Source organism: Poeciliopsis prolifica, unplaced genomic scaffold, assembly GCF_027474105.1.
Source record: "Poeciliopsis prolifica strain line A6 unplaced genomic scaffold, Auburn_PproV2 SCAFFOLD014, whole genome shotgun sequence".
In the NCBI taxonomy this organism is placed as follows: domain Eukaryota; kingdom Metazoa; phylum Chordata; class Actinopteri; order Cyprinodontiformes; family Poeciliidae; genus Poeciliopsis; species Poeciliopsis prolifica.
Window position 1 is genome coordinate 5,652,342 of NW_026562389.1, and position 144,179 is coordinate 5,796,520.

Consider the following 144,179-nt stretch of genomic DNA (forward strand, 5'->3'; position numbering starts at 1 on the left):
CAGACTGAGATGAGGAAGCTGAATGAGAATTTAATTGCCAGGTTACAGGTGCAATCTGTGGACAGAATAGCAAGCAATTAAACGTGCGATTCAGTAAAACAACAGGGGGATGTGGGGGGGATCACCATCAGGCATCTCCAGGCCATATGGTCACTTGTGGTTTAAATTGTCTATAAAAAAACATAAGCCAACAGATAGTTTTCAGATCAATCCCTGTCACAGCCTTTTCTCCAGAATGAGCCCCCCACGTGGGGGTCCGCATAACGCGCATCTTGTCGGGATGTGATTGGACAGCGTGCGGGTGACAGACAGCAGGATGCGGCGCAGTGCTCACTTTTTTTCTCGTCATTGGCTGCGTTTAATCACCGCTCCTCCTTCAGACCACACATCATTGGCTTTATAGGAGGTGGGGGGGGCTTTGCGTAGGAGCAGGGAAGTTGTAGTTCTTCACGGCACATGCACATCTGTAGGGCTTATTATCGACTAATATGAATTAAACTACACGTCCCGACGTCACGGTGTGCGGGCTCTAGTAAATGTTGTGAATATGTAATTGAGCCCGCACGACTGGCTGCTGCTAAATTTGGCGTCACAGACAAGGGCAGGCTGGTACAGTTGGTTGGTGAGGTGGTCTCTCGCTCGGATGTGAAGCGTAAAAGGAGGTTGGAGGAGATCTACTGATCAATACGCGACAACGGGGAGTAACCTGAGCTGCTAAGCTGTGGATGAGCTGTGCCACGATGCGCCAAAAGTTGAGTCTCCGAGGGGAAAATAAGAGGAAAATAGAAGACTTCTGTTAGTTTCAAGGGAATTCTTTGAGTTTTATGGACAGGAAAGGAGGAGAAAAATTATCTGCCTTATTTTTGTTGTCAAAGGATGCTTCTACTTTTTACAGGACCTGCTCTCAGCTCCCTTAAATCGGCCACTGACTGAACCTTTTACGCACCGGAGAAAAAGCGCCTCACGCATTTCTTTCTTTTGCTGTATTTTTTTCTTGTTCTTGTGGATGAACTTTACGACGCCTTTTAAATGATTCGAGATCTGAGCAAGATGTACCCCCCGGCACGGCATCCGGTAAGTCGAGAACAGAAGCAGAAAGTGTCAAAACAGCGCAGATTAACTGCAGCGCGCCTGATGCGTAATCAGTTTAGATACAGTTTCCGTGCCACTGCGCGGCCACTTTAACAATTGAGCTCATTGTCTAGATTTCTGGAGCTGTTTGTGTCTGTGTGAGTGTGTATCCGCGGGTTAAAGTGTGAGGAGACTGAGTGCGATCACAGTGGTCCATTGTCAAAAAGGGGGAAAAAAAATCTCCAGTCCTGCACGTTGTGTCTTGACACTGAACTTTGGTGGCTCAGTTCTTGCTCTCTCCCCCCTCCTCTTCCTCACACGCTCTTTGATTTCGGGTTGAGGTGCCACACCAGCCGGGGCAGCCGTTCAAGTTCACCGTCACCGAGTCCTGTGACCGGATCAAAGAGGAATTTCAGTTCCTGCAAGCCCAATATCACAGGTGAGAGTCAAGAAATGAGGCAGGAAACGGTCTCGAATCTCTGCTCTTTTTGGAACTGAACTGAGTAAATAGACAAAAAGAAAGACAATTATCAATTAAAATGTAAAGAAAATTATATCTCCTTTTATCAAAAATAAATCAGTTTATTTTGTCACTTTTCTGTGTAAAATTTGGATCATCCGACCTTTTCACCAGTATGACTGGTCTATGGAATCCCATTCAGACACCCAAAACTGTGATCTACTGTGCATTCTGACACCCTGTGACACCAATTTGAGCAACAGTAGTTCATCTGTCATTCTGGACCACACGGACTCCTTATACTATGTTGGCAGTTTCCTTTCCTTCCTTGGAGCAATTTCCATAGATGGCGACCACTGCTAAGCGTGAACATCCCATAGAAGCCACAGTTATGGAGAATGACCAACCAGTCATCTTCTAAAGAAGAATTCTGTAATGCATCACATATATTTTTTAATTCATCTCCACTGAAAAAACGAGTTTCAAAGAACTAATCTCATCTATTGAAAACCACACATAATATCACATTATAATGAATCTAATTATCGATTTTGATTTGCCGTTTTGGTGCATCACACCAAAATTACCAGTTGCCCTCTTCTGGCCACCCCTTGAAAAACTTTCTGGAGCCACTGACCAAACTGTCACAATCTCATCACTTTCAAACTTCCAGTCTTTTCCTAATTCTAGTGCAAATCACAGTTATATTTTCAATGTTAGTCTGTGGAATATTGCCAATCACAATAGAATGTTTAAATGCCATATTATCCTGTACATATTATTGTAAATCTCAAACATTCATGCTCTACTTGTCAGTGCTATATTTGGGTAGTTGGATGTTATCTCCATGTACTTCACGCCTACACCTGACGTAGATTGTGAGCCGAGGTACTAAAGCTCACAATAGTATTGACAGTAAACGAGAATGAAGAAACTGTATGGTTAATAATAAAAACAATCAATATAACTAAATTTCAGGTTTTCTTTATGTTTAAAATTCAAACTTTGAAGACAAAAACAATCAGCTCTTTCCTAATGTAACACAAGATGAGAAAAGGATCTATGCTATTAACTTCACTGGTCATAATATTATGCCTGACTTGTTCATGTTAAGTTTCGGGGTCAGAAAAGTTTGATAATGCTTTACGCCATTGAGTCATGCATGACTCATGCAATATGACCAAAGTGTCTGAGAAATACATGATGCAATGACATGAAATACTAGACAGAAAATAGGTTTTGGTTCAGGTTAAGATAGATAATTAAAACAACCTGAGGATGGCTGCTTTTAGCATCTTAAAATGAGATGTGCTCTCCTCCAGCAGTCTGCAGAGCTCATTCGTACGCTGGTGCTGTACTGAATCCCCCGTTTGTCTTAGCTCTGTCCATTACCAGTGTCTAACCACAGGTAAACCCCATTGACTTTCGTCTGCGCGTCTCTCCCTGCAAGTGCAAGTGGTGTGAAATACTGCTTTACTCGACATGATGAAGTGTGAAATACGTCGCCGCAGGGCAGGACCATAAAGCACGACACCAATGCATAATAATCGCCCACTTCTGGCCACCTTGTAATTGTTACCCAGTCTCTTGGGGAGATGAACCAGGGGTCCAGTTTTCTGGTCAATCCTGGGGCTTGAACAGGCTGAACCGAGGATAATAAGCTGCATGCTTAATGCTGCAGCCGCCCACATCAAACGGTTTCAACATAGGGGGTTGGTTTTGAAGAAAACAGAGAGTAAGGGTGGATCAGATTGAAAATCAGAAAACTAAAAATCTTTGTCCTGATTCGTGTTTTATTTCTGTTTTGGATCAATGTTCCCAAGTTTGGGTTAGCTTGGAATTGTATCAAGTTTTGATAAGGAAAATGCATAGAAACCTGTTTTGACTGGTTTTATAGTAAAGTTCAGCTGCTTAAAGTTTCTTACAAAGAAAGTGATGTTTACCTGCTTTTGTATTTTAACATCATCACACACCTGATGATCATCTCATTAGCTGCCACTTAAAAGCTTTTAGTGGCTGAAACATTAAAACATTTCCCATAAGGCGAAACATTTAAAAGAGTTAACCTTTTTTGTAAAATGGATTCTCATTATGAGGTTACTTTTTTGTTGATGAAGCAGTTTTGGCTTCCTCTCACACTGTAAGAATATGTGATGAGGTCTGTGTGTGTGTGTCCATTGATTCAGTAATTACTCCTCTGCACCTGCTGAGTAAGGGCCTACGTCTGCAGCAGGAAGCTGTGGAGAGCCACACGACTTGTTTTGTTGCGTTTTTGTTTTTCGTCTTAAGATTGATTGTAGATTCAGATTTGCACATTTTTCTTTGCGGACACCAGCTCATGTGAATTCAGAGTTACAAAACACTCATTTAAGTCCCTCTGTTTTGGTTAATGGAGATATTAATTCTGACACTAATGTAATCTTTTTTCTTAATCTTTTCTACTAGTCTGAAACTGGAATGTGAGAAACTGGCCAGCGAGAAAACTGAGATGCAGCGACACTATGTAATGGTGAGCCTGACTGCAGCTTGTGTTCTGACTAGAGCAAGAAAGAGAGTGACCTTGCTTTCATCTTGTTTTTTTTTTTGTTTTTTTTTTTTTTCAGTATTATGAAATGTCATACGGGCTTAACATCGAGATGCACAAGCAGGTAAGATGTCTTGTTTTTCAAATGCAAGAATACAGCAGAAACAGCCTTTTAGTTGGTGTCAGAGAAGCATCCATGACAATGAGATCCATGCTCACAGAAAGATATTTAGATTTTCAGACATTTCTAACATTTTATATGTCCAAATGACTTGGGCCAAACAGATTTGCCTTAGAAGCTCTGACTTGTGCGTTAAGATGTCAGATGTTTACTTTTCTACTAGTCAAGTCTGCAGATTTATGTTGGAAGTAATGAGTGAAAGCTTGCACCTGTACATGTTGCCTGCACAGATTATGCAAATGTCAAACAGGTACAGACTCTTGGATTTAAAGACTAGAAAAGCATTGGGAAAACAACTGAATTATTCTCATCATCCTTGCAGTTTTTACTTTCTAAATCTGATCATTGTGGAAACGTGATAAATTCAAACAGAACTTTTTAATTTATGAATTAAAAATGGACCACAAATTGGCCAACAAACCAGTATAGATTCATGAAATGTAAGATGTTTGGGAACTCTGAAACAACTCCAGTTGGGAAAATTGAAAGTAAAGAAATGCATCCAGTTGGGAAAGAAAAAAAAGACTTGCACCAACTTCATCTTGAAGCCAGTGCGTTTTGCATGCCTTTGGATGTGGTCTGGATGAACTTGTTGTTTTCTCGAAAGAACTCTTCATTATGAACCTACAGGATTTTGGAAAAGCATTAGATAATGTAGGAAGTCACTCCAAGTCATGTTAGATGGATCAAGGATTATAATTTTATGAGAATGAACTTGTCCAAATAGGGAGTATATGGAAATGTTTATTTTAGTACCACATTAGAGATAACCTGCAATAAAAATGCAGTAAATATTTTCACATAAACTGGATGTGTGAGACGTTTTCTCCCCTGGAGAGTTATTTGAAGCTTTTTTAGGAAGCTCACATTTCCTACAAATGCAACTGTTACAGTCTAGAACATGTTTGGCAGTAGCTCATTATTTATGATTTCAATTGTTCAATTGGATTTCGGAATACAGACGTGTTTGTGGCAAGTTCTATAATGTGAGTTGGTGAATGAGAGGATTTACACTGAACCACTGTAAGTTCATTGAAAAGAAGAGAACCAAATTGAAATTTTACACAATCTGCTGGCATAACATGTACTGTTAACACCCTCTGCTTCTATAGTTAAGTGAAATAAATTGTTAAGAATGGGAAGATGAGGTTAAGAGCAAAGAAAGATACAAGAACAAAAGGGATTAGACTCTCCATTATTAGAATAATGTTTTAATCTCGCTTGAAATAAATCTGGTGGAATTAAGGTTTTGGCCACTGATGTATTGCATTTTTCTCATTGTTTCTCGAATTTAAACAAATATACAATGTGAGTGTGGTTATTTCTCTGGGGTTAATAAAAAAAACACACACACACACACACACAACAAAACTATATATTATATTTTATTTCTAGAGTGTTTCAGCCAGCATAATTCTGTATTTCATCTTTAAGTGTCAAAACAAACTGTTTGCTCCTTCTAAAAGTAGAGTGAAATTTGCTAGATTTGTAGAACCAAAAGTAACAAATGTATATTCCAAAAAAGTAGAAACGTTCTTTAACAAAGAAGGGGTATTTTATTTAGTCTTGTTTGGTCACTTGGTGAGCCACTGCACATGTGAATAAGAATTTCATCAGTTTAATTGAACAAGATAATGGGCTGAAAAATGACTCCAGCCAATAAGGATTTGGCCTTTAACGAGCCTTTGCATTACTGCTTTTTTTTTTTTTTTTTTTACTTTAACACGCAGGGTCATTAGCATAAATGTCTGTGTTAACCAACATCAGCTGCCACAATAAATGGACCACAGCTAACCAGCCACACATTCATCTCTGCACAAATAATGTCTGTGTGTGTGTGTGTGTGTGTGTGTCGGTTTGAGAAGACGTGATAAATGCTTGGCCTTTGTCTTGCTGCCTATGTGTGTCCTTCTGTAACTATACAGCCTGTTTACTTTGCTTTTTGTGTGAGTGCGTGTGCGTGTGTGTGTGTGTGTGAGTGTTTAACAGCCCTTACTTACCGCACATGTTTACACAGTGTGGATGTTTTCATGAATGTGTTTGTCTGCAGGCACACTTTAGATGTTTATTCAGTTTTGCATTCACTATTTGTGAATCTGTGCACACTGGGTGTGTGTGCGTTTTGCTTTTCGTGTTTACCCCTGCCTCAGCGTGCACACGCACACACCAATACACACATGCAGCTTTTTCACTGGCACACTAATCATAGTTGTCGGATGAAATATGGGGTGTCTACTATAAATCCCGGCCGCCTGCTGCTGTTTGTGCACGCTGCACGTGCTGCGGTGTGTTGTTGTGTTTGCATGGACAAGACAGACAAAATGAGAAGCGGTAAAACGTGGCCTGCAGCTCTGTGTGGTGCCGAATGATTTCTGTCAGGAGAGCGAATCCCTAATTTCTGCCAGCAGTCTGTGTGTGTGTGTGAGCTTTGGAAGCAAATTATTTTGACTCTTGCTCCAGCATGCCTGAGTATTACTGCGTGAGTGTGTGTTAGAAAGCATGCGGATTATTGTGCAGATGAATGGATAGAAGAGACGGAGGTGTTTCTTTGGCGAGCAGGTATTAAGGCAATCAGCCACCACTTCCAAGAGAGTCGCTAATATTGCTTGTTTAGCATTTTCTAAGGGTAATAGGCCCATTGATTTTTTTGGCTCTGCTCCCTGTTTTATTTACACAGAAGGGCTCTAGTGCCCAGGGGAGAGAAATGTACCGAGGCTCGTTAAAGAGAAATTGACTCGTAGATGGAAGAGAGGACAGGACGGGTGGGTGGGGAGGAGAGAAGACGAGGGAGGAGCAGTGCGCAGGACTGAGAGAGGACAGCTAATCAATTGCAAATTAGTGAGGCTGAAAGAGAAATAAAGCAAAGCGCAGGATGTAAGGAGGGAGAAAGGAAGGAGGCACCAGGACAAAGTGGTGAAAGAAGGAAGTAATAAGATGTTTAGATTCTGAAGATTGCCAGAGATTTCAGTTATCTGTGACAGGTTATTTTACTGCAGCAGATAAGGAAACTTTTATTTCATTGTGAGATTTGTTATCACTGTGATTTGAAAAATTGTGAAAAAAATTAAAAACTGAAAGCAAATTGGAGTGTCAGTACATTAATATTAATTTTTAGCTAATAATTTAGATTGCAGTTTTAAAATCTCCTTTCAATACATGTTTAGAATAATTCGGTCTTGTATTGCTTAGACAGACAATAATAAAAAAACAAACTTTTTTTCAGTCAATTAAACTGTCAGTAGTTGGTTGTTGATAAAATGGTGCTGAGGGCATTCCCCTTTTGTTTCCTTCTTCTTCCAACTGTAAATCTCCTGGAAAAAAAATAAACCAACGTAAGAAAATAAAAATTGTTTTTCTCAACATTTAAATAACAAATTTAGAATAGGTTGATTTTGAGATATACAGTGTGCTTTATGAAATATTTTTTCACTTTTTTGTCTAAATAATTGTGACCTCTTTTGCTACTCATGACTTTTCTGAACTCTTCCAATGATCTAATTGTTGCCCAGTCTCTTTTTGTTTTGTTGAATCCTGACCTCTGACCTTAGGAAAGTGAAGCCTCCTGTGCTTAAGATGTTGCTTCAGGTTTTTGATTCCATGTGTCTCAGAATATTATGGTCTGGCTGGAGAAATATCAAAAGACAAGTTTTTTAAATAGTTTTTCCCTTTAATAAAGAAAAACAGTTTTTTTGTGTATTTATCAATTTCTGAATTTAACAACCTCAGACATTTCATTATGAAATTAAGCAAAACCACACAGCATCTGGGAATGGGATACATATTTGTTCACAGCACTGTAAATATTCATAATAGTGCTGCATGTTCATATGAAGTGGCTCAGTCAGATTGGATGTGCAGATCAGTTTTCAAGTCTTGTCATAGGTTCTTAATGGTCCATATGGACCTTAGCTGGAGCACGCCAACATACGATTGTGTTTTGATCTAAGACATTTTATCTCTGGCTGTTTAATGTTGCTGTCCTGCTGCAAGGTGAACCACTTTCCCACTTTCAAGTGTTGTGCAGCTTTTACTGGTTTTCTTTCAGAACTGGACTTTAAGTCCATCTGCAGAACACCATACTGACAACATCATACTGCCACCACCACATAGTTTTTTTTTCTTCACACATACTGTCTTGCAAATAGACAGAAAGCAAATAGGTCTCAACTAACTGGAGCGCCATCTTCCATATCTTTACCATACAACCTTTTTGGCTTGTGGCAAATTACAGATGAGACCTCCTGTAGACTTCCATGTGGGTGAAAGTGTTCAAGGGAGATTAATACTTTTGCAATGCAGTGTTCTGCTTTATTTTCTAAAAACTGACATCTGTACAAAAGAAAACATAAACAGAAAGTCAATGCCCTTTAAAGAAGATAGATGGATTGCTTTACTGTTTCACCTCACAAAAAAAAAAATAAAAATCATGCATTTCGGATTCATTTGTTATTAATACAGCATAAAGTATCTCTGTACTTTATGCAGGGATAAAGTGCAGGAAATTAGAGCCATTGCTGCTGATGTGACGTCCATTGGGGTAAAATTTATTCTTTAAAATTGATTTTTTTTTGTTGCCAAAAGGTCATTTTTGCTACACAAATCTTCAGTGAAGAACTTTATTAGTAATGTTAGAATTGAACCTCACTGCCTTTTACTACATTTGTTTACTTTGTTTTAAGTGACAAAATCAGAAAACATTTGTCACAATAACATTAAAATTACATTAAGGAGTTAAATTACAACAAGAACTGCTTAGAGACAGTCTAATTAGTCTCTTTTATATTTCCTCTTTGTCCCATTCCACTGTGCTCACTGCTTCTTTCACACACTCTCTCACACACACAGGGTCACAAGGGAATGAAGACTTTATATGGTGAGGTCCATTAGGTGTATTAGCTGGTGGTGAAAAGTGGTGCTGATGTGGTGCTTACAAAGCTCCACAGGGGAGATGGACATTTGATCTTGTATCTGACCCGCTCTGACTCCTGGGCTCCTGCCTGATCTAATTTCATTGTTGTTAGGAGGTAAAGTGGGACTATTTCAGAATGTTCTTCACGTTTATTAACATCATTGTCCCTTTTGACTGCAATTTTTACTGACAAGTGTTGATGGCATGTGAGCCTGTTAAAAATAAAGGAAATTCTACTATCCAGAAAACTATTACTTCAAAAGTGAGAATTAACTTTTGAGGTAATTTCACTAAATGTAATCACTTATACAGTTAAAAGATATATTTTTTTTTATCTGTATGATTCAGTGGTTCAAGTTTAACATCCCAATCCTCTCACATGGTATTTGATGTTATGCAACTATTTTTCAACCTGTGGAAGAATTCTCTGGTGCCTCACAAAAAGAGCTAAAGATATTTCAGGGTCCATATTTCTAACCTCAGAGGCTGTTGCAGCTTGATGTGACCACATAGTCCTCTAAATGACCAACACGCTAAACAAATAGACCTGCGTTGTGCCCTCACCTTTAGGCATTTCTGTTCAGTTGTTTCTGATTATACGTTCTCTGTTGAACCAGTGACAGGTCCAGGTCAAAGCTGAGGCCTAATTGTTAAAAAAGAGGAAAAAAGGAGCTTCGATTTTCTGCCTCCTTTTTTTATCATGTGCTTTGGCAGTGCCAGGAAGCATATTGGCCAAACTGCCTGACATCCCGGCACTCCGGCCTACTGTCACAATGGCATCCACCTGGTGTAAAATGTCAGCTGTAATGGGTTGTGTTGCACAGTGGAAAAGTGTAATTTAGCTTTTGTTCAGTTTTTCCACTTTTACAGCAACATTAAGATCACCTCCAAAAGAATCACCTGGACGCTCAATTATTGATGAAACAATTTTTCATAACCTTTAAGCCAAATTAAAGCTCTATAGTATTGTCTAAATGCTATATGATTGCTAAATGCAAACAATAGATTTGAATAATATTATTATTGACCTGTGCAATAAATTTCATTGCATTTTTTTATTATATATTTGGTCAACAAAATATGCAAGAGTCTTTGTTTATGAGGTTAATTTGTCTCTAAATAGTCCTTTGGTGTGTGTGTGTGTCGGGGAGGGGGGAGGTGGTGTGCGTGTGTGTGTGTGTGTGTGCGTGCGCATGTGTGTGTACCTCTGTATTACCCTGTGATGCACTAGTGTCTTGTTCAGGGTATACCTTGCCTCCTGCCCAATCACAACTAGATATTGGAAGTATCTCTAAGCCTTGTGGTGCCCCGACTTTTGATCTAAATTACTAGTTTTATTAATATTTGCCCTACGCAATTATTTGCAGTTATTCATAGCCAAAATTAAACTCCTATTATGGTGTCAAATATGAAAAGAATACTTTACTTTCGTTGTGTTAGAACAGCAAAATACACTTTATTTTTCAGTAGACTACAGTAGATGGGAGAGTTTTGTTTCCATTTGAATTATGTCATTACATAAGAATTTTAAACATTTATTTAGAAGATAGTAACAGTAGCTATGGTACCAAATTTAGCCTCCTTTCCAGTAGCCGTCAGTGCCTCCTCGAACAGCCATTAAGCTTTGCATTCAGCTTAAGCAGCATCACTTGCTCCTTTTTCCAGCTGTATAAATATTGAACATGGCCAACACTTAACACCAATGTTCCCTTGAGCAAAGCACTTAAACCCCAGTAACAACCTCACTGGAGAATCAGAGGCTAATATGAATGGGTGAGTTCCCCGGTGTGCAGAAATGTGAAGAGGAGTCAAACCGAAAAAGGGCATGTGTGCTCAGCACATCTTGCCTGTATAAAGACTAAATATAAAATGAAAATGTCAGTGTTTTAGGTTTTCTCTGAAAGAGAGCGTACTGGTGCAGTTCTACAATATCAGTATGTAAAAAGAGAAAAATAATAATACATTTTTCTCTTCTTCCCTTCCACCAGGCACTGTAAGACTCTGTGAAAGTGGTTTTTCAAACAACCATTTAATGTCTCTTTTGAAACTAAACTGAATTAAACAGAATTAATTATAAATAGGTTTTATTCACCAGTATATGACAACGATCATCAATTAAATTAACTTATGTGTGTCTGTTCACACTTTTTTTTTTCTTTTCTGCACTGTTCTAACAATAATAGACATTAACAACTTTTGATTGTTAATCAAAACCTCACTGGAGAATCAGAGGCTAATTTTCTGGTATTTATTGAAGTATGTGATTAAAAAACTAAACTGAATTGGCAATGATGCTCTATCAACATGCAATCTCACAAACAGGGCTCTGTAGTACATACTTATTTGACCAAAAGCCTATTTTACAATACTACATAACATTAGGACTAAATCCCATTTCCTAGGTTTCTCAATTCCATTAGCGTTTCCACTGACCTCCTCACCTCTGCACTTTATTCAAAAGAAGTTGAAATATTCCACTCAGAAATGGGAAGATCTTTTGAGATGAATATTAATATTATGTATTCTGTATCGCACAATATTTTGATTCTTGTTGAGGAACATCAAAAGCATAATTGCGAATAGCAAATGACAATTTTACATTTTTGATCATGTAATGTCTGCATAAAGGCTGCAATGTGTGCAGTTCTTAGCTTTGTTGCCTTGCAGTTATATCCTGGGTTTGAACCTGGGGTCTTTCTGCATGGAGTTTTCACTTTCTCCTTATGTAGGTCTGGTTTCTCTCTGGGTACTCTGCCTTCTTCACACAGACCAAAAAATATGATTCTGAGAATGATTTGTCACTGCATTTACTCAGAAATTTAATGTGTTGGCTTGGCAACCTGTTCAGAGAGAAACCTTGTCATTTGTTCCAAGTTTACAGATAAAGGATGGACACTATAAAAAATTAAGTAATACTTCATATAACTACTCTAACCTACCTGACATTAGTCAGCACACTAACTAGCTCGAATTCAAACTTAGGATATTCTTGCTGTAAGGCAACAATGCTACCAACAGTCCCATTTCAGAGCCCAGTCTTCATTCATAGTTCAATCAATTATGGCAAGTTGTCCTGAAGCACCAAAGCAGCACTAAATTATCTCCCTCCTTCCACCATATTTGACTGTGGTGTTGATATGTGGGTAAAGTTGATGAACTGCAGCTGCCACAGTTTGGTCAAAGGTCTAAATCAGGAGCCTTTAAACATAATGTCCTTTCATTATAAGATGCTTTTAATCATTATTTTACTCCACAGAGGAAGTGATGTTAGCTAGACTGCCTCAGATAAAGTATTTCCTCTAGATGACCGACCAAATACAAGTTCGGAATTTTTTATAATATTTATTACATTTTCCAAACACATTTTTATTGAATATTATATTTTAAAAACTGCATTTAAAAAGGGATGCAATTCACACTGGTCACCATTAAATAAACCACATTGTTTTATATTTTAAAATCCAGCTACTGTTTCTTTAGAATATTTCTAAACTGCAAAAAACTTTCTTAGATTAAGCTGTTCAGCCAAAAATATCAAGAATTTCCTTTCTTTTTTCTATCAGAGGTTCCCACATTACTTCACATTCTGCAGGTATTCCCACTATAAACTTCATCCAAGTTAATCACAAGAGGAAATACTGTCCAGATGGAGCCTGACGTTGTTTGTGTTACAAATAAATAATGTGATGTTCATCCTCAGCTGCCTATTAATATGCGTTTCTGTTCTAGTCATGTCTTTTGTCTCTGTTTATGTTTGGATTTGAGTTGCACTGGTAGCACTCCCTTTGGGACAGTGGATCAGGCAGCTTCCTGTAAAAAAAAAAGTATCCCACCTGATCTGGAGGAAGTAAGTGCTGTATAATCTTTAAAAGCCAAGCCTCAGGTTCAGTAAAAACATCTGATGAATACAAAGAAGTCTGTGGGGGGTGGGAGGTGGGGTTGCCTTTGCTTCTTGATGTGTGTCTGGGTGTTCGTAAAGTTGTGTTTATGCGTCTGATGTAGCTTTGCTTGAGCTTCTGGCTGAGGGATTTATTTAAGTGTGCGTTGGGGGTTTGCTGTCGTTGCCTCAGGGGAAGTCTGGTACCACTGATACCAAAGTTCACCTCTTCAAAGGTTATGTACATGAAACAAGGTTAGAGATGTTGCCTCTTCTGCTTCGCTTGCCAGACTTTGAAAAAGGTAATTTATTAGATTTGCTATTTATTTACCTGATTAATGGAGCAAACATAAACTATATTTTTAGACAGCTGCTCCAAAGAAATTCACTGAAATAACATACTGAGAAATAAATTTCTCTTTATATGACACCTTTTAAATGATGATCGTTGTCTAATTAACATGTTACTAATGAATTAAGCATCAAGTAATAAAGGAGAGGTTGATAATCATTCACTTTTGATCATTATCATATTGGCTGTCAACTAAGATTCAACAGGAACCGCAACCCAAAGAGAAAAGACTAAGGTTTAGCTTAGAGAACATAAAGAACCAAATTATAAACAAACAAAAAAAAAAAACTAAACACAGAAATGAACGACAATGACAACAACCTTCTTAACGTTGAAATGGACTGACAATGGTAATACACTGTATGCAAAACATAAAGAACACCAAGAAAATGACCAAAACAGAAACTCTCAAGGATTGTGACACAATTTAATAAATCAGAATATTAATTAAAAGTTTATGGAATACAAATTTTTATTACTGAAACTTTTTACAAATGTATATAAAATACCTTTATGTCCAGATAAGTGAAAAACACACAAGCTGTTGAAGGGTATTTTAATTCTTTCACATGAAACCAAACAGTGTTTGCTACCAACCTACTGACGACTTCACAACTACAGTACTTCTAATCTGCCACTTTTGTGCAGTTAGTGACATATTTTGTGAGTCTAAAGCGTTGAAACCAGTGTGCACTCAGTAAGTGTTGATATTTAATACATTCAGAGCTGCTAAGGTAACACAGAACACCTTGATTGCAAAAAGGCGACAGCTGGATTTCAAGGCCAAAGATGGATTGCTCCAACTCAGGAATGATGCTCACGTACTCTGATGAAAATGCACTTGACTTTGAAAGGGTGAAAATGTAGGGAGTGTTAACATTATTTCATAAAAATGGAGCAGATGAAAGCTTCATCCCTCATCATTCATGATGTCTGTTTATATGTCTGCACTACAGTATTTCTAGTGCACACAAATTCTCCTCTAGAGGCTTTTACAGTTTCAAAGACAACTTAATGATGGTATTTGCAGTAGTGCCAACTGCAATAATTTGGGCGGTGCATCTTATGAATGTGATGATAATTACAGTGGTTGTGTATTTTGTCATAGTTTTTTTTTCTGCACAGATAAATGCACACACTTGAATGTAAACATTTACACTTCTATTTGTATTCAGCTGATCATGTCACCCAATTTAAATCTTTAGTGAAAGGTTTCCCTTTGTGTAATAGAGAAGAGAATATTCCACTTAAAAGGTTGAACATTTTCTTAACACCCATTTTGTTCATTTCTCCATCAAAATATCTAATTTGGCATTGAGCAGTGTTTATCACAGTGTGGGTCATGTTCACCAGTTCTTTAGAGTGAGCGTTACATGAGGAAAAAGTACAAACTGGAAAAATGACTGCAGATATTTAGCCAACTTCATCAACCCCAGAGACAAAATTAATAGAATGTTATCTAAAGCTACAGCGAATAAAAAGAGCTTAGGTTGAGCAATAAAAGCAAGAAAAGGAGGGAAGTATAACTGTGATTATTTAAAGTTGGGATTTTCATGATTTTCATCTGAAGATGCTCCACTGCCAAAGTGGACAGCACAAAGCTCCAGAAGGGTTTTGACGGGAGGCTAAATAAACTCCTGTCACTTTTAGCAAACAACAAACATATTGAAGCAAAATACCATGTGGTGTTACACACAACTGAGGCAAGTAAACACACTGCATGCATGAAAAGTGTATTGAATACCTGATGCAACCTTGCAAGGCCAATCAATGTTCTGGGTGATGTTTTTGTGTTAGGTTGTGTTCTTGCAGAGTGAAGAGGGGCAACCCAACAACAACTCCTACAGTGACTAATAACATTTGAGATTTATGTGCTTTTTGCAGCTTAATAGAGTCAATCCTCCCAAAGCAGTAGTATTGCATTACATGATGAAAGGTGTTTTTCATCTTTAAGGATTAACTCATCCTCTGAATACCATTCATATTTAGTTGTGTTAGACTCGGGTTTCCAATGTGACTGTTCAGCTGCTTTAAAGACAATAATATGGGTTCCTATTTACAATCCTAAGTGATCTCATCAGCTGAACTTTAAATGAAGAGGACGCCTTTTTGTCTCTTGTTGAATTTGATGTTATTTGTTTTCTCTGCACCCATCCCTCTGTCTTACAGGCGGAGATCGTCAAGCGGCTGAATGCAATCTGTGCCCAAGTCATTCCCTTCCTCTCTCAAGAGGTAAGAGTCAAAAATGCCTGTCACAGGGAGTTAAGGAAGAGGTGGGTGAGAGAATGAATGGGAGGGAGAAGAAACGATTGGGGGAGAATTCTGCGGAGGATTCAGAGGCAAAAAGAGAAAAATACACAGACACACATAAATGTACACGCAAGCATGCAGATTATCCTGGGCTAATCCTCCCTGCTCAGGATAGGCAGATATACTGTGAACTTATCAAATGTCTCCCACTAACATATGCAGGAGCCAGCAGTGAAGTGTGCGTGAAAGAAAACACTTTTTTTTTGTTAAAATACATTTCACTTGTGTGCATATACAGTGGTGGGTGTGAAACATGTGCTTTATGCAGTGTGTTTATTATCCATTCTTAAGGTGTGTGTGCGTGCGCATGTGTGTTTCGGTGATAAATCCTCCCTCTAAGGAAGTAACAAACTCGGTGTGTGTTGTGTTGAGGGGTGGGAACAGCAGGAACGAGTGAGTTTGGACTCCGAAAGCTCTCCTCCAGATTAGCCATGGATTAGGAGGCTTTAGGATGGATTAGGAATAATGGCATTAGACTGTGGTGCTTCTACACAGCCCTCAGGCCCACAGAGAGGGGAGGCAGGGAGAGGAAGCTGCTTTGTGTTGGTGCACAGCCTGGTTGTCTGTGTGCATATGAAATGTGCCACAATACCGCTGCATATCATCGTTAATAAGATCAGCTATGTCGAGTCTTTGTTTTTATTTTCATACCTGTCACTTTTTTATATTGTTCCCCAAGATACTTTGATTTTTCATCTGTGTTGCTACAAATTGCAGTCTTCCTAAGCATTAGTTAGTACAATTCTACTCAGAACATCTCTACACTTCCTTGTTTCCCACAGCTCAAAGCGACATTCTCATGTGGGCAGAATCTGCTCTTTACTTCTGCTCTTTAGACTGAAGATGTATCCCAACATTTAAACATCTATACCCTACATTGAGTAGGCAGAAAACTAAAACTGGAATAAATAAGCTTACAGTATTTTGACAAATTATATGTCAGTGTATTTTTTGTAATACACTAACAGAGAAAAACCTTTCATGTCATGGCTTTCTCACTATACCAAAATGTCCGAGAAGGAAAACATGAATGAGAAAAGATGGCTGTGGTAACTCTGGAGGAGCTGCACAGATCCACAGCTCAGTGGGAAAATCTGTTGACAGGACCACTGACTTTTATGTATCGATGGGCATTGTTGAAAGAAAACTATAACAATGTAAGAAACATGGAAAGTAAGATGAAAACTGTTCTCTGGTCAGATGAGACAGTAAACCAATTTTTTTGGCCAACATACTAAATCAGAGGTAGAATTTTTATACATTCAAGGCTTGCCAAAAACAGACACATCCAGTGTGTTTAATACAGTGCATATATTTTTTTAAAGGAAACTGTCATATCCTTCTTGTTGTTGAGAATAAACAAAAAACAATGCTGGACCAAGAACATGCAAAAAAGGACTGAAACATTTCAGAAGGTTGTTTGCCTTTCTTTTAATATGACATTTACATGTGGCAATATTAATAGTACTGATTTACAATGATTAACATAACTTTTTCAAAAAACATCAGACTATTTGGCCCACATGTGTACTCTATTTATGGCTTTCATCTAATTAGCATACTGCCTTAAAGAAGTTATCACCATAGTAATTCATGATGGCAGCATCCTTCTGTGAGACGTTTTTTCTTTAGGAGAGACGAGAAGCTAGTCAGAATTAATGGGGAAATGGATGGAACTTGTTAAATTGGACAAAATAATTTTGACTTTGGAAGAAGTTCTCAATCAAGATAACCTAAAACGACAACAAAATGGTTCGGATCAAACCATATTCCTGTGTTAGAATGGTCCAGTCAAAGTCAAAACTCAATCCATTTAAGAACATGAAAACTGATGTTCACAGAAATGCTTCTTCTGATCTGAGCTATTGGGCAAGGATTTCAGTCCTCAGATGTTCCCAGTGTGCAGAGTGATATCCTTAAAGACTTGCTGCCGTAATTGCTCCAAAAATCACATCAAGTCTGTAGTTGGATCATGGTACGAAGTGGAAAAAATGGCGTCACTATTTGAATACTGAATGTTGTATGTACAGGTCTGTTTCCGTAAGATCAAGAAATTTTCCACCAACATCCCAGATTTGCATGGGCTTAGATAAAAAAAAAGTTTATTTGTAATATTTTACTTAATGATGCCCATTTCAGGCTCGTAGTTATTGGAAGTGGAGATAAGAACATCATACAATCTATTCAAAAGTATTTATCAGAGTTTTGGATCTTCACTTGTGTGCACGTCACGTTCTGGTAGGTTAGACTTCGGGAGCCGACGTGTAGCTGAACTCGATGGTCAGGTTCATTTCCACACCTGATAAGCTCTTTCATCTCTGCTTTACTTTGATGTTCTGCGCTCCTGGATGAATCTTCCTGCTCTTTCTGACTGTCTGCATCTGCCTTCCTCTCTCTGTACCCTTTCTGTGACTTTGTACTGCTTGCTGTCTCTCTCTTCTTAACTGTCTCTGTCTCTCCACAAAAATGTCTGTTAATGTGACGAAGATATGGCAGCTATTTTGTTTTGAAACATTTCAGATGCACCAGCAACTAAACAAGCAAGTAAACTGTGTACAGGATTCAATTGAGATGCAAATATTTAACTTTACAGGAAATGCAAAGCATCATTTAATCATAAGGAATGAACTCCGAAAAGCAAAGTTCAGCCTGTTCCTCATACCAGAGGATCAGACAGTACAGGTTTCTCATAGGATGACCAATTTTGGTTAAAAATAACTAAATACATAAGTGTCAAACAATAATGTAAAATCATGCAGCTGTTTTTGATTAAGACAAAAATGTATCTGTTGCTGCTAAGATAGAAATCGTAAGCATTTATAACGATGTTATCAATAACTTGTTTTATTTGCATTGTTTTGTTCATTTATAATCTTGCAACTCCTGTGCAATTTAATAGTTTTTAAAAGTGCTTTTGCATCTAAAATCATGTCTTTTTGCTGTCCTGCTTTTCATAGAGCAACAAGTTCAACAAATTGAGATTAACTGGTTAATTAGTTGGGTTGTCTGCTTAAGTAGAGCCTACAATTGGCTGCTTTGCAGAAATGTCACTGTTAGTTAGTCAAGTATTACTTAAAAACAAAGGAAGAGGAGCTCCTTAAGTTTATACATCACAACTATATTGATTTTTTTAACTAGTTTGATTTGTCATTTCTTTTGTGGCTCAAGTAATGTGTAGAAACAACTTCCAGTTGCAACTGTTCATCCGTAATCCACTGTGGTCTTGATTACTAGCCTGTGAATTCACAGCAAGCTTTGGTTCATACAGCAGTGAGCAAGGGGGATGATGTGAGCAGAACATACACTAGCTTGATTGGCAGTGCTAAAACTGTCCTCCTGCCTCTGATTGGTTGTTTGACTAGGATTGTTGAATTTTGTGTGTAGTTTCAGGTGGCAGTAGGAACAAAGGGAGAAGGCTGAGAAGCTTGATTCACTTTTTTTTTTTTTTTTACAAATTATCTCATATCCTATATTATACTGTCACAACAAAGTGTAAAGTATTTCAAACTTTCAAGTGCCTCAAATAAAAGCAATTCTGTGTTAAAAGGGCAAAAATCTTCAAGCGAATGCAATGTTATTGATTTTTGAACTACTTTATTTTATTTCAGACACTGGGACTGGATAGGTAAGAGTCTTAAATAATAATAGTAAAAAAAGTATTCCTTTAATAAGCAATCATCTCTTAAGAGTTCTTTGAATATTTTTATTTTCCTGGTTGTTTATCCCTTGTATAAATTGAATAACAGAGCTGGACAGTGAATCCGAAGAAGCGCAAAAATAGATTTTTTTCCCCCCCAAGAGGTCACCATTTTATTTTATAGCTGTTCATGTTGTAAAATAAAGGGAGATTCATTTGAACTCCATTAGTAATGGACCCTCATTTCACATAAAATTTATTACCCTGTTAAGCTTTTTCCTATGGAGTCAGTGGTTTCATTTGCTATTTTAACCCATTTAATCCCACCAGCAACAATTGCTGCCAGACATTTGATCTAAATTATGGAAGCTCTAAAATAATTATTTTGACTTTTGGCAGGTAAGTGAAGTTTTAAAATGAAATAATGATGTGTCTACTGTAAGCAATATCAATTTTATGTAGCAAGAGTGAAAGGTTACATGACCAGAGCTCTTCTATTTCCTGCCTGTAATCCTGGAGGTAAATGTCAGTCACAAACCTGTGTAAGAGGAAGTCAGTAAAATACTTTAATAAACAAATATGAGTAAAATATTATTAAGCATATGTTCTTTCAAGTGTCTTCCACTGATGTATAAAGAAAATTGTATTTCTTCATCCATACTTTGGTCATAAGAAGAGTGAATGTAACATTTTCAACTGACCTTGCCTCACTGATTATGACCAAATTAGGTCAAAGGTCGCTCAGCACATTGAGACAATGACATCTGCTGACTGTGACATTGAATTTTTATATATCTAAAGTATTTCTGAACACTCTTGTTATAATAGGTTATGCATGTCATAATTTTTCTTATTTTTTTTCTATTTGTAAATAGGCCATATTGTGTAATTTCGACTCTGCAGTTTCCCACTGACAACAATTGTTGCCGAGTATCAAACCTACTTTTTCACTAACATAACCAACATAAAATGTAATAATTCATAAATATCATGTGTCAGTGAGGTCCAAGAATTGAAATGCTTGCTCTTATTTTGCAGGAAAAAAATTGGGATTAAACGGATTCTTTTGAACCAGCTGGATGCTTAGTTTGTAAATTATGTTCTCATGTAGAGTAGTATAATTAGTCTCAATGAAATCTTTTTAAAAATCTAATTACCTTTTTAAAGAAAATATTTCTCTCTGTGAGTGAAATTATTACTGGATCTGTTGCTGATTTTTCCTGTCTGTCCATCAGCATCAGCAGCAAGTGGTGCAGGCTGTGGAAAGAGCCAAACAGGTCACTATGGCTGAACTCAACGCCATCATAGGAGTGAGTTTAACACACACACACACATGCAGACAAAATCAATAAGTAAGATTCAGATGGTGTTTCAATTTTGTTGAGAATGTCAGCAAGGATAACAGAACTCAGGGTTGACTTCAACTGTAAAATTTTTTAAAAATCTAACTCGAAACAATACACTTTAATCAGATTTTTTTTTGTGTGATACTTGATGATTTGCTCTGAAATCTTCTCAATATGGCATTTGAAGGTATTTATTGGTCAAAATGATCTGTAAAAATATTTTAATTAAAATCTATTCCACATTTTGAGGGAATCAAGCTTTCCTTCTATGCACCACAGGTCAAGCTGATAAAAATGCTTCAGATGCTGACACTTTTGTGCTTTTTTTCATTCCCACATACAAACTGTAATCCATGTGTCCGTATGTGGATCAGCAGCAGCAGCTCCAGGCTCAGCACCTCTCCCATGGCCATGCCATTCCAGTCCCGCTCACCCCCCATCCAGCAGGCCTGCAGCCCCCTCTGCCCCCCGGTGCCAGTACTGCCAGCCTGCTGGCTCTGTCATCAGCTTTGAGTCACCAGCTGCCACTTAAGGATGAGAGGAAACACCACGAGAACAACAGTGAGCACACGAGAGGTAAGTCTGCCTCTTTGTGGGTCTAATGATGAGTAACTTTCAGAGAACATCAGTTTTAATTAGCCTTATGATATCCACTTATTCTGTCATATGTAGTGGCTGATCATTTCTTTCACATGACCTCACATTAAATCAGACATTTCTTTTTTGTGGTTTGTCAGTTTAGATTAACATTATATTTTCTGTCTTTTTTAATGCTTGGAAAATATATGAAAGCTGAGAGACTTTGAAACACAATAGGATTTTTAAAAAAAAAAATCCTAACACTTTTTTACATGTCTTAGAATTATATCGGCACATGCTCCAAGTGTCTGTTATTTCTTCATATTTAGTTCACCTAATGACCAGCAGGTAAAACTGTTTAAACACAGATATCAACAGTAAGTCATTTTAATTGTGACAAAAACCACAATGTTGCCCTTTTTGTCTTCTACATCGGGATTAACTTTGATTCTTCTCTGATCTGATTTCCAGCTTGAGTATTTAATTACAGTTCACAGAGTAGATATGCTTGTGTGCATAAGATGGGAACTGTGCATGATGCCACCAATTAATTATTTTGTTGTAACGAGGTTGTGAGGGTTTTTCTTTTACTGTGCATTCAAGCAGTTGACCCTGCCCTTTAACTGCAGAACAGCTAACATGAGCTGAAGAAGCAAGCACTCACATGCATTAGCAGAAGAATCAATAAAAACACAATCTGAACCTCAGAAAATTGATATGTGCATTCACTTTGTTGTATAGTTAGTAAATTCAAGTTTAATGATCACTTTGTGGCTCTCCTTCCTTTACAAACCTTGATGATGTTTTAGACACTCTTCACTGTCTATATCTGCTATTAAAGGGAGACCTTGTATTGTCCCATACGTTCAATCTCCTGTCAGAACTTATTGGACAAATTGCTTTTTTCTAACATTTGATATCACTATTCTGATATTTCTTGTAAAGATAAATTGTGCATAAAGTGACAATTATTAACTGTTGTGTTCTTATTTTTGGTTTTGTTTGTTTCAAACTTTTTTTTTCTTTACACATACATAACTCGAATGGCAAAATTCAAATTTTTAAACAGTTTTTCCTTTGTAGGGTTAGCTTTACGTTATACTTCTTATTGCAGTAGATCTTTATGACAGTGAATTTTTAATAGTTGACTCTTGCAATGCTTCTAATTAATTAGTACAAGATGATACCGTAGTAGATCTGGTTCTTTAATATGGGTCTATGTCATTCTTGCTTTAGTCTTTGAATATTTTAAGTATATTTCTCTCTTTGTCTCTCTCTCCCTTGCCTTTCGCCTCCTCAGACAGAGATTCAGTTAAGGTAAGTCCTTTCAGTCTTTACTATCCTCATAACAAGAACCATCCTTAGCTCAAAGATTTACTATATCTTCATTTGCGATGATCAACCAGTATGTCTGAAGGAAGTCCAGGCTACATTTGAGCGCATAATCCTTTCTGACTCACTTTGACTTTGAATCAGACTAAATTAGTATGAGAAGCAAATTTTTCTGCAATTACAAAATGGTTACCTTTATCCAGTAATTGTTACACATTTCTAGATCTGAATGCAGTTTTAAGCTTCTTTTTACCCACTGAATAATTTCTCAAAATGTATATATTTCAGAATGTATAACAAAAATATTCAGTAAGTTATGACAGAGGCCGAGCAGAAGATAAAAACAAAGGAGTTCGGGAACAGATCGTGGTTACATCCAGTGAGTGTGGTAAATTAGTCCCTTAAGCGGCACAGACCCCGCACCCCCTAAGGAAAACATTTGGTTTCTTGAATACTCAATGAGCAGATTAGAATGTCTTTATGTGAGCAAGCTGAGCTCACATGCTTGAACACACAGTTTAGAGAAATTGCGTGTGTGTGTGTGTGTGTGTGCATTTTTCGATTTGAAGGAATTTTCTTTAATGTTTTAATATGTTATCTCCTGCCCACCCTGCAGCAGATCCTCAACCTCACATGCACACACATGCATCATGACTGCTGTAATTAGTAGGCGTATGTGAACACGCACATATGTGCGTGAACATGTGTGTGTCTGTGTTTCTGAGGTCATCAGAAATCAGAGATAAAGACGGAGCGGCCAGAATGATAAATTCCTTTCATTAGCGCTCAGTGAGAAATCTCCCTCACACACATAAACACACAGAGATGCTCTTTGACACAGTGGCCAACAGTCACTCCATGAAACCAATAAGCCGTTTGTCAGTGATCTGCTGTTGCCTTGGCTACAGTCCACAGAGTACAGTTTGTGTGAATTGCATGAACATCTGTGCCTTGATGTCCTTGGAATTAGGTCCTCACACGCCGATAAAGGTGTGTGGGTATGAAACCAGCTCCAGCACGTGCATCTGCAGACCTATTGTAACCCGTACAGGCAGTCGATTAAACAGTCATGGTGTGTTCAAGGACAGAGCCTTCTGAGAGCTTTTGTTGCTACTGGTAGTAATTGGTTTGATTATTTGACATCATTGAGTTGATTATGAGGTATTTGCAATATTCCCATTCAGATCACAAAATCTTTATTGATGAAAACTAAAGATGACCAGTGCATTCTAACATGTTTTGGAAAATTGTTGGTAAGTATGTCTTTTCATTAATTAGCCAATTCCAAAACGTTGGACTCCAAAAATAAAAAAATTATGTGTTTGTGATAGTTTAGATTTTTATTTCTAAAACTGGCTGCCTCATCACAAAGTTTCTAAACTTGAAAATGATTTGACACTGTGGTCCAAAGTATTTTGTTAAGTATTCTTCTCAAGATAAGCATCTCTAATGAAGCGTCTGGTTTGCAGATTATTTGACGAATTGGATACAATGTGTTCAAATGGCAGGGGCAAATTCCTCTTTTGTTAAGGTTAAAAAGGTGTACATCAAGGATCAGTCATTGGGTTCATGTTAATCGCAATTTCTCAAATACTTCCTATCAGTTTTATGCAGATTATGTGATTTACTGTTCTTATAGGGCATAGGGATCTACATTTCTACAGGCTCCTTTTAATGAAGTGCAGGAGGTAAATTTATTACGAGGATCACTGGTTATTAATCTGAGATTAATTATTGATGAGAAGCTTTCATTTAATCTACAAACTAAAGGTGAAGATTATGTACTACAAAAAAAAAATCATCGTTCTCACACAGTGAGAAAGATGATCACAGCTGTGTTTCTTGTTTGTACTTGGCTAACATTGTCAAAATGTCAAAAATTAAAAGATATTAAAAGCCATCCATGTATTTTCTAAACCCAACTATCCATACAGTGTCAAGGGGTGCTGCTGCCTGTTTTCATTGGTCATTTTGGTGGATGGATTGGTCACCAGTTCCTCAAAGTTTCTTCATACGAGTTATCAACATAACGTATTATAGTTAGAGCACCCTTGCTATCTTGATTTTTTTAAGTATATTATATTTCAGTCTGAATCAACCTCAAATTTCAATTTATGTTCAAGCGCCTCAATGATACTAAAAAAAGGTTCAAAAATGCGATTTTCTGAAAGTAACATTATCCACACCCCAGAGTGATGTTGTCAGTTTCATCAGGCAGTGATTAGATAAAGTTGATTTACTGATTGGAAAAGTATCACACCCATCGCCTGTTTGGCCCAATCAAACTGAAAATCATCTAATTCTTGTCACCAGCTGATTTCTCTGTGTGTCTCTACAGAAGGACATTACAGCTTTTTGCTTGTGTGGAAACTGCAATATGCAACTTACTTTTGAGTTTTTGTTATTTTCTGTCTCATTTTATTTTTGCTTGCAAAAAAAACTTTACAGCCACAGTCCATTTCTCTTTGTCAGTGCTGGGATGCTCTTTTATAAAACTCTGACTGCAGCGTGTTGCCTCGCCTTCCATGCTGGGCTGGCTGCAGAGAAAGAAACAAATGAACAGGCCAAGAGAGATGGATTAAATCAAATAACTACCACCCAGACTTCGAAAGCCTCTGGGTTTGTGCAGAACTTTGTGCAGAATAAAGGTGAGAAACAAAAAAGTATATAAATTTTGCTGCCTAATTGGGTGAGTGACCATCTGAGCTGTTAATCAAAGAAAAAATAAATATAATTGGACCACTGGTCACAGCTTCAACATTTCAGCTTGGGCAGCAACCCCTCTGTGTCACATTTTTACACATTGTGTAGCTCTCCTCCATCAAAGATCATTGTGTGGTGTATTAAATCTACATTAGCATCCTACTGTTTCGAGATAAAAACCAGCATCCCCTCATTGCCGGAGCAACAGATACAATCCGTGGCTGTGCATGGTCCCTGCTCAGCTTTAGGGGCAAATGTGGGGCGTTGATTCAAGGGACAGTTCTAGGTGAGGCATGCTTGCACATCTGTGATGCATGCTTGCAGGGTTAGTGACTGTGGTGAGACCCAGAGACACCTCTACTCCATATCTAACGGAATGTCTTATCAAAGTGTGTGGAAAAATGTGGAGACAAAAATGAAACAGAGGACTAATTTGTGCATAATGTATGACTGCTTGCTCTGTGTAGCCTTTGAAGAACATAGTTGCTTTACTTAGTGTCCATCTGTCACCAAGTAACAAAGTCACATTTAGGGATGACATTATTACCAACTTTAGTGGTTGCCATGGTAAAACATTTTTTGGGTTATTTTTGCAGTTTTAAAAATAAAATACAATAAAAATATATGTGACTAAGGCATGCATATATTAACAGACATCAGCTTCCCCTGGTGCCTACAGTCACTGTACATGCAGCTAATGCAAATTCTTTAAACAGCTGGCAGGTTTGCTGTCTGTTTTTTTTTGTTGAACTATTTAACTATCTGATCAGATATATTGGGCTAGTTGTATTGCAGTCGAGAGTCTATTACTACTAATCAAAATTTCCAACATAATAATGAAGGTTATGCATGAACCACATCCAGGAAACGTTATCCATATTTCCAAAGGATCTTCACAAAACTCCAATAATATTGATAACAGTGATGATTTATACAGTAGTCATGATCAAACATATTCCTCCAGGTTTTTTGTTGGGTTTGGGAACAAACTCACTTGTTCTGCTTTTTATACACATTTACCAGACAGTTTTTAAGGTACACTTTGCCTTTAAATCCACCTTATTTATTCCTCAAACAGATTAATTGAGGTGCCTATTAGAAATCTCACTCCATAATTGCATTAATCTTTTGTACCGCCAACTCTCAAAGGTGCTTTAATGGATTGAGATACGGTGTTTTTTAGGCCATCACACTACAATACATTTTGTGATGTGCAAGAAACCAGTTAGAGAAAGTGTGAAACATTTGCGTCGTTGGACATCATGACACAAATGTCATGACATGTCTAAATCCAAACAGCCATCTCCTAATGGAGATGGATACTCTGTAGATATAAAGGAATATGATCAGCTGGAATACTGTAGATCCTCATGCATCTATTAGATGTATGGATGTCAGGGTCTCCTAGTTTATCACATTTATTTAATGTAATAAACTTTACATTAATTTTTAATTTGTGTTAAGTTTTAAAAAAGAGAACAGATTAAATCACAAAACCTATGTTGACTAAAAATATTTATTTTTATAGATCATTTTAGTCAACATCATTGATTGTGATGATGAATCATGTCAGGCATAGTTTGAAGTTAGGATGAATTAATCAAGATTGACACTGATGCAACACCCAGACAGTGGATTCCTAAAGTGAATGAAAAAGGAAACAAGCGGCTCGGCTACAGATCCCATTATCAAGAGTCGCAGAATCAATTGGATACGGGAAGTAAATGTAATTATGATGTCAGTGAAAATTAATACTTTCACTCACCCACATTGAAGACTTTGTCACAGTTACAATGCTCACTCAGCCGGCAGGGCCTTCATTTGTCTCCACAGCAAAATTAATTTGCTTTGATGTTTTTGAAAAGAGCTAATTTGCAGGCTAATTAATCTAATCAGCCTGAAAAGAAGGCGACAGAGAGGGATGGCTCAACTTGCTCCTCTATCACTCATAAAGAGACACACGCCCATACACACACAGATCTGCAGATTATTTGCACATCCAGAGGACTAAAATGTAAACAGGAACAAGTGCTCCACACACACAGCTTCACCCTTCCCCCTGCTCAGAATCGTTGTCATCAACACTTGCAGCACGGCAAAGGGCAGTGAAAAGGTTACAGGCGTGAGTTAGTGGAAAGGTCGAGCTAAAGGTCTTGTTTTATTTTATTTTTTTCTTTCTGTCCAGTGTGTTCTGGGTGAGCAGCGCCTCCCAATGTGGGAGAGATGGGGCAAAGAAAGATATTCAGAGGAAGAGGAGCAATCTCTTAGTTTGATGTCTTTTCCTCAAAGAACATTTATTGATGTTTAAAAGATGCAAAGGTCGATTAGGAATAAGCACAGTCAGTGGCACAATCATTCTTTTAAGGATGCTTCACTGTTGTGTTGAAATTGGAGTATTTAACAGATAGTAGAGTTGATCTTTAAATGATTTAGGCAGAAAAGCCCCAATTCGCCCACATGTCGATTTGTATGGAATGTTGTGGGAAGGATATTAACCATGTGAGAGAGACCCACTTTTAATTTCACAGTACATTAAATATCTTTTTCTTTAAGTCTAGAAACTGCTTTAGTTGAACATAAAAAAAAGTGTGCCTTGACTGGAACTTTAGTTTGGTCTACATTTGCAAAGAATTGCAAAGGAGATAAGTTATCAACACCTCTTAAAATAAAAACCCAATACATTAATTAATTCACCTTAATCAGTCGTGAAGCCATAGTCAATTCATTTATTTTATTGCAGTGGTATAATCTAGTGCAATTTGTGGCTGTTCCCCAAACATGAGTTTTGGAAATTTTTCATTTTTGTCTTCCTGATCGTTCTCAATACTGTGTGCAGTGGCAGAATAAAATTGATTGCAAATTAAGAGTTGCTAGATGCTCCAATAAATACATTTTTTTTGCTCAATAGTTTAAATAGACTTAGATTAAATGTACATGGATGGATTTGTTTTAAGGCGTTTTAACAGGAGTCTTATGACATGTTTTCATGTTTGTGTTTCAGAGCTGTTAAAAGCTGATTTTGTTGACAACAGATCTGATTTGGAAAAGTAATTATCGATAATTTGTCCAATAGTATAATTTACACTTATCTGTTTTTCGCTGTCTTATCTGTCTCAGTAAAAGTTACATTTTTAAATTGTTTCATTCACAATATAAAATAATTTAATTTAATTCTGGTGCATGTATAAATTCTCTTAGTCTAAAACTAAGTGTTTGCTGTACATAAGTACATAAAATATTTTCAGTTAATGTTATGCTGCAATCTATTTGGCTTTAAGCTTTTAAAATTTGATTTAAAATCCATCAAGAAGAACATCTGGTTTATCAGTGACAACAGAAATTGTTGCTCAAATTATTTTTAACATGTTTGCTTTCTGCTTCAGAGTTCATCCGTGTCTCCATCAGCCAGTTTCCGGGCTGGAGAGAAACATCGGAGTTCCAGCGATTTTTCATCCGAGAGCAAGAAGCAGAAGGCAGATGACAAGGAACTGACCTCCAGCCGCTATGTGAGTGATGAGCTTAAACCCTCCTTCTCTGGGCAGTGGAGGAGAAGGAGTGGAGGAGAATATTTTATCACTGCAAGAAAAAATTGGAAAATTTATCTCAGTTCTTGAATCTGTTTTTACTGCACTTTTGTTTTGAACAGCTGAGGAAGGAAATAGAGAAAAGCTTGGGAGATGGAAAGCAGATTAATGTGTCAAGCCACTAGCTTTCAATTTGTCCTTCATGTTTTCTTATATTGCCAAAGACAAAAAGTTGGAGCTGACTGATTGGAAAATATTGTGAGACCATTTTACTCTGTACAGTAAAACAATATAGTTTTATTTATGTATTTTATTTCATTACATTTAAAAAAAATGTAAGCTACATTTCTGTGTGAATCCCAGGAAAGTGATGGAGAAAAGAGTGACGACAACTTGGTAGTAGATGTCTCCAATGAGGTACCAGGAAGCTTTTCATTCTTAAGATGCAATATTTTTTATTCATTTGTCAAACGTGTAACTTTGTTTCTTTGAAAACATCTGGGCTCACCCACTTCAGGATCCTACGTCTCCTAGAGGAAGTCCCGCCCACTCTCCTCGGGAGAACGGATTGGACAAAAGTTGCCTGCTAAAGAAAGACGCCCCCCTGAGTCCTTCTTCTATCGCCTCCTCTAGCAGCACACCTTCATCCAAGTCCAAAGAGATTAATTTGGTGAGTCATTTGGGGAATTATCGCCTTGTCATCTAATTAAATTCTTTATTAATATATTTATATCAGCGTAAACATTCAAACGAATCATTGTACGTAAAGTATGAAGACATTTTTTTGCATCCTTTCTAGATGTAAATTTACATTTTCTCTAGTAATTTTCTCTTCTTTCTATGATATACTTGGTTTAGAATGAAAAATCCACAACCCCCGTGTCCAAGTCCAGCACCCCAACATCCCGTTCTGAGGCTCCCACACCCAGCAGCACCTCCACCCCTGGCCTGAGGCCTGCACCGAGTAAACCCACAGGAGCGGAGCTGCTGGGTCAGTCCTGATCGTAGCTGATCATAAAGCATCTTTACAGCAACGAGACGCATGGAAGTCAAAAGGAATCATAAAGAACTTTTTATACCAATAAGCCTTTCTCAGATTTGAGTACATACAGTTTGAACATTGTAATGTTTCTAGTATATTTATTTACAAAGCAAAATTTTGAGCAAGAAGTTTAAATGATCTTAGATATGAACAACATGCAGTGATGACATAATTCTTTATCAATAACATTTATATCCATATATATATATTTATATATATATGGAATCTGTGTGTGTGTATACTTGTGTATATTTAGCTATGTATTATTTTTTGTATATTTATTCTAGTTTTCTTTTCTTTTTTTACCTGTACCTGCACCTGTAACACTTGTATGTATATGTGTGTGTGTGTATGGATATATAGTCACACTTTGTCTGTGTATTCTGGTAGCCAAGAAACAACATTTTGTTTCCAAATTCACTGTTGTGTTTGTGCAATGACAATAAAGTAAGTCTAAGTCTCCTAAGGAATTTGTGTCTTACTAAACTTGTCCTCACACTGTGTCAGGAACCATTGTGACTCCTGGCTTTGTTGTCTTCCAGCTTCCGGTCTCCGGACGCCGCTCGCAGTACCCTGCTCGTACCCCGGACCGTTCGGGATGGTTCCTCACCCTGGCATGAACGGAGAGCTGAGTGGAGCGAGCGCCGCCTACTCCGGCCTCCACAACATCTCCCCACAGATGAGCGCAGTGGCCGCTGCCGCCGTAGCAGCATACGGACGCACGCAAGTGGTACCAGAACCTTCACAGAAACACACATCCTGAATTTGGAGCTGTGATCATGTTAAAAACAGAAACATGTAAAATAATGGAGAAATCATTTGAATCAATTTTAGCTGTGTGATTAAAATATTGAGTAAACAGAAAATAAAACAATCATTTTTAAAATGTTTCCCTGAGTGCTAGCAAGCTTTTCACAGTTTTCTGTTTGTCTTTGATGTAAAAATTTGACTTAAAATCCTGTAGTGTGCTGTTGACTGTAGAGTGAAGGTCACTGACCACAAGAAAGCAGTCAGTCTTACTAACAACACAAACAGAAAAAAAATTGTTTTAACCTTTAAAGAGAGCTAAAATCTTCTATCTGAAAGAAAAGAAAAAATATCCTTAAAAAATAAAGAAATCAAAGAAAGAGAGTGGTAGGAAGCATTCTACAGAAATTCTCCTAATATTAAGTTTTCCTTAGACTTGACAGAATAATTTCAAGCACTTTTTTTATAATGTTTCAAATTGGGCATTAAGTGTAATGTTATTATGACAATGTCCCTATTGTCTGTTTACGTCACCTTAGCGTAAAGTAAGTAAACTGTAATAAACTGTTAAAATAAAATTTGCAACCTTATCTAACTCTTCAAAAAGTTGTCTTCAGTTCTCAGCTTTGACATATTTTTAAAGAATTGTTGCTTCTAACCTGAAAATTTTTTGCATTGTTTTCTCTTAAGCTCCATTATTACATTTCTCAAGCAGCTCTGCGTTAATTAGAGATGACTTGTGTAACAAAAGCATTTCACAGCAGTGTGTAGTTGAGCTGTCATTCTCTTAATTTGTTTAGGTGGGATTTGATCCTCACCATCACATCCGTGTCCCAGGGCTTCCTCCCAACCTGTCAGGAATTCCTGGTGGAAAACCGTAGGTTCCCTCACCTCAGTTGTTAATGTCAGAGACACACAAAGAAAGACACATGATTTTGTCGTTATCCTTTCATTTCACTCTCTTTCTTATTTCTTGGCACTCTTTGTCCCCTCCAGAGCTTATTCCTTTCATGTGAGCGCTGATGGACAAATGCAGCCGGTGCCTTTTCCTCCAGATGCTTTGATCGGCCCTGGCATCCCACGCCATGCACGACAGATCAATACTCTCAGCCATGGAGAGGTGGTGTGTGCTGTCACAATCAGTAACCCGACTCGTCATGTCTATACCGGGGGCAAAGGCTGTGTGAAGGTGTGGGATATCAGTCATCCGGGTAACAAGACCCCTGTTTCCCAGCTGGACTGCCTTGTAAGACCTGTGCCTTGATCCTTATATTCCAGACTGTGTCAGTAAATGGATGTAATAGTGTTTTTTTGTTGCTTCAGAACAGGGATAACTACATTCGCTCGTGTCGCCTGCTTCCGGATGGACGGACGCTAATTGTGGGGGGCGAGGCGAGCACTTTGTCAATATGGGATTTGGCTACACCAACTCCTCGCATCAAAGCAGAGCTGACTTCATCCGCACCAGCGTGTTATGCTTTGGCCATCAGCCCTGACTCCAAGGTCTGCTTTTCCTGCTGCTCTGATGGAAACATAGCTGTCTGGGATCTTCACAACCAGACTTTGGTTCGGTAGGTGGCCACAGATTGGTAATGTAGTTTTCAGAAATTGTATTTCCTTGACTGAACACATAAACTTGAGTATGACAGAGTGTTAGGGCCATGCAAATGAAATATGTTTTTTTAAATTTACAAGAATGAAGTAATAAAATTGCAAAAAAAATTAAGTCATCATGAAAATAGTCGTATGAAAATAAAATATTTTGATAATTTTATGACATTATTCTCACAATTTCATGTTTTTTATTTTTTCTTTATATGGCCCTAAAACTCTGTCACACTTGAGTGACATCCATTCTGCATTGCTAATATTATGCCAGCTCGCCATTTGTAGCATTTACATCTTCATCTGATGGTTTAAGATTGTGTTTACTGGAGTTTTTCCACATTCTTCCTGAAGTGCATTTGTGAGGTCAGACATTGATGTAGGACAAGAAGGGTACATGTGTTCTAATTCAACCCAACTGGCCATAGTTATGTCCCAGAAATCACACACCTGCTGCTATTTTTGGATGTTCATGAACTACGTTTTAGTTTTTTCTGCTAATTATTGTTAAATAACATGGGTGTATTTGTGCATGATTCTCTGCAGGCAGTTTCAGGGTCATACAGATGGAGCCAGTTGTATAGACATCTCTAATGACGGAACTAAACTTTGGACTGGAGGTCTGGATAACACCGTTCGGTCCTGGGATCTGAGAGAGGGACGGCAGCTGCAACAACACGACTTTACTTCCCAGGTTTGCAAGAAACACCAAAGCAATACGTATATTGTTAAATATTTCAATGAACCTCTTTTATGCTTATATTTCCATGTAATTCTTTATAACTCAGTCCATCTACCACATTTATGATGTCAGTTGTTGCACTGGGTGAAGGAAGGTTTGAAGGATTGGCTATTATCAAACTTGTTATACTAGTAGTTAGTGTTACTTGTAAAGTAAAAATGTTACAAATTGGTAAAAAATGTACATCACTTGACGAGTCCCTGCCAATTGTAGAGTGTGTGATTACCGTCTCTGCTTTCGATTTATTGCAGTAATTTACCAGCTCACTTCAGAGCATTTAACCCACACTAAAGGCCAGACTATTTTTGTCATGCCCTCAAATACTTTTAACGCCGATAATACTTGCAGTTTGAATTCACTTTTTTTTCAGGTAAGAAGAAATGCAGTGATAACAGATCATTATTGCAATTTTCTTAAATAGGACCCATTTCGCTACCTCAGTTTGTACATGAGGGTGTGAGTGTGCATTAAATAGATTTGAGAGACAGGGAACACAAGATGGGGAGCAATATGGCTGATAAAGTTCTACGGTCTCAATAAATTTATCACCCACTATTTCTCAGCTAAAACATGAGTCTTTTACAGGTTTTTACATTTATTCAACATATTCATGAGCACATTTTTGACGTTACAATGATGAATGTTTCAAACACTACATATGATGAAATTCATCATCCAGTATAATATCATCTGGTGTGCTGTGGTGGTGCAGGGGTGAAGGACAACCCACGTATTGAGCCCTTAGTCCTCGTGGTGGTAGTCGCAGGTTCAATTCCTGGCCTTGGGCATTTGCCGCATCTCTTCCCCCTCTCTCATTACCCTCTTTCCTGTCGAACTATTTTCAAATGAAGGCCACTAGAGCCAATAAAACCTTTAGAAAAAATCATCTAGTATAACAAGATATTTAAAAGAGAACTGTTTTTTTTTTTTTTTTTTTTGCAGATCTTTTCTCTGGGTTACTGTCCGACTGGTGAGTGGCTGGCTGTGGGGATGGAAAACAGCAACGTAGAGGTCCTGCACGTCACCAAACCTGACAAGTACCAACTCCATCTACATGAAAGCTGCGTGCTCTCGCTAAGATTTGCTCACTGTGGTAAGAGTTCAACATGGTCAGGGGACATCAATGACACTGTCATCAAATGAAGCTTCCTTGTTTATTTCTTGATTTAGATATGAAAAGATGTTCACAGGTGTTCAAATTCTGGACTGCTAACCATTATTCTCATTGTTTTCAAATGGTTAGGCTTAAACATTTATTTGTTCACCAAAGGGGTCTTGCATAGCTAAAAGAATAAAAATAAATCACAAGCATGTACAAAGCAATATACTAAAATATGCATATTTTGTAATATACATAACTCTATATTACAAAATATTTGACTGGGGAAGTTCTCCAAGTGAAAATACAAGAAAGTGGGAAGTGCATAGAGAATAAAATTATTACTCAAATGTCAATGTTCACAAACAGAACATTTCACACAAACAGAACATTTCACAAGCAGAACATTTCACAAACATTTGAAATGTTGATTTTTTTTTCTGTTTTATGTATAAGTTTTCACTGTGTTCTGTTTCATTCCTTGCAGGGAAGTGGTTTGTGAGCACAGGAAAGGACAATCTACTCAATGCATGGAGAACTCCATATGGAGCCAGCATTTTCCAGGTGAGAGGGGCAGAGCATCCCCTGCATCTAGGAACTTTCTGTTTACAGAGTTATATATGCTGTACAACATGGAGTTAAAGCTTTTTTATATACATATAACCACATCTTGTCTTATATTCCCTTCCCAGTCAAAGGAGTCATCCTCTGTGCTGAGCTGTGACATCTCCATAGATGATAAATACATTGTGACAGGCTCAGGAGACAAAAAAGCGACAGTCTACGAGGTCATCTATTAGGAAAGCTGGACTTAAAGGTCATGCGTGCATCTGGGCGTAAAGTCCCCGTCATCAGTATAAACATTTTATCCAGACAAACACAAAAACATCCTGGGACCATGACACTTTGACCTCCTGATTCTGTTTGGTTGAGAATCAAAATGCACAAAGCACACAGATTTTTTTATCTTCCTTTTATTTTCAAGTACTGTTTTGCTGGTGCAAGTATAGAAGAATGTCCATGTACACTAAGTCTGAATTGGCCAGATAGCATTCCTTCATATGACATTTAACACAAGTATCTCTTATATTTGATTGTTTACAGCATTTATACATATCTAGCTTTAAACTTAGGTGATCTGAATGACACATCTTTTATAACAAGTTTTTATTGTCATTTCTGCATAGTTTCTCTGCCTGATTACGTCTCAGAGTTGACATTATGCCTTTAAAGGGTTCATGACAGAGAGAGGTCGTAATTACGCACAAGCAAATTAGTTTTTAAGCAATTGCAGACACTGACCATTTTTTGGGCTGTTCCAGTAAAGATGTGTAAAAAGCCTTTAAATGATTAAATCTTTTCTTGAATGCATTAAAAAAATAAAACACAGAAAATTCCTCATTAAATTTAGTCAATGAGGAAAATGTATTTTAAAAAAATAATTGTTTGAAAATTATTTTTAAAACCACTAGTGGCACCAGGTTCCCTCATAGTTCATTTGTGCCTAATTTAAAGTATAATGAAGGAACTGTGAAACTGAGGAGGTATTTCTCTTTCAAATAAATTGAAATCCAACCATGGTAAAATAAGTGTGTGATGACTAGGTCATTCAGGTTAATATTAATCTAAAATATTGTAATTGTTCACTCACTCAGCTAAATTCAGCCTACATCTGTGACCTAAATCTTATAGAAAACCTGTGGAGTAAATTGAAGAGGAGAGAGTAGGAAAAGGGGCCAAGAACTCTTATCTGGAGAGATTGTCCTGTTGCCTAAAGGAGATTGTACAAAATACTGACAGTAGGGGTTTGTTGGCAACAAATACCCAGATTAAAGGTACTATAAAGTAATTGTAATTGTAAAATTATGTTACCGCAATAAAAGTTTAGTTCCTTTCAAGGGAGTTTTCACATTTTTACTATTGGTGCCGGCAATGTGTCTGTACGTAAGGGGCTTTTTTTAAAGACAAAATTATTTTAATAACATGGGCTTCAAAGGCAATATGTTCATATTTATTATGTTGATGTATTTTGTTTCCCTTCACTTTTCACTTTTAAACTTTTACATGTTTTCTTAAATATTTCTCAGAAAAGCCTTCCACATGCCAGAAACAACAACAACAGTTATTTCATCACAGTTGCATGTTGAGGGGTGCTTGTTGTTGAAGCCATCTCAGAAAGCTTCTTTAAAATCTCTGTGCTCCTTCAAGGACTGACAAGGAGAGGCAACATGTTGAACAAAAGGGAGCTGACCTTTAAGAAGTAGTTTGAGAGGACACGCTAAATAAACACACTAATGAAGAGGAAAAAAGAAATCATCTTAGCCTAAGGACTTATATTGTAAAGACTAGTTTGCCCAATCCAAAAACAACAAGATGTCTACTGTACAGAGGTGTGTGATGTATTTAAACTTTATTATCTGCACTCATTAAACAAACATGTAAAAAAAAAAAAACAATTTTCAAATGTGCTGAAAGATTTCTTTTTGTATTTGAACAGATGAGGCTTATTATTTTCTGTTTTTTATTGTTTAAGATGCAGGTTATTACCCTCAGTATTTTCTACCAGTATTCCTGCTTACTTTTCCCGCCTTTTCTTGTATTTCAGCTTGAGGCTGGGAGTTCATACACACATGTGTGTGTTTTGTGTCTATGTTTCGATCTTGTGGGCGATTTATGAGAAAAACTGCAGAGACAGCCATCGGTGTCCTCACTCCTGACTGACCGTTGCACTTGGTTCTGTCTCCTAGTTTGGACTCCAATGAATGCTCTTTCACTCTCCTCTGATAGGTTTTTTTTTGTAAAACTGATATATTGGTGTTTTGAAGGTCAGCTTTCTCATTTCTGAGCTTGGTTTTCTGGTTGTGGACTTTTTTTTCTTTTTCTACCTATAAAAAAAAGAACAAAAGTAGTCGTGATCGGACAGGATTAACTTTGATTTAGTTCTGTTAGCTTCTTGTAAAAAAAAAAAAAAAAAAAAAGACAGAAAAAACACAGTGCCTTTATGCTTCTATGCTTCTTGGATTTCCTTTTCACTCTCCTGCTTGTTCAATAGTACTCGGAGCATAGATGTAACTTTGTTTTACAAATGTCATTATTATAATTATTAATTTAAATAACTATGGTAGCCACAAAGTCAGAAGATACATAGAGGTAAAATTTGTATGCTGCAAACATCATTATCAATCCAATTCTGATTAATCTTGTCAAATTTGAGTATTTCTAAAGCATTTCAAATGTTCATCATAGATTTAAGTGGCAGCATACAAGTCTTACATTTATTGTATGGTATCAAATCTACTTGGTGAAAAATCATGTAGACTAACAGCAGATTAAATCATCAAAATATTGGAGATTATGTCAGTATCTACATAAGTGTCTGAGGTAAAATATAAAACTGATAAATATGGCCCAAAACTACTATTTCATCCATGCATCTCTTTTTTTTCTCCAAACCCACTGTATGTAATCTTTTGAAGCAGCAGTATGTAACTTTTATTCAGAAAAAATATGTCTTTTTACATATTTGCTAAAGCTAACACTATGTCGTGACAGTATGGAATGAGAAATAATCTGTGATGAAATCAAGCTCCTCTGCCTTCTCCCAGTATAAGTATTGCCACATGTATGCACAGCTCCTGATCAGAAACAATCAATCAGAGCCAGGGGGAAAGTCTTAGTGCTGCAAATTGTACTGTGTATGCGCAACTACATGTGCCAATGGGAGATAAACAACTTACAGTTACAGCAAAACTCATTCATTTGCCGCCATCGATGTCATACTTAATCTAAGTAGTCTGATGGAAGACTCTGCTGATGGGGAGAAGTCGTAGTGTAGCAGAGAGGAAAGGGAGGTTGTGGGCAGCATGCTCACAAGAATGATTGACAGTGCTAAGACCCTCCTCCTCTTCTGATTGGTTGTTTCTGACCAAGTGGTGTATTTCTGCAGTTAGCACTGGGAGCTTGATTTATTTTACAGATTATCAGTCTTGTTTTATACTGTCATGTCATGGTGACAGTTTTGACAAAATGTAAAAAGATATATATTTTACAAACCTATTGATTATCTGTTGAACTGGATTCTCTTCTGCTTTCATCCAGAAAACCTGAAATGTGTTTTTATTGTGCTCAGTGTAAAAATCCAAACCTGAATGTTACCTTTCTCGCTTCAATGCTACATGAGCTACACAACATCAAATACTCATTATATACCATAAATTAATGTACAGAACACTTGACTGAGCTCATGAAGGTGTTACAACTTGACTGTAAAAATGTAATTATTTAAAAGAATTCTGTCACCAGTTGAGCTTTTATTCTTTCAGTGTAAAATGCCTTCACTCTCTTTTCTAGTCTGTGATTGATTTTATTAAATTATTGTGTGGATTAATTATTTTGTCTTGGTCTCTTTAATAATTTCATTGCAATGTTTTAAAGCGGCACGTGTTTCTGGCTTCAAGTTTTTTACCTTGAAGGGGTGGCATTATATAAAATCTATGTTCCTTTAATTTGGAATGGCAGCCATTCAGCTGTGCCTTCAGGATGCAACTTCCCCGTATTTTTTTTTTGCAACTGAAGATAACACAATTACTTTATAGTGCCATTTAATAGCATAAGGTGAATGGAAAACACAACAGAATCCAGAAATTTGAATGCATTTTTAAACCAAGTTCACTGCAATTTTGTCGCAGTGAAGTTTGTTTGAATAATCTCTGAATCTTTGGAAAGAACTTAGATGTTGTTTAAAGAAAATTCTTTGATTTTAACCATCTCCTTAACAAGAGATGGTCTTGCTAACCGGACAGTTTAGATGGGATTAGGTGTTGGAGGTTGGGTATTGTTTTATAATAGCTAAACATTTCTACTTTGGTCTCATCTGTACAAAAACTTTGTTACAGAGGTTTTGTGAGTCCAGTGAACCTTTGCAAACTCATGCTGTAAAAGTATCTTTAGCGCACAGCTATTTAGTTTGTGTATAATGTAAAGCTTTAACATGTTAACCTGACGCCCGTAGAGTATGAGATGGAGCTTTTGGATTGTAATTTTTTTTTTCTGAGCACTTCACAGCCTGACCTTCAGGTGGAAGGATTGGCAATTGTCTTGAGTGTTTTCCACTTGTGAATAATATTTGGGGGGACTTTAAATTGTTTGGGAATGGCCTTTTAAACTGTTCCAGATTGATGGGCAAAAGGAACTTCCTCTCTAAGGTCATTGCTGATGTCTTCCTTCTTTGTCTTGTGTTAATGCACACAGCTGTATGATCCAGACTGGCAAACCTCTTGCTCTTATAGAGTTAGTCATTTGGATGATGACCAAACAGTCAAGCGTATTTTATTATCAGCACCTGGCTGCTATTTTTCCTTAAATCCATTGATCAAGCAAGGACATAGTAATTAAAGACTCACTAGACTCTCATGAGGACTTTTGTGGACTTGATGTCAAATTCAAATTGTTTTTCATTTTTTATTTTACAAAACCCTAGAACAAGGGATAGTTTCCACAGTGATTGCACCTTTCTCTTTATGTATCCATGCTTTTTTTTTTTTTACATAAGGCTATGATTCTGATATTACTGAAATTGATAATATTCCAAAAAATACAAATAATTTAGTTGCTTCTCTTTATAATATACATTTTGCTTTTTTAATTGTTGTAACCCCCTATTGTAAACGTGCTGTGTTCATGCAACACTGAGCACTGGACTAGCAAAGTGGACTAAGTGATCTAAGTAAGGGCTGTGGAGGAGGATGCTCTGCCATTACAGTGAATGATACTCCTGCTGCAGTTCTCCAGTGAGCACTTTAAACAGCCAAAAGTGGATGAGAAGGAGGAAAGGTTGGAATGCAATGTGGGAACAAGCAACCCTACTTCAACAATAAATAGTGAGAGCACTTGCAGCATGCAAATTGCTCACTTTACTGTCAAACACATGAGTTGGATTAAACAAACAGGAAATAATCACAATGTGCCTTAAGCTTTTATGTGTTGCCACATATATTGTTTTAGCTAATATATTTCAAATGTTTTAAAACTGTCAAGTGAATTTATGAAAAGTGAAAAGTGAAAAGTGTCAACTGTCTCGTCTTTCTGCAACCCCCAACAACTGCAGGCATGACCTTACAGCGTGATGGAATAATGTTAGTAAAGTGCCACTTTACCCATTCCAGCTCTCTTATAACCTCAGAAGGCTAACAAAGCAGCTCATTAATTAATTCAGAGTTTTCAAACACTGACAGCACACTGTGGAGATCCACAACAAAAGATATTGAGGAGGCAGCCAAGTGAACACTCACATCAGTTCAAAACATTTATGCTAAGTTCCCCTTCTAAATACAGATTAGCAAAACAAAAAAAATAATAATAATAAATTCAGCCCTGCAGCAACTTTTTTTATTCACTTGGACATTACAGTTCTTAAGGTGCAAAAAAAAAAACAAACTAAGAGGCAACAATGCAACATTGCTTAACAACATGTATAAGTTTAATTCGCCCAAGTTTAAAATTAATCCTAGAAACATACAAATTTTCAGAGTTTTTCAGACAAACAAATATGTTACCTTTTGATGGAATGGCAATTTTACTTGTGTCTTATGCAAGCTAAGCTATTTCTTTTGTACCTACAAGATGGACATCACAAAACAGAAATGAGAACCCAGACGATATTACTTAAGCACATGCAGATCTGGAAGGCCAAAAATAAAAAGAAGAAAAATAAACTGGAAATGTTGCATGTTGTTCTTATTTAGGAGAACCAATGAGACCGTAAAAATAATGTTGAGGAACTTTTTCTTTCAAATTTAGTATAATATTGATTCCTCTCATTCAACATGCATGCTGTGCTAATTTAACATGGGCTTGAGTGGAGGCTACCCGACTGAAGTCCCATTCAGGGCACAACTTAAATAGCTACACTCCTTTTTTTAAAATCAGGTAATAATGTGCCCACAGTCCTAATGCCATACTGCCCATACTGTCTATATTTACATGTCTCTAATGATGCTGCCTGTGCTTCGGACGAATATTACTTCATGTTTATGACATTGCAGAATACTTTTGGTGTGTCACAAAAGTTGGTGTGTTTTTTTTTTTCTTCGGCTGAGCATAACGGATTCTGCCTCTTGATCTACATGGTTGTAAACAGGTAAAAAATGAATCAGGTGAATTACTCAATGAAACAAGCAAAAATAAATTAATGTTAGCAGAATTTCCCTGTTTTTTGAAAGAGCATCTCAAATGCTGTATTTTTTGCTAAAGGACATTTCAGTCATTCTTTATCATGTATATTATTTCTGAAAATTTTTGTTCTTCTCAAGTCTGACTTACTAATTTTCCTTCTTATGCTTCTGTTTTCACGCTGCATCTTTGAAAAGAGAGAAATCACTGCAGACAGACGATATCATGCCCTTCAGCTTATCTGATCTGAGGGTGATCCTGTAATGTGAGGGTGGTTTGTGAGAAGCTTTCTAATTTTGTGGAATTTAAAGGGACAGATTGCACAAAGGCTGATGTTGCGTGCACTTTTCATCTGTTCTAAGGATAACTGATGATTAATTCATTGCTTTAGCTTCTTAATGGGTTTGTAGCCATTAGTGGGTGGGGAGGCACACTCTGTACATCTCTTTGATATCCTACATTCAGGGCTGTGTCATACATTAATGAGCTTTGAGCTGTAGAGCAAGCATCATTATCTTTTTCCAAAATGAGACAGATAAGAGCTTTCTGATCCAAAAAGACAGGGGAGGGACTCGCTCACACCGAGAATGCATCTGTGTGTTTGTGTTAATTAGTGGGTGATTAGTGAGTGACTCTTGAGCTTTACAAGCTGCATATGAAGAGAGGATGGAACATGCTGCTTTCACGGTGTTTATTTTTCACTGAAACTGCATTGATTGGATTGACTTAACAGAGCGGTTTTTGTAAGTTGTTAAAGTGTTTAAATCCTAAATACACGATCCCTTTCTCTAAAGAAACTTCAAAGTACATATGCATCATATATCGCGCAGAAACTGATCAGATTTTCTGAAAGACAAAATGTTTTATTTTTCCTCATATCTGTCTTTTTACTTGATGTTTTCAGACAAATCCCTTCATTTCAGGGTGTTTGCTTTCATTATGTACAGCTTCAACAAAATGTTTCAGTTGTATATGAAAATATGACATGACCTTTAATGAACTTGGCAACAATAAAACGCTCATGAAGAGGAGAGAGGAAGACTGGAAATATCAAATTCTGTTGATATTTCCTGAATTAAACATCAGCGATTATTCGAGACAAGATCTGATTTAAAAAAACAATAGTTTGGAAGCTACAATGATTTCCCCTGTCCATTGACGTTTCCTGCAAAACAGTTGCATCACCAAAAATCATTAACAGGCAGAAAGACTTAAATGAGACCCTCGTACCAGTTAACCCTGTTATACAAGTAAAATGTTTACCATCATCAACCATCATTCCAGTTAACACCAGCGAGAAGCAGGAAAGGAGGTCCAAGCAAGACAGACTGAACCACTTTCTACTTTAATGTAACTCGAATGTTTCAATTATTTGTATCGGTTTTTGTGCCTCTTGTGGTGTAATTTACTCAAATACACACAGCGGAACAGAAATTTATTCTTTTTTTTTTTCGTGGGTGCATTTTTCAAAAGACTTAAATTTTTGAAAATGCTCTAAGGTATAAATATTGTACAGATGTGTTTTACTGACAATGTACATTTAAAAGTAAAAAAAGAGAACAAAACAAAAAACAAACAAAACATTAGATATCTATCTATCTTTAACATAGATACTTTAACTGAAATTAGTCAACAAGAGTCAGAATTTCAGATTTTTCCAAAATCTTCTCTGAAGCTACAATTTTTAATGGATTATATACTTACCCTGTTAGTCAATGCAAACTGATTTTATTTTTAATTTTTTATGTAAAGTTTTGTTTTACCTGCATGTTAACAAAGTGAGCTCGCTCTATGATAAACTGATATTGATAGTAATTTACCTGCAATCCCAACCCCTCTCAAAATCAATGTTAAATTTTGCCATCTTTTAATAATTTGGTCTTGAGCTAGCACTATGTCAGAGTCTGTAAAATAATTAGAAAATAAGTACAAATAAAAAAAGTAACCTTTTGAACTTAAACATACAAAATAATTACTAACACCCCTACATAGGGATCTCACACTTGTGACCAAACAGTTTATATGCATTTTATAACCAAAGGTATACTGTATGCTTCATGCCATTTGTATTTTTCAGTCATGTTCTTGCACCTCTGAGTTATTAAAGTATTTAATATATCCATTTTTATCGCAATAGAGAAGCTTTTTGTAAAGCCAAATCTATTCAGTCACTTCACGGCCACTGCTGTGAATGGTTCAGAGATCATAAAAAAGTACAGAGAGCTGGATGAGTGAGAGGGTGTAAGTTCACACACAAAGTGGAGGATTTGATATTCCCTAAGAAAACAGGAGCAGCCATTTGAGTGGAGGTCATGGACATTTCTATGCAAGCCAGTGGAATAGGTGGGAGTGTTGGAGGAGAGAAGCCTCTTTAAACCAAATGAACTAAAAGCTCTTGGTTTGAATGCTCTTCAGCCTGCACTCTGCAGAATGTACTTCAGCTCAAATAAAGCACTCAGGTCAGAAGAGATTAGTTTTTTCCCCCTCGCTTTTAGGATAACTCTGATTCCCACTTAAATCCAACTTTAGTTCCCATTTTTTGAGTAAGAAAATGGCCTTTTTGTGTGAACTGAGAACTGCTGAAGCATAAAATAAAATTGTAAAATGTTTAAAATTTCAGAGTACATTGTGGAGAGATCCAAAGACAGATTGTGAAATTAGTGTAATGTTAACAAAACATGATTTAAGCCTGCCTTAGACTATCTGTTACACCAAATAAATAATAGACCATATTTTTCAATTAAAAACAGTTTAATATGCTTTCAAAGTTCAGGATGCTTCAGCTTCTTTCCCACCCCCTTAAAAGCATAAAATTCTGTTCTAAACAACAAATTAAGATAAAAAAAGTTATTGTGCTCCCATAAAGAAGAGAATAAAGAAGATACCCTTACTTCCAAGAAAAAACTAAATTCTCTTCATAGCTTCAAATGAAAGGAAAATGAGTTACAGTATTAAATGAGACAGCAAACCTTTCCAAACTCCAAAGTATCATACTAAAGTCCACTTTATCACATTATGAATTATGATTCATCATCACAAGTCAAGGCTACTATCAATATCAGTTTATCATAGCTACATTCTAGCTGCCTTGCAGCTAGAATGTCAAGGGTTTATATGTTCTCCCTATGCATGTGTAGACTCTCTCCATGTTATTTATGTTCAAAAAGTCCAAGAACTGGTGAGATATGAATGTATTCGTTCTTTTTGTTTTTAGTTCTCTGTGATGGACTGTGCAAGGTATATCCTGCCTTCTTTGCCAAAAGACTTCTGAAGACAGGCATAAGCACCTCTGTGACCTTCTGAGGATTAGTGAGTATAGACCAGGGGTTCTCAGATGCAGGCCTTGAGGTCCAGTGTCATGTTTTTAGACATACTCCTGATCCAACATACCTGAATCAAATGACTGAATTAGCAACTAGAGTTATGCTAATGACTCTAGTTAACACACTCTAATCAAGTGTGTTAAAGCAGAGATACATCTACAAGTTGGAGGATACTTGACTCCAGACTACTGGTATAGACAATAGATGTATGAAGAGTGGAGATCAGCTCAGTTGAAGTACACTTTTTATCCCACATGGTGGCAGTCTTGATCCGTGATTCTCTGAGTATTATTCCCCACAGTAGTACAAGAGCTGTGGGGAACAGTCCTTTTCAATTTGGGGAATTATTTTAGTAACAATAATGTTCTTAAACATAGCTTTTAGGGTTTCTGACATATAAAATTCAGTTTGTGCTACATATTATGAACCATATAGAATACAGTTTAATAAATTAAGCCATAAAGTCTTCAGTTCCATACTTCATTAATCATAAAGTATTATTCTTTAATATTAATTTCTAGACGTTTTCATTCAAGATGACATGAGTGTTTCTATAAACTGGATATTCTTTAACCTTTAGTTTCACATGCACTTTTTGGGAGGAAATAAATACATATTTAATTTTCAGTCGTTTTGTTGACATAAACATATTTGATCTGGTAGCTACTGAACATGATTTAGTCGCTCAATCAACCTGTTAAAACAATTGATTTATTTTAACAGAATAAAAACTTGAATAAATGCGTTTCATTATCAGCAGGTGGCGACGGAGAACGTTCCGCCCTAAAACGTCAACCACAGAAGAAGATTGTCTCCACTACAGCTGACAAGCTAGCAGCTAAGTTAGCATTTTGCCCATTTGTGAGTTTTTAAAATGCTTTTACAGTACGTGAGGCCGTTGTTGCTTCGATGCAGGGTATTACCACTGCCTTGTACACGGACTTACTACGCTGACAGCGTCGCTCGGCTCGGATCCCAACCTGATAAACATTCCTCCGAATATCAGGTAGGTTAGCCTGTTGCTATAGCCTGTTAGCTTAACTGGGGAAATAACGTTACGTTCGAGTTAAACCAGGCGAGGTTGAAACTCAGTTTGGGCACCGTGGTCAGGTTGCAGTAGTGTTTGGCAACATGCATAACTACCTAAACTGTATTCTATATGGTTCATAATATATAGCAGAAACTGAATGTTATATGACAGAAACACTCAAAGCTATGTTTAAGAACATTATTGTTACTGAAGTAATTCCCCAAATTGAAAAGGAGTGGGATTTACATGGATTACATATTTTATATTTAAAGTTTTGCTGAAAATTAAGCGAAATGTGTTTTATCATTTGAAAAGAATCGCCTGAATCTTTCTGTAGACATTGTTGAGGTTGCAGTTTCAATGTGTACACGTGTGAATTCTTTTGTTTACAATGACAGTATTTAAATTATGTTCATATGACACTTAGCTTGGTGTAGAGGCACAACACTGACACTAGATGTCACTAAAGACAGTTATTTCTGATTAAAGTTTTGCTCGAGATGTAGCAGCATAACAAGTAATCTCTCATTTTATTCTTGAATCTACTACAGTAGCTTGAACAGTCCAGCTTGTTCTGGACTTACTGAAGGAAACACTACGTCCTTGCTATTTCAGTTTTATTCAGGGAAAAAATACAGATGTGCATCGCGCTTAAAACAACTCCAAATTTATATTGTGGAATAACATTATTCAGAATTTTGATTTTTAAAAATATGGGAGCTTAGTCATTAAATATCTTTGATGCTTTGCACTTTCTGGGCAATTTTTTTTCAATAACCAAGTGTGTAAACAACATTTCTATCATGACCTCTTATGGCACTGCAAGAGTCCTTACAAAAGCAGCATATCAGTCTGACTCTGAGGTTCTTGCACTGGCTACTTGTTACTCAAAGAAAAAATTAAAATCTCAAGAAGGGTTTACAAAACACTTACAAGTAAAAGCCCAGAGTACATCTCTGATCTTCTTCAATTCTCAACACCATTAAGACCTTTAAGAATGTCTGAATCAAACCTATTAACCATCCAAAGAGTCAGAGCAAAACATGCTGAAGTTGCCTTCGGTTTAGTGCACCAAAAATCCGAAATAAGCTCCCTATTCACTGCAGGAATGCTCCCAACCTGAACTCTTTTAAAACAAGGTTTAGATTCTTTTTATTTGCTGATTTGTTGTTGCCTACTACATCCTTGCTTTTTTTTTTTTTTTTTTTTTTACTTTTCTTTCAAATCTTTCTGACCTAAATTTGTTTGGATGTATGTTGTTCTTAACTGCTATGGACAAGCACTTTGAGTTTCCTTTGGCTGAAAATGCTATATAAATTTGATTACCTTGCCTTGCATTCACAGGAAAATTATGAGCGAATGAAAGTTTTGGTAGATGAACTGAGAAACCGGACAGAGAAAATCAAGTTGGGTGAGTACCAGGAAAAGCACACTTTGTGGTGAAAATTAAGCCTTCAGATGAACTGTTTGTGCGTGACTTTTGTTTTACACATTGCATAACAAAGTACAGAGCAAGAAACTTTTAAATCACTTGCAAATGTCCTTTTTAACAAAAGCAAAAAGAAAACTTTTTGAGCATCTTGTGTTTTTTATATTCATTTTTGTTATTTGAAATAAACATTAATTTATTCATATGAAATAAAGGATTGAAGATGACATTCATCATTTCCATTAAAATGTTATTTCTTAACACTCATAACTGACTAGCACTGATCTTTTCCTGACCTGGTCCCTTGCTATTTTTACTATTCAGACTAATTTAATGTATGTTTCCTAGGAAACAAGAACATTTTCATCTGATCCCAAACCTTTTGTGCAGAACTGCGTTTAGTCTTCTACTAAAACTACTTTGAGTTTAATAATAAGTTCAATTTTGTCTTAGGTACAAAAAAATAGAGACCTTAGCTAACTTTTTTTTTTACATCTTATTTGTTTTGCTTTTATAATACAATGAAAATAAATTTACAGTGTTTATTAATCTGATATGCTGTTATTACTAAAGGTGGAGGAGAAAAATCAAGGAAACTTCACACATCTCGAGGGAAGTTGTTGCCAAGAGAGCGAATAGATAGACTGCTGGATCCAGGGTATTATCATCTGCCTATTAGTTCAATTTAAAATGATTGGCTCACATCTGATTTGCACAAAGATAACCATTTCATTTTGTTATGTTAGTTTCATTTTCTCATCTACACTTAAAAATCAGCTATGATCAGTATTCAGCTTCTGTTTCTTGTTTTTGCAGGACTCCTTTTTTGGAATTTTCCCAGTTTGCAGGATATGAGTTGTATGGAAAAGAGGATGTTCCTGCCGGGGGGATGATTACTGGGATAGGACGGGTTTCAGGGTGAGTGCTGAAGCGTTTTTGTAGATATTTTCCTTAATAAAAGTAATGAACACAATAATTTGTTGACTGTTTAATGAAAGAAGACAAGCTCCAAGACAGTGTGCAGTTTTCAAATGATTAATTTAAACAGCTTTGTTTTTTTCCAAGGGTGGAATGTGTTGTTGTTGCAAATGATGCCACCGTGAAAGGAGGAACATACTACCCAATTACAGTGAAAAAACATCTTCGTGCACAAGAAATTGCTCAGCAGAACCATTTACCATGCATCTATTTGGGTACGTTTTCTTGATTTGGGTCAAAGCAATTTCATAATAAAAATTTATTATACAAAAATGTCAAAAACACTTTTTTTCACTATTTAGTTAAGAATTGAATGTTGTATTCTGAAAACAATTCTCCTATTGGTGGTGACTAGCAAGAGGTGCACATAGTTGTGCTGTTTTTCCAAAATTTGATAGAATATCTAAATATTCAAATATATAATCTTTGAATTCCCCTTCAGTGGATTCTGGAGGAGCCAATCTTCCCAGACAGGCCGAAGTCTTTCCAGACCGCGATCACTTTGGACGCATTTTCTACAACCAGGCCAGGCTGTCTTCAGAAGGAATTGCACAGGTGAGGCTTTATTTGACAAGCTCAAATTTAACAATGTTGAAATCAATCTTCTCCCTTTGTTTACCTTATATGCATAGCCTGTTGCAAACCTACTCAATATATTGCCATTTATGATGGTTTAAGTCTTAGTAGCTGCATCTAGAGCACAGATGGAGAAATTGTGACTTCTTGTTGTTGTTCTGAAGGAAACGTATTTTTTCTTGCAATACAATTTTGAAGTAACAACATATATGTAATAACAGGAACAAACAAAGCAGCATGTCTTTTTTTTCCAAAGTAGCAGCACTAAGCTCAGCAATATCTTTTCAGTTATTGAATTCAGCTCTTTTCACTGAATCTACTAAAGAGAACCATTGAATGTTTGAGTCACCGTTCTGAATGGTCATTCATCAACAGTGTCTAGAAACATTTCAGATTTCACTTTTCATTCTGGGAGTTTTGCTTTTCATCCCCTAATAATATTTTCAAGAATCTTTTTTTTCTGTCATGGAAGCTTAAAATATGTTCTCATAAGATTTGTTCATGCTCTTAGAAACGGTTTTTATTAAAAAAAAAAGAGAGAGATTAGATAGATTTGCATAGTAAGGCAGTGATTTTGCTTTTTTTACTTATAAATATTTTCAAAGGAGAAAAATGTGGAGAAAAAAGATTAATCAGTTACACATCATCAGCTTTTCTTTCTTTTTTGTAATTTTTGCCTGCTGAAAGATAAAAAGTGTGTGTAAAATTATATGCATTTGTTGTTAAACTTTGAAAGACTACAAGTTTGATGTAGCATCCCCAAAAAAGTTGAGTCAAAGCTGTGAAATCAGAACTTTTTTGGAAGCCATTACTTTGGTTTTAGGGTTTAAAACCAAAGCAATGTGTTGTGAATCATTTTTGCAATGTATCACATTTTAAACGCACTACTAAGTGAAACTTTCATAGAGAAAAATAATGCCAGAGTCAACAATTTTTCAATTTTTTTATTATTGTACTTCAAACAAGCTGGAAGGGATGTTTCTGCATTATAGATGCTTCGGTGAAGATTTAACTTCCTATTTCCTTTTAGATTGCCGTTGTGATGGGCTCGTGCACGGCTGGAGGAGCATATGTTCCAGCAATGGCAGACGAGAGCATCATTGTGCAAAAGCAAGGAACAATTTTTCTCGGAGGACCTCCTCTGGTTGGAAAATTTTTCATTTCCTTTCTGTTTTGCAAACATGAGATGAACTATGTGAATTGTTGCATACTCTCATTGCATCACATTTGATTTTGTAATTCCCATTCCAGCTGGACAGAATGATTGAGCAGCTTTTGCATTCACAAAACTGGAAATAGTGAGAGTATGTGCACTGGTTTAATTTACCAAAAAAAAAAAAAGATTTGTGCAGCAAAAACTTTCTGCATAGCTATGCTGGTTGGCCATTTTTAGTGAAATGTATTGCATGTATTTAGAACAAGATTCCCATAATAACAAATTTATAGGTTACACCATTCTCACTGATATGAGTTGCTTTATACATCCAGTTGATGTGAAATTTTTACCATCTCCTAAAAGCTGCTGTTAAGTGAGACATAGGAGAAGAACCAAGGTTCGACTAAACCTATGTTCACATAGCAGCTCTTTATGCTCAATTCTGATGTTTTGCTGAAACCAGATATTTTTTGCATATGCCATACATGGAAATGATACAAATCAGTTTTTTTTTTGGGAAATAAAAAGATTGTGTTTTTGCCATACAGACAACCATGAAGAAGACAGACATGGGTTGCATATGGGTACAAATAATCTTTTACCTACTGGGTGAAAGTACCCTAAGATCCTATGTGAAAAAAGGAAATTATCCTGACTGTTGTTATAAAAGCAAACAGTGTATAAGGTCATTTCTGGGTGAATTTATGTCAACATCTCATACCTACAGATTTCTAATTTATCCCTGCATTCTTTCATTTTGTACCAATAAACACATAATAATGGAGGAAAATATATAATTGTGATGCTGAAGATGACATTTTTTTATTACCACTCACATTTTCTTATCTTTTTTTTTTTTTTTTTTTTTACTTTTTACTTTACACATTTTTTGGGCTTCAGTGTCTCAGGCACCAGAAATATATATTAGGTGGTCCTATTAAGTGCAGTTAGTCTATTCAATTGGACCAAATGTGACTGCATGACATTTGAAATGAAATATACTTTAAGTTATTGCTTCCAAGAGACCCGGTGTCATTGCTGCTCTGGACTCACTGGTACAAATTGATGGATGTTCCGTACAAAATGTTCCGTTTTAGCAGACTGATATGAAATGAGCAGCAAAGGCAGGCAATGGTGAAGGACAGAAATGTCCAGCAACCAAAGAATTCTGTTATAAACTAATGCCATAGGTGTATAAGAGGCATTATCATTGGAGAGTTGTTGAACTGACTTATAAAGCAAAAATCATACTAGCTAGAGAAGGTTGGGAACACGTTTCTTTTTTCCAGAATGTAGAGAAGCAGAGGGCATGTTGGAATTGATAGAACAGTGCAAAGGCACAGTCTACTACAGGAGTGAAGGAGTGTCAAATCCCAGTCCTCAAAGGCAAGTGACATGCAACTTTTAGATGTGCATCTGCTGCACCACACCTGAACAGAATAATTAGATCATTAGCTTATTGTGTAGATAAGCTCTGCAAAACATATCTAAAAAAGGAGGAGGTAATTGAGCTTTGTTTTGTACCTGTGGTACATCTAAAAACTGGAGGAGATCAGCCCTTGAGGACTGGAGTTTGACACATGTGCTCTTCTACATTCATCTAAGTTTATCAAAGACCTTTAAGTGAAACTTTTAAGAAGATGTCCTTTCCTATCTTTGCTTGTGCCCTTAAAGCATCCTGAATGTTTTCCAGTCTGACAGTGCGGTGTTGTTTTGCAGTTATGGAAAATGATACTTCATCTGTTAAGACCTGAAGCACGCTGTGAGGAGATTGTTTTTCATTTCTCTCAGTAACTTTAACACCTGCTGTGTTATAAGAATCATAATGAATGCAGCGTTGTGCAAGTTGCCCATATATTCTGCATCTGTTGGGCATGCCTCTGCAAGCATGACCTTGGTACTGTTTGTTTTTGAGTTAGAAGACTGAATGGACAAAATAAATGCTGCTAATACGCTTTGGGGTAGTTCAAACCTTTATACCACAACTCCCTACTGGCTCATTCACTTTGTACCTGTCAGTCTATTTTTCTGGAGAGTGAAGTATTGTCTTGGTAATGAGAAAACCACAATACTTCTAAAAGTTAGATTTAATCGAATATTATTTGTTGAATGCTTTTTATATTACACCGTTAATTTCCATTAATTGTTATTCTGATCTGTGTTTGATTCAGTTGAATCTTATCAGATGTGACAGATTATTATCTAAAATAACTCTGCGCAACCTCTTGTGAATGGACATTACAGATTAGAGTTGTATGACCAAATTTTCTTGAAAACTATTTGTAGATTATGTACAATTACTGCAAGTAATTTTACTTGAATGTACAAGATGGATAAAAGATCCTGTCCCAAAATACTGAAATGGTGATGGGAGAGAGGATAACTAGCAAATTATTCAGAAAAACTCAAAAGTGTTTTTAATTACTTAAAATCTCTTCATTTATAAAATTAGCATCTTGGCTGCAGAGAAGGGTGGAAAGCATTTCTGTGATTGTTTAATTTTCTGAACACTTCCTTCTTCGATAGGTAAAAGCTGCCACGGGGGAAGAAGTATCTGCAGAAGATCTTGGTGGTGCTGATCTGCACTGCAAGTATGAATGCAGCATTTAGATTTATATTTGTTAACATTGTTTTAGCCACTGCACATATACCAGCGATGCAATTTCTAATTTCAGCTTAGTGTTAGTGTTCTGTTCCCTGATTGAAATTATTTGATAGCAAAAACAAATCGGATTGCATCGACGGCGGCATATTTCACCTGCTCTCATCTTCATGATCATTTCTCAACCACTGATTTATATTCTATAATAGCTCCATTGTGATTGGTTTGCTTCCAATTTCACAGAAAATCTGGCGTGACAGACCACTACGCTTTAGATGATAACCACGCACTCCATTTAGCTCGGAAGACGGTCCGAAGTCTCAACTACAGGAAGAACATTGAGGTCAATCCAACGATTCCTGTAATTGCTAATTATGGTCACCTAATTGTGCCTGAACTGCCTATTACATCTGTGTCTACTTTATTTTATCAGGTTACTGTAGAACCTACTGAAGCCCCCCTTTATCCCTCAGATGAGCTTTACGGGATAGTTGGAGATAACTTGAAACGCAACTTTGATATCAGAGAGGTAATTGGCCTTTTCAGACCGCACTACAGAAAAGATGATCTTTGATGTGATGATTTGTCTTTCAGGCGTTAGACTGTGAGATAGGTTTTCTTTGTTTTTGAGCTCTTACATGGGAATACATAATGAAGTAAAAATCATTCCAGAGCTCCTCTCCGAATGCTAATTAGATATTGAGGCTGAATAGATCTCAATTTAATTAAAGGGAAAGAATAAAACAAATTATAACCACCACACACTAGTATGTGTTTAATCTTAAATAGGGCTACAATTAATTATTTTAGAAATCAATTATTCTATTCTTTATTCTGACAATTAATGTGATGAAAAAACATGGCACATTCTGTAGATTTTTGTTTAATCACTTAAGCTTTTTTATACAATGTTGGAAATACATTTAAAGGTTTTTTTCCTGATTTTTTTACAGATCTTGAACCGAGTGAAACTATTTCTTTCACTTGAGGAGTTCTGTGTATAACATATTTATAGACAAAGAAGGTTTTGTTTTTATCTTAACTTAAAAATGCATGAATGTTTGTGCAGTTTTGGTTTAATTACTAGTCTGTATTCTGCAGTTAACAATTAGCCGATTATTGTATTAGTTATTTAAAAAAAATAGATTCATTACGATTAATCTAATTACTCATTTCAGCACTAACTCTAAGCTTTGTAAAGCCACACAGACATGGCTTTAAAGGCTCAGAGTGAACAATGTTGAGATGTCATGTTCAGGTTTTCAGTTGATTGTGGCTGTTTGGTATCAGTCACGCTGTTTTCCTTCTCTGTCTTCTCCTGAGACTCTGATACTTGATGTAAACTCAGGAGCAGAAATTATTGTTAACTCAAGCAATGCCACAGCGTCTGTGGTGTAGAGCAGCATTGGCGGTCTGTTTAGGTATTGGGAACAACCAGCTGCTCCTTTTTATTTACAGGGCTCTTGTTTTTTATCAGGAACAGGCAGCCCAACACAGCATGCGGCCAAATCACTTTAATAAAGCAGGTTTCGTAAAATTTGTGACATTATTGCCCAATGCAGCTCGGTTTTCTGCCTCAGGGCCTTGTTTTCTGACATTTCGTTACACACCTCTATGAGCTGACACATTCATTCGTTTGCAGGTTATTGCCAGAATTGTGGACGGCAGTAAATTTGATGAGTTCAAGGCATTTTATGGAGACACGCTTGTTACAGGTATACAGGCTGGTATTGTTTTCAATTTCTACAGTGCAGGTTGTTTTTTTTTTGTTTCTTTTTCTGTCAGCCTCACCTTTCAATATCTAATTTGTGCCTTTTTTAGGCTTCTCAAGAATCTTTGGATACCCTGTTGGAATTATTGGCAACAATGGAGTCCTGTTTTCAGAGTCTGCAAAAAAGGTACTTGTCCTTTGGAACTAAAAAATAATATGAGTGTCACCTTGAAAAAAGAGCAATATAACATTTATGCACCCTGAAAATGTCAAGGTCTTAAAGCAGAATCCTGAAATGGTTCAGGATGACCTCAGAGATTCGCTGCTCACAAAGAATGCCTGAATGTTTCGCTTGTATTGCAGAAGCTTTGGCATTCATAAGTGCTTTGCATTGACCCTTCACTGTCGAGCTGCAGAGTTTCTCTCATAAAGTAACCTTTTAAATTCCACTTGTCTTCCAATAAGTTCTCTAAAAAGGCTATTATAATAGCATTAGAGTTTGAAACCACAGGACATTCATAATTGTCATTTTGCATGATTCAGTTAACTTGGAAGCCAATTTGCTTTGAGCAGAGCTGAACTTCACGGCAGGATTAAAAAAAGATGAGTCAAATCTGTTTTTTTTTTTTGAAACAGGTTTTAAATTAGATTACAAGCTTCACTTCTGAAAAAAAAAAGACTTTTTATTCTATTTCTTATTGTCGGGTCTCCTCGAGACAGGCTGTCTCATCAGAGTAATTACTGTCAAAAAAGGGCCGACAGTGGTTCGTGTGGAGAAAGCATGCTTGGAGAGCATATTCAACAAAAATCAATACATCACCTGGTTTTCAAGATTCATTTATGAGACACACTGTCATTGCTTTAAACAGGTCTAGGCTTCAATTATACAAGGTGTTGGGTGATTGAAAAGCATATCTGTCAGGTATTTGTGCAAAGAAAAAGAAGTAAGGGCGATAGAAAGATGATCTTAGGCAAAGACTTACCACACAACTGCTGCTAATTGTCTGCTTTTTACTCCTTTTTACAAGTTGTGTGCAATGTTGAATGCAGTGAAATCTCCCTGTCGAGCGAACCAAAATAAGTTCTTAAAACATTACCCCAAATAAAGCATTAGTGTTTAAAATAATGACAGAGCAGCCTTGAATTTTGTTTGGCTCTTAAGGAGCTTCTAACTCTTCTGTGTTTAATTCTTGATATGAACCAACCGAATACAAGTAAATTCTCAACTAAAATACTTCCTTAATACTGCAGCTTTTTTCAGGTTTCACTATTTATATGTCAAATATATAAAAATATTAATTTAAAAGTGATGCTAGTAGCTCAGTTTTCAGGGAATGTTTTGGGTTATTTGGTCAGTTTTTGAAGGCCTATTGTTCAGATAGTACCTGAAAATAATTTTTGGTGTATCCATCCATCCCTGGATTTTATTTATTGCTTGAGACATACAGTTATATTTGATGCAGCATCTTATTTGAAACATATGTACTTATTTTACTCTTGAGATGCCAAGACTTTTAATGGAATGAAGATACATAGCTGAGATTTTACCTCTTGGCAGCTCTCCTATTAGTAATAACTAAAAAAAAATATTTTTATTCAGGGAACCCATTTCATCGAATTATGCTGCCAAAGAAACATTCCTCTGATTTTCCTTCAAAACATAACAGGTTGGTGCAAATTTTTCCTCCTCTTTTGGAATATTGATGCACTGTTTTGCAGTGGCAAACTATTCTTCTTTTTATTTTTTTGTCCTAAGGGTTCATGGTGGGAAGGGAGTATGAAGCTGGAGGTATTGCCAAAGATGGAGCTAAGATGGTCACTGCTGTTGCCTGTGCCAATGTGCCAAAGATAACAGTTATCATTGGAGGCTCCTACGGTGCAGGCAATTACGGCATGTGTGGAAGAGCGTACAGGTATAATAAAGTAGTCTCTTGCTGTTGGGTTGGGTGATTTGATACAGAAGCAAAAAACCTTTAAAAACTGTTCCCTTTCTTGTACTGGTTTCATATTCACAATGCCTCATTTACATACATGTGGAAATGTTGCTTTCTTATGAACAAAGACCTTCTTCTTGGAATCACTTAAAGGCCAAAGACATTTTCAGTCATCTTAAGTTTTCACCACAGTTATGGTTTGCTTTATTATTTCATCTTAGAAAACCATCAAGAAAAAAGTAAGATAACTGGAGATTATAGGAATATAATTTCATATCTGGTAAATAGGTTTGTCTACAAATCATAAGTTTATCAGCAATCATTGACATTCTATACAGTGGGCTTTGTGTAACATTTTTTCTATCATATTGCATTGTTTTTGAAGTGTTGACCTTCATGTGCAATTCTTGGACGATTGAGATTTTAAAAAAAATAAAATAAAATCAATACAAAAGATTAATTAAGACCAGAAGCAAAAAGGTAATGCAAAATTTATAAAAAATTTTTAATAAACTCAATAATAAAACAAAACTAAATCTCAAAATCGATAAATTGGCATCTAAAAAGAAAAGTTTTATGAATCAGAAACCAAAATCAAACTAAATAAAATATTATAAATCTGTTAAAATGAAGTACACAAACTATAAAAACTTGTTCCTTGCTACCAAGAGGACCACAAACATCACATGAAGAAAATGAGCCATGAAGCAACTGCAAAATTGCAGTTGCACACTGCAAAATGTGCGACACATTTGCAGTGTCGCACATGAACATGGCTAAATGTTCATGGATGCACTTTCAGTTTTTTGTTCTGCCCATGCAACTTCAGCTAATAAAACAGCTACAAACAAACCAACACCCCCCTGGGCTTGGTGGAGAGGAGTTTGTGTTAAACATGGTTTTGCGAATATTTTACTACAAAGGCAAAACAACAGCATGATTGAACTGCTGACATGACTCAGCATGATGTACCTTCTTGCGTTTCTTCACTTTAACTTTCTAAAGATCAGTGAAACTGAGAATAATTCATTATGACTCAGTAATATTGTCCACTGCCAAGACTGTTATTTCAGTCTAATTACACAATATGTTGAAATTTAAATTAACTAATGACTGCAGGCCAGTCATTAGTTAATGGAAAGACTGGATGATTTGATTTGACACAAGCTGATTTCTGATGTCAGCTTGGTAGGATGAGAACAACATACTCTAAATTTGAGTAAACAGGCTGTTTTTGTTGTGAAATATTTATTTTCAGAACCTCCTTTGCACCATCGTTCCACCTTAACAGCTCAGAAAATATGTTTCCATTAAGCCACCAGTATTTCCCATTTGGTACTTCACACCAACCAGAGGCAGCTCAGTGCAGCATGGGTTGGTGCCTCCTCACAGCAGTCTGTTGTCATGGAAATTAACTCCGACACAACTCTCGAACTCAAGTTTTTTGGTTTTGAAAATGTAGTGGCACTGTAAAACGCTTGTCTAATGCCTCACAGTAGCAACGTAAAAAAATTAACAAGGGAGCAACCACTTTAGCTGTAATTACTGTAGCAGTCAGCAGCTGTTTCCAGCTTCTGAATGACAGAACAGACTAAAACCAGTGAGCCTAACATGTCCTTAGAAACATTTTCTTTCCATCTGAAATTGTTGTGACATTTTTATAAATATTTACTGCGACATGATGTTGGATTTGGGATGCTGAATTCACAACACCAGTTGTTTTTTTTAGGAATTAAAAAAACTTCGTGGGAATGAAATACTATTTTCATCTAAAATGCAGAAAATACACTTACTGCACTGTTTTAATAAAGACAAGACATTTAAAATATCAGCTGTTTGTTAAACTTGCATTTCATACAATAAGAACTTCATCTAGATTTGTTTTTATCATTTCGTATATGTTCAAAACATATCAACATTTTCTACTTTTAATATCAATGACCATTGTTTGATTCTCCTATAAATGGAGTTATGTAAGCACCATTTATTTATGTTCTCTAAGCTAATATTTGTTTTAATGATGTTTGTTGTTTAATGCAGCAAAAAATAATTTATAAAGGCATTGAGATGTTCTTGTAAAGTCATCAAGATACTACACACAATTTGTTTCTTGGGGGTCTGTGTATAGAATGAAGTATTATTTTTTATCAAAGTAATTGCTATGTAACTATTATGGATGAAGTTAAGTTTTGTTTTCATCACAAATTAGATTTTTATTGTGAAATTTAGCAGCAATAGCCACAGTGCTAATCACGAACACTGTCTGCTTTCAAGTGTTTCATTCAGGAAAACTGGAGAGATTGTGTTCTTGCAAATTAGCAACTAGTTATATACACCATTCAACAACAATTAGAAAGTGTAACTTAGGATAACCTATTTTTTATGCTTTTAACCAGGTGTTAACGTGTTTCATATATTTGTAAATAAACAATTTTCGGTTTACTCAAGATTCAGGGTGTTATTTTACTAAAAAGACTGCAATTCAATTTATAATTGTTTTTTTTTTTCCTCACAGCCCCCGATTCCTCTACATGTGGCCCAATTCAAGAATCTCTGTAATGGGAGGAGAGCAGGCGGCGACAGTCCTGGCCACCATCACTAAAGATCAGAGGACACGTGAAGGAAAGGAGGTAATACCTTAACATAAATCTGCCCTTCTCTTCGCAGCCATAAATTGTCTGTGGCTGATTTGCTGCCAAAAGAATAAACATTATGAAAGGCACATTTCTTCCAGTGATGGTAAATCACTACAGAATAAAATTAGATCAGCGTTAAGTGAAACTGTGATGCCTTATCCAGAACAGTGCAGACATTAAGTGGCTGTAATTAAATTGTCTCAGGTTTGCTGTTATAGGTGTATTAACAGTGCATTAATTGCTTCACAATGACACAGCTGTGCCGTGGAAACTGGCAATTTAATGATGTGTAAGCCATCTGAAAGAAAAAGAAAAAATAGCACACTGAACTGTAGCGTGTATTTTGTGAAATTCTTTCAAAGCTCTGACTCTTAGTTGAACCTGGGTGAAGAAAAAATGCATGTCAGAAATTTTGTTGAAACTGACTAAACTCACTAAAGTATTCATATACTTTTAATTTGTCTGCATTTCGTCATGCTATAAGAAGCTTCAACAAGAGAGAAGGGAAGAAACATCTGCGGTCATGATTTAAAAATAGAATAGATGGATTTTGTCAAGTGTTTTTGAACAGAAACGGCAGTGCATAGGTGATTACTAACCCACAAATAAGAATGGGCCACTATAGAAAGGACTAAATACTTGGGCAATTTTTTAAAAGTGCAGCAGAACACCAAATATGTGGAAGATTTTTTTTTCCTTTTACATAGTTTAGTTTTAAGTTTAGTTGAATTTTTTGCTTGAAAGTTTTTCAGATCCACAGCTTGCCCCTTTCATCCTTGAAACTAAACTAAAAGCAGTGGGAAGCTGTTGCGTGTCCTCAGTGTTTTTCATTATTTGATTTTTTTTTTTTCTTTAGAAGAATTGGCTCAGTATTTCCAAGCGGACAAGAGCAGCGTTCATAACAAATGAAAGGCTGTGTGCTTTCAGCTTTACATTTCATCTTCACCTTCAATAATTCAGACCAACCTTTAAAATGCCTCCAGCGCCTTCATTGTCCTGTTCTGTTCTCACAATTTATTCACAGTTCACAGCTGAACAAGAGGCTGCCATGAAGGAACCAATTGTTCGTCGGTTTGAAGAGGAAGGCAGTCCATATTACTCCAGTGCCAGGTGAGATTTGGTCAAGCCACATCACATTTATGAGGCACGAGTGTACTGAAAAAGAACCATGTCCTCCACGATGGTTCTATTTATTTCTTTTTGTTTGGAAATCAATACCTGTCTCAATACCTGTGACAGGTAGGTATTGAGACAGGTATTGTTTTCTCACCAACAAAACCTGCCTCACTATAATAATATAATAATATGAAGCTATAATAATATTTGACAAAACTGTCTTGCTTCTCTTTATTTTGAAATATTTTCAGTACTTGGAATTCTGTTTTATCCTGGACCCAAGCAAGGCAGTCTGTTGATACATGAGAAGTGACGCAAGAATTTGTTTTATTTCCATTAAGGCTCCTGTTGCTTTTTTTCCAATTACTTTTCATTTAGTCCTGTGGACATTGATCAGTGTGCATGTGAGACTGGAGCTTATCAAAAGAAGATTTTGTTATTTGAATCAATACATATGTTATTAAATGGGCAGATTTAATATAACTTTTGAACATGTCTGTTCTTTTAATGTTTTTTTTATGAAGGCGTACAAGCCTTGCATTTTGCGCTCTATGTTTTAATCTGATGCTGCCTGATGCTAACAAAGCCCCTGTAAAGAAAAACAAAACAAAAAAAAACACACAAATCAGTTCTCTGCTTTGCAGTAAGCACTATGTTTAGATCAATAAGATTAAGAACATTTGGTTCAGACTGATTGGTTTGTATTGGCTCAGCCTGAGGGAAAGCCTGGACTTTGTTGTCAAGTTTTGGCTGTGAATAACTATAATGGCTTCAGACAATTATAAACTAATAATTTAGATCAAAATTAATAGGTGGGGGCACCACTCGATTTTTGAGAAAATTATTTTGAGGAATTAATAGAAGGAATTTGACTGAATTAGAAAATAAATAACCACTGTGCATTTATGAGAACTGGCCAACAATGTAAGATGCTTTATTTTTACAGATTGTGGGATGATGGGATCATTGACCCTGCAGACACTCGTCTGGTTCTGGGACTGAGCCTCAGCGCAGCACTCAACGCACCAATAAAAAAGACCCACTTCGGAGTGTTTAGGATGTAATTTCATGTAGTTTATGATGTAAATAGACATCTCTTTGTAGCATAGATTGTAAAGTGTGGAAAACAGATTTCAACAGGAATCCATCTTTGGAGGAATAGATGATGTAAGTAGTTCTCATTGTGGGTTATTTCCACAATGAAGTTGTGCCTGTACACTGTACAAACAACTGTTCTTGGAAACATTTTTTCTTGGTTAGATTATGTTTTTATCACTTACTCTAAATAAAGATTAAAGAGATGAAACCCTAAAGTTTTAATTGTTTGACCTATTAATAGTGCAAGGAGACATTTCCTCATGAGGGGGCACTATTTAGCCAAAAATGATACACTATACCTTGTTTAGTGAGACCTAAAGGGTGTTTTTATTCTGGCTTTCTGAATTCCTTACTTAATGCCTTTGATTGAGCAAAAGAGGAAATGATACATATGTATGTATATGGTATCATATGTTGTGGTGCAGTTTATGTAATTAAAGATTGCCTTTTTACATTTAGTTAGGTATTTATTATTTTACTGAACAGTTTCACTCCCGTGTGAATCAGTTCACCCTCTTAGTTTTGCATCAGGGATTTGGTGCATCATTGGATTTACATGTTTGCATGGATTCAGCTGGTTAAAGTGCTTAACCAAAAGCCCTTCACGCTCTCTGTGAATGACGGTAGTTGATGCACTGGGGCTGTGGAGAGGTTCACCATGGAGAGAGAAAGTAGAAATAACAGGGCATCATGTGGGCATGAGTTTATCTATGTGTTGCCCACACCTCCCACTAGACCTTCATCTTCCTGCTCCAAATGTCACTGTAGGAGGCATTCCAAAATTTCACATCATGGCTTCTCAAATAGTGGATGTTCAGCAGATAAAGACAGAGCAGATATTTCAGAAAAGTCTTCAGCCTCACAAAAGAAACGGACTGGAGCTGTGAGAAACATTGATTTGCCATAGGAAATTATAGCAATTCTGAATCTGTACTGTCTTTGTTGGAAATAGTTTCTGCCCGTCTGCAAAACGATCATTTATTGCGCATCTTCCAGGTCTCTAACAGAGCAGAGCTTGGCTTTCAGTCTGTTCAGAATAATCTGGCAAGCTTTCGATCTGCTTCAGAGTGCTCTGCCTCCAAGGTTCACAGCCTTTCTTTGCTTATATTGGATTAAAAAGCAGTCAAGACAAATGGCCAGACACGTAGACGAGCACACTGAATAACAGTGATGTGCTAGATGATTTATCTAAGAGAAAATAAAATGTCTTTGGGCAATTGAACAAAGATGAAACTAGTGAAAGAGATGAAAGTCAAGTGAGGCTCATCGAAGGCAACAGCACAGCTGTGAGTGGCATCTCAATACACTAGATTGTCATCAAAAAGACGAGTTATATCACTGTCAAATCAAAAAGGAAAACTTCATTTTTCCTGGGGTCATATAAACTGTTTGTTTTGATGATGGCTTAATCTGTTTCTCTTAAAAATAGAATATTACATCAGACCAAATTTTATTCTATAACCCACACAATCATGGATAACACTACTTGCTTGATAGTTGTCCTACAGACAACTATCAAGCTTTTTTTTTTCTCCACAGAGAAAAAAAAGCCAGGGAAAAGAACATTAGGTTTTACAGAGTTCTGTGTGCAAACATTTGAACAGAAAGTTGAGGAGGAGGGAAAATTGGGCTTTGCCTTACAATTCTCAATGCTGGATCATCCCTGATACTGTGCACCTTCCTCTAGCTGTACGACTAAAAGAGATAAAGTCTTGTTCTGCAACTGGAGTCTGTACTTTAACGACCACGTGTGCAGGTAATGAGCTACAGCTGTCACGTACCGTATGCGAAACTACGCCTTAACCAGAAACTTCATCACAGCTGTCCTCTCCGAGCTAAGAAAAATAATTGCTCAGTGGTAGAAAATCCTCAATTCAGATTAAAGTAAGTCAAGGTATTATCTGGAGAAAAAGTAGAGACGCAGAGTCCATGTTATTGAAGAGTGAAGCGTCTATCGTGTCATCTGCCGGTGCTGGTCCACTGTGTTTTATTAATGCAGCTGACAAACTTTTTGGAGATGTGGATTTAAATTTTACAGCTGGACTTGGCTAATGCCATTAATAAAGCAATCAGCCACATGCTAAAAAGGAATTAATGTTTTTATTACATCAGTGAGACTCATCAAAGGTTTGCTTTTTAAACTGATATGCATAAACTTTTCTATCGTTTCAATTCACAGAGATCACCTGCTAGAGCTGAAGCAATTTTATCTGAAAAGCCTTATTGAAAACAAAGTATTTCGAGCTTCCAGCTGAAGTGTGATTTGACATTTTGTTTCGACTTGATGCAGATAAGGGTTTTCTAGCTGAGCTGTATATTGTGTAAACAGTGAGTGAACCTCCACGTTGCTAAATATAGCTGAGTTCAAAATACCAAGCATGTATTTTTAAAGACAGTAAAGCTCAAAGTTTTATTATATTTATGGACACATAATGATTTGAATTCTGTTTGAAGGAATGCATTTCTAATTTCTTATTGATCTACAGAAAGTAAAGGAATGGGAATATCAGGTGTGCTGCATTTTTTGTTTTTGCAAACTCACATGTTTTCTGTTTAAATAAAAAAAATGCCTGAAGGTTTAGGGTTGTAAATCTCTCAGCTATTTTTTTATTTGTGTAACCCACTATGAAAAGCTTCACATCTATGTTGCAGAGTCAACAGACTTCTGGCACCTGTAAAGAATTATTCCAGCGCCCTGACAAACACAGATTTCACACATTTCACATTTCCTTGGCATTGCTTTATTTATCCTCAAAAACAGCATATTTGATGTCACCTCACAACTTTTTTATTTGATTTAGTTAAAAACAGTAATTTAAAGGGCATTTCGTCATCAGCATAAAGCAGCATGACCATGTGTCTTTGTATATGTGAGCCACCATAGGCAGCTCCCTACTCAGAAGAGGCAGCTTAATTTGCTACTTGCCAAAATGTAAAACTACTTTGGTTGACGTTTTTAATCGTTTGGAGTGTTGTGAGACTTTTCCATTAGCTTGCCTTCACAGAGGCACCATTAAGTTGTTATAATGCTCAACGTGCAATTAGGTTTTGATCATAATGTAATCATTCACTGACTTTGCCACTATGGCTAGTTTTTGATTGATTCGAATGATCATTTATTCATGGTATTTCTTTTGATTTCCACTTTGAATTATTAGAGAACGTTTAACTGGCCAATCTATCATATTCTACACTTCTTGATATGTTTTCTACAATTAAACTATGTTGTTGTTCTGAGCTAATTCTGGAAAGCCACATTGAGTAGGTAAAGTTAAAAGATTACTCTTGGATATGTTAGAGGATTTGATCAATATGTACTTTTTTTTTCTCTCAGGTTGGAGCTTTTATGTCCATTAAGTGAACAAAAACTACCATCAGGAAACCTATTCTCTACATAACATTTGCTTCAGCCATTCAGAAGGTCGGTTCGTATTTTGAGAGCTTTAAAAATGTTAGCTTGAAGCCTAGTTAATAAGTTAGCAACAAAAAAAGCAATACACAGAAGAGCTATATAAAACATCTAATGCTCTCTTTATATTTCAAAAGCAACCACAAAGTGTTGCTCCTCTTGTTTTACAGGAATCAATACTACACCAGTCCTCCTCTCTACCAATTGCAAAACAAAAAGTTCGAAGGAAAACCAACACAGTCTTTAATTATTAGGTTTCAGAAATTTTCGAGCCTCTTTATTTTGTAACATATTCCACCTTCTGATCCATCTGTAGGGAGACCAAATATCACTTATTTATCTTCAGAAACTTTCAAATATAGAGGATTTTGTGTTTGTATTGTAGTTGTTAGGGTATTAACAGGACTAGGATATAACTTTTTCTAGTTGTATCCTTATTAGTTTTTAATAATAATAAACATCATTTATTATTTCTTCAACATGGCACAGAAGGATGAAGGTCTTGTACTCAAAGATGAGGTGAAGCAAGATTGAGGTGTACGACTGGGTCCAAGTCCTCTGATTGCTGAAGGTGTGGATGTTGTTTTAGACAGAAATGTTTTGCAGCCTTTTGGGTAGTGGGATGAAAAGCTTCAAACTCATCAGGGAGTTAATGCTGACCCCATACCGCCACCAAAAGCACCAACAATTGCCATGACAGTGTCAGAACTCCCCCACATTGGCAGTTTTTGTTTTAGTTGTAACATGTGTGTGATGCTTTTACTCTGAATCCTGCCACGCATGTGGGTATTACTTTGAAAGGTGTCATTGCACTTTGTGGTTTTTCAGCAGGATGATGTACCCTGACATAAATCAAAAGGAGATAACAAAAGATTAGGAGCTAGTTTGGGGTGTTGACCTTGCCTCCAAATCCTCCATATATCAATCTAATGAAGCAAATATTTGACCTGCTGACCAAACAGTCCAATACATGGAAGCCCCATCTGACAGCTGACAGATTAAATGTCATAGTGCTACCATCGTAGTACTAGCTAGTAAATCTACAAGAGTCTGATGCACTATTTCTCAGGTGGTCAAAATGTTATGTCTGTTGGTGAATATATTTTAAGAAAATGTCGGATATTTTCAAGTCCTTTGGTTGAATTTTTCATTGTTGTTTCTTTTATGTGTCACAAACTCACATTTATCCTCTAAATGAACTACAGATCATGTTTTCTTTTGTCCAGCTGCAATAATTTGTTCAGAAAGCCTTTCAAACAGACTTCATTCAGGAGCTCATTCTCTCTTCAACAAATCTGCTTGGATTGCAATGACTCATGGTGAGATGACCCTCAGGCCAGAATATGAGTAATTTCCGCTGTTCAGCTCCAGGGGAGAGAGATTGGCTATTATCTGCTACAATAATTTAAATCACCTGATGAAACCCGATACGGGTAGATAAAATCTAGAGTTACTTTAACTTTCTGAAGCTGCTAGTTCAAAAACACTAAACACTTTGTGTAGTTAAACTTACGGTTCCAATACCTGGTCAGTTTAATATGGATCCCTAAAATCAGTCTTGCTTTTATCTGGACCATTACTGAGAGATGTAGCCAAGGCTACAGCAAATCCTGTCTCCCTTATGGGAGCTAAAGGATGTATCTGAATCCAACAGACTTGAAGCAATCAGTATTAGTATTATTTTTCACCTCACCTATTAGCTGAGGTGAAAAAAATGTCAACAGTGACATTAAACAGAAGAATGAAAATAAAACTAGCCCGGCTAAAATTGAATCTCCACTAAGAGCTATTTGTGCAAAATTAAGAGCTAACATTGCAGTAACTCTCGACGCTAACAAAGTTGAAGTTTAATACTGTGTTGGACTCAAATGTTGTAATATTATTTTTGCCATATTAGGGTGATTATCATTGTACTTGTGTAACTGCACGTCAATGAAAATGACTGATTCATTCTAAAGAGTCTAAGTTTCTAACCACAGTTTTAGACTGCAAATAAATATTCTTGATTCTTGATCTTTCTTGCAAGAAAAAAATAATTTACAGCAAATTTTAGTTCTTAAGGTTTTTTTTCTCTTTTAGTTCTCCCCAAAATCAACAAGTTTCTTTAGTCCAAGTTAGATGTTACAGCACTGCATTTAAACGGATCCACTCTGAAACAAGGACTTTAGACAAACTTTCCACAAAGATAAACATAAAATAAAGACAGTAAAGTTGAAAATCACTGCTACAGAAATAGGTACACATTTTAGGGGGCTTTGCAGCACTAAGTCCTTGCTAACCTTGTGTCGGCTCCCTGAGAAGGAGACAGAGTCGCAGGTTCGGGGGGCAGCTGCAGCCTCTGTAGTCCTCTCCAGCCTCCTGTGCGCGGTGGCCCGGCGGACGCTCCGGCTCCGGCTGTGACGAGGCCCTGTGCTGCAGTCCACGTCCGCAGCGTGCGGCGGACAGACAAGGCCGCTGGTCCAATCACATCGCTCGACATATTGAGGTTGCCAAATCAAAGCTGAAGAGGAGGCGCCGGCGACGTCGTCGTCGGAATGACGTCATGCACAAACAGCTGGTCGCTGGCAGATAATCAGAAAAAATGTAGACCAGCAGAGCGCCTGAGACCTGCAGCCGGGCTGGAGCCCCCCTCACAACGCGTTCGGCTTTTAACGATGCTGCAGCTGGAGCGTCGGGGCTCGGGATGTAGCCCTCCGAGGCTCCTCTTGCTTGTTTACACCTTTTTCTGCGCTGTTGGAGGTGAGTGGATGCGTGTGTTTGTGTGTGCTGCCGCCGCCGCTTTGATTCGCGGAGCTGTTCCTTTTGTTGGTGGTGCTGAAATCCTCCGAGCTGGAGCAGCAGGACGAGCGGCGGTGGCAGCACCGCATCCCGGTCTGGTTTAGTTGCCTGAGCATCCACCCTTCGCTGCTGCCTTCACTGCTGCCAGCGGTTTAAAAATAATAACAATAATCATCATTTTAAATGACAGGAATGAGGAAAAGATAACTGCCAATTATGGTTCACTGAGATAAACGATGCTGAAGAATGTATCGGTTATGAAACTGACAGGGAGGAAAACACATCAGACTGGACGCTTATGTTGTTAACTTTCGTTGTGTGTTTAATTTGTTTATTATAAAGTGCAATGTACGTAAATATGTCCAAAACCGTAGTTACTTTTTGTTTCTAATTTCATAATTACCCACAGACTTCAAACTTCAAAATATAATTTAACAATCTGAGAGTTAGTATTTCTCTTTTTCTCCTAATGTAAGCAAAAAAACTGCAATACTATAATGACCTTTAGTTATTTTTCTAAGTGCTTTATTGGGCTTTGGAGTGTCAGCCACCAACATGTCAAAGCTAAACGTATTAAAATCTCTGTTCTGGATTCTGGGACAACAACAAAATGCAGGACAAACTGTACTTTTCTGTGCATCTGTCTGAGAATGTTGCAGACTTGTTGCTGTTTTGCTCCATCAGTTTATTGTAACTTTGCTGGAGACAGAAAGCTGAAATCTGACTTTTTATTACTATTTTCCTGGGTTTATATGTAGTAAACCTGGGAATAAATGGGGGAGAATCATTTATGTTTACAGTGGATATGTGTGAATGTCACTCAGGGCAGAAGGTCTGGAAATGATTCCAACTGAGTTATCTTCAAGCAGATTGCACTTGGTGGGTGTGAGCAGTAGGGTGAAGTCCTTGTTGTTGTGGGCACTCGTCTCCAGCATCTTATCCCCAACAAACCCGCTCACACACACATGAAAATCTATAAAAGCATACGCTTTCTTAAATCCTGCTGTTAAAAATTAAAGTTTGCAGACAGCCGTGTGAGGTGTTCATGCATAAATCTCACATTGAGATGACAAAAAGCAGGATTATGTCTGTATTAAGCTTCTCTTCCAGAGTAAAATCTGTGGTAGGGAGGTGCTCCTTGAAGAGATTACTAAAATTCAGAAGCATAGTGCAAGAAAGCCGGTAAGCGCTCGGTTGCTTTTATCTTCTGATGAGATGTCTTCATTAAGCTGACAAACAAAACAAGCATATGGAGATGTTTTTGGCATATTTACAGCTCGGCGTTAAAGGGATCCTCTGTGTCACTGAGGCTTCCACTGTTTGCTTGGATGTAAAATTTCAAATATTTGTGAAATAAAATACATTCAAAATACAAAAAAAAAGAAAAAAGATCAGCTTACTTTGTAAAATTAATTTTAATGTGGATATGTTTTCACTTTGCCATGTTTAGATAGCTATAGGTAAACATAAGGTTGCAGCTTCCTGCAAATGCAATGTCTCATATTTCTGAATATTTACAGAGTATAATTCCCTTGTGATAAGTTCTTATAGAATGTAAAAATGCTGGCAATTAGACATAAAGGCACACATCCAAGCTGCAGAAATTAATTTGACTGCGGCATCCAAAATAACGTCTACTGCTCACATAAAGAGATAAAATTGTGCAATTAATTTTGCATGCTACCCAAAACCAGCAATTAAAAAGGGAAAGGTAGCAGTTTAGAATGTAAGCAAAATGTATAATGCAAGATGGATTTTAATTACTAAAAGCAGTAATCTAGAGGGCTTTGAAAAATGTTTGTTTTGTATATTTACATCACATTACTACTATAAATGTTTATGCAATATACTGAGATTATTATGCGATCAATTCAAAGTGGTGCGTAATGGTACAATAAAAAAAGCTTCTGCGTGGTTCTCCAAATTTTATTAGAAATAAAATGTGAAATCATTAATCGATTGTTTGTCGAACCACATTTCAATGCTGGAAGAGTTTTGGACCATGTCTGCGTTTTGTAAATACTTTTTTGCTTGCGTTATTGCAGAATGCCTCAATCTCAGTCAAATTAAATGCACTTTGTAAGTGAACATCGATGTTCAAGTCTTGCCACATACTCATCACTCTAACATGTGAATATGCTTTCATCTGAACCATTTCAATGTGAATCTGGTTGTATTGTTTGAGTCGTCGTCTCTGACCAGGTCTCCCTTCTTTGCTGAAACAAAACTTTTCCCTTCACCTGATGCTGCAACCGCCATGTCTCACTGAGAGGAATATGTGTTTAGAGTGAAGTGCAGTGTGAGTTTTTTCTGCGTTTGCCATATCTCCTTCATAGCCTTCAATAAAAAGCAAATGGAATTTATTGTGGTTTTCTTTGACTTTTTGGACAACTTTTAAAAGCCAGATTAATAAAATAACATATGAGCTCCTCCTGAGCTATGAAGATGTACAGCTCCTCCAGAATTCCCATCAGGCTTTTAGCTGCTTTACTGATTAATCCATTGTTCTTCCAGCCTCATCATTTACATGGACAATCCTGTTATACTTATAAACTACAGTGAATTTACAGTTTGTAATAGACTTGCTTTGCTTGTACTGTTGTAAGTTAAAGATTTTTTGTCGTTGTGTAATCACCATCAAGTGGAAGACTTGTTCAAAATTTAGGAAGATTGGTGACTTTTTCCTCTGAAACATTTCTATCAAATTAATGATCACCTTCTGTATTTTTTATAGGGTGGGAAGAAAATACAGAAAATATTCTTAAAATCCAAAAGTGTTAACTTCAAACTCATCCTTTTGCACTTTTGTCTTTGACCTCAGGCATATTTTTGATAAAATGAAAAAGCAAAAAGGAATTTCACTGCAAAGAAGCGGAAACATAATGCAGAAAGTCCAGAAAAGGCTCACACAAGAGAAAAGTAGACATTTTGGAGCTTTGTATAGGATTAGGCTTTAGCTTTGAGACCAAGTCTGCTCTACCGCTCTCAGTTTCCACTTCTTTTTTCTGTATTTTTGTTGTATTTGAGGCTGCCTTCCATGACTGTAGGTGAGAATCAGTGAATGCATTGAGAATTGGTTGTAGAGCGAGGGGGTGGGAAAAGCATAGAAAGGCCATTTTTATCTTTTTAAATTAATATACAAACATTAGACAACACAACACATTAAGGGGAACCATTTACTTTTTATGCATGAACACATCAGCTTCTGCTCAGCATACAGGGTCACTTTTCTTTGCTATTTTCTAATAATAAAGGGGGGCAATTGAACACTTGTAAAAAACATGCAAACACAAATGGGCACATTGGTACAATGAGCTTGCTTGCTGTATTGGCTCACCTGTTAAACAAATTGGGTTTTCTTTTTTATTTCTTCCTCAAAAGATTTGTGTCAGTTCTCATTTTTTAATGATTTGCAAGCAATTTGCAATTCTCAAAAGTGGAGCGATGTCACCACAGCTACAGCGAGGACGGGACGTAAGAAGAGTCATGCGCAAACACAAAGAGAAAAGGTGTTATAAATGGAGAACGTTCACCACAGATGAAAAAATTGTTATGCCTCCTTGTCGTTCCCATGAAAATCTGCAACCTGTGCTGTTGTTTATGTTTATGATAACACTTATGCTTTATGTGCTAGTGTGGCAATTAGCTGACTCGCATGCAGTTACCTGGGGTTTTTGCCCACCTGCAGGGTGTACTTGGTGTCAGCCCAGCTCATGTCGGTAATGTGGCAGATTACACCTGCCAGATGTTGCTCTTTTTATGTGTAATCCTGGACTTTTCCTTGTGAAGGATACTAGTTAAGCACATTCGTCAGCAGCTTCAAGGGCCGTTCAAAACCTATGATCACAAATTTGGCTCATTTAAGCTTTTGAAGGGCATTTTTAGGTTCAGTGAGGAGCTTTCTGTTGTGGATTTGTGTGGTAGAACATAGAATATCAAGAAAAGTGCATTTAAATTAATGTTAAGCCTCGAGGAAAAAACAGAATAAGTTCTCAATACATTTTCTTTAAATATCTGCTATCGCCTGTAAATCAGATCAAATTACTGTACTACAAATGCCACAAGATCAGCTTAGTCTTTTTCAAAGGAAAGTAAAATATTTAGATTACAACCTTGAGTACAAGCAAAAAAACAAAAACAAACAAAAAAACAAACAAAAAACAGGTAAATTCAAGAAATCTCACTAATCATTTTTGGATTACATTATAATTACATTTACTGACGTAAACAAAGATATCTAAATAAAATAATAGCAGATATTGTCATTATGGTTTCATAATGATAATGTTAAAACTATTTTCCAATGGGTCCTGGGATTATAGCCAATGTGGTTTCCAAGAATTTACCTTGTCTGAGTGAAATAAAAGAGAACGGAGAAGTTTCCTGATTGGGTCATTCTCTTCATCTACTTCAGCTTTCTCTACATTCCTGACAGATGTTGGGGGCAGAGCTGAATCCAAATATGAATGTTCAAGCTCGGTCTTCTTTTTATGAAGAGATACATTTCAATGAAAAGGAATTTTCTTGTTAGAAATGAGAAAACTAAACAAACAAAAATATATATATTGATGCTCCATAAATATATCTTTTGTACAATATGACAAACATGTAAAATATTAGCCCTTTTTGTCTTGCAGCACTTTATACAGTAACAGATTGGGAGTTTAACAAGCTGATATCAGGTGGTTAATTAGTCAGGTTATCTACACAGGTGGAGCCTGCAGTCAGCTACTTAGCTCTTGTTGCTTTCCAGCTGTAGTTTTGAAACACTGCATCCTCGTTATTGTGCTATACTTCTTGAGAGAACATACTGTAAAATTCCTGGATACATTTAAAAGACTTTCAACTTTAGGAATAAGATGACAATACGTTTAGGAATTTTGAAACTTCTTTGTTGCTTCTTTTCACTCACTGATATTTCACGTATTTTTCATTTTTTAACTGGAAACTGTCAGGGGTGCCGCAAAAAGAAATATAATACAATAAGCAAATATCAGGGAGTGAAGTAATCAATGTAAGAACACATTACTGTCCTCCTTACTGTTTGTGGTGACTTGATGGACTAGTGCTTGTTTAGTCTTGTTGAACCTTTTGGGTTTTATTCCAGGACTTATGAACACATGCCTTTCTTAAACGGCATGTCTGTCCTGCCTTTTACCAGTCTGGAGATAAAATAAACTCATAAAGTCATCGATTAAGTATTTGATATTTTAACTGTAAAAATGTTTATCTTAGGGGACTTTCTAGTTGTGGTAATGATCAATCCAGCAATGGTTTCGAAATGGTTATTCTCAACTTGGGATGTGTTTTCTCTTCTCAGAAAATGTTATGGTTAGATTTTTCACAATTTTTAAGTTTCTTTTTTTTTATTAAACCTTTATGTGGTGCCCAGACCCTAAGTTCAAACCTCCAATCTCTGGTTTATATGTCGGGAAAGTCCTTCTGCTCATATCTAACATTAAACCACTCTTGGTTTATTGTTAGATTAAATGCTAGAATAAGGTTCTTCCATCTTTGTTATATGAACACAAAATGCATATAAATGCATTACTCTTACAGCATGTGCAGAAAATTATGCTAACAGTAGTTGTTCTGAAAAAGAAAAGTCTATGCAACATAAGATGTTTTTTTCTGGTGTTAGTGTTGCATTGTTCTGTTAATTAATTTTTTTTATATTTTGAGAAATTAAAAGTAAAAAAACAAAAAAAACAATTAATAGAACAACAAGCAGAAACAATGTGGTATAGATACAAATTAACTGGACAGATTTTCAAAGAAAGATCAAGTGCTTTACCCATGTTTTTGTTTTTGTTCTCCCTAGATTGCCTTTTTGTGACCGATTACTTCACCCGTACGCCTCGTAAGCTAAATGCTTTCAACTCCTTTGCCAGTGTGGAGCTGTTCCACTTCAATGTGCCTGAAGACACAATGATGGCCGTCTGGAACCTCATCACCTTCAAGGAGCAAGGGGGCACGTTTGGAGACAGCTGCCCAAACCGCAATGTGACAGTGTAAGACAATGACTTCAGAGTCGCCTCCTTTTTGAAGGGAATAAGTGGACAATCATAAGCCTTTTACCTGTGGAGGACGGGGTGGTTATCTGAGCAAGGTCAACTGTTACCAGCAGCTCAGAATCATAAAGGAGCTGCTGTAAAAGCATTAGCATTAGCTTTTAATATTGCATATCTATTTCTGTCATAGTTTATGGTGAGTGCTGCAAAATTTCTCATGTGTCCTAGTGATCTTTTAATAAAAATGAAAGACAGTGATGCTCAATTTGAATTATTCATATTTTATAGAGGCCATCCATCTGTGCTCACACAGCTGAAGTGCCTCCAGAGATGTTAAAAAGTATTGGCCCCCTACTGATGAGACACTTTTTATTGGTCAAAATCTATTCAGACCCACCAGCATACATGAAAATATAATTGCCCCCTTTGTTAATTCACTAAATGCATAATTTAACCCTGCTGTTTTAGTTTTGCTAAGATCCCCTAAGGCCTGATTGATTACTTTTTCACATACAGCCATACTACTTTGGATATTTTTTTCCCATCTTAATGAATGAAATTATTTGAAAACTGGATTTTGTAATTAATCATCTTGTCTCTGTCTGATATAAAACTGTTTTGTGTGAGATCAAACTTGTAAGGAGACAAATACTTTTCCCCACACTTGCATATCAATTTCTCATATGGCTGCTGCCTTTTTTGTTCATGAAAGTGTTGCTTTGGTTTGAATTGTGGCTTTGCTATTAATAGGTATTTCAGGTCAGGAGCTCCTCCGGTGATCAACCCCCTTTATACCCGCTTCCCTCGGGATACGGTTGTCCCGGGGTCCTTCGCCGTGACCCTGACCTGGACTCTTCCAAACCGAACAACCGGAGCGTTCAATGTGACTAGCCCTCTCCCAGGAGACTGGTTCTTAGCCGCACATTTACCCAAGGATGAGGGCAAGATCTCAGTCAAGGTGAGCCCGGGCATTTATCAAAGCTAACTGACTTCCCCGAGCTCCACTGACAAACACATGCTGTGAATAAATCTGCCTTGATATTGACCTGGTAGACCAATATTGCAATCGCTGCAGCCTTGCAGTTAACATGGCGGAATTGTGGAAATCTTCCATCAAGCATTTACTTTTAAGGCAGCAAATTAGATGCTTGAGTCACTTTTATGTTGCTCATTACTCATCAGTGGTGACTGGTAACAAAATTTTAATGAGATCAACTACAATTTTTTTTTCATGCATGCTTAACTCCCTTTCATGGATTAAAAAAAAAACAAAACATGTCAGAAGGTACCAGTATTTGTATTCCAGCTTGTGGTGCAGAGTCAAAAGAAGCAGAACGGTATCAGAGAGTTTTACTTTATCTCATCCTGTTCTCCTATTTGGCTGCATAAAAGCCTGCTGATTTCCATTTCGGGTGACTTATTTGTGACCAGTACGGTGCTCTGTTGTGCGTGCTCTGTGGTTTTCACTGGCTGGCAAAACACACATAGTACACAACAATCAAAAATATCATCAGAAATTTCCATCACATCAAATGCACAAAGGAATTGGTTTTCTTTTTGGGACATTGGGGATGCAAGCCACTGTGGCTTAAAATGGAAAAAGCTTCTACTTTTACACCGTATACACAGAAATAAAAATATGAAGCAATTTTAAAGGAAAAAGGATTGATTTCAACTTGAAAAGGATGAAAATAAAGAACAGGGAGGTTCCAGGCAGCATCTTAGGGAACAAATAAGCAGCTTTTAGTTGTTGGTTCTTTGACTTACAAAACTTTTTGCTACTTGCAGTAGGTAATTAGAGTTCAGATGACTGCTTCTGTGAATTATTTAATTTGCTTGAACTGACTTCAAGCAAATATTTTAAAGATCAAATATGTGTGTTGGAAATGTCAGTAGAAAATGTAAGCCGTATATGTGTTGATCTTTATATGTTAGAAATCACCTTATACTAATAACTACCTCCTCACTACTGTTAGAAGAATCTATAAATATTTTAGTGAAACTATGGGTACTGAACATTAAACGGGTTCATAAAACTTTCAAACATAATCCCCCATTTTTATTTATTTTTACTTTCAGGTATTGTATCAACTTTGTCAAAGCATCAAATTCTAGTAAACTAACGCTGGTAAACTATCTTGAACTGTGAAAGAATTTTCAACTACATATAAAAAATTATACTAAAACTCTTAAAGCACAGGTGCCATAAAATAAGTAGTATTGGGAATTTTTATCCATTAGCCCATTGGCACCACAAGCAAGGCCTGCTCTTGCGGTGGCTGAATGATGGCAGCTTAAGTCATCAGGAACTTTTACACTTTCTAATTTAGCAGAAATTAGTCACTCTAATATGTTTATATTTTATTTTTGATGGTTCTGTCTTAGGAAGTCCTTTGCACACATTTGTTGTTCCTGTTTATCTTCATGGATTTATTCCCATTTCAGCCCAGTGTGTTGGATTGAATAAATTAGAAAAGTTGTGGTTCAAAACACTGATTAACTATCTTCACATGTAAACCAAAGACTCCCGAGATTGTGTTTGATTGTGTAAGTCAGTCTTAGCTGACTGCTGCAAGATGAAAAAAATAAATAAAAAATGGGAGCCATTAAAAGGGCAAAATTTAATTTGAAGGGGACACCAAGTGATCTATAATGACCAGTGATCGTACACGGCAATCACAGTAAGAGCATTGATGTAAATTAGACATAAAATGGCAGAAATTCAGAATTAAACATCAGATCTAGTATTTTTAAAGTAAAATTGTTTATACTTAAAAGTTGCTTTTATGAAAATGATTAATAAAATTAAGCAATCACAATAGGCAAAACAGAAGTCCCCGAAATGTGAAGCTCTACAACAAGAGAGCTGGACCTCCTTTCACTAATCAATGCTCTTCTTCTGAATCTTGATGCCGGTTATATCTGCTCTATCGCCACCTGCTTGTATGATGATGTTACTTTAAGATTGAAGCCTCTATGTAGACTTTCACAAATGGAGGAAAACGAGTAGCATTGCCTCAGACTTGATCATAAAACCTCCAACTGGAATCAGACATGTGCTGCCCATGTTCCAGTAGATGAACAAGTCTGTGAAAATCTAAAACATTAATGGCCCATTAATAAATTGTGCACAGGAAGATCCTCTTATAAAAATTTAATTGGTGAAGTAATGTGCAAAATCTGTTCACACCAGCAACTGGAAGAATCTTATTTAAAGAGCTGCTGACAGATAGAAATGACATTTAAGTCATCCCCGCGCTGAAGTCAGTGCTGTCAGGTAAGCAACATAAGTACATTAAAAACAAAAGAATTAGAAATGAGCCTTGAGTTTAACATAAATCTTTTAAGGTTGCATTCATTGCAGCACTGTTGCATGAGATTGCTCAGGTAACGCTGAATTTAAACTAACCGTATACCCCAGAGTTGACCCTGAAAAACGCACAGCCTCTGTGGGCATGTCTGAATAAAGGCATTAAAATAATGCAGTTGGGCAGGATTTCTTTAGGGAATCTTGATGCTTCATGGCTCTAATGGAGCTTGAAAGAACAAAAGAAAACCCCCGAAATCCTGCCTAAAGTAAACTACTCACTTTCTATGTTTGAGATGGTCAAATTTAGGACTATTATCACCCGATACAAAGTAAAGCGACCAAATTTGAAAAATCCATTTTGAAAGAGTCTTAATTAAAACCCAGCTTGCTCTAGAAGACGTTTGCTGCTGGCCAGGAGGACAGGCTGTAATAAATCAAGAGGTCACCCTTGCAGCTCCTAGAGTAATGATACGCCACAGTAATTGTTGCTTATGCACAAGGGGGTTAGTGATCAGATGATAGGGATGTAAGACCTCATTTTGTATTCAAACCTGTCCTTTCAAATTCAGGTTCTATTCTTTTCCAAACACATTTCAAGCCGATCGTGTGTGGAAGCAACACTTGGACTCCTGGCTTTTAAGTCATTCTCGGTGCTTGCCTCATCTCTGAATCATTAATGGTTCAGAGCAACACAAATGAAACGGTGGGTGTGCATGTTACGCTGTGTAGCGGAGAGGAGGAGGACAGAGTCATATTAATCCAGGAGGCTGACAAGCTTAATGCACACAGTCCATTAGAGAATTTTTGGCATCTGAATGATACCTAATCTTCTCTTTACCAGGTTTAGAGGAATATTAATGAGAAAACCGATGAAATACCGGCTGAAACTGCTGCTGTGATGTTGTTTCAGGGTTTGTCTGAGGAATGCCAGTATTTGTTCCAACCACAGCTCATCGTCCAGAAGTTGATTGGAATATCAGTGCTTTATCCTGGATACTTCATTGACCAGATGATCCCAATCCATAACAGATCAGCACTTTACAAGTGAGTGTTTTCTTTTTGTGGGATCTTAAAAAGCAAATGTGAGGATGGATTGTGTTTATTTGCTTTTGAATTCTACTAAAACCAGCAGTATGTTCTTGTTTTTATTGATTTGCTGACATAATTTAAAGTTGTTACTGAAAACTATGTTAAGTCATTGGATCAGGTCATAAAATAATCGGTTCTTGCTAGATTATTCGGTAACACTTTATTTGACGGGTTGTGAATAAGACTGTCATGACACCGTAATCAAAAGTATTACTGCCTTAATCAGTAAAACTTTAATAACAAATTTATGTCAGATCACAATTTCTTGGTTAATGTCAAGAAATTAAAAATGTCAACAAAGACATTTTGAATAATGTCAGCTTTGTATTAAAAGTGTCATAATTTACCGAATGACACTTTACGACAACAGTCATAAATATTCATGAAGACTTTCGTATGTTCATGACAGATGTTATGTCATGTTTATGACGGTGTCATGACCATCTTATTCACAATCCATCAAATAAAGCTTTACCGAGTATCCTTATGCATTGCTAATAGTGAGTGAGTCACTGTTTATAATTAGTAATATGCATCATTCACTGCAACCCTCCAGTCAAATAGTGGATGTCCCTGTAGAAATGACAACTTCTCTGAAGCAACAGAAGAACAGCCTAAAGTAAAAATGTTTTGCATAAGGAGAAACATGTCTGCATAGCTCATCTGAATCAAAGAATTTAACAGTGCTGTTTATATTTTATAAATAAAGTTCATAAATAATGTTTTAAAGCCTTGAAAAAACGTGCATGGAATTGGAATATATAAGTAATGAATTGTGCAAACAATATAAAATTAACCCATTTTTAAATTACATTGTTTTGAAGCTCGCTTGCATCAAAATTTAAATCTAAAATTGATTTCAGCACAGTCTAGAACCTTAAACATCCAGTGGTAACATAAATTGCTACATTTTTTAAGGCATGTTGTTTCAACACAAATCTCACATTTTTAGAGTACCAGTTTAGCAAAAATGAGAATCTGATTCTAAATTTTGATTAAACTGACTTTTATTCATATGACCATTAGTATATAATTTTCCTGGAAACACAGAAATAGGTTTTGTGTTTGCCTTAAATATCCTAATGTGTACAATATTCTGTTCCTGTAGAGAATGTGATCATTTGTGTTTGTGCAGGGTTTTCATTCCCAATTACATATCAAAGGTGAAGGTTCAGCTGGTAAACTGCAGCACCAAAAACAAAAGCAGCGACACCTGTCCCGTGGTGCTGAAGATGAGAGCGCGGGCGCCGCCGGTGCACAACTCGAGTGCCCTCGACTGCAGGGAGTGGAACCCGTGTGAATTAGTTACCCTTGTACCTGCCTGGGAGCAATGGTACTACATCCTCATTGAGAGGTATCTGAGTAACTCAGACGTCTACTTTCGCATCGGTGTGCAAGTCACAGGTGAGACTGAATGAATATGAATAAGCTGTTTTTTTCCACCTCTTAGTTTGGCGCCTCTGATTCTTTCAAGATGTTTGGCGGAGATTATGATTAAGCTCTCTGAACAATAGAAGGGATTTGTTTAACCATTTTCCTGGCTACATCAGGTAGTATTTTCAGGAAATAATGAATAAGGTTTATCACCTATATAATGATTATATACAGACTAAAAAGGTATTACGTGAAAGAAGAACCTACAGAACAGCTTTTCTCACTGATGTGTTGAAGACCTAAGAAAGGGAAAGTGCAATTTCTCAAAATTGAAAACAGCAGAAAAAACACTTCTGAGAAAATAAGTCGGTACTAGTCCAAAAAAAATCCTGATTTGCATATCTCTAGGCTAATATTAACTCAACCTGCTGTTCATTCAGATCATGTCATGTAAAATAGAGTATTTTTCAGCAGAAACACTCAGTCAAATTTTTAAACAGCTTCTTCTGGAAGATTACACATTCATTTATGCCAAGTGAACATTTATGTTTTCCCTAAAGTCTAAAAAATTTTTGCCATTAAAGTTTAATCCTAAAGTGAAATAAAGTGTTTTTGTTGATTCCAGAAATATAGAGCAACATCTTTCTGTTGGCAGTCAGTATCAGAGCTAGTGCATAACTCTCCTGAGTGATTATCAGTAATATGCTGCTGTATCTGTAGATTAGTGCTCTGAGTATAACAAATTGATGATAAAGTGTTTCTCAAAGTGATAAAAAGTGATGTAAAGTACTTTTGACTAAGCATGAATTTGTGTCAAGTCAGTAGTGGGCTGAAGTGCGTTTGTACTCATGGCATGGACACAAATGTACATGAACTAATAATGTCAAATGATCTATTTTACCATCAAAACAGCATATTTGTCAGGAAAGCTCTTCCTTAGTATAGCAAGGTTTTTTGTGGAGTTTTAAAGTTTTAAAATCCCTTAATTCCATAATAGAAGAAGAAAATTTGATAGTGAAAATAAAAGTAAAGACATAATTATTGGAGCTGTTCTTTTGTGGAAAAGCAGGAACGCTATGTTAGTGTAGTTAAGAAAAAACCAGATATCTCTTTAAAGATATTTACAGACTACTGTTTTATGCCCTGTTTTTTTTAATCATAATTGGTGTGTCCTGAATTGAAACTAAATTTAATCAAAATAGTTTCTATGTCCACTAAAAACTGGAAATGGAAAATCTTTGTCAATATTCTGTCTCTTGATATGAAATAAGCAAAACAAAAATTCCTCAAGTATTTATCAAGTATATTGTCTTTGAACTATTTTTAATGAAAACAAACCCTTTTTGTTCAACAAAAATGTATTTTTATTCTTTACCATTGCACATTTAGCATCTCAGATTGCTGGTCATAATTTAAAAAAAAATGATAGTTTTTTTTTTTTTTACATTAAAATACTCCTTTAATGAATCATGAGAAATGTACTGAGGAGGTTGTAGGAAGAGGCTGACATTAGAGATGTGTCACTTGGAAAACAGGAAAGATTCCTTCAGTTCAGTAAAAGAAGCTTGTTCAAGAAAAGTGCAGGATCGTTTAGCAGGGACTGGGAAAAAGGACGAATAACCTATGAGCAACTACTACATGCTGTTATGGAGTTTAGGATATTTTTTATGCAGTTCCTACAAGGGATGGCTCACAAATCTGCGGGAAGTCCACTCCCAAGTAGCAATTGTCCCCCTCTGTTCCACGCCGTGCCGTGCACTTTGTGACCATGGCAACACAGACACTAATTATTCACACTCTGTCTCTCCTCCTGCCTGGCAGCCAGATCTTACTTGACCTTTTGCAGATTTGAATTGAGGAACACCTCAGGTTCAGAAGGGAGACCATCTGGAGTTCTCGCCTCCTAATGCTTTGCTTGACAGTATTAATTTTTGTTGCTACAAGCGTCTCAAATGGAAATTTGCAAACTTATTTGAATTTGTTCCAGTATAAAAGCAAAGTTAATGGCTAGACAGTGCATAAAGAAAGTAGGCTACAATTTATTATTTATCATTGTTGTGTAGAGCTTTTTCACTGCCGGTGTTTTACCCTGGGTGATCGGACAAAGAAGATAGTTCATGCGTTATGCTATGGATTCAAGCAAGACAAAGACATTTCTCTCAATTATTAATGTCATGAAACATGTGGTTGCAGCTCTTCTTTGTATAGCCATCTCTCTGTACACTAAAATAACTATAGGCTTTATTCTGCATATAGTTCTTCATCATTTTCTGGAGCATGCATTATTAGGTATTTTTAGGTGAGCTTCAGCTGTTCTAACATATCACAATCCTTCACGCTTCTTCAGAGCGGTATGCAAACGAGGGTGAGCTAGAAAATCTTTTGACAAATGCTTTTCCCTTGAGGACCGTTGGTATTTGATGCTTCCCAGCCAGTTGTCATCAATGACCATTTTGCAGTGGCTTTCTGTTGAAAGAGAGAGCGTACTGTTAGCAATTACAGTGAATCTATGTCTCATTAAGAATCAGTCTGTGGCTCTGGAAGCCAGCTGAACGCAATCATTTGAAACATCTTGTAGGACGTAGCCGCTTCAAGCCATTTTTCAACTGTTTTCCTTTCCATTTTATTTGACATTTTATTTTATTGATTATTTTATTACACAAATGTAACATTAAGATTTTAAATCTAATAAAAATGTCCCTCACTGCTGAACTTATGTAGGAATGACTCTGAAAACCTCCATATTTTGTCTATTACAACCAAATACTTCACTATATTTTACTTTTTAGTCTTTTCCATTGAGTATTTTTTTAACCATAATTCCCTTCTGACAAAGCTTGTCTGTTTAGGTGGAATACCAAAAGGTACAAAACACCTTTCAGATTGCTATCACTTTCCTTCCACTGAATTATGCTGAAATTTGCATTGTTCTGTCACATAAATCCCCAATAAACTGAATTTGTTTAAAATGTGACAAACATTTTTAAAAGTTGTTTTATGCAAAAGACAATAATTTGTCCTCTTTGAAATGTTATCTTTCCCCGATCAGACTGCTCCAAACCCAGCTCGTCGAAGGACCGAGCACAGCCCAGCTCGTCCATGAACATGCCTCAGTCTTTTGGAACAGCGATGGGCTTCTCTCTGTCAGACACGCTGCTGATGGCGTCACTGCCTGGCCTGTCTCAGAACGCTAGTCACCTGCACACCTCAGAGGACAGCATCATTTACCTCGCCCCCACATCAGACACGAACAAATGCTGGCCCATTCGCCCCACCCTGCGTAACGAGCTGGATACCTTCTCTGTGCACTTCTACGTCTTCTTTGGTCCAAACATATCCATTCCACCTGACCGGGCCGCTGTGTTCGCCATCAACCTGATGCCTGTTTTAGACAGCGGAGGGGTCCTCAATATGGAGCTCAAATTAAACCTGGTAAGTTCCAGAATAAAATATTTGATATTGTTAAATTTTAAAATTGATATGTTCCTATGTTACTTCTTGTCTGTAAAAACTAATCTAAGATTTTGGTCTGCCCTCCATTGTCGCCTGTTTTGTAGTGCTCTGACAGACAAATTTGACAAAGCACTACAATCTCTTCCATTTTGCAACTGATTTGCTTCTACCGTTTATTTTATTTTTGTTAAATATTTGCAAATCAGTTCGCTCTGAATAGAGGATTCTTCCACCCTCCAATTTCAGCAGATGGGTGCAATTGGCACTTGTTTTTATATGATCACAGTTTTCTCTGCAGGAGAACATGCTTAGAGATACAGAAAATGTTTTCACTTCATAATTACCAATGGTAAGGTATGCTCCTGGGTACCTTGCCATTTTTTAAATTTCTGCATGACGGTGACTGGAATGTTTAAACTGAATGGATGGATAAATGGAAAAATAAATCTTTTTTTTTTCTTCTATTTTTTTTAAGAAAGGGATACTGTAAATAACATCTGTTCATTTTAATGTAGGGAAAATATGTAGCAATCTATGACTACCTATAAACATAAAAAGCTTTTTTGTGTCCAAGAGACATAGATGAAGCCCAAACTGAAGGGACCTCAAAGATTCACATAAGAAAACAATGTACTGCCAAATAATTTTTTTATGTATGACATTGTGTGTACCAATGGATTCAAGTACATTTTCTTCTTCTATTCCAATCAACAGAAAAACTGAGCACACATGGAGACATGCTAGCCACCTTCTCTGGCACATTTAATTTAGATATTCAGAAAAAGAAAAATATGATCTGTGCTTCTCCTTTCTGCCTAATAAAAAAAACATGTTTAGAAGACAGAAGTGGGACTTCATGAAACATAAACTGGGTTGCTTTTACACAAAAATACATTAATATTCAGAATAAAAAGTGTCATTGTTGTAAATAAAACACTCTTAGAGTGAATAAATGCAGACATGTGATGGGGAAAGAATATTTGCACCAGTGTTAGATGCAGAGGTATTTTAGGGGCTTGCTAGAATGTTCTGAAACTGTAGTTTAATCAGCAAATAGTTTGGTGATCTCAGCAACAGAGCACTGCATTGGGTACTGATGTACACAGCTTCTCATCAGGCTCCTCTCTTAGACCAACTGCAGTTCAGTCAGTTCCAACAACCTATGAAACCTAAAATAGTTGATTAGCTAATTGTCATCTTGCACCAGATAGTATCTAAATATGTTTTTTTTCATATCAAGCCATGTGACATACGCGAATAAAGCTGAAGTTAGTGTTGCTCAAGGTATTTTCCTCTGCTGTTTGCATGTCTGACACTTCTATATCTACAATTGCATTGTATACATATGCAACTATTAATTGCATGTATGTGGATAAATTAATATTATCATGTTTCTGATGTATACATTAATTATTTGTACATAATTAGCAGTTTCCTTGCAAACTCTGTTGGTGTTGAGTAACTCTAGAACCATACGTACTGCAGCTGTGAAGTTGGTGTGAGACTGCACACACAATCAGTCAACACTTCTGTACGTCTGCCTCAGGGCAGCTGTGGCTACCATGTAGCTTACCACCATCCAAGTGTGAATGTATCTATTAATCAGTGAATGACTAATTGCAGTGTGAAGCACTTTGGAGTCTTTTGACTTGATAAAGTGCTATACAAATCCAAGCCAGAAGGAATTGAGTCACATTTCTATGAGTTGACCTCCTTGCACTTGAGATGCCTGGATGCACGTGTAAGGTCAGACTTAATGTCCTTACATGTGTGGCAATAGAAAAAGGTCACAACAAAAATTGCCCCAGTGTGAGAGCTGTGACATATGTCTATAAATGAAACCAAACAAAATGCAAAAATCCATCTGTCAGATAGGGAAGGCATTAGAATGCACCTGCAATGCCTTTGAAGATCTGCAGGGAATCAAAAAAGCTGCCAGATAGTTTTAAACTTTTCATTCATAAAAGAGATCAAGCCAGCAAGTATTGAAATACGCAGAGGATTAGGCATGAAACGGAAATCTTTTGTTTGGTTCAAAGGAATGTCCTGACATTTCAGAAAATATCCTTCTTTTTGCTTCCCTCCCAGGAGTTTGACTGCTATCAGATTCACATCTGTGAATGCAGAAAATGTATTGTTCAAGGACATTTTTCAGCTCTAAAAAGTGTACAATAACTTGTCACCCGAAGATCTGTTAGGCATAATGACCATCAGCTTACAAACAAAATCAGAAGTGAAAAGAATAATTTTGTTGAGTGAAAATAATTCCACGTATTTTTGAGTGTTTCATGGCAGGTTTGAAGTTGTTAAAATGCCACTGCAGCCTCCATGCTGCTCCTCTCTACTGTCAGAATTTGCGATAGGCAAGGCTAAATACATCCTTCCTTTCCACTACACACACACACAGATGAAATTGATAATCGATCTTTTAGTCTAACCCCTGCCAAGAAGGTAAACAGGACTATTTCCCAAAATGTCGGAAACAAACACAAACAGAAAACTTATGAGGAAATAGAAAATAATTGACGGTCGTTAAATTGTTTCTTCAGAGACTGAGGTTGATTTTGTCATTTCCTGGGAGATCAACTTGTAGACTAGGTGTTTTGTTTTTCTTGTTAAATCAATCTTGTCACTATAGCTATACATGACTTATTTATTAATATATAATAGTAACAATAATAATAATAATTATTGTTGTTATTGTTATTATTATTTTCATTTTCAGCTAATGACTCTTTGAGATTGACTTTTCTAATGCTAAAAGTAATTCTTGTGTTTCAGACTGCTAGTTTATTTAGCGTATTCAAACACTTAACTTTCTGCACTTTTGTTGGTTATACTGGTGGCTCTACTTCTTCTTTCTAAACTTGCATGGTTGTATAATCATGCGTCAATTTGTAGCCATTTTTATGTGGGAGTGTAAATGTTGAGTTGGGGGTGTGGCCATCAGCAGATTATTGAGTAACAAGAGACCCTAAAATGTCTCATTTTGAAAGGAGCTCGGAACAGAGCAGACTTATCTAAGAATGATTTTGTGCAAAAAAAAAAAACAAAAAAAACTTATCCTAACCTATTCAAGGAAGCATAATAGATCACCTTTAAAAGTAAAAAGATATAAGCAAAATCTATTTCTTTAGAAGCAGAATATATAAAAAGAAGGAATTAAGACTTTGTACAGAACCTAAAGTATGCTTTGCCTGTCATGAGAGCATTTTGTGTGCTATTTTGACTTTGGATAAGCAGTTTTGGTGCATTCCTTTCATGCAAAGACCTAAGGAATGGAGCACAGTTCGACTCTAAGATGTGCAGGTCTGAGTTAGTAGACAGATTTTACTTCTGCAGAAGTCACAAGGACGGAGTGTTGTGATGCAACCTGTTTAGTGTGATAGTTTTCCAAAGAGTGAGATGTATTTTTCAAAGGCAGTGTCATCATATATAATCTATGAACAGATTTTTCCCCATTGGCGATGATCTGTCTCTTGCTTGTCACAAATTCAGGGTTTAGTCAGCAGCTGCTGGTGGGAAACTCAAGCAGATTTGCAAGATTTTTGGGGGACAAGAGCTGAAGCTTTTGTGTAATTTAAATTCACCTCTGTCCCAGAGAGCCTAAGGGACATATATGACTCTTATTTCCACTGATTCCTCGGGTGTCAGCTTATTGATTTAATCTCTTTTGATGCATTTTAAAAGTGACTCTTTTGATAGGGCAACGCAGGGGGAAAAATTAAAGGCAGCATAATGAGATAATTTATTTAAGAATATATTATTGTCCTTTATAGGTTTTTCCCAAGCTGTGCTTATGGATGCCACAGCAATGATCTTAAAACGAATTGGCAAATAAAGAAGTGTAGCACAAGAGATTCAAAAAAAAGTTCTAAAAATGCAAGAAATTACACATGAACAAAAGTGCCGTAAACATAAATTATAAAATGTCCAGAGTCAAATTTAAGGTGAGCCTGCAACTTGGTTTAAATTGGATCATTTTACAAGATAATCAAAGGTCAAGTAGCAAATTAAGGCTTCCTGAATCGATGAAAATAAAACCAATGGGTCTTTAAAATTATGGACATCAACATTATTGAATGGCTTATTGAATTGTTTGTTGTAATATGATAATAATTCTGACATCCTTAGCCATCAGTAACTTTTGTATCCTGGTTGGACGGCAGTTTCCTGTGAGAATAACAGTAAAATCTAAAATGATACATTAAAAAAATATATATTTTTCATTAAAGTGAGGTGAAGTGTTCTGCATGGTTTCATCTGCACACACGCTAATGGGAATTGTAGCCTGATAGTTTAATCTCTGTTTTATCAAGTTTCCTGACAGTTTTCCTTATGGCACAATAAAATATGATTTATCTACACTTTATTATTCGAACAGGGAATTTTTCCCAGGGGACTGACATGTACCTTATAGTGAGTAATAGCTTCTCTTTGGCCTCTCTACAGTAAAAGCGTGACTGAGGAAGAACTGCATTGATGATTGTCCTTCTATGAGGGTCAGACACCTCTATAAAGAAACATCACGTCTCCTTTTCTTGGATCTCATCAAAAGTTTACCTTTTAGATAAAACATTAGGAAGTATGAAAGGCTGGGTTGTTTCCAGTAGTTCGGTGAATTTTAACATCCTTCCATATTGTTGAAGGATGTGTGATAAGCTCACTTATGAATTTTTCAGACTACTAAATATTCCTCAATCAATTGTTTTTCTTAAAACAAAGTGGAAGGGAGTTGAAGCAGCAGAAACTCATTGACCAAGTGATAGGCCACATTTGATCACAGAGAGGAGGTCAGCAGATGCTGAGGTGCAGAGAGCGGAGAGGTTGCCTACTGTCTGCAGAGCCTGTAGATAAAGATCTTAAAACTTCATGGCCTTCGGATTAGCTGAAGAGTGTGTGAGGTTCATGAAATGAGTTTTTCTGCCTGATCAACTACATCCCAGGCTCACATCACCAAGTGTAGTCCAAAGCTGCAGATACAGTGGTGGAAAGCATACCTCCACTGCAGGAGAAGGGACACCTGTGATATGATGAATCACGCTTCACTATCTGGCAGTTCAGTTGATGAAACTGGGTTTGGCAGGACAACATAACTTACCTGATTACATCGTATCAAGTCTAAAGTTTGGCTCAGAGGAGATTAAGGCATGGAGACGTTTTTAGGAAATTTACTTCAGCACACCAGGACATATGGTATGATTTTATGTTCCCAGCACAAAATAAAGTCCATAAAGACATGAATGAATCTGTTTCTGTGGAGAAACTTGACTGGCCTGCACAGTCTGGACCTCAACCCTCAACAGTCCTAAATAACTTTGGAATGGATTAGAGTGGAGACTTGAAGCCAGGTTTTCTAGTCCAACATCAGTGTATGACCTTACAAATGTACTTCTGGAAGTATAATCAAACCTGGACTCCTAAACCTTGAGGAAATTTCACAAATTGTCTTAGCTGCAAAGGTTGGGCTGCCAATAAATGACACATATGAACTAAAGGAGTCACTCAAGTGCATATGTGTGGGAATGAGATCAGCAAATACTTCTAATAATGTTTTAGTAAAGGATCTTTCCTTTTGAAAGTGTTTGAGGTTAGGTTTCTCTGGCATAGTCAGTGCTTTGACAAAATCCTATTAAACAACTTGTTTTTTCTAACCATATTAACTTGATTTTATCTCTCTCACACACACAATCCCCAGTGAGACCTTAGACAGGCTGTCATACGCTTTCTTAATTATGTCCAGTGAATAAAAGAATTCACAAGTGATTGCAGTCAAGTGTAAAAGCTGCATAAGAACAGATGTGGTGCGCATCAGAGGTGGGAGTCATATGCCTGAATGATTTCAAATATGTTTTTTAGTTTTATTTGATTAAACATTGCTTTGGAAATCTTGTTTTGGCTTTGGTTTGATAACTTTCTTTCATTAATATGTGATCTGAAAAAACAAGTAAAAATTAGAAAGATTTTCATCCAGTAATTTATTATTTTTCCAGATGGAAATGTACAATCAAAAGCCTGTTACTAAGCAACATTGAAATGCTCATTTTTTAATCACATGCAGTGCCTTACAAAAATATCCATATCCTTAAAATAGTTCAACATTGTCGTTGTATTTTAATTGAATACAATTCAATTAAATTGTATTCAGTCTAATTGAATACAATTATATTAAATTAAACATAATCATTTGTGTTTATGCAATAAACAGAAATGAAATGACAAATAATTTTGCAGCGGAAGAAGATTACTACAGGCTTTAATATCTTTTTTTGCTTAGATTAAAAACTGAAGTGGCATGCTTTTACATTCAGCAATGTAAATAGAGGTAATAGAGGGAAACATTTCACTATATCTTTTTTACAAAAAAAAAACAAAAAACTTAGATTTGATGTGTTTCTGTGCACAGTGTTGCCACATATTCTTATTTGGATATTGGTCGGTACTTTAACGAAGCCACCCTAACTTAAATATGGTTTGATCTAAACTATTCAACTATTTTGATCTAAACACTCCAACTCTGTGTTTGGAGTGATTATTCTGCTGGAAAGTGAACATCAAAGTCTTTAGCTATATTAACATATTTTCCTTGGTTTGGAGTGGTGCCCATTCACTTTACATATTCAGATTATAGTTTTTAAAGCACGTCGACTCTATTAATTAGCTGACTTCTTAAGAGAATTGGATTTTATTTAGGTGAAAGTCAAGAGGGCTGGTTTTTTGATTTAGTTGTGTGACTGTGGTATCTTAAGGACCACAATATGCTGAACAAATAATGCATTTTAAACTTTGTGGTGGGCTGAAATTTTTAATAGCAAAACTGCATGACTTCCTTCGCCTATTTATGCTTTAAAAAACTTCTCTTGCTTTATTCATGAAATTTCTTTTATTTTTTTTCCCCTCGTCCTGAAACCTTGATTAGTAATTTGTTGGTAGATGGCACTCCAAACTGAATTATGCCTCTGCCACTCACATTCAGCCATCATAACTAACTGATGCATAATGGATCTGGCATATAAATCACACTGTTAAATGTGATTGATGTGGCTATGTTTTACAACAATGCTACAAAGTGCTTTCCATGCTTGGGCCATAAATAATAGGATAAGCCAAAAAATAAATAAACAAATAGCAGTAAAATTACTAACATGAATTTATAATGGGGTTTAAACCAGAACCAGAAATAATGGTTAATTAAAAGCAAATCACATAATGGTCTTGAAGCAAAGCTATTTTATGAGTTGTGCTAAATCTCCCTAAAAGAGTTGGCCTTTGTATCTGGATAATAGAGATATGGAGTGCTGAAGGTAGATAAACCTGGAAGACAAACGGAGCCTCGGAAGTTATCGTAAAAATCTTAATTTAGGCACCACACAGATCTGCAGAGCAGGGTTTCAGAACAAAACAGTTTCCTGGTTTCACCCGCGTCGAGGGAGTTCAGATAATAAATCTGAGAAAGATGAAATGCGCAAAATAATCATGTGTATCTTGAGATAATCTTGCTTCCTTAATTCCCAGTGTTTACCGGTGAACCAGGATGTTTACGACAAGTGAAAAGAAGGAATTGCCTAACACATGATCTCCTGTAAAGATAGTAGAGTTCAACAGTAGATCAACCCTGAGGAATTCTGACTCCTTAAGCAGAATGCTTTCTGTGAGGAATGAGGGGTATGGATGTAGGTACAGTTTTCTTAAAAACTGAAATAAGATCAATAGACTTTATTTTTAGCTTCCTTGCATCTGTGAAATTCCATATTTGGTGTTGCATCTTCATTTGAATAGAGTTTATTCAGATATTATACATCTGAATCCTCAGTAAATCATCATGCGTTTGTCCATCCATCTATTCATCCATCCATCTATTTGTCCACTTATTTGTCTGCATAAGCAGAATTGATCTAGAAGAGACCATGACAGTTCATGTCTGCCATGTAAAATTCATCTTTCCATCCGTCCCTCCCTATATCTGAGAATTGCTACAGCAATGGATCCAGAAAAGATTTATAGTCCCTCCAATGAGTTTTTGGTTTTCTCCTGGGTTCCACCCCTCCAAGTGAGCTGCCTGAAAAATCTCCAAAAGACAACAAGAATGAAAACCTGCTGATGAGCAGGTGGACATTTCCTCTGTATCCCTGTTTGGGTTTACCCTTAAAGATAAGGAGAGGGGCTGTCGACTACTTGTATCTGGAATCTTGTCCTTTCAGTCATTTGTCCATTTATCACAACCATAGGTCAGAAAGTAGATTAACCAGTAAATCAAGAACTTTGCTTATCATCTCAACTCCTTCTTCACTGTGATAATTCAGAGCAGCACATACATCAAAGCAGTAGAGGCAACAAATTCCAGCTTCACTATATCATTATAACATAAAGGATATTTCAAATCACGCCTCCTCAGGTGCTGATTGACCCCAAGCCTATAGAAAGCAGTCCTCTTTTTGCTGGTTGAGAGATATGACATTTGACTTGAAGGAATTGACTTTAACTCTTTCTGCTATAAGGAATCTCTGCACAGATTAAAGAAATTCACAGCAGCAAAAACCAAGATATTTACGCTTGTATCAAAAGTCAAGAACCCCTTTGCTTCCTCTTCACCAGTGTTTGGCAGACTCTTTCAGGTTTTACGTGATCGTTTCTTTCTTACTTCCTCTTCAGATTTTAGGGTAGAGCTGCAATGAGTCATAGGAGAAGAATCATCTTAAAATGGCAGTGGACTTGATTTAGTTTAACCATCAAGAGAGTCCAGGCCAGATGGTGAGTTTAGGAAGCCTGAAATCTCAGCACCTGGCAAAATGTTTGTCATTGCATTAATCAAGAATATTTCCAGTTTCTTCCATATACATTATGCTTATTTTCTGCTTTGTGGAGGTGAGGGAAATCTTATAAATCCTAGAAATAATTGCCTTAAGATGCCCCTGTTCCTTTTGGATTAAATAGGTTTGATAGCTGGAGAATTGTTCTACAATTTCCTTTTTTTTTATATCAGACAAAATGACATTTACTGTTTTTGAGGATGCTTATCATTACAATAATGTAGTTGGACAGATTTTATATTAGTTATAAACCACTTCATTACTTTATTCACAGAAAAGGACAAGACAGCTTGTAAAGTATCAGATAAAGTGTTTGAATACTCTCTGGCAATTTATGAATACATTTATTTTATTACTACTTTTTGTCCTGTTGTTTCTATGCTGGCACTAAATCTCATTACCTCAATTTCTTTTTCTACTGCATGAGCTATTTTATATCAGCATATGCAGCTTCCTAAATAATTCTTCTGAATTTCCTTTTAATGCATGAGCATGTTATTGTATAATTGATGCTGTGAGGAGATAAACTGCCAACATCTTCATCTAGGTGCCTCTGGTAGACAAATGTAGAGCGGTTTCACTTGATTTGTTAGTTTTAAAGAATATTCTTTCATGGCTGAAGGAGCAGAGGCCTAAGGTAATCATGAGTAGTATGAGCTCACCGCCAAGAGGACAGCAGATGGTTGATGGTTGTATGGATGATTGACATTTTCTTCTGTTTCTTCTCCCTGCAGTCTACGCTGAAGGGAGCAAATCTGACTGTGTTCGGCTGCCTCAATCACGGAATGCCTCTCTTCTTGAGAGAAAATTCATCGCTAAAATGTGATTCAGGTATGTTGGATTAACCTGTGACAAAATAAAATTTGGAGTATTTTGGGTTCCTACAAGAGGTCGCATTAACCGAATATTTTCCATGTTTGACTGGATTTTTGAAGCAGTGGAAAAATCTAAACACCGTCATTTTCACAGACTACGCTTCACCCTTCTGCCCACCATGCACACATTTTAAATTGTACCCACAGAGTAGATTGCAGAGGCAACTATCAAAATAGATTCTGGTTAGAGCATCTTAAGCACCAGTGGTTGACCAGTTGAACCACTGGTACAGATGCAGCACAAGCTGTGGGATTTCCACCTGCTGAAGTGAGTGCATTAAGGATCAGGACACCCCTCGTGCATAGAGTCTTGTCGATTTATGATCACTTCAATTTGAGAAATTTCCCCTGATTTAAAACCTTTGACTGGAGTGGTGTTTGTAATTCCAGTCTTTAGTGTGGCGGCAGAGCACTCAGTCAACATCCATATAAATATTAAAACCCCCCATCAAAGTCATCTATCTGCAGCAAAAGTCCAACCTGTTATGAGAAAAGCTTCTCTGACAAGCTCCCTTCAGACATTTGGTTATACACACGTAGGGGTGCAATTCAGCTTCAAAGTTGTGAGACTGTGCATTCATCTTTCATATTTTCAAATGATTCATCTGTCAGTTTGTACATTCATTATTTTTTCACCATTGTGATCATTTATTCATCCATCATCAAAAATTAACAAAACTTGAATACCTGGAAATTTAAGCAAAAACATCAGAATTTTAATTCAAATTGAAACAGCAAGTTATTTGTTTTAATTTTCTGTTTTTGTAACTGAATAAATTTATAAAGCTTTATTGGTGTTCTCTTTTTTTCCAATCAGAATCAGTTGCTGGGTTTTTCCTCTCTGTCAACTTGTCCTCTAATATTACCAAACTGAGAATTCCCTACCCACAAACAGGAACCTGGTACCTCAGTCTGCGCTCCTTATGTGCCACTGAACACGGGTAAGATTACCATGTTGTCTCACAGTGAAATTTAATTCAGCTGCAAAGAAATCTTTACATACGCTTTATGTGCGTATTTGCTTTCTTGACACAGACATAATATAAGACATATAATGGCATTTTTATATTTAGCAAAAGGCAAGGATAAGAGGCCTGGACTGCTCTGTTTATATCTGAATCCCTCTGACAGCACAGGAGCAAGGTATCTGTCATCTGCTCCAGCTCTCAGCAAGAAGGTGAATAAACACATTTCCCAAAATATCTAACTGGGCCTTTAAAGTGGGAAAAAAGTCTATAAAGTGTACTCTCAGGAGTATTTACCCAGAAAGAAAAATAAATGGATTTACAAGCAAAAATTCACTGAAATGAGCCGGTTGACTGTTGCTCATAAATTTTTGATGTTCTCATAATCAGTTCACAGCCTCGGTCCCAACGCCCCACAGCAACCTCAGAGAGACAATGTTTGCTCTGTTCTGCAGGAAGACAATCACAACACAGGATGTAAAGTATTTTTATAGCACATCTTCACACAGTTGCTACTTTGTTTACCAAATTTAATAATTTAGCCCAGTGATTTGGGGAACTTGTAGACTGTCTTCTGGCAGCACAATTTTGCCCTTAGATGCACATGACATGGAAGAGCATTTCTGTGTTGTACATTAAGAAATGTAAGGTAAGTATGATGATTCAGTCATATATAAATTATGTATCATCTCTAAAATGTTAAAGGTGAGCTGTGATTACTTTAAAGCCATTACAGTAAAAAAGGTGCAGACTGGATCTTTACCAGCGATAACACATCAGGCAGACCAGACTGTCAGCATGTTGTGCTTTCTGAAAAGGGCACAGCTCTTATCATTTGTGGACTAGATTATATCTTGTGATATCAAATGTTCTCTCCAACTGTTTGTACTCTGCAGATGAATTCAATAAGTGCACACTTTTCTTCGCTAAGGGTTTATTTTAAGTGTGCGTGAGAGACGTTGTGGAAGATGGAAAATAAATAATGCTATAAAGTTATTCAACAAAATAATTTTCCCAAGTTTTTCAGTGTTGAGCAGATTGAGCAATTTTGCAGGATCTTTAACGATTCAAAAAATGTGAAAGGAATTGAATTAAATATTAGGTTTTGCAGGTTCTCTTGGGAGTTCCAGTTAAATTTGCGTTACAGATAACAGATGGTGTGGGACTTGTACTTATCTTCATCTGAGAGTCTGACTGAGGTTTTGAAATGGTGATGGCAGTCACATAATGGTGTGATACATTTCACACACTAAATTAGTCCAGGCTTGCTTCAGCTGAAAAGTGGCAGCGTGTTTGGCTCATACTAATGGTGATTTTTATATGTTGAAAGCACAAATCAAAAGGATCAGTTAAAGCTACTATGTACAGACAGAAACATATCTGTAAGCAGTTACTTGGCATTTGAAGAGTATCACGAAATCGCACACATTTTCTGCAGTACTGTTAAGGGAAAAAGAAAGAATGACATGAATTTTATTTAGTCTTGCAAGATAACTGTGAATAAAATAAAACACATACAAAATAAAAGACCCTTAATGGTACTTATTGGAAAAGATGAGAAAAACATTGGCAACTCAAATTTCTGTTCTATTTCTCCTTTGCCTGCTTGTGCTTTTTTCTCAGGTTTGAAGCATGCACCAATGTAACTGCAGAGGTGTATATGCGTGCATACCTTACTCCATGCATCAATGACTGTGGGACATATGGACAGTGCAAGCTCCTGCGAACCAACAACTACCTTTATGCTGCATGTGAATGCAAAGCAGGTAACAATTTATGTGCAGGAGCTGCTGCAGAGCCCTGTGTATTTGTCAGTTACTGGAACAACTCTTTTTTTTTTTTTTTTTTACTTGCTTTGATTTTGTTCCCACTGTGAGCTAAATTCAGATGAAGTCATCTACTAATGTCTTTTTTTATTTGATTTTAATGCCAGATTCTGTCAGCAGCTGAAAATAATTAATGTCTATCTTCAAGAATCCCTCATTGATTATTATTTAGTAGTACATAAGAAGGAAATGCATCATCATTGATGATATTCAATTTTAGATAAAAGAAAAAGAAAGAAGTCATATCTGCTGCTAATAATTTCAGATTAATTGTAAAATATATGATGGAGAATGACGGAAAATGGAAATATCAGTCGCAGGGGCTTGGGCTAGCTTGTTTCCAGAACTGAACTAACAATACAGACAGTAAATGGTCTGTATCACTGTCCAAGAAGCCTAGTATTAATCTCTTCCTATAAGATGTTGATGAGACAATAAAACACTCTTAATTACAAACAGCTTTTCAATAAAAGATGAGCTTATGAAGCCAAACAAAGCCTGTCCTCAGAGGCTTTTTTTAAATCCTGCCTTTGATCCTGTTTTATCTGAGCCCGTTTCTCTTCCATTGAATCCATTGTCATACTTCATGTGTGCTTCTGCTTCCTGGCGGAACCACGGCAATCAGCACTTGCCCTTGGCTTGTCTTAACTCAGCGAAACCTCAATAATACAGTGTCTTTTAAAAGTGTTATACACCTTGAACTTTTTCATGTTGCACCTTAGAACGGGGCAAAATGGACAGAAAAGTTACCACAATATTTTTTTGTGAACTGACTTACAAAACAGTAGCCAATGAGTTATTTGTAAAGCACATTTTAGCAAGAAAGTAATTCAAAGTGCTTTGCATTATTAAAACAACACACAGTCACCAATTGCGAAACAAGCAATAAACATTAAATTTTTTGTCAAATGCCATAATCAAAACCATCAATAAATGTGCATATAAATACACAACATATATTAAAAAAAAAATATTTGCAAAAATTTGAAAACCATGTATCATTTTTCTAAATCCAGAAGGTTGGTTTATCTCAGTAACATTGAACTCTGTGACTGTAATGTGACAATGTGAAAGAGTCAGAGGAATGTGAATGTTTTTGTTCGGCATCGTATTGGTCAATACTGTGTACATTCAGAGCTTAGTTTGTGATAATTTGACCCCAAAACCGTAAATACTCTCAATCATTATGACTTGGCCTGATATTAGATGGAAAAACAACCAAACAAAGATAGTTTTCCAAGCTGTCTTATTCATTTGGCCCCTTGATGATGATGTATTGTCACAAAGCAGAGATGGTTGAGAAAAGGAGGGCGTTCACTCCAGGAGGCTCTATTGTGCAAGATAAACAACTTCACACAACTCTGATGTTCCTGAAAAAGAGCTGCTGCTGCTGCTGATGAGACTCTTATCAAGTCATAAATTTTTCATACACTTTAAGAAATGCACAAAATTCAAAGGAAAAGATTTTGAATGGACCGTTTCATCTCTCATTCAAATTTCTTCCCTCCACAAAAAGATTTAAGAAGACTTTTCCAAAGTTCATGTAGAGTTTAACACAACTTAACGACACAGAAGCTCCTTCAGATCTCTCCTTTCTTCCGTCAGGCTACAGGTCTGACAGTGTGTTTGTCTAATAGGCTGGAATGGTTGGGGCTGCACCGACAACTCCGAAGCCTATTCTTACAGCTTCCAGCTCCTCTCCACCCTCCTGCTTTGTCTCAGCAACCTGATGTTCGTCCCGCCTGTGGCCATCGCCATTCGAAGCCACTACCTGCTGGAGGCTTCAGTCTACATCTTCACCATGTTTTTCTCCACTGTGAGTCACTAAATGATTCAACTGATGACTGAAAGTGCAGCTGAAGTCATATGCTTATTGCAAAATATATACAGAAGCACATCATCTTTTTTTCTGTGCTTGTTTTATGGCATAAAATCCAATCAATCTTTTACTGATTTTAGGATAGGGAGCATTACCAACATTGTTTATATTTATTAAACATATAAATATTGAGAGAGGGATTTATATTTTGTTTTAACAAAAAATTTCCAAATTACTTCTTTTGATTCAGAAGTTGCATGCTTTAAAATACTCTCACAATTTTTGCTTCCCTCTGCACTGTTATGAAAAGATCAAAACGTGTCAAGCAAGTTATCAAAGAATTGTGGACCTCCACTAGACTGGTTCATCTTTGGGAACAATTTCAAGATGCCTGAAGGTGGCACAGTGAATTTTTCAATCAATTTTAAGCAAGCATAATCAGCATGACAGTATCTAGCCATCGTACTGTTAAGGAAGGAAATGTATTCTGCAGTGCAGAGATATATGTGGAGCAAAATGCATCAGATACATAGATGAAGGAGAAGATCTTGTGAAGATCATGACTAAAGCTTGGAAGTGATTATTATCTACAGTGAAGTGTGTCTTGTACCCATGGTGGCTGAAAGCCCACTCAGAGAGGAAGAAGCTATTACTCCAAAAGTAACTTAAGAAGCCCATATACCATTTCTAAATCCACACAAGGACAAATTTACACCTTTTTGAAAAAAAAAAACAAAACAACAACAACAAAAAGCATATGCTGCAGTTTGGTGAAACTAAAATTGAAATGTTTGACTATATTGCCTATGGAAAAAAATGCTGAGAACATCACCTGTACTGTGAAGTATGGGTGGAGCATCATAGTGTGTTGGTGTTTTGCTTCAGGAGGGACTGGTGCTCTTCTCACAATAGATGGAAAGGACATTATGTGAGCATCTTCAGGCAACATCTTAAGATGTGAGCCAGGAAGTTGAAGCTGGGGTAAAAATTGGTCTTGCAAATGGAAAATAAGACTAAATATACCATATAATTTGTTATAAAGTAGCCTTAGCACAAAAGGATTAAAGTTTTTCAGTGACCCACAGCCCTAACGTCACTCCTCTAGAAAATCTGAAGGGAGAGCGAAAACAAAGTTTGTGTGAGTAATGCAGTCTTCAAACTGAACTCAATTTAGTCCTGTCAGGAAGGATGAGTCATTCAAAAGGTTTAACCCAAGGCAGACATTTTAAAAGCCTAGTTTAATATTCTTAATTGACCTAAAACATTAAACATTTAGCGTAATTTAAAGTCAGACAGTAAAAAAAAGGTTGTGTTTTCACTTCAAACATTTGGTTTGAAGTTTATATTTTCACATCTCTCTGAACCTCTGAAACTTCATTGCTGATTCATATTCAGACACTTTTAAAGAAGACATGAAAAACAAAATAATTCAGTGTTGTTTTGAAGATTAAAGTCATCATCGTAGAATATGTTCTTTGTATTTGGATGCAGATGAACATAAATAATGTATGCAGGTAATTTCACACAGTTCCTAACAATGGACTCATGCTGCTCCACTGATTGACACCTAATAATAGTCTGGCACAAAAGCAGTGCGGATGACTTCGTTATGCAAGCGCTTACGGTGGTAAACTGAAAACGAATTACTGTCACAAAGAGGGTTGTTTGAAAATCAGGACCAATTATATATATGTGTTAAATGTTACGAGCATGAAAGCATCCAGAACAGAAAATGCGTTTCAGAAATTTGGCTCAGCGGGCAAAACAAATTACACAACATAGAATTGTTTTATTTGCAAATCAAATTGTTAAAATGGTCTTTCTTCCTTTGTTATTTTTTGAATCAATATTCTTCAAACTTTGTCCAGCTAAATTTATTTAAGCTTCAAGGATTTCTTTATAATACCCAAAAGGAATGGTGGAATTTATGGCCAGGCTTGAAGTGGACACACGACTTTCTCTTTCATCTTCCTATTGAGCAGCAGACCTGAATTTGTAGGTTGCACCCATGAAAAAATGCCAAATCTCCTATGTCAATGTAAAACTGCTCATTCAGCTGTTGGCTCTTGCCTTGGGGTCCTAGTATTACAGGTGCTGACAGTCAGGTACCTGATCAGAGCCTGGATAACAGCTCTTGTGAGCATGGATCCTGTTAAAAGACATGATTTGTCATTTGCTGCAAGAATCTGAGGTTTGACAAGACCCCTGCCAGAGCTAGCACAAAGCAAATGTAATTCCTGCCGCTGAAGGCCCCAAATTATGAGAGGCCTCCCATAAATGCTTGAAATTCAACATGAACCATATATCTGAAATTTTCAATTTGTTCAGTAAGAAAATGAGATTGATTTCACAATCTCAGCATAGATAACAATCTGCCTAGTGACAATCTGAAAGCTTAACCTTTTCTTTGTGTTGAAGTTTGGTTTGTTCACTATGACATATCAACAGCAAATAATAGCCAATCATCATGATTGCTTTTAGACTCAGCCAATTAAATAGCTCAGTCTCTCAGATTCTACCAAATCTGTTGAAACACTGTTAGTGGTGGCAATGCTGTCAATAGAAAGATGGGCCCATCATCTCATTCTCTTCAAGGCTTCAACCCCTTTGCTGTAGGGCAACCTTAAGCGAGTGCTACAGTATTATTTTAAGCACGAGTTTCAAATGGCGAGGAAGATCAGTGACAACCAGCAGCCCAAACAAACAACACCACATGAAGACCAATTCCTCACCCTGTCAGCACTCAGGAACGGTGGGCAGTCTTGTAGAGATTACAGTTTATTGGGTGTCTGACAGCTCCCTACCCTGAGAAACCAAAACACACAGTGCATTCCCAGTCTCTTAGGACTGCTAGGAGGCCTGCCATGGCTACTCTTTGCCGTCTGCCAACACCAATGCAATCGGGCTACAACTGGAACTTGATCAATATCATTGATAAACTTACAAATGCACTTCCTTAAAAATGTTGCATAATTTAAATGAAGAAGAGGGCTTTCCATAGTAATGAGATTGGATTACTGTTTTGTATAGATGGAAAAGAAACATAATTTCTAAATGTGACATATGGATGATAGAAGCTGATAAGTGCAGTAGACTGGCTATTCAGAACATATAGTACAAAGCTGAAAGAACATAGGCCCTCCAGTCTTTGTTTGTACAGGAAATGAATATTGTTGAGCACAAAATTAACTGTGCTTAACAGTATTCATTGGGTGAATAAATGCCCAATGAATACTGTGAATGAAATGGATGAATTAAAAAAAATATTTTTATTCACCCAAGAAGTTTGTTTCTGATAGGAATTAAGACAGGCATCTCTAAAAAGGTAACAAAACAGTATGAAAGAATAAATGCAAAAAATAAGTGAAGATATAATAGTTTTCAGTGAATCTGCAAATAAAAATGTAAACAGTGTAACTATGATTTACTTTCAACTGGCCTCAATGTGGTACTCCTGAAGAAAATCCAATACAATCAATTGGCTCTGAAAGTGAATTCATGAGTAAATAGTCATAATAGCTGTATAAATAAATAAAGTATAAGCGTGTTAGCGAACAAACAGCATCATGAAGACCAAGGTGAGGGAGAAGGATGTGACAAAATCTAAAGAACGGCAAGATTATATAAAAGAAACTCAAATCCTAGTAGCCATCAGGCTTACAGAACGTTTTTTAGAGATTCACAGCAAAGATGAGTCAATCTGTTGACCAGACAACTGTTAGTCATAGTGCATGACTAACAGAATGACTCATTTCTAGTTTATGAAGCAGCATTAATAAGAAACAAAGTGAAGTTTAAAGTTCAAGTCTTTGCTTTGTCCTGGTCAAAGAGGTGGAAGAAGGTGTTATTCAGCAGCGAGTCAGAACTGATTCATGATGCTAAATTATCATTTTATACAGATGCAACAAAATGGGTAGATCAAAGCATCTGTAAAGTTTAAATCCTCAGTAATCCTAGTCAAATTTTAAATCCTAATTAGAATCTGAGGTGAGACTTGAAAAATAATATTGACCCTGGAATTAAATCTGTTTCAGCCTGGAATATTTTGGAACAAAATGTTTTTTTTTTTAATGTAGAGAAATAGCCCCCAAAAGGTTAAATTATCTGAAATCTGATTTTTTTTCCCAGATTTATATATATATATATAAAAAATATTTAATATAATTGAAAATCATTTAAAACTTTTGAGTCACAATGCCATAAGAGGTTATGGGTGTAACATGACAAAATGTGAAAAAAATAAAATAATAATAATAATGTTTACGAGGCACAAATACTTTCAAAGGGCTGTGTTAGTTTCTCAACAGAAAGATTTATTTTAAGAAACTGAAACCATATGGTTAGATGGAGCTTCAATTTCAGGTCTTTCTTTTCTATGCTCTGGAGAAATTCCTTTTGAAAAAGCTGATAAATTATAGTTAAATTTCCCTTACAAAGGTTTTTTTAAGGGTGGAAAAGAACTTAAGGGGAACTTCAGAAAAGCAGTTCAAGCTGCATTTTTCTTTTGTTAAAGTGGAGTGCGTCTATTAGACGTCAGCTCTATCAAGAGAGATAAAGTAAATTTCTGTATTATACTTTTAAAAACTTCAGAGTAAAGATAAATCTATAATTCAAACTTTTAAAAAAGCAAAGCAAGAACTAGAAATTTGATGGTATAACAGCTGTCTTCTTTGTCTCTTCCCACAGTTTTACCATGCATGTGACCAGCCTGGTATCGTGGTCTTTTGCATCATGGAGTATGACGTTCTGCAGTTTTGTGACTTCCTTGGGTCCCTTATGTCAGTGTGGGTCACAGTTATTGCTATGGCAAGGCTAAAATCCATCATCAAACAGGTATGTTTTCACTGTATTTCTAAGTAATCAACAAATAAGTAATTTTATGGAAACTTAGCTTCTGGTGACAGTCAATACATATTTTTTCTTTCTTGTCATAAAATAAATAAAATAAAATGTTATGTCAAGAACACTACCTAATGTTTGCAATAAAATAAAGGGAACTGCTCGGTGTATAACATGTTACTGAAATACTTTTTAGAATAATCTGATCAAACTGCTGAAAGTGAAACCATCTTTAAAATATTTGGAGGAATTGGGTAAATCAAAAGGAAGTGAATTATGGCAAAATATTATTTTAGTTGTATGTATTTTTGGTTAACATAAGAATTTCAATATCTAGAAAATAACATAAAATAAAGCTACTGCTTACCTACCACTCCTCCTATCAAATCCTTTTGACTCACACTTTTGATCAGCTCTGATTAAAAAAATGCATTGGAGTCCCTAAATTAAACAATGAGGTTTTTATACTACTTATGAAAATGGGTTTTGCAAAAATTATTTTTGATACTTACAAAACAAAAAGGAGTTTTTGTTTTCTCAGGTTTTACGTTTTTTGTCAAATTAGGGGCAGAATGTTTTTCACTGTTAATTTGCTGCAACGACATTTATGGAAAAAAAAATATTGAAAGATACATGTATGTGTCTATAAATGCAGAGATGTATACAGGGACCATCTTTATCTGCTAGCTCTGTAATTAGATAAATAAAATGAGACGCAACAGGACAGTCCATTAAATGGATTTTGAGTGTCATTATTACACACAGCACATATTTATTAAAATGACTACTGACACCATTAATGAAGAAAAAAATGACTCTCGTTACTAAAAGTGCAGTAAAACCTTTATGAGTGAGAAGCTGAAAGCAGGTCATTTATCTCACCATGTAATCAGCCAGCTAAAAAATGGAGAAAAACATCACTTTAACCTCTCCCATTGATCAGATATATTTTTTACACCCCCACAGCATATCTGTCAGCCTGATATGAATTGCTGTAACAATGTGAAGTCTTGTAATAAGGATTCTTTGACATCACTTCAGTATATGCATCAGTCTACCTTCAGACTAGTTCTGTGTGAATAGCACTGAAAGTCAAAGCAGAAAAGTAGGTTCATTTGTATACCACTATTCATACTCAAGGTAATTAAAAAAAATAAAGAAACATAGGTAAGAGAGTCAAACACAAAGTACGTGAAAACCCAAAATAGAATTGCTTATTTCGAGGCCATAAATTGTTTAGACATGATTAAAAATTATCCAATAAAAATTCTTACGCACTGAATGTTGACTTGAGGTAAATGGTAACATTTTCACACCTGATTTAATGGAGGCAAAAGTTTCTACACAGCGCAGGATGCTACATTAATCTATGCTCTATGCAAGCACAGGAAGCTGCAGTCACTGTGGCCCTTTGTCTAACATTTGATTTAAAGTTTTATTTAAAGAAATTTTGGTTGAGAAACAGTTAACAAGTCCTTGTCCTTTTCTCTGATGCTTCTCACTATTCATATTTTTCCTTAAAAATATCCTGCATTATAGCATGTTAAATAAAAATCTTCACATACATCATAGAAGATTCCCTAATTTTATTAGCTTTAGATGCTCTAATTGGCTCAGGTATTTACTGAAACAAGCAGTCGTTCCTTAAAATGACAATTATTTTTGGACAGATGGTTAGAAATGGCCAGCTATCTGTAATTAGATGTCGGATAGCAATAGATTCCACTTGTGTTGTAGTGTCAGTGGGTGATGAGTCGAATAAAAGACAGAACAAAGAGAGATTAGAGTTCTCCAGAGCTGTGTATAAACAAATCTCGCATATGCCTCCGTTCTTAGTTATAAATTAAAAGATCAGAATCTGCGTAGTGTGGCACTAAATTCTCAGCTTGTTGACATATTGCAGAGAATAAACACTAACAGGTGCACCTTCTCCCTGGGTCACCCCCTGGCTGCACACCAATATGGAGCAGTCGGAGGGGAAAGTGTGAGTGTAAATGTGTGTCCCTGTCTCTAAATGAGACAGAGAAGCGCAGGGCGGTGGGGGCTGAGGGTGGAGGTGGTGAGACTGGGAGGTGTGAGTGGGGGAAAGTATGAACATCTGCTGTCCTCTTGGGTTTTCATTTTTGCTTAGTTCTGCAGTATGCAGCCACTAATCAAATCGCACATGTCAGGACTGGCAAGAGGAACTGTGCATGCTTGTGTACTTGAAAAGAGACAATGTGTGTGTTTGTGTGTGTGTTTATCAATGTCTAGTACTGTCGCAGCAGTAGAGGGTAAAGGACCTTTCATTTTCTGATTGCGTCTATGTGTGTGTGCAGCTCATACGAGATTCACAAAGCCTTAAAAGTTTTTACAAATTTGTCAGCAGAATATATTATCAGTCTGCAAACAGAAAGCACTCTAGGTCATTTGTTTATCTCAGTTTGCTAAAGGTCACTAGTCAGTATTATTAATATGTAGGAAAATAATAGTTATCTTTGTTGGAGTAATAAAAAGATTGTTGTGATTACATCATTTGGTGATCTTTTGTTACAACGGTGCATGTATAATTAATAATTAGAGACAATTAGCCAGATGATTTCATTTTTATGTCTTTGCATCTTGTTTCTTTGTCCGCCTATCATGTCTGTTGTTGATAATGCAGTACTGTGCAGATATTTTGCCTCACAAAACAGATTACTTGAAATAAGTTTTTATTTCAAGAATCCTCTACCTTTAGCACATTGTTTAGATATTTGCTACAATCTCATTAGATTATAAAAGATGTAAACATTACCCCACTAATAAATTATTAATAAAATGTTCTTTTCAGCAGCAAGAGCAATAATTTTAACTTTTCTATTTACATAAAAACATCTCAATCATGGTATACATTTTGTCCTAAATTTATGTGTAAGTATTTTTAATTTATTGGGTAAAAATATTAGCGATAATGATCCCCTACTAGTAGATATTTTGAGAGTCAGAAAACTGTGCAGAAAATCTTGCAGCAGAAAATTACCAGATCAAATTAATGTATCATTTATTAACCTAAGTGCTACAACAAAGTTCATCCAAAATGCCCTGAGGCAGATGACTTGCTTCATGTACTCAAATAACAAAATTACAAGGGTTCAAAAAGACAAAACTTCAAAGCAGTTAAATCAGTTGATCAAACTGGTAATTAAAAGCATGGGCTGATGATTAAATATTAAAAAGCAACCGAAGTCCAAACAAAAGACCTTAGCTAAACCTTAAAATATCTCTCAAGACCATTAAGATCTTAGAAGAAAGATTGACTTCTTCTTGGAAGTAGACTACAAAGAAGTACCAGAAACTCCAGGCTCACTGCCATGCAAGAGCATGCAAATGATATAAATTTACTGTAATTTCTGATAAAACATCTTTGAGTTGAAGCCAAAAAAATTAAAAATAAATGCTACATTTCATACAGACAAGGTGTGATTATTCTTAGAGCTCAACAAATCAGCTCTGTTAAGTCATAGTAGCACCCAATAATGGAAGCAGATCAAAAGAGCATGCAAAACCAATAAAATCAGAGCAACGACCTACCAAAGGTTACACACAAGGTGTCTAACATTATTAAATTCTTAATTAGCTTCATGACCCTACATTTAATAAATGTTGTGATTAGCTGGAAACCTGTGCTGTCCATGTTCCCACTTATTAAATTTTAACTGACTTTGGAACATGTTTTGCCCTGTAAGGCAGTGTATTCTTGCAGTGGCATTTAATTCACACATACACACATCAGAACATATTACTGTATATCGCTAGGCATGAAAATATGGGTTGCTGATAAAAATAGACTAACACCAGAGGACAGGAGTTTACTTTAGCTCGTCTGTCACAGTGACTGATAATGATTCATTACAGTAAAAAAAGCCTTGCCTATGAGCATCAGAGCATTCATGCCTGTATACAATGCATGCATTTTTGGGCATCTCCGTATGATCCAGCAGCGCGGTATGACTGATGATCGGGCTGCACAGAGTCCTCAGGCTGCACCGCAAAGCTCCTTTTCTCCTTGGTCTGTGTCAATTAGTCGTATTCTCCTGCAGGCAGGTCATCCCCTCCCAGCTCCAAACTCCCTGGTTTCTCCTCACATTGTTCACCAGACACAAGAATGCAGGCGAAAGTCTTCCTGAAGCCTGTGTGGACAACATATTGATTTTTTTCCCCGCCTACTCTCATTTTATCTCTTTATCTTATGGCTTTTGAATTGTGAATTGGGGAAAACAAGAATAAAAAAAAACTACTTTTGCTATCTATTGTGTGGGGCTTAGGGTTCATATTTTATTTCTACTGTTATTTTGTGCTTTCCACTCTTTGGAATTTGGGGTTTAGCTTCATCTTAGTAGAACTCAATGCCTCCCTGATGAATCAAACTAATAAGACCTTTAATCATTTTTTTTATGTATGTGAAAATCGATTATTGTTCGTAGGTAACTAACAATTCCAAAAATAAAAATCAGTGCCACATCAACACAAAAAATGACCAAATGCATCATCTACAATTTAATCTTTTTTCCATAGATTAAATTGCAAAAACAAGGTTGAGCAAATTGTCCTCCAAACTTCCAAGGATACACTGTGCAACCACAGCAGAGATGGAAGCAAATGTCTTTACTGGTGATTGTTTAAAAAAAAATAAAAAAATATGAATTTTACAGAAACATGGCAGTAAATCTTGAACAAATGTTTCATTAGCATTATAAAATCTAAAATAAATATCATGCTGTTTCAGTTGTCACAATGTATAATATGACCGGGGAGATCTAGTCTGTTTTATATATTTTACAATCTGCAGAAAAACAAACTCAGTAAAGTAATTTTCTTGTAATTACAAAAAATTACAATTCAGACCAATCAATAATAGAAGAGTCGTGCTTTTGCCTCACTACACAATCATCCTTGTATTTATTGGTGATGAGATGATGTGAACAGTGTTTATGGGGGACAGTTATTGATCAGTGTGTGTGTTGTTTTTTTTCTTTCTATCCTGTGAAGGTGCTGTATCTGCTGGGGGCGATGTCTCTGTCTATGGCTCTGCAGCTGGACCGCCACGGTCTGTGGAACCTGCTGGGACCGAGCCTGTTTGCACTGGGCATAATGGCGGTAGCATGGGTAAGGGGATTTCCTCTGCTCAGGTTCAGACCATTTCTCATTAAGTCAAGTTAATTTCCCTATTAGGTTTTATTGTACTTGAGGGAAAATTCTAAAATAGATGTGATCAGATGGGTGAAGGTGTCTTTTTTAAGGGACTATAAAAGCTGCCTTAAACTACTTCAAGTAATGCTTTATTTGAAATTATTTGTTTGAAAGACTCAGTTTGAATCCTGTCTTTCAGATTCAGAGTTATCTACACAGCTCTGAATGCATCACAAAGAGGTTTTCCCAGAGGATGAAAGACAATTATTTCAACACATCTGTGCTTAACATTCAAAGCCACACTGGTTCAAACATGCAGAAGAAACGTGTTTTCTGTGCTGTCCTCCTAATGTTCCATGTGCTAGAAGGTGTTAAAGCATTTAATCTATCATGTAAGCCAATTGAGGGCTAGACATCCATGTGTCTGTGGATAAAAACTAGTTTCCGATCAACATAGCTAGTTCATATTAACATGGAAGAGGCTTTAAAAGTTTTTCTGGCTGTGGGGTATTAGTCATGGCTTGTAGTTCCATTATAACTCTGCATGTACTTTCACTGACTCTTCGAGTCATAATGTGCTCCCTGAACTGAGAAGATAAAAATAATAGTCTTTCAGGGAGGATTCTTGAAAAAAAAAAAAAGAGCCTTTAACACCAACCCCTCTAGATGTGCATCTGAAAACAAGTTTATTGTTTCCTTGGAGAAACAAAAAAGTGTTGAATAAAATGTAGGAGTTTTGTTTATGAGAGTTACTTTACTGTTCACTGAAGGACCTCTTGAAAGCTAGAAGAGCTGCAAAGACTTGTGTTTGAGCACAAAGAGGGAAATGCATTATCTTAGAAAAAAAAAAAGATTGACATTATTTTCCAATGCAAAACAAATTACCAAAAGCATTGAAAGTTAATACATCTAGTTGAGATTAAGTGTAGTTTATAATTGGGATTGTTCTTTAACATTCATACCTCTCTCTATATATTTTGACAATTATCTGTTTCTACAAAAGTCCAACAAACCCTGATCTAAAACTAAAACTGATACATTGTCACGTATTCTACTTCACAACTTGACCACATCAAACAATAATTCAGTCATGTTATTAAATATATTACTATCTTGTGGTCTCATGGGACCAACAGTGGGAATACAAAACAGTAAATAACCTCTGTTATTCACATAGAGTTACAAATAAATGTTCCTTTGTAGATTCTTCAGAAAATGCTTCTTTAAATAAAATCCCAAGCCTCCTCCCTTTTTCCCAGCACACGGCCAGCAAAAGAGATTAAAAATAAACCAAATTGTAAATTTTTAAATTAACATTTTTTAATCCACATAGAAACCTACAATGACTGTAATTGTGCACCATCTTCCATTGTTGATGACTGTATGTGTATGATCTCTGGTATAGATTTTATTACTTCACATTAATGTTGTCAGGGGAATTATTGACATGAACTTGGATCACTCCGGCAGTTCATAGCTTCACAGTATCGAATGTTGCTGCATTCGATACTGATATGTTCGGCTGAACATCATCTGTTTCAGTGCGAAGGTACACTGATGAGCGTTCCAGTTGTATCAGTCCAACTCATCAGCTGATTATGATGACACAGAAAGCACATACTGCTTTTGATTTTGCTGCTCAACTGCAGCCTGAAATAAAATCCAAAGGTTTTCTTTATTGTTGGTGGTGCTAAAGCAGAGCAGCTGCATGAAGACTGGGCCACCTGTGAGTGCTTTGAAATGAGGTAGCAAACTATGGCAGCAGCTGTTTCTTCTTGATAAGAGACTAAGCGTTCATACCAGACTCCAAAAATACACCAGGTCACTAGTTGCTGCTCTGCAAATTGGTTGCCAGAGGTGTCTGAGTTCTTGCTGTATATAGCAACAAGCTTAATGGTTTGGCAACATTGGATGTTTGCATCCTGCATCTTCAGTATAACTGTTTGAATGACAAAACCAGAGAGGTCCCTGTGGAGCCAGTCAAAAGCAAAAGCACAGCTTTGCTCTATACCTTCAGTAGTACAGCTAAACACTGAGGAGAATATTTTTTTTGATTAAACTAAAGTTAGAAGGTCTTCAGCTCTACCATTATGAACTATTGTGGAGAATGTTACTTTTTAAATCTATTTATGTAATATGTATTAATATAGTTTTATTTTTGTGACAAAAATACTAATTGAGGCAAGAATTTCATCTGACCTTAGGTTTGTAAATATGATACTGAACACCTGGTCCTCCAAGATTAAACTTATCAACTAAATTAAATGGACAATAATGCCAATAAATATATAATATGCCATAAAAAACTGTTTACTGCAAATAATCCAGTGCTTTAAAATCATTCTTAAAAGGTTGATTTAATGGTTTACCAAACAGGAGCAGATTCCTCTTTTCAGTTGATTTTCTGTAGGCAGTGCCAGATTTGTAATTTAATTATAATGTCATGTGCAATTTAACAAATACCAACTTCAAGCATTAGCTTTTTGTGTATCATGACAAGCTCAACATAATGAAAGTCTAAACTCTGAGACAGCATTTCTAATCTTTCCCTGACAAATGAAAACTACCTGCAAAACTGAACTCCTCACAGCAACTTCTTTAAAAAAAGAACCTTACTTGGATCTACTGCTAATGTTGCAGGATTTAAAGATAAACCTGGGCAACTGCTTTGATTACTTGACAGTTAATAATTTATAGGCTGTTCGGCTGAGAATGTCTGCATTTCAACAGTCTTCCCTCCGCGCTGCGCCTCTCGGATTGAGCGCCACACGTTCTCTACAAGAGCCCTTTCATTTCAGCTTGTCATGTTTCTGCAAAGCTTGGCATTCTGAATGCTCCCAGACACCACCAAATTAGATCAGTGAAGCGGAGGGCACAGAGCGTCTGCTGCTGCCGCTGCGTAGGGGTGTCATTAGCAGTAAGAGGAAGGGGAGCGGTTCCGATCAGTCAGTTCCAAAATATCCCTATTTCTCCAAACTAAATGAAGTCTCTGACTGGAGCGTGAAAAGACTCTCCCAGTTTAGAATTGTTTGCTTTAACAAAAAAAACATGCAGCGCAGAAGGGAACTGAACAGCCAAAAAACATTTTGTTTTTTCTCTTCACTTCGCACAGATTATTAATCTTCACTCTAAACTGTATTCTGCATAATAACTTAATCACAGCCATTTCCTGCAAGAGTATTTGTAATTATTTTTGCATCTAATGTAGAGTGCGCATTTCCCTTGATAACATCGCAGTTCTTTATGGTAACATTTTCAGGCAGATCTTTAAGAGGTGCAAATAATCAGTGCTCAGAAGCTGATGGAAATAGAGACGGAGTGAGATGAAATGTTGAAGTCTTTTTGTGCTGTGATTGTGGCGCTTCTGGGAACAAATGAGCACAATCTGTTGATTAAAACAAACAGAAACACCATATCCAGTTACTGGAAAACAGAACATGAGCATACATGACAGGACAGATAAGAGACTGACTAACAAGTCAAATCCATCTGCTGATCAGTCTGACATGATGAGGAATACAAACTCCTCAGAATAACACAAGTGGAGATTATTAAAAAAATCACTGTCCCTCAGCTCCTTAAGTTAGAACAGGTCTTTATCTAAAATCCTACTTTAATTTGTGTGAGCTCCAACTCCTATGACCTGTCTCTGAATTGGCTACTCTACATGAAAAGAAATAGATATGGATATTAAGTCCCTTTATGCCTTTTTGTGCCATGCTTAGGCATTTTCCACAATAGCTACCTGACCAGGTTCTGCTGCAGCTCTATACTTTCACAGCTGACATGAGGTTCTTAACAGATAATGTTCTTAGTTTTGAGGTCCAAATAATTCTGACTCATCTGTCTAATAATCATTATTCCGAAAGTCTTGCGTTCTATCTTTTAGACTTCAATCTAGCCTTTTTCTAAGATAGTAAAGTTTCCTCTTTGCACTTTTCAAATAAAGGATAAACATGGAGTTCTCTCTCTCTTCAACAGTCAGGACCAAACCAAAGCTAAAAGGTTTAAACAGGACAAACATCCTTCTGAAGTAGAGATGGTCTTAGGATGCACAACTGTTATGAAATGCTTAGGTGCGATATGAGTGGGAATGTATGTAAAGGCTCTGTTATTTATAGCGTAGCTTAATCTGCAGACTTTCTTTTAAAAATTATGTGAAATAATCTAATATTTTTTATGTGATTGAAACTCACGGAGAAGATGGACAAGAATATTTTGTGTTTTAGTTTTATTGTGAAAATGCTATTTTTTTTAATAAAAATTTTCTTTTAGTAATTTGAATAATCATTTGTGGCTTTTTGTAGTTCCAGGCCAGCATTATATTTAAAATAGAAAGACACCAAATTTTGCTCAGTATATTCTCAACATAATTCTGGGTAAAGCTTACAGCAGCATTAACATGATTTGTTTGGTGATCCCATCAGACTGTGCGCACCATCCGGCGCCGGCGCTGCTACCCGCCCACCTGGAAGCGCTGGGTCTTCTTCCTGTTCCCCGGCACCATGATCGCCACATCCGCTGTGGCTCTGTACGCCTTCGTGGAGACAGAGGAGAACTACTTCTACATCCACAGCATATGGCACATGCTGATCGCAGGGAGCGTGGGCTTCCTTTTGCCACCTCGCGCCAAGCCAGACGCCAAGGTGACCCCGCTGAAGCGCAAGCGGGGCTGCGGCTATCAGCTGTGTGTGAACGAACACGAGGAACTGGGCCTGGTGGACCCAGGCATCATAACCATCAACAGCATCTGTACCAGCTGATAAACTCCACATTCACTACTTTTTACCTTAGAGACACTTCATTGCCTTCTTTTACTCCAGAAATTCACACATGGAAATTAAGCCACAGAACTTTAAAAAAGGAAGAAGAAAAAAAATGTAAATACTTAAATCCTAATGTGACACTGAAATTTCTTTTTCTGTTGTAATGGTCATGGTAATTATGATCAGTATGTAAGTATTAACTATAGTTGAAGTTCTGATGATTTGTGGGTGTATAGTGACACAGTGTTGCTTGTGAATATGTATTTAAAGTCAAAGCTGAAACACTGCTGCTATCTGACGGTGACTGTAAATCTGCTTCTGTTGGTTATTTATTGCTGGTCTTGTAAGCAGGCCGAGAACTATAGTGTGGGAAGGTACGGGTTGCTGTTAACAGAGGACATAGATGGACGTTTACCAAGGGCACGGCTTTTCTGAAATTCTTTTGAGATATATCTTTTGCACTGAAACACAAAAATGTTAGTGTGTAAATTTTTATAACAACAATGGGCATCACAAATGTAAAACCTAGCTGTCATGTGGAATGTTAGACTGTCTTTTGCAAATGCAATTTATCACTTTTACACGAATGTGCTGAGTGTTCTTAGAGGGGAAAAAATATCAAACCTCCTGAAAGAGAAGATAAACGGCAGGAATACTTAAAAGGATAGATTTTTCTTTTTTAATGAGGTTGTGAGGTGTATTTGTCAGCATCTTTCCAATAGCTAAATGCATTCTGAGTGACCTCAGATGGAGAATTACTGAAAAATTTTCTTAGAAGAGGAAGAGCCTTTATAGTCAATTTTTCATCAGTTCTGATTCTGACAAATAGTAAAAAATATGTTTTTCACACTGCCACACTCATATTTACCTTGGATTCAGATTTGTAATTATGTGGTACTGCAGCATGTGGAGTCATAATGCCATAATCATTGTTTGGACATTGTCACAACTCTGACCTTCAATGTATACAGCATATGTTCACCACTGCAAAGGAATCTACTGTATATATATATTATACACCACTGATACAGCAATGGCAAGATAACATTACTAAATGTTACATGATCAAGACACTGATGGTTTAACTTTGCCATGTTGAATACTTACGGTTACTGACACAGCAGGGAACTTGTACCAATGTTCTCAAGAATTTATTAAACCTTTGGTCAGCAGTAAAACATTACATTGTCACCAAAATAGTCATGGCATTTAGTATGGGGAAAAATCCTATAACACAATATAACTTGCTCTACCCTAACTCGGAAATTGATTCGGCACATTTCATCACATGGACTATTTGTAATGGGCCACTACACAAGTGATGCATGCCTTATATATTACACAGGACTTTACATTTCAAAGAATGCATTTTAATACTTCACATTTTAATTCAGATAAAAATTTGTCACAATTCATTTCAAAATGAGAAACAGCACAGCGGCACAACCTCTAACTTATTATCCCGTTGAGACTCATGTGACTATACATAAATTTGATGGAATTTGGTAGAATTGAAAACTAAAGCTACTTTTCTTTCAAATGAAATGTTAACATAAAAAGCATTTTTTCTGTAAAGGCAGTGAAATTAAATATGCGAGTCCGTTGGAGTCTCATGGGGCACGTTTGGCCATGAAGGTTTCCAGAGGGAATATCTGGCACCACATACAAATGCTAAAGCAGTCAAACAATTTTGCTACTGCTCTTTCATTTTTCCAGAACTCTAATTAACACATAAGTCTGATGCCCTGTACAATTATTTATTGGAGAATAATTAACTTTTTAAACAGTTTTGTTTTATAATCAACAATAATCCATATAAGAAAATATCCCTTGGTATATTCTAAATGTATTTCTAATCAGTTTATCCAACTTTTTTTTATTTATTATTATTTTCTTTACTTATCAGACATTGTGAACAATCCTTTGCAGATGCTGCTATTTCTTTGAAAACCTTCATGCCATAAAAACTTACACACAAGGGTTAAACATGAAAACATTTTCAAAAAATCTTTTTTTAAAATGTAAGGGTTTGCATTTGTATACATTTTAACTCGGCTCCCTTGTGAGAATTTTAAGTTGATTCTCCAAACTGATAATGATTTGTTTTTTGACCACTTAAGATGATGACTACTCTTGCCTCCTCCTCAAAGCAATGCTTCAAAAACAACAGAAGAGACCTCAGACATAGACCTTTCCTCGCCACTCTTTTTCTGACAGGACCTCTGTGACACCACATTCATGAACAATAAATGTTTGCTTTCTTTGCCTCGGTATCACTTTGCTGCTCTCAAAGCTTTTAAACACTGAACAACTGGTGAAATCTCTCACTAAGACATCATATTGCCATTCTTGGCCCTAATGGAAGCCAGTGGTTCTCAGACAGTGGGGTGAAATGCTGTCAACAGCCTCCTTTCAGGAATAGAGCAGGAGTGGAGATAAATAATTCTTCTATACAAGCAGCAGACTGAAGGCAGTTCCAGAAAATGCTGTCGATGTGTGGCTTTTTTTCTTTCCTTTTGGAAGAAAAAGCAGAGTTGTGAGACTTTTATGAATTTCTGCTATGTTCCCCCTCGGTGTGATCCATCATTTCCTGTGCGTACCAGATAGTTATGAGAGTATTTCAGGAAGGCTGAAAGGATTTATTATTTTAGCAATGCAAATCCTGGTACAAGGTAAGCGGTGACTGTACCTGGACTTGATGTCGCACATGGAGAAAACGATTGCTGTTAAAGGTATAGTTTGGCATTTGGGAAATTGTGCTCACTCCCTCTCATGTTACGGACGGACTGCCATTGCTCTCACGATGTTAACAGCTACAGCTTTTTTAAAAAGATCTTTTATCTGAGAACAAAAGATTGGAAACAAGGGGAAACAGCTGAGCTCAGTTTGAGCTGGTTAGACAGAACAAATAAAAATCTTTAGCGGTATGGTTGCCATAGTTTCAAATTTAACAAACAAGGAAATGCTGGAATGGTATTGATTTCCTTCTGCAATAAAGTAGATGAACACATTTGCCAAAAATGTCAGTCCATTCCTATTAAAATAATAGGAATGGACAATGTGTAAAAAGAAAAAATAAATCAATGTTAGGGTTATTTTTTAATAATTTAGCCAGTATTTAAATCCAAAGCTATGAATAAGTCACACACATGAATACTAATCGGCCTGAATAAATAGCATCCTTTTTCTTTTCGCTTTTGTAAGCAAAGAAGTTCTTCCTGGAATAAGATGCAGGATTGCTCCACCACCACTGCAGCTAATTACACCAGATTTTTGCACTGTTTGCCTATTCAGCTTTGAAAACATGACAGAATCAGGTCACACGAGGCCAGACAAAGTCCTTATATTTACTGTTTTTCTCTATCCGGATATATTTTCTCTCCTTGACAAATCTTTAACCAGTGTATGGCTTTAGCCCTAAATAAGAAAGAGGCCATATGAGCAATGCTAACTTCCTTATGCTTTTCAAAAAATTTAATGAATCATACCTTAATATCATTTGTAGTATTTTAATTTACGGAAGATTATGTATTAACCACAAGTAACATCCCATACAATTTTGCTTTTATATGTTTATCAAAAAGAAATGCAAATTAGCCCTCTTTTGCTATTTTTTTCAATGCAAGCAAATAATTGAAGATGTATCTTTGAAATGATTATGTCAATAATAAAGAAGAGAAGGGAAGGGAAATCCCAAAAAGAAATTCAGATCTCTCTTCCTTCTCAAAATATAAATATAAATGATTTTTACTTTTTTTTTTTCTCAAAAAGCAAAGTAATGGGAATTTCTGTAATACAAAACTCAGTATTTGGAATGGAGAGTGGACCCCTTGGCACAAATAAAAGGCCTGTTGCTGTGCCTAATGAAACAAATCAGACCCCGATGACAAGGTTTCACATATTAAAACTTCAAACAGTGGATATTTATTTAGTTAAACATCACATGAAATCCAACCAAACACCTAGTTTGTATTCATGGGTTCTTCTCAAATATACAATATTACTAAAAAAGCAGCATACCTGATATCACAACAGCCTTTTCAGCTGGACAGTGTACATTGTATTATGTTCTGCTGATTTGAGCTTTAACGGGCGTTAATGGGCTTCAGAGCTGATATGATACAATACACTGTGCCAAATACAAGTTTGTGTTATGATTTGTTTCACAATACTTTACACACTGGCTTCCACATGTTCATCTGATGTTTTTATCATTGCAGGAATGATGCTTAATGTACATGGATTAAATTCCTGGGCAAAACCAGCTTTAGAGGACAAAGAAATTATAGAGCCAGAAAACATCTTTGAAGGATGAAACAATTACATCTCTATTGACTACATATAATTTGAGTATTTGGAGGAAAGCCACTCTTTAATCCAGGAACACTAATATACGTACCTTGGTGATGCCATATCAGTTGGAACTGCATTGTGTTACTGTCTACTGTCTTTGTGTTGCAAAAAATCTGTGTAACCATGTTTTTGGAAAGGCACTCTCACCTTCTCAAAGCTCTCAAAGCTCTGATTCAAAATCTGATTTTGAAAAAAATCAGATTTCAGATTGTGTGTGCTGAAGCTGAGAGACATCTGAAGGTTTTCTCTTGGCGAACAGTTTGAGACCACAGCCCTAAAGAAAAGTATTCAAATTTTATGTTAATTAAAAAAAAATCAATTCAGTTTAGTTTATTTATATGTTGAGCATGTTAAGTTATTAACATCTTATGTTGAGTCACTTTACAGAACAAATTGGCTGTTCAGTTAAATCATACAAACTGATTAAGTTTAAAGTAGTTCAAATATTTTCTATATCAGGAAATCCATCATATTGCTTTGAAGCACTTCATAAAAGAGACAGAAAGAACATTAAGAATGAAACATGTTCTTTAAAGTTATTAGTTCTACTATAATTTTTCTCAGGGTGGCGTAGTTTGTTAAATTAAACTCAGAGGTTATTATGATCAGCCAGAACAGTTATGAGGAAATACTGTTATTTGTTGAGACTTATGTCGGCATCAAGTTCAGAGAATGAAGACTAAAGTTGGTAGGTTGGTGGATGTTTTGAATAAAGCCAATTGAGTCTAAGATGGCATTAAAGACTGCGTTTAGGCTATCACTTCTAGTGTCAACATGAATGTTAAAATCCCACTCTGTAATTGCTTTTTCTCTCTTTAGCACTAATTTTAATTATAAATCACAAAACTGATCTGAAAATTGAGAGTGAGTGGCTGGCGAATGAAACAAAACTATAAGTAGAAGTGGTTTGAGGGCTTGCAATCTGAATGAGGAAAACAATCCAAAAGAATTGCAGCTATTAATTGGCCTAGGCCTAATCAATAAATCTGACTGGAAGATGGTTGCCACTCCTCCTCTCCCAGGAAGGTGAAAAAGTAAATTCATTAGAAGAAGTTGACTAATTTAGATTAACATAATCCTCTTGCTGCAGCCAGGTATCTTTGAGACTAAATACATTAAATATCCCTAAGTCATTAACTAATAATTTATTAGAAGAGAAAGACTTTATAATCAATAAACCATGTTAAATTGTTTCAACTTTCTATTCTGTAAGACTATTATTTCTTCCTATGGCATGTTAAATCGATTTGACTTTGGCCTTGAGGAAGACATTGTCTCAATAGGGTAATGGGTGGGTAATAATACAGAAGCTACAGAGAAGTTTGTAAAACTATGACTCTGCTTCCAAACAAGCATTTTTTTATTTGCTTTGTGCTTGATATGATCGATCGACTGCACAAAACCTGCCACTATGGGCTTACAAAAAACAAACAAAGCACGTACGACATCGCAGCAGGGTGACTACATGGCAGGTGATTGTTCTCAAAGGATTGCAGATCTGTAGTCGAGCTTTTATTAGATTTTTTTCTTGTCTTCACTCAGAGTGGTTGAAACTGTTGGTGGAGAAAAAAGGCTTCTCCTGTTCAGTAACAACAGAACTGAACTGCTTTCTCCATGGAATAAGATTGAATAGATTTTATTCACCTTGACTTATTAAAGGTGGTCTCAAACGTTTCTGTCATTCTTTATGAACACAGTAGTGTAGAAGTAGAAATAATCTTTATTTTCTCTCAGTGGGAAAATGTAGATGTACCACGAGCAAAGTGACAGGCATGTCGAAACATGCAGATTCAACCAAAGGTGAAGATATACAAATAAGAATAAGAAACTGTACAGTCATGGAATATTTACAGCAATTTCTCTTATGAGAGCACACGAGTAACAACAGATCAAGAGAAAATAAATTAAGATATAGACATTCAAGAGAAAATATGCATAAATTTAAAGCATTTCAAATTCAATCGTCACCTCCTTCAGACATTATAGGCTTTCAATTTGTTTATAAAATTTTTTTTATTTGTATTTAGCCTCTTCTACAGTCATTTTTTGTCCAGTGACAGTTCCTATTACCATATTTCCCCCTTAACTGGACCCATCTTTTTCCATTCATAGAATGCCTTAAAAGATTGTTTTGTACCTAAAATCTCACAGCAAATTGGACAATGTTTGCTTTAATTATGAGTATTGCAGAAAGTGAAGAACCAGACAGAAGTTGAGCTTAAAAATCTAGAAAACAGAAAACAAAACAAAACAAAACAAAAAAAAAACAGCAAAACAGAACCTGAAAGAGAATATGAGAAGCATCAAACTTCATTCAGTTCATCTTTTTGTGCATGTATCTGATTGGCCTGAGTAATTTATAGGTCAGAGTTCGTTATAACGGAAAAGGAAAAACAAACATGAGTGAGTAGATATAATGGTAGATGTAAAAAAGTGAATAATCTACAAATAAATGAATTACTTTATGACAAACTGAGTGAATATAGATTCAGTGAGTTTAAGAGCAACTTCCTCCAGTTGCTCTTAAACTGGAGAAACTTATTTCATATCACAAATTGTTGGGATTATTTATTTTAGTACACAAAAACTTGTCCTTAACTCAGATTGTATGTGAAAAAATCATCATAATTCACAGAAAAATATGCTTGAAAACATTATCTTGTGTGTAAATCTCCTTCCTTTTATCAGATTCCAGCTCAGTGATTTCTTTTACATGACTGACCATAATCAGGCTAATAGTGTGTGGTTAATGAAATTTAACTAAGCTTTCCACAAAATGTGGCTTAATGTAGTTAATGCAATTCGAATGTCGTTTTCCCTTTAATAAATTAAGTCATCATTCGAAAAACAATGGATTTTTTTTTTGTCTCACACTGAAAGTGATTTAATGATCTTCACCATTTAAGTGTAAAGATTTTTAGTTAAATTAGGTAAGAGAAGAGTTCTGATAAGAGAGCAAATAATTTTTCACAGCATAGTACATTGCACCCTAAAGACTTGGCGGCATATTTTATCCAACACAGTGCTTTATTCTCAGACTGCCTTTTGAGATGTGGTTCTGAGTATTCTGGACCTTTAGTTGTCCACTCCTGTGGAATCAACTCCCACAGGATACAAGTATTGTTTGTTCTTTTCAAACTGGGCTCAAAACTTTTCTTTTCTTTTCTTTTTTAAAGCTTTTTTATGAAAGGATTGGGCAACACCATTCGTTTGGGACATAATTCCCATAAGGCAGAGACCATATGTCCCTCTTCTTCAGTCTGTGTTTTTTCTTCAATCATTTGGCTGGTATTTCACAATCTGAGGTCTTAGGGATCTCTGCAAATAAAGATCAAATGAAAGTTCACAATTTATCATTTGCAAAGCATCAGTGTAACCCACATATTTTTGCAAGAAATCCATGACCCATCCAAAGACGGGTGTAGCAAAATAAACTGCAGAAAAATCTACTCTACTGAGAACAAATGGACGTTTTCACCCAATAATTTTACCCAGGCAGTGTTGAGTTTGAAGCCAAAGAACATATTTGATTCTCAATGTCTGTTTCTCATTATTAAACATGCTGGACAATCTGTAATGGTTTAGGCAACCATCTGGTGAAAGTCATCAAGTCCAGTGTTTGTTCTGCATGATTGCATAGCAACCAGGAAATATGGGCTCATTTTGGCTGACCAGATGCACACCAGGGTGCAAACGTTTGTCCATAATTATGGAAAAAGTTAATCAAGAATAAATGACATGCTGAGAACATCGGTGTAATTACAAGTAAAGGTACCAATGATTTCCTTTTCTTTTTTGTCAATCTCTAGATATTCTACTGAAATTCCAGCTCAACAGTCAAGGGGAAAGACACAAAAGTTTCTCATCAATGAATTGCACAATATATGTGATCTTTTATCAACAACTTGCCCCGTTGGTCTTGTGAAAGTTTGAAGTTGTGTGTCAAATATAAAGGCGTGATTATTCAGCATTTGTGAAGGATTAGGGGGAAACACAACACCAGGGAACAATTTTCTGTAACGAAAAGCAGATGCTTTCTTGATGGGGGAGAAAGAAAAAAAGCTCAACTTGAAAAGCTACAAGGAACAGGAGAAAAAACTGTTTCCTGAGATTTACATTTCTTACAGTCTTCAGTCTTATACCATTTTGTTCACCCTCAATAGTAACAAGTTCTTCTTTTCACCTGTATCAAATGCCCAATTATTGTCATTCTACCAACGTGATCTTCTGAACTTTTGCTTCATTTGTAGCCTTTAGCCATAATATTTTGAGCCTGCTGGCAAATTCTGCATTGTTGTTTACAGCAGTAAGCGATAAAAACAATAAAGCTTTAAAACAGTAAAGAAAGTGATATTGTTCGCTGAAATCCTTTTAGGAATAAAAATGTCAAATGTTTATAGTGCCCTGAACAAGTAGTTTTTAATGCTAATGACCCCTTACTAGTTGATGCTTCCACATTACTTGCTTTAACTTAATCGTGTGGTCGGTGTGGTCAATGTAGAAACTACTTTATGAACCTTTTAATCATTCATTCATGCATCATCACTCAAGTAGTGCAGAAATGCACTGCTCAAGTATGAGTTAAGAGGAATGAGCCTAATAAGTATGAGCCTCCTGAAGTATAATTAATGATTGGATGATTGTCTTTTAGTTTTTAACAACTTACTAAACCCCAAATGTTTCAAAACACTGAATGACAGTGTCGAAAGACACATCCCATGGTTCTGGTAAGGATGTTAGTCTGTTTCAGAAGGGTTAAATCGTTTACATACACTAAGAAGATAAGGAAAAATCAGAGACCACTAAAATGTGGTTGAGAACTGTTCAACACATTATTAAGAAAAATGGAAGTAGGAAGTGTGGAATAATTGACTTCTAGGAAGAAATGTGATCAGAAACCTCCACTTCCCCAAAATGATAGACGTGATCACCGATCACTTAAATGTTTTGAAATCAAATCCTAGCTTCTGCTCACTCTCCTCTCACCTGTAATCAGTTAGCTAATCAGCTGGGGTCCATTGTTTTCAGCATTCAACCTCCTGGTACATAAGCATCTATTTCTCAGCCACTCCTCGCTGGTTCTTTCATCACTGCATGCTGTGATTTCCAAGCTGTTTTTTTCCCCTTGGATTTATGAGTTGTGCTCTGCACCAGCTCCATGGTGGTTTATGTAAGTTTTATTCTTTAGTTTTTATTAAACATCTCCATTCACTCCACGCCTCTGATGTTCTGCATTTGGGCCTGCTACCAACAGCCACTTACCAAATATGACAGAATGACCAGGTTATTCCATTAATAGATGTTTTTTTCTCTGCTGTTGCAGCAATAATCTAAGATGTCAATTCTAAGATTCATCAGGGTCAAGAATGAGTGGTTCAGGGAGCATTAGACGTCATTTTCACACATGCATTGGGAACCACATGGATTTCTTCCAGACTTTAACCCCATTAAGAATCTTGTGGATGTCCTGGAGAAGGGTTTGCACTTTTGCACAGACCATTTTTCAAGCTCTATATGAAAAATTATATAGAGACTGGATAGAAATAAATCTTGTGGCTTTGCAAAGTGTGACTAAAACAACGCCACGACACATATGCGCCAAAATCAATAAATCTGATTTAAAAGATAAGCATTTTATTAATTTGTTTATACATGAGTTCTGTAAAAGCCCTTTAACAACCAGATAATTAACTAGAACTAGGTAATTGAAATACATTTGGCTGTAGCAAAAAAATAACCCAGAAAGACCTCAATGGGATAAAACTTGTGTGTTCAAGTAAGAAAAAAAGCAAACTATTACAAATTTTTGCAATACACCCTAGCGAAAACATTTTTACATCTTCAAGAATTTATTTGCTTGGTATTCTATTTATGAAACTGCAAGCAGAGTATTAACCCCATCCACAGGACTAAATTGGTTTGTGCTTGTTTTTCTGTGGTGGATGCACATCATTAGCAGCAGTATGGCAGCTGGTTTAAATAAAGCCTGTGATTAATTTTTTCCCTAAGCATTAACTAAGACTCAACAATAAATATTTACCGTTTACCTAAATACATTTAACCTATTTCATGGATTTCTTCACAAAATCTGTTCTGATCTCTTAATGATTTTTCTCATGCATTAGATACAAGATGTTTTTAGGTAATCAAAAAAGTTGCCCCGTATAAGTTAAGCAGGAAAAAAGCAAGGCCACCTGCTGGGAAATAACAGCCACTGATGTCTTAAACCTTAAAATAAAATACTGGCAATGAGCCTGATTCTCTTACTAGCTGATTAATTTCCTTTCCTCTCAGAAATGACTCGTATTAATAGCAATTGGTTTGTAGAAAATAGGTGAAGCAAAAATGTTTTTTATTACACCTCTAACAGCTTAGACTGTAGAGGCTTTTGATTGCCTTTCAAATATCTAGGGAAAAAAATGACATTTAGCAAAAGGAGCCTAAGTAAAAACTCCCAATGGACATGTGCAAGCACTTAAAAAAAACTACAATCAGACAAAAAAGTAATTTTTAATCCAAGGAGAAACTTAATTTGATAAATCATGTCTGCTATTTATAAATAATGTTTAAACATCGATGATAGTACTGCATTGTTCCAGTACTTTTAAAATTTATGTTAAATATCCTTATGTTCACCAATGCTGGAAAACACACAAGCTTTTATGTGGAGTCCTAGATGTCTGGCTTTTTTATATAACATTTATTTTGATTGAAGTCAATTTATTACATACAAATCAATGGTTCAATGTCACTTTACATTTTTTGCATGGATGTATTGAAAGGTATTGAGAAGGGAGAACAATGTTAAAAATAAATAGGCTTGAATGTTTGGCTTCATTTCTCCTCTCAGGCTTTGCTCTATCCCTCCTACAGAATCCTGTCAGTACACAGTGGACCCAAACACATCAGGCAGACAGCTGAGGCTTTCTGATGAGACCAGAAAGGTCATGCTACATTTCAGATGCCGTGTTGAGAGGGATCGGCTGAGTGTCGGAGCGGTGAGATTTAATAAAGTCTGTCGTGATTTTATGCAACGTGTAGCCCCCACACAGACATCTGTCACAATCAACAAAATGATGAGGGGCTTCTGACTCAGTAAAAGGCTGAGGGGGTTGATGGTACGCTTATGATGCTCGGAGTTTAAAATGAGAAGATGCTGCAACTTGTGAACTAAAGGCAGTTGTCCTTGTACGCCAACCTCAGTTTTGACAGCTGCTGCCGAAGGACCCTTGCTTTAATTATCACTGCTGAGCATACACAGAGGAATAACAACTAAAACATAAGAGTTCATACGGGTGAAAAAGAAAAGTTTGTTATTTTTCAGTGGTTATTTTTTAAGTTAATTGAAGTGACTATGGTTAACAATGACATGAAATACATTAAAAAGTTGAGATTAACCAACAGAAAATTGACAGGAAATTATGCTGTAACTACACAGATTTATCCATTATCACTTTGCACATCTGTTTAGCCTGCAACTTGGACCTTTTATTGAAATTGTCATTAAAATACTGTTTATGGGCAGTTTGTTTATTCCCATAGTTATTAGTTGATGTGAACAGTGGTGATTTTGCAAACGCACAAAAAAGTAACTTCAAACATAACACTTGCTAGTGATTTTGCTCCATTTTAAATTTCTTTCTTGGTAGTTTGTACAAGACCCTTTATATCATAAAACAGAGCTTCTGCTTCCTAACAATAAAAGTGTAACAGTAAAGGCATTTGTACAGAAAATATCTGATATAGCCTGGTAGGTTTGGTACTCACATGCACCAAATACATAGTTGTTTTATACCTGAAAAAATATGTGCAGAACTAAGAATGCAATACAATGTTCTGTAGCATAACTTTAAAAAGTGACACAATAACACAAAGAGGAATCATAGCAATTACCAATGTCTGCTATTTTCAAATATGAAGGTTTCTCAGGCAGTTACAGTAAAGAAAGGTGGACCAAAAGTAAACCTAAAAATCTCATTTGAAATAACATGAAGTTGAATGTAAACACCACTGACACAGAAAAAAATAAGCTAATGTCCAAACCAATCTTCCTGGAGCATTTGACAACAAACCGGTGCTGTCGTGACAAATATCTCTGACCAGAGGAGATTGCAAGGAAGAGACCTTGCAGCTTGTATTATGCATTCAAATATACTAGATTTCAAACTTCTTTTTTTTATGCCTGTAGAGTCTCATGAAAGACATTGTAAACAGCATTGGACATTTACAAGAGGATTTATTTTTTGTAAAATCTGGTCATCCACTTGAAACAGTTCTATTGTGGCCACGTTTTATTCTCTTTAGTCCAGTAAACTCATAACAAACCCAACAGTGACTTTAAAGTCAAAGTACCATCCTGTAATCTTTGTGTACCACTACACCCTTAATCAATTTGGATCCAACCGGGACATGTTTTGCACCATCTTTGAAAATGTTCATTTCAAAGGGTATGTATCAGTATTTCTCATGCTTCTCCTTGTAAATTGCATTTAGGCTTGAAGCTTACAATTTTTGAATACATTTCCATGGCTAAAATCAAGGAACATATATTTAAAACACGCATGAAAGAAAAAAGGTTGAGCAAAAGGCAGCTGAGAACTCATCTGAAAGTTTCTGTTGTGTGCAAAATACATTTGGAACGGAAAACTCGGGCATCAGTCCATGATGCAAAGTTGAACCAAGACAAATTAGTGACAGCCAATTTGAGTTCATAAAGTGACGATTTGTATGGCGGCTATGCAGGAGAAATGTTCTGAGAGCAGTTGCTCTGAGCTCTAACAAATCATGACGTTAGGTTCTGATTATGTCTGTTATTCCAGAACGACTCAGCTGAGCAGTAAATGTTGGAGTGAGTGATGTGTGATCCAGGTGAGCTGTTCCAAGACACCAACCAGAAGGGAAATTCACAAAGACGATCCTGAGAATGAGTTTTGGGGCAACAAAGAGGGAGAAGAAGGCAACATTTGCAGCTCAAAACGAGACATCAGAGCAGCACTGTTGAGGAACAGATATGGGAAAGGTAAGTACAAATTCTGATACAAAGAGAGCATTAGAGCAGCTAATCTCATAAACACGCATGTGAACATGCAATTATGTGACTTCAGAAAAAAAAAACCTCTTTCAGAGCTGGAGCGAATAATTCTGGCCCGCCATGCAGGACTAAAGCTTTGAGTGAAGAGTTATTGATTTACCGTGATCCACTCACATCTGCAGAAATTCTGTGGTATAACGGAGAACACATAGAAAGTGAAAACCGCTGCAAGGAAAACATTTTCTTGAACTATGAACTTTAGGTTCACAAACAATTTTTGTCTCAGGGGCCTAGGTGATCTGTATAAACTGTGCTGTTCTTTTCCACCCCCTTAAGAACAAGATTTAAAAACAGGCTGTTTGAAAACCGAAAAAAAGTCTTTTGAGATATTTCTGCATTCTGGCTGTAAAATAATTTTCTATAAGTTAGTCACAGGGAATCATAGTTATATGACTCTAATGCATTAAACGTATCAGCAGGAGATTGATGAGAATCAATGGACCAAATGAAATAAAAAAAGTCACTCTTCATTAGCTGGTGTTTCAGTTTCAAGAGTTTTCTACTGCTCTGTTTTAGATGTCATGTAAGTGGGATTTTACTCTACTTATTTTATATCGGTGTATGTATTGAGGTTTGGCTCTGACAAAAAAAGACATTCACACAATTTGAAGCAGGGCTGTTTCAAGTCTGGTCAGACAAACCAGTTGTTAGTTGCCTTGGAAACAAGTGTCCATAAATTTTGTGGCCACTGCCTCTGAAGAAACACTAAAGATAAGGTTGAGTTTCCCCACTGTAAAAATCAAGAGTGTCCTCAGAAGACAGAAAGTACTGAAACATACTGCAGCGTTTTGTTCTTTATTACATGCAGATTCTCGAGGAATTATCTCTGTCACAAGTTAGCTTAATTATCAAAAAGGTATTAGTCTTCAGGCTATAAATATGTTTAACCAGTTCTTAAACAACGCTGAACCGTAATGAAATTAAAGCTCATCCTGCAATTTCAGTTAATGACTGACAAAAACAAAGGATCTAAAACATGTCTGCATATGGCCCAGAAGAAAGTTTTTTTGTTGTTGTTGTTTAGCAATAAAGTTAATTTTCAAAGATGCAAGTAATACACAGACACTTTGCTCAATTATAAGCATTTTTGACACTGCTGTCATTTGTCTGTCATTACCAGTCATGGCATATTAGAGAATTATATGAAGAAATTTGAAAATAATAATTTTCTGTAAATAAATGTATATAATATTTCTAGGAAAGATGTCTTTAGTTCTTTCTAGGGGAATTTTTCTGCCATAATAAAAAGCACACACTTTCAGTCTGAATTATGGCAGACACATTCCCCCATATGTTATTTTTTGAAATATTCATAATGTCATATTTCATTTTCTTTGACTGCTCACAAAAACATTGTCCTTAAGAGAGTTAACGTTTGAAGCAGAAAAAAATTTGCAAACGTAAGATCTTTAGGGGTAAAATTATGATGGCTGTTTCACTGGATCGGAGAATCTCCAAAACTGCTGCTCTTGTGGGATGTTTTTGGCCTTTGTGAATATCAAGGTGACTCACAAAGGTTATTGGTGGACATGAAAAATAAAGACATGCTGATGTGGTCTAACCTAATCCAACAGATAAGCTCACTCTGCTGAGAAAGATAATGCCGCCATGACTCCATGGGCATTACTTCTCACCTAGTTTCCATATCACTCATCTTTTCTCCATAAAATTTAAATTCTCTACTTTCTTTGCTTAATTGCTGAATTCAACTGTTTGCCCTCGTTCCTGTTATTATTTTTATCTGGTGATGTAATTTCTTTAGTTTATTTATTATTAAATCTTCCTTCTACTTTGTGCCTCTCTCTGTCCTGTTTGCATGTGGGTTCTGCTAAACCGCAAAACATGAAAACTGCTGTTTCTGACAGATGTGTTGCAAAATGCACAGTGTATAATAGTGCTGCATATGGGGACAGCTGCAGACCAGTAACAGTGGAAGCAGAATTCCCTACTGCCATATGCCCTGTCACAAGGCAAATAAAAAAAGGATTTGAGATGAATGATTTTGATGCCTCGACCTGGCATCCAAATTTTCTATACTGAAAAACCAACATAAACCATGGAGACCTGACCTCAAAGTTTAGAGAGCTTCAATCATCTCCTGCTAGCATTTTGGCATCAGATTACACATCACCTGTGGCAGAGTTTAGTAAGGTCCACATAACTTTCACTTTTATCAGACTATTTTCAGTCTGATCAATGAAAATCCAGTGGAAGAAATCTTCTACTGGATTTTCTGTAGAATTAAATGGAAGGTAAATCTAACTTTGAATTTGAATGTTCAATCGGTAACTACTTATAATGGATTTTAACTTTTAATATATGAGCAACATCTTCAGCAAAACCAATGTTGAAGAACGATGAACAGTCTCAATGCAAACTGTAGTTTGTACAGTAAAATACAAACTTTGTCAGAAAGAATACAACAAAACAATCAACCAATCAACTATAATGTCTTTTCAGAAAAGACATTATAGGTTTTGAAGAGCTGGTCAATGGATGCTATAACCTCTCCCTCTCTAGTTTAGTGTTGCAGCTGGTATACATTACATTTCAGATATTAGTATTTTTTTATTAGGCAGTCTCACCCATAAAAGGGATGTAGCTTACAATGTTTTAATTGGCATCTGTGCTTATGTTAAAAAGAATACAATGTTCTTATTTTTTTTATTTTTCTGTTGTTTCTATTACAAATAAACATGGGCATTTATTATGCATTCTAAAACGTTAGTATCTGCGACTCTGTGATAATGGATAATGTGCTGTCGTGCTGCACTTTGAAGCCTCTTTTATTTCCATTTTTCAAGACATGTTGCTGTTAAACTGTAGCAGTTTCAGATGCTCTACCACTTCATAATAGCCCATCAGAACTCCCACCCTCCCGGGTTTTTTGGTGGTTATTTCACACAATGAGAGGCATCTGGCCTCCCTGTTGTTATTAGGAGTGTTATGAATCATGCTAAACAGTCAAAACCATCAGCACACCCCATGTAGACATCTGCCAGCTGCTGTGTATTATGAAATTATGGAAATCATTTCTTATTATGAAATGAAAGTTATTTATTTTTAACAAACTGTAGCCAAATTTGATCTTCCTTAGGCAGGTTTGAAGCAACATGTAATCACACAGATTGCAATTCCCTTTTACTTCAACACTTGTTATTAACAAACATAAGTCGGAAGGAATACAAAATTATATACCAACCATAGTTTTAATCAACTACCTATTGCAAATGATGAAGGTGCCTCATACAGGAGCAAAACTCATGTCACTGAATATTCCGATTAATGTGACAAACATTTTTTTCAGGCTGTCAATGTTAGCTGTCTTCTTTTCAGCAGAGACTTCTGATGTCACCTGTGCTGTGATCTTTTCAAAAGATGTCTGCCACTCATATCAGACGACTCTTATCTCTCGCCAGCTGTCACTGAAGCTGCGTTTTGAGCTGGTGACCTTCAGAAGATAATATGTTTGAAGTTTTCTCTGAACTTGTTCTAAGGAGATTTAATTTAATTTAATACACTGTGACAAAAAATTAGAAAGACTACCCTTGTGAAAAAAAAATACTTTGGTATATTTCAAATATACTTATATTTGTGTAAGTACATTTTAAGTATATTAAGTATTTTAATATTGTAGATATAAATATCTACAAAGTATACTACCAATTTTGACATTATAATTTTAAACATACTTAAATATAATTTTACCAAAATACACTTATAAGAACTACATTAAATGAAAGTATACTTTAAGTGAACAAAATGTGTATTTGCTCAAATGTAAATATACACTTACTTAAGTGTATATTTAAAAAAATATTTTAAATATTTAAAAAATATATATATATATGTTCTAAAGATATTTTTTTAAAAAAATCTTTGTGCCTGAGCTGGAAATGGTTTTAATTTTTTCTTCTTTTTTTTTATTTAAGGTTTGTTGTGAACACATCATTAGTCTTGGTCCATTCTGTCTGCAGAGAAATTGAAAATATTATTCCGTTTTACAGAATAATGTGTAAAAAAGCTTATAGCTCAAAGCTTAACTCTCCTAAACTACAGTAAAACTAAGTATGTATGACAAATTTTGAAACTGGTGATTGACCACTACCTGGCCAATCACTGGGCTTATTTTACAGAAATATTAAATGTCATTGTTTTTAACATGTAGACTGTAACAACTGAAAACACCTAAATCAATTGAATTTCAACAACTTTCTATGCTCATAATGCTAAGCATAAAAGTAAATCCTGCATAATCCTAATTTCAAGCCACTTGAAATTTCTTTTGATTTGTTTTTTGAAAATTTTGAATCATAATTGTTTAAATTCTTTATGTGGACAAAGATTAATGCCTCTTTGCATAATTAACAGTCAGGCAGGATTGTCCAAGTAATAGTTGTTTTCTTGTGTTCATGCATTAAATGCTTGGCCACAGTTTAATTTTCACATAATAACAACTCCTGGTCATGCTGCTGTATATTTTCCAGCAAAACCTTCTCAGTTAAAGGCCCATTATCCTTTGACAATCTCTCTGGCTTTGAATGTGCTGGTGTGTTTGACCTCCACAAAGAGGGAAAAATTGATAGTTAATCGAAAAGAGAAAAAAAAAAAGAAAGAAAAAAAAAACTTCCCTGACGTATTTGTGTATCTGCCTCAAAATGTGTTTGAGACAAATGCATTTCTAGTCAGCAGTACGACTCACAGTAACTATGATCCATTTTGTTGTGGCTCTGGGTTATCAGTCTTGATGATCGAACTCTTGGCTGTGCTTTTAAATTCTGAGCACTGTATTTTTCTCTTATAGTGCTTCAAGGGAAAAGTTTGAAATTGCTTGACAAGAAGAATGGTTCAAAGAAAAGAAAATTAACTCTTGATAATTTCAACATGATTTTGTGTTCTTTCTTAAAATGCACCAAGTCAAATTCTCACTCAGTGCTATTTAATGCCACACAGACAGCTGGGAATTTCAGAAAATGCGGCATGAATCTGGTGTGTGTATTTGTGTGCATGTTTGTGCACTGCTGCCACCAGTAACTGCGTTTTAACAAGCTCCTCAGCCAGTGCACAGTTCCACTCCCGTAGAGAGGAAGACCTCCTGATTGGCTCGTTCTTTCCTGTGGGCCTGCAGACTTCCCAATTAGGGGCTCAGAATATTGCTGTGGGAGGTGAGGGACAAGGGAGCCCAGGAGGCCGGGTCAATCACCAGGTTTAGTCTGGCCAGCTCAGTGCAGCTTGTTGCTTTGGGGCCCTTGGATGGAGCAGGTGTGTGTTTTTACACTGGAAAAGTGTAATGTTTTGTGAAGCGAATTTTTGCCTGCTTTTTGACAGCCCGGAAGATGTTTTTAATCATGAATCAGGAAACTGCTCACACTGACAGTGTGCCAATTCTTAGCCTGAAGCAACATTTTCTCAAACTGCAAATTGTTCCTTCCTTTTTCAGCTTTAAAATAGAAATACAAATTTGGCTCAATTTCACAACAGGCAGGTCTTGATCGTCACGTTCATCTGAAATTAGCTCTCTGAGGACGGGTTGCAGGTAGGTTGTCTGCACAGGGTGTGACATCTGCTTCGGAGGAGCAGGTGAAAATTATGCAAATTAGTGAGCCAACTAAATAAGAAAAAAGTTAAGGAGGAGGGAAAGATAAAAAAAAAGGAGGCTAAAGCATGTTTTTATGCTTTGGGAGATGATATAAGCCCTGACATGACACTGTTGCAGGTGACAGAAAAACTGAAAAAATGTTACTTTTATAGATACACAGATGGTACGAGTTTTTTTTTTTAACCTGATAAATCCATTGAACCTCTTTTGAAATGTAATTACTCAAGTTGTGTCTGCTTTAGACTGATAAGGATAACCTTGCATTATAAGTTCAAGACAATTAAGTATAGGTATCCACTTACCAGTCTGATGTACATTCTATTGAAGGGAGAAGTTAAACTTCTCCCTTCAATATTATTTGCATAGCTGTTTTTAGTTATTTTAATGTAACAGCAATGCAGATTAAGTTTCCTCGATTAAGAAACATTCAGATACATTTTGATTAATGTCAAGAAAAGATCAAAATTTGGATTAAAGTTGCAACTTCATTAAAATTGAAAACCCTTGCCACCTTGATTAAAATATAAATTACTTGGTGATGTACTGATGAACACTTGCAGTCATCAGGATAACAGTTCTCTGCAAACAGAAACTACATGAGTGCATACAAGAGATTAGAGGATTATTTGAGTAACACTGCTAAAACTAAAGTACATCCTCTTTTTTAACTCTGGGGATAATGTACTAATAAAAATATTCTGGCCTTTATCAAGTTCTGAGACTGTTTAAATCTATTTTTTATATTCATGTTTTGAGCTTTACCTTTGATCTGTAGGTTTTCATCTCGGAGCGCAGTTCTCACAGCAGTTGTTTAATTTCAACTTTCAAATTAAACGCAATGTGATTTGACTAGGTAGGAAAGAAAAATTTTGGTAAGGGGGTAGTCAAGGGTTAAATGAAACTAGGAATTGTATAGAGAATTACATACATTCCAAGACACGCATACTAGAAAAAAATGCATGTTGTTGTTGTTTTATGTCTGAATGTATTTAATTACTCAGCCCTGACTTCCTGTGCTGCCTCTGAAATCGATGCCTCAAGCAACTACCGATCCTAAACAAGCAGGGTGCACAGGTGAAGCAGCACAGCGTCAACATTTTTTCTTTGTTTGCTTTCAACTTCACTTACGGGGTTTATCTTAAAATAGGCATCAATGTGTCCCTGTGTCCCTCTGCCTGTTTTCTTTCTGCATTTTACTGATACTGTCTGGGAAAAAGAGAAGATATGTTTAATATTTAGAAAGCTTTGTTAAACCCTGAACCACTTTTAGTACCAATGACTTAATGAAGACAGTTTCTCCATGACTTTAACAGCTTCTAAGATTAATTAAGAATTTTAGTTTGTTCTTTTTTTCCATGTTCTTTGTGCTTCCCAAGTTGAATTTATTGTTTTTGCTACTATGCAAATTCTGGTTCCTACCATCAAAACATATTTCATCAGATCTTTGGGTTTCAATACATTTAACTAATAATTATGAGCAACTGTTAAACTGTCCCCCCACTCCCAGATTTGGATTGCTTCTTTCCACTTTGGAATTCAGTGGATCATTTAATGCTCCGCATCTGAGTTTTGTAACTGTGTCTCTACTGATGTCTCGTGCTGATTAACTTATAATTTTCAACCCCAAAATAAAAGATAAAGTCAGATAACGAAGTCTGTGTCCAGAGCTTGCCTGCTTTATTTTGCAAAAAGTGGTTTGTTTGTGCTGTTTAATTTTAAAAATGAAAAACCTTTTTAACAGTAATTTATTTTGCATTTCATATTGTGCACTTACCTTAGAATGGCATTTGTGTTTTTTAAATTGTAGGACTTCGAAATGTTTTGCAGAACAACCCAGGACTAATGCAATTGCCTGATTGTCATTAGATAAAACAAAATCATAGTAATAAATTTTAAAATTTTATCAGAATATCCCAAATTCAGGTTTATAATGTTACAAAAGTTCTAAACTCATACAAACGTTATGAGGAGAAAACAAAAGGCATCGGTTTACAGACTACAAAAGAGCTTCAGCCCCATCTGACATAACCTGTCTGCATTTTTTCCACTTTTTGTCAAATACAATGGTAGTAGCAAATGTTTTTTTGCTTTAAATATACATGGTTAGGTATTAAAAGTTGAGCATGGTCACTGTAGAATTATCCAATGTGTCCTTCATATCCATCCCTTTTCAAACAAACATACTAAACTTCTACTGTTACACATTTTCAGTGCTTCACTTTTATTCAGTGAACAGACTTGATGCTCTTTCATCATGTAAATAACATGATTAAAGTCTGACTTTATGTCAAATTATTAAGATCTATGTGTAGTTCACAAACTTAAAACTGGTATATCTTCGCTAAGGTGCAGAAATTAGTGCATTTATCAATCTGGATATTTAACTGCTTGACACTCATTTTCATTTGGTGATATCAACCCTTCTTCTGGTAGATTTACAAAAAAAAATTGTCCCATTGATGTGTTTAAAAAAGTTGCAGATTTTAAGTGCATATACATACCAATAACAACATGGTCAGCAATGGTATTGTGATTGTTCAGACTGTTGTTTTCTTGAAAATGACTGATATTTTGAGAGGGGTTTCTATTACTCAGCTTTATGTTGTTGCTCGACTCAATCAAAAACTCTGTGTTTTGAATGTTGTGACATTGATTAACTCGTGTTTCAGCTGCTCTCTGTATAGTGTAGCTCTCTGTCTCACTGACAGCGGTCAAAGCTCGGCTCACATACTCAGTCACAAGCTCTTTCTTTACCTTTCTGTTTTTCACCCATAGATAAAAAGCATTCATAATCATATGGATTACTTTCACAATTAGATTAACAAAATAATGTGAACTGCTTTGAATCCATTGTGACAAGTTATGCAAACAAATCTGAGTGACTTTCAAAATTGATCGTAAAAATTCCCAATAACAAAGATTTGTAAATTTAGACATTAACAAATCGGCACGTTTTCTGTTCTAATACATGAAAGATTTGCAAAAATCCTGTCTTGATTAGGAACTGCAGAATAAATCTCTTCAGCTTGCTTTGTTTAAACAATGGAAAACTCAGCTGCAAACTAAAATTGAAATGTCAGACCTGCAGAAGAATTTATCTAAAAAAACATTATCTGACCAGAGCTTGCTTTAAGCAGCACAGTACCTGACATGCAGACATTCATACTTTATACTAAGAAAAAGCAAACTGTGAGTATGGATAATTTCATGTAATTAATAACGTTGGGACCCAGAGGTGCATCTTTGGTTCATTTTGCAACATCCACATTTCACTCATGATTGCGTTACAAAATATGATAGGGACTGCTTCATTAAATTTGGAAACAGGAAAGCAGCCAGAGGAAATTTAGAATAAATACAAGTCAGAGAGAGGAGTATGTGTGAATTGAAAAGTGGTAAAGCAAAAGTGAAGTTGATTTCATGCAGCAGTGATGAAGCCTCTATATCCTGGGTTAAATAAAAACAGCAGATTGGTGCCAGTGAAGCAGATATAAAAATCTACTTTTTTTCCCCCCACTCTTAGCTTCAATATGCAAGAAACTCAAATGTTCTCACAGTGAAGCCAAAGTGAAAGTCGAAGTGAGGGTTAACATTTAAGATTTAAATGTCTTTGTTTATTGTCAGTAAACTGTGCTGATGAGGACCACGGCTTTGAAAGAACAGCCCATTTACCAGCTGTGAAACTCAGCTGCCATCTGTGGATGCCATTTAGGCACAGTGATAGGGAGGCGATCGCAGATGCAAAACCAACACGATAACAGGCTGATCACCTCTCTCTCATCAGGGTGTGCCATTACTGGGATAGTCACGTGCATTGGGATACAAGTAGTTTCAAGCACATGCAGACACTTCAACATCCACCGAGCAGCTTTTAGATTTGCTGCAGCACTTCATTTACTGATAACAAGTGAGACAACTTCTACATTTTATCCCTTAAACATTAAACTTTTTTAAAGTTACAGAACACTAAATGCTGTCTATTGGTAAACGCTCTGGCTCATGGTGATTTCAATTTTCTTTTTATTATTTTCTCTTTTGCTTGCATGCTTTTGCAGCAGAAGGAACAATGGGTCCTCAGACTGAATGTGAGGATTTTGAAGACAGTTCAGATGGAGACTGAAATACAGACTCATTGTTTATCTGCAAGTTTTAATTGACAATCGTTTGAATAACACAGCTGACAACCTCAACTGAGGGTGAAGAATTTCTAATTAACATTTTTTTAAGAAGAGCTGAAAATACTTATTAATTTCGCAACTTGAGTTTAAGCATCAACAATTGCCTATATTGTTGATGGTGTGTATGAAATTACATTTGTGATTTTATACGCAATGTGATTTTGAGAATAAAATCAAAAATGGAGCCACACTCATATATTAAAAAAAAAAGGTGAAGTTATTACTCGGCTCATTAGGGCTCACTTCTGCTGAGTGAATAAATTCGCTCCACTGTGAGCCGGTTTGACACGTTTCTCACCCAGGGTGCTGAGCTGAATGTAAAACCTGAGCCATGTTCACCCTCTTTCATGTAACACTCCATGTAGTCAGCTCGGTAATGAGCTCCGATCGACTCCACTGCTCAGGCAACTCTTGGCGGAATAAGCAAAGACAGATAACAGGCAAATTCCAAAATGAGAATCAGTTCGCCGAATCAAATTTACAATTGCCAATAAGAGATCTCCTACGATCAATAAATGAGAGGTCTGAGCTTGTGCCAAGAGGCATTAAATTGATGCAACCACTAAAAGACAGATTCAGGGTGTGAATGATGAAGCACATTAATCCCTTGTTTGTTACCTAACCAAATCAAGCTCACATTTTTTTTGGAGCGACATTATATATTGCTTTTATGAAATGAGAAATATTACGTGCTTCATAAGAGACTGCATCAGGGGAAGGGAGACTGAGTCAAATCCAGTTAGTGGTTGGTTCTGCAGCCTGTCAGAAATAAATGGGTGAAAGCCAATCATCTCCTTCTTGGAAACCAGCCTTTTAAATTACTTTACAAAACAACTTAAGCCTTGAGAATAAAAAGAAGAATTTTATTGGTGAAAACATTGTGACATATTTCCATACAGTATTGCAGAACCAATCAAAAAGTGTTCAATGACCTTTTATGACCTTGTGCTTTATTCACATATATACACTCAAAGTGTTGCACACCCTTTTAAAACTGCATGGAGATAAAGCAAAAAAACGTGAATAGCATAGTTCATATGGTTTTGTAAAAAAACAAATTTTTCTTGTATAAAGCTGTATGAGAATAATAATGTTTTTATTTTTCAACTTCACCTTGCGCTTTTGTGAAGAAAAGGGAGGCAATGAAACTTCAGGACTCTGGTTAGTAATGCTTCTAACATATAGATGGATTTTGTCCCTGAATGTGGGTAGTAAAAGCATTGTGGAATGAGTTTAATATTTAGGTCTACTTTTTAAATAATCAGCAAAGTTTACATCTTTATACACTCATCATGGGTGTGAAGGTATTTATTTTCTATGAAGGATTTATTTAAATCTTGTTTTAAGGTGTTGCAGGACACTCAATGAATTGCAAAAATAACAAATAGTTACACACATTGAAATTAATTTTAAATTTCTATCTTATTTCTCAGGTATGCAAAATTAAACCCACTTAGAAAAACACGTACACACACTCACCCGTAAATATGTGGTTAATAAATAAACTTCAGCAGTTGGATCTTGATCACATGTATTCTGCAACTATTAAAAAATGTCTGGACATTAAAATTTACTGGTCTGAATTAAAATTGTTGGTTTATTGGAACTTTTTAAGGACAACTTTTACATTTCACTAAAGTTGAAGAGATAATCTGTTAAATTTGTTATAGAAAAAATATTTTCTTTCAACTTTATTGTGTTTATTAAAGTTTTAGAAAATATAGCTTTTTTGTTTAATTTGCTTGCTGATCATCATTCATACTACTTCCATTCAGAAAAACCATGTTGATATTTTTCTTACAATGTTAATCTGCCTGAATGTGAAATTGTTTTTATAAAATAAAATCCTAATAAAAAATTAAAAAAAACACAAAAGATTCAGTTTTTCTACCATAATTAAAACTTTTTATACACAATTACATGCTAGTGCATGAAGTACAGAGCAAATGAAGAAAAACCATGATTACTAAATAAAAACTAAATTTTCAAATGATGCCTTTATGTCTTAACAAATGCTATTCCTCTAAGTTATTTATTATAAGTAAATAACTTTATTTATTTATTTATTTATTCATTATTGGTCATTAAATCAGTTTAAAGGTTTTCCTGCTAATTAAAAATCTGACTGATTGTTTCTGACTCTTGGTTCACTCAACCCCATCCAGAAGTTTGACCTACAGTTTTCTCTAGCTCTAAAAGAGCTAGAGCTCTGTTTTCAGGAGCTCTGTTTCCAATAGAGCTCCTGTTTTCAGGAGCAACACTTAGCCAAAAATCCCACTCCTGGGGGACGAAAGGTGGAATCTGCAGTTAAGACTACGCCAGGTTACTTGTTAAGAGCTTATAGTACCTCGGAGTGCAAGTGACTTAAACCATCTTAAGCGTAACAGTGTGGATGAGTAGGAGTGACAGGACTTTCTAGGTCAAGGAAAGTGAATCCCAGAAAAGCTTTTACCTGGAGCGAGACGATTTGCTTATCTCAAGTTGCCACAGCTATAATCACATTGTCACTCTGCAGGGCTGTCCTATTTATTGGCTTTTCTGTTCATACAAACAGCAAATTACCACGAAAAGTAATCATCCTTCCAAGTCATAAACTAAGTCAGGTCATTAATGTAACTGTTCCTTTAAAAAAAAAGAAAAAAGCACATTTTTAAGAGTCATTGTTGGTAAAAAAAAAAAAAAGGCTCTCTTCAAAATTTTAAGTGGCTGAAGGAGAAAATAGTGACTCAATTTTTTCAACACATTTACATATTTGCACTATTTTTATGTGCATATCTTTTGGATGCAGTCCAAACAAATAAAGGCCGTCTGTACTGGAAACATCATTTGGTCCAAAAGTGAGAGTTGAGTGACTGTCAGTTTGTGCCAATCCTATTATAATCTGGATCTCTGCCCAGTGTATTTTAGGATATACTTCAAACCATCACAAACAAGGAGGACCATGAATAATTTACAGTATAGAAAGATTTACCACAGTCAGAGCATCACAGCCATCCTTCATTTTTACTGTCTGATTCACTTGTCATTTTCTATTGGAATGAAATGGAAAAAGCGTCTGCAGCGCTTTTGCATTTATTTTCACACTCCCTCAGTCTTGAAACACAGATAAATTCAGAATACCTCCCTCTCCCTGCTTTATTGACCAAAACCACATATTTTATTGCAGTGAGGGTTGTTTTAGGGGAAAATACTGGTGGAAAAAGAGTCTAAGGAGAACAATTACAGCTGGATGACATGTGATTGTTGTCACAAAACTGATTTAGGCATATATCAGCATATATACCGTATTTTCTATGTCTTCATGACAACATTGCAAAAACAAAAATGTCGCGGATAAAAGCAGTGGTGAATCTTTTCTCCAGTGAAAATTAGAATCGAGGAGAAACAGCTGAAATGACTGATGGAAAATCTGTTGTTAAATAAATAGGTATGGTATGTGTGAATCTGACCAAAATTAGTAAAGGAGTTTTTCCCAAAGCTTGAACTTCACTCCCAGTATGATTAATATTATTCTTAAATTATTTACAGCCTATTCAGACACAATATCAGTAGTGCTAACTTTATTCTCACTGTCTGAATAATCTTCTTGACTGAATAATTTCCAGTTTAAGGTCAGCTAGGATTACTTAAAGAAAAACCCTGTTGTGCTCTGAAAGGCCGCATGCGAAGGAGTCATTACTCAAAAACTTGCATAAAAAGTCAGAAAATAATTTAAAAATCTGAGGAAGATTTTTTTCTTTCTTTTTTCCAAGGCATCTTGGGAACAAATTAAACTAAAATTGCAATGTTTGATCAGTCAGGATGCTGCCTGTCTTTTCTGTCAGTTTGGTGACACCTCTGGCCACATTTCTGACCTTTGAACTGCTGGAGTAATACTTTCCTTATCCATGCCCAGTAGTACAAACATAGCTCCACCATTGCTTTTGTCTACACTGCTGGCTTACTGTTCTTAGGAAACTTTACTCCTTGAAGTACCCGGTTTTTATCTACCCTATTATGTTACTAAAATATTTATGCATTTTTGGACTAGCATCCTGATTTTGTCACTGTTTGGACTTTCAGTTTCATCTATGTTTCTGATTTCCTTTCTTGTTTATTTGTCTGTACCAGTTATTTTTGCTTTTTCTTTTGTAAATTTAGACTAAGGCTCTTTAGATTAGAGTTTTTTTTGTTTATGGTTTATGTTAGCTACAGAAATTTTTCTTTAAATTTTATGTTCTCCCTTTTTCTGTTCTCACCTTTGTTTTTCTCTTTTCCTCAGCTTTTGAGTATATTATAGCTGTATCTCATAACATCCCTCTGCTTGTTCTTTAGCACACCTGCCCCTACTTACTCATGATTAGCTCTTCTGGTTCCTCTGCTACATTCAGCTCTTCCTCCACATTTAAGCCCTTCATTCTACATTGTTCTTCACTGACTTCTTCTGTTACTTTCTGACAGATACGAAATATTTATCTCTTATTTATGCTGGCTGTTTTGCTGCCTGTTAAGTTCTGTACATTTTTTGTTTTATTTTATGTTTTCCATTGAACATGCATTTTATGAGGATCCAGATCTCATGTTTTTATCATGCCTTAAACCAGTAAAGCATAACATACTGGGGAAACCTCTTTTCCACTTCCATTTTTCATCTTGCACCAGGTCCTGTGTGGACAACTTCGTTCTAACTCAAACCATCTCCCCAAGCACCCCTCCAAAAAAAACGAAAAAAAAAAAACAGGATGACAAAAATTCTGAAAGATAGATAGGATATTCTTCAATGGAAGTTTTTGAATAACTTCCCAATTGAGTTAAAGAATAAGGTGGAAAAGTTTACCAAGAAAAGTTTCTGCTTGAGATCAAGCACAAGGCCTTTAGCACTACTCTAACACTACTACCCCCCGCATTCTAGGTTGGCAGGCCAAAGAGACAGACAACAGATCTCCTTCAATATGGAGAAGATGGTAAGAACCCTGAAAATTCCCAAGATGAGCAGCTGGGTAGTTAAACAGTTAATCTGCAGAGTTAAACAGACGATCTGCAGCCTTCTGCATTGTTGGACTATAAGAGTGGCTTTGCAACGCATCAGACTAAATAACTTCTATTTCTCCCCAAACCCTGTAATCATGTTCAAGGACCTCTGTCTACCAGAGGTCAGTGCCTGTCAAAGACAATGGCTGTTAAATTAGAAAGACGCCATTCTTTCATTCGCTTGACCGCCTATGGTGGTGGTCCCATCAGATACATTAGCTGAAGTGCAGGGACAGAGCATGTCCCTCAAAAGTAGATGAGTTCCTAATAGCATTCTGCTCTTCATACATCAGGGGCCCATTGTGGACAAAGATTCTGACCTTGAAGTCCAAGGAAGCCTGACATATAAGGGGAATTTATAACAAGAAAGTTTTGGTGTTGTCAGCATCAGTTACAGCAGGCAGGATATGTAATTTTTCATGCTTAGCATCTGACACCAAAGGTCTATAGAGCATGGGACAAAAGCCCATTGAAGAAAAAATGTCTCAAATAGAGAAATGGAGCTTCCGATTTTCTATAAGAGCAGGTAATAATGACCTGGTACAGGAAATTGCTGAGGTAGAGGGTAGAAAGGACGATGAGACTGATTTGAAGCAGGGAGCTTTGGTATACAGTGGCTAAATGTAATTTTCCAACAGGTGATTTTGTAAATGGAGGTAATTTTGGTCAATTAGGAGTGTAAAAAAGGTTTTCACTATTACTGAGCCACAAGTGGCAGTGAGAGCTCATGAGCTTAGTAACAAAGTAGATTAAAAAAGACAACTGACAACTAATGTCAGGAAAAATGACATTAAATGTTTAATTTACAGTTTAAATGTTTAATATTTAAAATTGCTTTAAAAAAGTAACTTTAGTTAGCCTTTTCTGTGGTGGTCTGCAAATCCAATGGCTTCTGAGTTGTGGATTATGTTTTCTTTATTTTTAAGTTGCTTCCTCCCTCTGGCTAAATGTAATTACAATAAAAAACAATGTTTCATGAACTATGAAAAACATACACAATTCCCTATTTTGTAATCAGAAAGTCAAAAGCCAATGTGCCGCAGGATACGTCTTGACAGCTAATGTCAACAGGGTTGCCAACTGAGCCTTGAAATACAAAGTTGTTCAATATTTTAAATTCTAAGAGGTGTATAAAATATAATCGATACAGGATGCACTTTTTCTATATTTTTAAGTCAGTACAAACCCATTTACAAAATATAATGTTACAGGTGAAACTCCACTCAATATTGTGCTTCTGATCAACCCAAACAGAGAATCCATCATCCATTTGAATTCATGTTGTGGGTTGTGACTCCTTCAACCAAAGGAGTTTGTATTCACATTTGCTTGGGTCTGGTGAACGCTTGTGAACAATTAATTATAGTGAACGGTTATTTTTGTATAGTAAGCATCCCTTAAGCAATTGTTTTAAAGATTAGATCCTGAACGCAGTAAAGAGAGCAAATTTTCTTAACAAGATTGTTCTTTCCTGTTAAATGTATTATACATATATAAAAAATGACTTTGTAGCACTTTTTTATGTGTCCTTAAATAACATTTTAAAGCAGACAGTAAACCTGCTAAACCTGCACTTTAATTTGCAGAATTGGTTTTGTCTGATTTGACAAGCAGAAGCATGCAGAAGCAGAGGAAGAGCCCACCTGAAAACTTTCACATCCTAAATTCTCACCCCTTCCGACCCTGCTGAGACTTTCAAAGTGAATAAAAGTGAACCTGCAAAGATGGATTACATAAAGGTGTGCTTTGATCTGGAGTGACTGTCGAACTCTTTATCAGACAATTGTGTGACAAGAGCGGAAAGCTTCAAGGTAATCTTTGTTATTCTGCTAGAAGTAGTGTTGCCCACAGGGAGAGGATTCCCAGACTGTTTAATCAGGCATATTAATCATACATTATTTATTACAATTACAAAAGCAGCTCTCCAAGGCAATAGCCCTTGAAGACATGAAGCATGAAAAAGACTGTATGAACAGATTAAACTGCCCCCATGGCGCTTCTCAGCACAATGTATTGTACAGTACTGAGTTAGAAGACATTTTTAAATCAGCTCTACATGATGTCCATCCAGAGGCATAAAGAAATAACACACACATTGGTTATGTATGATATGTCTCCCAAAAATGCCAGAAATGTCTTGAAAGTACTAATTCTGCTTAAATCCAAAAGGTCGGGACGCTGAAGATGATTAGGATTCCCAGACGTAAATAAACATAAGAATTACAAAAATATGTTGCACACATTCCTGAGCTGTCTTTGATTCTGTACCTTTGAGGAAGAGAGTGTTTTTTTCTTTTCTTTTCCAGGTGTTGCTCCAGGCTATCCATCATTATGGCGCAGCAGTGCTGAGGTATGCTTAGGTGAGCCTGATTAAAGCCAAGGATGCCTCTCGACCTGCTCTGAAGGAAATGAGCGCAGAGGGAGGACTGCAGACCCCCCTTTCCATCCATCTCCCTGCTGCTTTATTCATGTGCTATCTGGTTCACTGGCTTCTGCATCAGGTTCCCTCTCCATAAGTTGCATTGTACAGCAGGTGCTGCTGAATTGTGTATGTCTCATTATGTGTTCCACATTGTCTTCCTCTCTTTCCCTTTGTGTGTGAGTAAATGTGCTTGGAGAAATAATTTGCGATCATCTGTTCACAGAATTAGCATTTTCAAGATGAAACAAAATAATTAAAAGCCTAAATTAAAATATTTTTTAAAAATCTGAAATAACACTCCTACAGCTGCTGTTGTGACAACTAAGAAACATTTTTTTTTTCAGGTTCATCCCTGGGAAATGATAGATAATAATACTCCTGTCACTCTATAGCATATCTGTGCTGCCTTTATTAGATGCTGCATCTAATAAAGTTCCAGCATAACAATTCCAGGCATCTATTTCAGGTAAACCAAAATGAAGATGATGAAAAATTAAATGATATTGGCATTGTAACCAGAAAACACAATAAAACATAAAAGCATCTCTGCTGCAGCATTGGCATACATTATGTGCAAATATTTCTGCAGGATTTATAAATTATAATGTTACTTCTAGCTCATGCTAAGCTATTCAGACACTTTGATTGGAGATAAGAATACTCATGAAACAGCATGTTGAATGCACAGCATGATAAAACTAGAAATAAAGACATAAAAGCAGTACCATGAAATTTCAATCACTGCATCACTCACTGTATCCTACTTGTTCAGACACATATTTAGCTCAATTTCACACATCTAAGATAAAAAATTAATCTCAGATCACTAGCTAAGCTTTTCCTCTCCCCACCTTAGGAAAGTTTGAATAAGGGGATATTTGTCAATGATAAATGCAAAGCGTGGTCTGAATTTTTTTTTTTTTTTTTTTTTTGTAGATGATGGCACAAAATGAAAAGCAAATGTACTCTGAGAGTCTGGAGGTGGGACTCTGGCCGAGGCTTACCATTACTGCCATGAGCTGTTGGCAGACATGATAGAGAGCCTTTCACATTGATACATCGTCTCACAGCTTGTCAACTGGAAGTACACAGTGAATTTAGTCACATTTGTGACTGACAGTCTGCAGTTTTGAAAGATATACTGAGCCAAGGATACTGCAAACTGACTCCAAGGAGTGGTTAAAAAGTAATTGTATTTCTTTCATATAGACTCAACAGAAACTCCTACATCAAAACCTTTAAAGTTGGTATTTATTTCAAAGTGACAGCCTTTGTTGCTTTAAGGCCGCTTTATGTTTGAGTGAAGGCATGACACAAAGGGCAGAATATGCTGGTTAAAATGTAAAAATACAAGGTATTTTTTTGATGATCTTATGGTGTTGCAAATTTTTATTATTTTACCAATAATTACTGCAACCAATTAACGTCTTGGAATCAAAAAAATTTAAAACCAAATTTTTACCCAATTTTAGCGCTGCCAGAAAAGAAGCACAATTAAGTCTGTCAACTTGTCTGCCGTTTATGGATTATTCTTACCAGTTGCTACTAACCTTCTGCTCACCTGTGCTGCCTCAACTTTTGGATTTTGTGCTTGAGCTTGTCTTTTCATCATTAGAGTCATCATCATTCACTCTACTATCTGGGTCCACCAGGTCTTCTTCACCGTCGATCATAACATGTATAAACTTTCTGCTTTATATAAAATGCTTTGGGTTTTAAAAAAAAAAAATCAATTTGTAGTCCTTTTGAATACTGTTGTAAGAGCTCTATAAAACAGTTTGATATAGGAACCCTCATTCATCTATGGGGAAAAAGTATAAAAAGTGATGCTCTTGCGTTTGGCACACTTGTCTCTTTCGATGTATTTTACAATGGCCTCCCACTGAAAAAGCAAGTCAGTCTGAAAAAGGGTTCCTATATCAAACTGTTTTATAGAGCTCTTACAACAGTATTCAAACAGACTACAAATTGATTATTTTTAAAACTAGATTTTATATTTTTATATAAAGCAGAAAGCCTATACATGTTTACGTCTTTCAAATATATACATATGTACATAAATAAATATATATATGCATATCAAGTCAACATTCAGATTTTATAAGTTGGATTAAACTATAAACCTGCTGCACTGTTATATATTTTTGATATCCTGTTGAACTTTAATCTGTTGAAATAATGATTCTACATGTCTGGGAGCAACATCATTACATGGTTATTTGGGCAAATGTCACATTTTGATAGTCTTTAAA

The 144,179-nt window shown here is 36.3% G+C and overlaps 3 protein-coding genes across 4 annotated transcripts; all 3 read left to right on the top strand.

Moving 5' to 3' along the window:
- Positions 1 to 633: 633 nt before the first annotated feature.
- Positions 634 to 38,427, top strand: LOC129365874 (transducin-like enhancer protein 4). Of its 2 annotated transcripts, none has more exons than XM_055039422.1 (20): positions 634 to 1,074; positions 1,413 to 1,510; positions 3,977 to 4,040; positions 4,135 to 4,179; positions 15,544 to 15,606; positions 20,557 to 20,631; positions 21,042 to 21,243; positions 22,547 to 22,563; positions 28,665 to 28,787; positions 29,169 to 29,222; positions 29,323 to 29,475; positions 29,664 to 29,796; positions 30,390 to 30,577; positions 31,395 to 31,471; positions 31,591 to 31,840; positions 31,918 to 32,165; positions 32,746 to 32,893; positions 33,884 to 34,034; positions 34,528 to 34,604; positions 34,733 to 38,427. In XM_055039422.1, exons 1-20 carry the CDS (start codon positions 1,030 to 1,032, stop codon positions 34,838 to 34,840), a joined length of 2,319 nt encoding a protein of 772 aa, XP_054895397.1. In that variant the 5' UTR covers positions 634 to 1,029; the 3' UTR covers positions 34,841 to 38,427. The 2 variants fall into 2 exon arrangements, with proteins under 2 accessions (XP_054895397.1, XP_054895398.1); XM_055039423.1 differs by having other exon boundaries at positions 21,045 to 21,243.
- Positions 38,428 to 45,339: 6,912 nt separating this feature from the next.
- On the top strand, positions 45,340 to 63,308 carry mccc2 (methylcrotonyl-CoA carboxylase subunit 2). The gene is made up of 17 exons (XM_055039424.1): positions 45,340 to 45,539; positions 46,908 to 46,974; positions 47,566 to 47,650; positions 47,809 to 47,910; positions 48,058 to 48,185; positions 48,413 to 48,525; positions 49,577 to 49,690; positions 52,229 to 52,293; positions 52,548 to 52,647; positions 52,738 to 52,833; positions 53,947 to 54,019; positions 54,126 to 54,202; positions 55,616 to 55,682; positions 55,772 to 55,928; positions 58,465 to 58,579; positions 59,610 to 59,695; positions 60,648 to 63,308. The coding sequence occupies exons 1-17, from the start codon at positions 45,408 to 45,410 to the stop codon at positions 60,763 to 60,765; spliced, it is 1,695 nt and encodes a 564-aa protein (XP_054895399.1). The 5' UTR covers positions 45,340 to 45,407; the 3' UTR covers positions 60,766 to 63,308.
- A 3,478-nt stretch (positions 63,309 to 66,786) lies between these two features.
- On the top strand, positions 66,787 to 113,540 carry tmem8b (transmembrane protein 8B). The gene is made up of 13 exons (XM_055039421.1): positions 66,787 to 66,947; positions 72,808 to 72,997; positions 73,748 to 73,955; positions 77,218 to 77,351; positions 78,532 to 78,800; positions 81,820 to 82,202; positions 91,768 to 91,864; positions 92,726 to 92,849; positions 94,497 to 94,639; positions 96,337 to 96,515; positions 101,205 to 101,351; positions 106,368 to 106,484; positions 110,936 to 113,540. Exons 1-13 carry the CDS (start codon positions 66,863 to 66,865, stop codon positions 111,269 to 111,271), a joined length of 2,412 nt encoding a protein of 803 aa, XP_054895396.1. The 5' UTR covers positions 66,787 to 66,862; the 3' UTR covers positions 111,272 to 113,540.
- Positions 113,541 to 144,179: the final 30,639 nt, after the last annotated feature.

What these genes read in the sequence shown, in the direction of transcription:
- LOC129365874 (XM_055039422.1), top strand. Translation starts at nt 1,030, where the DNA reads ATGATTCGAGATCTGAGCAAGATGTACCCCCCGGCACGGCATCCG. An exon ending in TTCCCTTCCTCTCTCAAGAG is followed by an intron (nt 15,607 to 20,556) that starts GTAAGAGTCAAA and finishes TCTGTCCATCAG; the next exon opens with CATCAGCAGCAAGTGGTGCA. An exon ending in AACTGACCTCCAGCCGCTAT is followed by an intron (nt 28,788 to 29,168) that starts GTGAGTGATGAG and finishes TGTGAATCCCAG; the next exon opens with GAAAGTGATGGAGAAAAGAG.
- mccc2 (XM_055039424.1), top strand. Translation starts at nt 45,408, where the DNA reads ATGCTTTTACAGTACGTGAGGCCGTTGTTGCTTCGATGCAGGGTATTA. An exon ending in GGGATAGGACGGGTTTCAGG is followed by an intron (nt 47,911 to 48,057) that starts GTGAGTGCTGAA and finishes TTTTTTTCCAAG; the next exon opens with GGTGGAATGTGTTGTTGTTG. An exon ending in GCAACTTTGATATCAGAGAG is followed by an intron (nt 52,834 to 53,946) that starts GTAATTGGCCTT and finishes ATTCGTTTGCAG; the next exon opens with GTTATTGCCAGAATTGTGGA.
- tmem8b (XM_055039421.1), top strand. Translation starts at nt 66,863, where the DNA reads ATGCTGCAGCTGGAGCGTCGGGGCTCGGGATGTAGCCCTCCGAGGCTC. An exon ending in CCAAACCGCAATGTGACAGT is followed by an intron (nt 72,998 to 73,747) that starts GTAAGACAATGA and finishes TGCTATTAATAG; the next exon opens with GTATTTCAGGTCAGGAGCTC. An exon ending in TTATGTGCCACTGAACACGG is followed by an intron (nt 92,850 to 94,496) that starts GTAAGATTACCA and finishes CTTTTTTCTCAG; the next exon opens with GTTTGAAGCATGCACCAATG.